At 38.9% G+C, this 117,099-nt stretch overlaps 2 protein-coding genes and 1 non-coding gene across 6 annotated transcripts; all 3 read left to right on the top strand.

Annotated features, from left to right (window-relative positions):
* The first annotated feature begins 16,408 nt into the window (after window positions 1–16,408).
* On the top strand, window positions 16,409–51,924 carry LOC131237739 (polyamine oxidase 1-like). Of its 2 annotated transcripts, XM_058235688.1 has the most exons (10): window positions 16,409–16,556; window positions 17,741–17,990; window positions 18,223–18,369; window positions 18,493–18,739; window positions 45,827–45,970; window positions 46,482–46,631; window positions 48,533–48,787; window positions 50,960–51,041; window positions 51,151–51,251; window positions 51,764–51,924. In XM_058235688.1, the coding sequence occupies exons 1-9, from the start codon at window positions 16,436–16,438 to the stop codon at window positions 51,228–51,230; spliced, it is 1,476 nt and encodes a 491-aa protein (XP_058091671.1). In that variant the 5' UTR covers window positions 16,409–16,435; the 3' UTR covers window positions 51,231–51,251; window positions 51,764–51,924. The 2 variants fall into 2 exon arrangements, with proteins under 2 accessions (XP_058091671.1, XP_058091672.1); XM_058235689.1 differs by lacking the exon at window positions 48,533–48,787.
* On the top strand, window positions 37,145–37,251 carry LOC131238177 (small nucleolar RNA R71). Its single transcript, XR_009167587.1, has one exon. It is a non-coding gene; the product is annotated as a small nucleolar RNA R71 (small nucleolar RNA).
* Window positions 51,925–67,784: 15,860 nt separating the features above from the next.
* On the top strand, window positions 67,785–91,405 carry LOC131237740 (polyamine oxidase 1-like). 3 transcript variants are annotated; one of them, XM_058235690.1, is made up of 10 exons: window positions 67,787–67,938; window positions 68,385–68,634; window positions 68,843–68,989; window positions 69,110–69,356; window positions 86,008–86,151; window positions 86,521–86,670; window positions 88,652–88,906; window positions 90,512–90,593; window positions 90,672–90,777; window positions 91,238–91,396. In XM_058235690.1, exons 1-9 carry the CDS (start codon window positions 67,812–67,814, stop codon window positions 90,749–90,751), a joined length of 1,482 nt encoding a protein of 493 aa, XP_058091673.1. In that variant the 5' UTR covers window positions 67,787–67,811; the 3' UTR covers window positions 90,752–90,777; window positions 91,238–91,396. The 3 variants fall into 3 exon arrangements, with proteins under 3 accessions (XP_058091676.1, XP_058091673.1, XP_058091674.1); XM_058235691.1 differs by having other exon boundaries at window positions 90,672–90,772; XM_058235693.1 differs by lacking the exon at window positions 88,652–88,906 and having other exon boundaries at window positions 67,785–67,938; window positions 91,238–91,405.
* The last annotated feature ends 25,694 nt before the right edge of the window (window positions 91,406–117,099 follow it).

A 117,099-nucleotide genomic window follows, 5' to 3' on the forward strand; every position in this document is an offset into this window, starting at 1 on the left:
GATATTTCTATTACCATTCATCCCCGTAGAAATCACGTTATTAGTGAGGTTGATGCTGGATAAACATCATTGTCGGGTGCAGGAAGGTTACAATAATGATGGGCATTTCGTCCCACTATTTCCTGTGTTGTAGCTTACTTGAGTTTGGATCTGCTTCAATTTTTGAGCTCATGTTATAACATTAGTAGGTGAAATTGGTGGATGGAGTAGATGTTGCACAGGGATTCTGGTGCACCCCAGAGTGCACAGGGTTTCAAGGACTCACCTCACCCAGGAATTTTCCCTCAGCCATCCGACCCATTTATCCCCTATCACCTCTAATTGAGGTTAAGAGGAGGTTTGCTAAATTACATCTCAAATTACTGTGACAGAATAAATGGAGACTTTAGAGGTTGGATTGGATTATAGGTTAGACTTTAGAACTATGTGGGGCCCATTATGATGTATGGATTTTATCCATATCGTTCTTCCATTTTTTTTTTTTTCCAGATCATTTTAGGTTATGAGTCTAAAAATTAGGCAGGTCTAATGCTTAAGTGGATCACACAATTGAAGGAAGCGGCAGTAATGAAACTCACCGTTGATACTATATTAGGGCCACGATGATGTTTATTTGCCATCCAACCTAGCATTGGCAAGACTAGACAGTTATAAGAAGTGGCCCTGCTTTGTCCCATGAAAATATCATATCTTTAAAGGTAGATGCTTGTAAAGACCTATGACGGATTGTAGTTGATCAGTTAATATAATGTTTTGTTGATTTTGTTTCTAATGTATATATAGGATCTGGACAGTTTATTTTTGGAACACGATCTTTTTGTGTTGTTTATCAATGACTTACCGATGCAATCAGTGCATGTGCTCCTATGTCTTGTTTTGTTGTTTATCAATGACAACTTATCAATGAAATCAGTTCATCTGCTTGTGGCCCACTTTATAAACCGAATGGACTGATTTACGAGTCAATGTACATTCATGGTGGGCCCACCTGATGAATGGCCTGGCTCTCACATGCATGTCATGTTGGATTTGTTATGCACTATTTTCATTATTTAATTGAAATGGTACTCTTTATTCTTCTTCTTCTTCCTTTTTTTTTTTTTTTCCTCTTTCGACTAGAAATTCTTTGTAGAGGTTAAAACTCTTCCAGATAAAATTAAAAAAAATTAAAATTTTTTTTAAAAAAAGGAAAGAAATAAAAAAAAAAAAGAAGAAGAAAGAAAAAGGCAAGACATTTCATCATATATGTGGTGACTATGATTAGCATTAAATGTCGATGTGATGATTTGTGTATCATTCTTATTAATTGGGTAGGAGAACTCTTCTAAGGCCTAATTTGTTAATTCAAGTAGAAGTTATTTAAAATAGAAACTCTTTGGAAGCTTAATTTGTCAAAATAGAAATGTCCAGATAAACTTTATCAGAACATTCTTAGCATTATTAGAGGCCATTTCTAAAAAGACATTGTAAAACTCTAAAAATAAGGTGATACGAAGATAATAAAAATCACTAAAAATAATAAATTTTCACTAAAATTGCAGTGTCAAACAAGATGGGTGCTTTTTGTTTTTGAAAAAAATGGATGAATTCGGCCAACATAACGGTCAATTGACCTCAAAAGCATCGTTACATAAAGATCAATAAATTGTGCATTTTGTGATGATACCTAAATAAAAAATTATGAATCAAAACTTAAAACGACAATTTCTCTCTATTCAAAGTAAATTTCTTGGAACTGGTCAAGTTACATCATTCCCTAAGTAGGGTTAGACTCAGATTTAGTCAAGTTATATCATGCCCTAAGTAGGGGTTAGACTCGGATCCGATCGACGACTTTCACTTCCACTTCCATTCGTACTTCTTTTGGTCCAATTGTACTAAGAATGTATTATTGGAATATTTTGTTGAATTAATAGATTATTAAAAAATCGAGAACCAAAAAAAGAAAAAAAAAAGAGAAATAAGACTTATTGAATTGAGTTGAGGCGTGACGTGAGTCACTCGGCTTGAAATCGAATTTGCTCCCCTTGGACAGCGTCCCAAGTGCAATAGGTTTCTAGAGTAATCGACCTCTAGGATACAACGACTATGACCCGGTCCTAACGGTACACTCACTATACGCGTGCTCGAACCACTTGCAGTTTAACCCAAAAGTATTGAATTGACTCGGCAACAAACTCAACAAAATTCTTAAACCAGAATCAGAAGAATAGAGAGAGTTTTAGAAGATGAGAATAAAATTGATTTTTTCGTACATTGAAACTGGAACGGAAGTCCTTTTATAGACTCCGAAGTGGTGCATTAAGCACCCTTTAGAAAGGGTTAGGTCTATTGGGTTTAAACCCAACAGGTGCAACTAACTGAACATTCGCGTTTCTCTGGTTTATAACGAAAAGACGCAAGTGCGAGTACACTCTCGTAAATAGAGTTACGTGAGTACCCATACACACACACACCCACGCGAGTACACTCACACCCGCACCCGCACTCACGCCCATACCCAACCCAGCCTGTCCCGTCGTGTCGCGTCGCGCACGCGCACATGGACACGGACACGAACTTGGCTTGGCTCGGCACGGCACGACATGACACGACACGACATGGCTCAGTTCGGCGCGCGCCTGTGGTTAATGGTATACATTAGAGCTATTGGCATAGCCTCCCCACATGACTAAATTCACATGTCCCCTGAATGGGGCTCAAGCCCCAAGGTAAAAAGCCTATCTTATATACAAGCAGATTTTCTTTGGAAAATTCGATGTAGGACAAAACTCATAACCCAAAACATCAGAAATTTTAAATGTGGAGGGAAACCAAAATATTTGAAATTCAAATTTAAATATAAAATTTGAAACAAATACAACAATCCCCCATATGTTTCAAAATAATGTCTTTCGGGTTAAAGCGTAATAGTTGTGCAATAGTGCCGGTGTCACCATAAACTTGAACTGACATTAGAGTAAGCAAGATAAGTCTACAGGAATCAGGTGACACCATAGTCTTGAACATGAATCCTTTTAGTGTAAATCGCAAGTACATGCCACTCACACAACTCTTCCTCTAAAAGTGATTCTGCGGTTTGGTGCTTTTCGGCCATACACTATTACATGTATTTCATGAGTGCTATAGAGAATTTGCCTAGATTCTTATAGGAAGCGGCCTTCACGCTATACTCATACATGTGAATTCCATCAAGTGTATGCAGCAATTGTATAGACAATTAAATATATGATTATGGATCCATTAAGAGTTTTAAAAAACTCATTCTTCTGCGTTGCTACTCGCATTATACACCATAGAAGGGGCTCATATATCTCAGTGCAATCGTCTACCTCGTGTCATGTTGTTTACCCATTGAACCTATCTCATGGGATCTCCACTTGTATAAGTTAGGTTGTCGATATTGTCAGCTCATATATTAGGCTTAGCCCCATTCCTTTTGATGTATCATTGACAAATCTTTTAGATAATCCTTTGGTCAGAGGATCTGCCAGATTCTTTTCAGACCTCACAAAGTCAATAGATATGACTCCATCACACAATATGAGTTTCATTATGTTATGTCTGAGTCTAATATGACTGCTTTTTTCATTATATATTTTACTCTTTACTTTTGCTATAGCTGCTTGACAATCATAATGAATAGACACGACCGATACATGCTTTGGCCATAATGGTATATCAGCTAAGAGATTTCTAAGCCACTCGGTTTCTAATCCAGCCTTTTCTAAGGCAATAAATTTAGATTCCATAGTTGTTTGAGCGATACATGTCTGCTTGGTAGACTTCCAAGAGACTGCTACTCCACCCAAAGTGAAGACATATCCACTAGTGGATTTTGTCTCATCTGAATCAGTGATCCAGTTAGCATCACTGTATCCTTCTAATATAACAGTATAACCATTATAATGTAAACCATAGGCCATATTGCCTTTTAGGTATCTCAAAATTATAGACAAAACATTCCAATGCTCTTTTTTAGGGTTATGTGTATATCTACTTAGCCTTCCTACTGCAAAAGATATGTCTGGTCTAGTGCAGTTTGTTAAATACATGAAGCTACCAATTATTCTGGAATACTTTAATTAAAACATACTACTTCCTATATTCTTCATGAGAGTCACACCTTAATCATAAGGCGTACTGACAGGTAAATAGTCAAAATGGTTAAACTTTCTCAGTAAGTTCTCAATGTAATGAGATTGTGATAATACAATAACACTATTTTCCTGATTATTTCAATACTCAAAATTACACTAATCTCTTCTAAGTCTTTCATGTCAAATTTAAATGACAAGAATTTTTTAGTCCCAGTAACTAATTTAATATTAGTTTCAAAAATAAGCATGCCATCAATATAAAAGCATATAATAACATAATTATTTCTAGAAATTTTACTATATACACATCTATTTACATCATTTATATGATAACCATTTGATTTTAAAACACCATCTAATTTTTCATGCCATTGTTTAAGAGCCTGTTTTAGATTATATAATGATCTAATTAGTCTACACATTTTATTTTCTTTACTTGATATCTTATAACCTTCAGATTACTCTATATATATATATATATATATATATATTTATTCTTCTAAATTCCCATTTAGGAAAGCCGTCTTAACGTCCATCTGGTATACTACCAGTTTATATATGGAAGTTATCGCTATTAAAACCCTAATAGTTGTAATTCTAATTACAGAGGAATATGTATCAAAATAATCTATTCTTTCTTTTTGTTTAAAGCCTTTTGCTAGTAACCGAGTCTTAATTTTATCAATAGTTCCATCAGGTTTTAGTTTCTTTCTAAACACCCATTTACAGCTTATTGGTTTGTTTCCAGGTAGTAAGTTTACAAGTTCCCAAGTATTATTAAATATAATAGATTCCAACTCATCATTTATTGCTTTCTTCCAAAAGGTTGCATCTAGAGAGTTAATCGCTTCTATCTAAGTTGTAGGATCATCTTCTATTAAGAAGGTGAAAAAACCATCTTCTAGGTTAGTTTCTCTTATAACTCTAGTATTTTTTCTTAGTTGTATCTCTTCTGCTACTTTCTCGTAGGTACTTTTACTAGTAGACGCGATATCTTGTTCATTGATTTCCTCTATTCCCATAGATTTAGATTTCATAGGGAATACGTTCTCAAAGAACTCTGCATCCCTAGCTTCTGTAACTGTGTTAGGATCTAGAATATTATCTGTAGTCTTTAAAACTAGAAACTTGTAAGCTGCACTGTTTTGTGCGTACCTTACAAATATAAAGTCGGTTGTTTTAGGGCCTAACTTTCTTTTCTTAGTTTCAGACAATCCTACTTTAGCAAGACACCTCCACACTTTAATATATTTATAAATAGGAACATGATTCTTCCAAAGTTCAGAAGGTATTTGTTAAGAAGACTTAGAATGAATCCTATTTAAAATATGATAAGCAGATAAAATTGCTTCTCCCACATATTTGAGGATAAGCCTGAACTATTTAATATAGCATTCTTCATCTTCTTTAGAGTTTTATTCTTATGTTCTGCTATTCCATTTTGTTCTAGTATATAATGAGTTGTAATTTCGTGAACTATTCTACTCTTTTCACATAATTCTCTAAATTGAGAAGATTTATATACACCTCATCCATCTGTTTTATGTTTTTTAATTTTAATATTTAATTGATTTTCAACTTCAATTTTATATTTAGAAAAAAACATTTAAAGCTTCATCTTTGTTCCTTAACAGATAGACTCTAGTGAACCTATAATAGTCATCTATAAAAGTTATGTAATATTTTTTTACCATCTTTAAACAGGTGATTTTTAAAATCACCTAGATCACTGTATATTAACTCTAATAAAATAGAGGATCGTTTTATTCGTTTAAGGGTTTTTTTTTTTTTTTTGAAATTTATTTCTATATATTTCTACACATGTTTTACATTTATCAAAATTTTCATTAATATATTAGGTAATAAGTCTAATCTTTTCATTTTCTTCAAAGACACTACATTCACATGACCTAATTTACTATGCCATAGATAAAAGGGTTCAACGATATAAATAGAACTGGATATCTTTTTATTATTATCATTAGATACATTTACAATGAACAAACCATCACTACAGTATCCCTTATCAACAAAAGTGTCATTCTTAGTCATTACAAGTTTATCTAAATCAAATACTAACTTGACATTAGCCTTATCGAGGAGTGAACCAGAGACCAAGTTTCTTCTAATATTAGGCACATGTAGGACATTATTCAATAACAAAATCTTTACAGAAGTGAGTTTCAGAAGTATTTTCCATTTTCCTACACCTGTTCATCATCTCTTGATACTTGGTAGGAGGTAAATATGCTACGATCCTTGTACACGTGCCTAGTTGCACCAGTGTCTAGCACCCACTCCAAGTTGTTTATAAGAAAGACTTCTGACACCACAGATACTACCATGTCAAACTCATTGTCTATTTCTGTAAAATTAGCATGCGGCTTATCTTTGTTTTTTTTTTTTTAAATCCTACAAGTTTTAATGTGATGCCCAGGCTTTCCACAATTGTAGCAATTTTCATTTTTATTGAATTGATCGTTTGCATTTTTCTTTTTGAGTCTGCATTCATTAGTATAATATCCAGGTTTGCCACAGTTAAGACATTGGCCATTTTTCTTCTTATTATTTTCCTGACTTCTTTCACAAGATTCGCCTTTGAATGTATCTCATTTTCATTTTTTTTGTCCCTGTTTCTATTGGTCTCTTCTATTCGTATGTGTACGATAGTAGTTTCCAATGAAACATTGTTCTTTTTATATTTCATTTTATTTTTATACTCTTTCCAGGAGAGCGGTAGTTTTTTTATCAACGCTCATGACAGAAACGCTTCATCGAACTTAATTCCTTTTGACAACAGTTCATGAACTAGATTTTGAAAATCATGAATCTGATTTGTGACAAGTTTATCGTCGTCATTTTATAATGAAGGAAATTAACGATTGCATGTTTCTTAGCGCCTACATCTTCCAAGATGTACTTCTTTTTATAAAGCAGTCCATATGTCTTTAGCAGTCTCGTAAGAAGAATACACGTCATATAGTTCGTTGGACAAAGAGTTTAGAATATAATTTTTACAATTATTTTTATATACCACTTTCGTTTGATTTGCTGGATCTATAGTAAATGATTCAGACAGAATATATGAAACTTTAAGGGTGGTCAGTACGAATATCAGTTTCTGTATCCACCGTTTAAAGCATTGTCCAGCGAATGGTTCGATTTTGGCTAACTCGGTAGATGCATTAACTGTTACGATAGTCATAGTCTATGTATTTCAATAATTCGATTTCAAGATTGTTGGAATATTTGATTGAATTAAATAGACTATTAAAAAAATCGAGAACCAAAAAAGAAAATAAAAATTGAGAAAGAGAACTTATTGAATTGAATCGAGGCGTGACATGAGTCGCTCGGTTTGAAATCAAATTTGTTCCCCTTGGACAGTGTCCCAAGTGTAACAGGTTTCTAGAGCAATCGACATCCCTTGGACAGTGTTCGAAGTTTAACTCGAAAGTGCTGAGTTGACTCAGCAAAATTCTTAAACCAGAACTAGAAGAACAGAGAGAGTTTTAGAAGATTTTTTCGTACTTTGAAACTGGAACGGAAGTCCTTTTATAGTCTCCAAAGTGGTGCATTAAGCACCATTTAGAAAGGGGTGCTAGTACACTCGTAAATAAAGTCCCGTGAGTACTCATACACACACACACCCCCATGCGAGTACACCTGCACCCGCGCTCAACACATCCCGTCACACACACGGACAAAGATTAGGTTTGACATGGCTTGGCTAGGCGCACGCGCGTGTGGTCAATAACATAGATTAGAACTATTGACATAACCCCTCACATGACTAAATTCACATGCCCCTAAATGGGGCTCAAGCCCCAAGGCAAAAAACTTATATATAAGAAGATTTTCTTTGAGAAATCCAATGTGAGATAAAACCCATAACCCAAAGCATCAGAAATTTCAAATGTGGAGCAAAACTAAAATATTTGAAATCCAAATTTAAATGTAAATTTTGAAACAATTACAACATGTATCTGCAGCCTACTCTGCATCACACGTTCTGTAATGGCATACGGTACCGAATAAATGATAGGTCATCATCTAACGCCACATTGCCTAGGCAGCCCTATATTCAGATAAAACGATTCATATTTTGAATTGGTGCTGGTAACCATATATCTTTGATATCAACAGTCAATTAGATGCCCGCTAATCACTAATTTTTTTACTGTGCATTTTGGTTCGGTATCCTTCTAAATTGGAACCCACAGTCTAAACAGTTTAATTTGAGTTGCTTGTATATCAGTGCCTGCGTATCAACCATTATTACTGCCAGAGTATTAAAAGAAATTGTTTTGAAAAATAGCATAGAAACGTGCGCCGCGTAGGGGAAGCTGGCATAACAGCCTAGTGGGTGAGGCACTGACCTTGGGGCCCACCTCATGTATGTGTTGTATATCCACACCGCACATCCATTTTTCTAGATAATTTTAGGGCATGGTCCCAAAAATAAGGCAGATCAAATCCTCGTTGTGGGACACACTGCAGGATTTTGATCTTACCATTTTTAGGATGAAATCTCAGGTGGATCGAGCTGCTATTTGTATTTTCCCTTCAACCTGATCTGTGTGACCTTATCAAAAGGTTGAATGGGAAATAAAAATGACATAGGGCCCGAGGAAGTTTTTAATGGTTGGCATTCAATCACTACCGTGGTGTGGTCCACCTGAGATTTGAATCTGCATCGTTTTTCCGACCATGCCCTAAAATGATCTGGAAAAGCGGATGGGACATGCTGCCCAGGACGTACCCAATACGGTGCGGCCCTTACTGTGGGGCTCATCTTGATGTATTTATTATATATCCATGCTGTACATCTGTTTTTTCATATCATTTTATGGCATTAGCCCAAAAATTAATAAGATAACAGGTGGACCATAATATAGGAAACAGTAGTGCCCTACCATTAAAAACTTCCTAGGGCCAATCGTAATGTTTATTTCCAATCCAACTTGTTGATGAGTCCAGGTAAACCTGAATGAAGGGAAATATATATATATATATATATATATATATATATATATATATATATATATTGGCTTGATAAAAATACCATATGGCTAATTAATGGTCAATCACTACTTTTGTTCATGGTATGGTCTACATGAGAATTTGATCTACTTCAGGTTTTATCTAATGGCCTAAAATGATCTTTCAAAACGTATGGACGGCGTAGATATATCGTACATACAGACCGACCTAAGCCTCGCTCCTGAAACGGACGCGGATTACCTACTAACGCTGCGAGTATCAAGGTGGCTACTGGACGGTGCTCTGTGGGCCCATCATGATATATATGTGTTATCCACGCCGTCCATATATTCTTCCAGATTATTTTGTCGTAAGAACCCAAAACTAAGACAGATCAAACTCTCAAGTGAACCACACCACAATAAAACATTGATGATTGAACGTTCGCCATTAAAAACTTCCTGGGGTCTACTATATTTTTTATTTACCATCAAACCTGTTGATTAAGTCATGAAGATCTGGATGAAGGGAAAACTCAAATATCAGCTTCATCAAAAACTTTTATGGCCCTTGAGAAGTTTTTAATGGTGGGAATTCAATCATCACTGTTTCCTTTGGTGAGATCCACGTGATATTTGGCTCACCTCATTTTTTGATTTATGCTCCTAAAATGATATGAAAGAATGGATGGACGGTACATATAAAAATACACACATCATTGTGTGGTCCACAGAGCACCGTACAGTAGCTAAAATGGTCAAGGTAATCGGCGTCCGACTGAAACACGAGTTTCAAAAAACATAAAAAAAGACTGTTGCGGATCACGTGGCTTATCAATGGTATTTGAATAAAATACCTTTTCAAGATTCGACGACAGTTGCCTTTAATTATTTAACGGTTAATAGTATTATCCATATTTAAAGGGATAGACTTAAATAATCAAATACTCCATTTCATCGCATGAACGGTTTGGTATTCATAATGATCACATGCGCCCATAGCGTGCTAACCCATACCCCTTTTTTATTCCCGTCCACGTGTGACACGTGACTTTCCCAGGAAGTAGACCATGCACAGTGGGACCCACAAGGTGAACAGTCCAGATTCTCCATATGGATGGTACCTGATATGATTGGATGGTTAGTAATTAGGATGGGGAACTCCTTCGTACTCCGTAATAGCGTGATGGTTGATACGCAGGCGATCTTGAATGGTATATACTCATCATCCAACAGTCACATTGACACTGCAATCCTAGCTTCTGATCAGTGGGAATTCATTTTTAAATTTATGGTGTTAACTATCTTCCATCACAACCGTCAACTAATTGTCCACCAATCAGGCACTTGATAAAGCAAATAGTGTAAAGAAATCAGACGGCCTTTTGCGGACGCGGCCGGTTTAGGGAGGAGCTGTGGATTCTTGTCTGTACACCAATGAAACTTTTGTATAATTGATGGTGATATTAATTTGTCCAATTCTAATCTTTTACTTGTCATAAACAGAAAATTTTTGTTTATTACAATTTAATTGAGTCATATCATCATACACTACATTTAATACAATAGAGCTTACAATGTCAACGATGACATGAACCAATCGGACCCAAGAAATCAGAAAATTCCTACTTGTGAGAAGCAAAGGATCCGGATTCTTGTTCGTCATGCAACCTGTTCATAAAGGTCACACAGGCTAGATGAATGAAAAATGATAGCAGAAAGCACAAATATCAGCTTCATCCAAACCTTCCACTTCTTGTGATGTGATCCACTAGCATATTAGATCCGCTTCAATTTGGGCTCATGCCCGCACATGAGCTATAAAAAGAGATGAACAAAATGGGTAAAACACATACATCACAGTGGGCCCCGCAGAAAATCCATGTCGCTGGATGTAACCGGATTAGGTGCCGCTCTGGCCTCACCCAACAGTGTCACCCTCAACGTGGGCCTACCTTGGTATATGTTATGTATATTCATGCCGTTTATCTATTTTGCTAGCACTTCAGGGAATGAGCCCAAAAGTGAAGTAGATCTAAAACTCAAGTAGACCATACTATAAGAAACTTTTGTGATTCATCACTTGCAATTAAAAACCTCTTAGGCCCACCATAATGTTTATTTGCCATTTAACTTGATGATAAGCTCACACAAACCTAGATAAAGGGAAATGCAAATATAACATTGAATCAAAACTTTTATGGCCTACAAGAAGTTTTTAATGATCAATCACCACTTCTTTTTATGAATTGGTCTAGAGATTTGGATTTACTTCAATTTCACGCTCATGCTTTGATATTGTTAGTGCATTTGTTTGTCAATTATATGAATCAACGTATTAGTGAGTCAGTTGAACCCATAAAAGCTAAAGACAAAGAAATATGAAGACATGAAGAATCAAAGACTATAGAAAAAGCTAAATTGAGGTGCTTTTAGTGACTCTAACCTTACTTCTTTAGGTCCAGAATAACCTTAACCTTTAAAAGATCCATTCTTCAATAGGTAAATTTTTTATTGATCATCTCATATCCTCAGGAGCTTAATTTGATCATATTAAGACATGCTTTAGATATTCAAATATGTTGTAAATTAATAGCCAAAAATAGTCTTGGTATTTGGAACTCTTGGTATTTTCGAGTGGATCTCGATACTATCGATGGACCATTGATAGTACTCGATAGGATGGAATGCCCCCCTTAATTCAATCAAAGATGGCCAAAATAGTCCAACAAAAAAACTTCATAAATCGAGAGTTCTTCAATTTTATCGAAGGTTTACTCAATCCTATCAACAAAGCCGTTATTTTCCAATTTTATAGGTGTTGCAAATCTTTTTCTATATATTGGGCATTCGGACCTTAGATTTTCGTATAGGTATTTGGTGTAAATAGAGCTTAGATGATTCTCGACTCTTATCCCTCTTCTAACCTCATGCCATTCCTCTTGTAATTATTCACTCTAATAAGTATTCCAAGCTCCATTATGAAGGTATGCATGAACTCTCATCTCCTCTTTTCTAGAAATTAAACACAAACCTAAAGGTAAATTCTTATCTAAATATTTTATAGAACACCTATCTAGGTGAATCCCTAATTAGAACTAACTATTCCATAGTTGTAAGAGATTCAACATCTCTCCCATTATCTTAATATCTCAATAGGAAGATCATTGCCGGTAACCGATTCAAAGAAGTGGAAGAAGATCGACTTCAAAGATAGGGAGAGTACAAGAGAAGTCGATTCAAGTGTGAAGAAGCATCTCTACGAATGCGCAGTAACGGGGCTCAATCGTAGAATTGAGCATAAAGTTTGCAACATAAATTCAAACAGGTGCTTGTGTAAGACCACCGGTGCCGAACACGAGTGCATACGTGTTAGTCCTTGTGGGAGCCTTCGGTAGGAATGTACGTAGGTCACTGGATCAGAACCTTAGAGGTTATTAGTGAACCAATAGAAAATTAATTAAGTCTCTAAAGGAGCTACCAACATGGGTGGAAATGTGGTCCATCGACACAGGTGTGTACATGTTCCACCAACACGGGTGAGTACATGTAGGTTCTTGTGTAGGACCCAAGGTTGGTAGTGAACCTATTAAAAACCATTGTAAAGGTAAGTAATAAACTTATTAAAAACTATTGACGTATTGAAATCCAGTACACTCGAGGAGAATGTGTCCACCAGGAGTAGAGTAGATATTTAACCAAACCATTATATATTATTATGTTTGTGATTGTATTTTGTGAATGCAATTCTTACTATGCTTATGAGTAGAATTGTTTATTATATTCGAATGCATGGTTGGATTATATGTTAGGCTTTTAATTCCTTGCAAACACTAAATATAACTTTCACACACATATACAGTACTAATTGTATATATTGTTGAATCTCTTATAGTATATGATATTGGACCCTCGTGCCGTATTTGTTTAAATTGTTAAATTATTTTAATTACATAAATAAATTTTAAGTGGTCCTATTCACACCCTCATTTAGGACTTAATCTTAATTCTAAGCTCCACAAGCTTCCACGTAGAGTGGTGTCATGTTAGACAACTAACGCAATTTCAAATATGGCCTGGAAAAACGATTAGACGACGTGGATATAAAATACAAACATTAAGGTGTGCTCCATAGTCAAAGTTGCACTGTGTTGGGTAAGGCCTCAATTGCACCTTTCAAAATTGGGTGGGATGAGATTGGGTATCTTGTTCCCGCTTGGCACAAACACGGCTCCTAAGGGGCCACCGTGATATATTGGTTTTATCCATGCTTTCCATCCATTTTTTTTTTTTCATTTTATTTTAGGTATAAGTCCAAAAATGATCTAAAGGCTCAAGTCAACCACACCATTGGAAACAATGGAGAAAATGATGCACATCTTGTAGTTTTAATATTAGTTTTAAAAATATTTTAGATTTTTTGATGTTTTCAAAATTCCCACCAAAACTTTCCCTTTACAATTTTATTTTTAAACTCGTCCTCACGTATCTTGCAATAAAAGTAGTTCTACATAAAAATTGTAAGAGGAATATGAAAATGTTATATATGGGATGTGGTGTAGAAGGTTTAGGTCTTTATGGGGTTTGTGTTGAATTGTTTTTTGGCGGGGCGTGCGTTAAGTCGAGATGGGCTTGGGCATGACTTGTGTGAGTGCAAGTATGAGTGTACATGTGCCTGTGGTGTGATGTGAGTGTACTCCCATTCATATCCCTTCTTTTTTAAAATAGAGAGACATGTTTATTTGGAGAATTACACCAATTGGTTTAAATATAATGAATCTAAATGAAGAAGAAAATGCAAATGAAATAGCCTTAAAGGCAAAGCTAGCGAAATCTAGTAAGGTTAATGAGAAAAAGAAGATGGAGAATTGCTGTGATTATATTAAGCTTAGACATCATACTAACTAGTACAAGACAAAATATAAAATAGAAAACTAGTTTAATAATTTTTTTTTTTTTTTTTTTTTTTTTTTAAACTGCTATAACTGTGGAAAGCTTAACTACTATATTGGAAAATGCATGCTCAAGAAAAATAATATTAAGCCTTAAGTCAATCTTGCGGAAACTAAAAATGAGTCAAACACGATAGGGTCTGTGTTATGTCTGAAATCATTTTCATAAATAATTTAGAGTGGGTGTTGGACAGTATAGTAACTTAGCATGTATGTAAGAATTGAATTATGTTTATCTCTTATAAAGTGACAGGGGATGAACAAGTATTTATAGGAAATGCTCGAACTTCTTCAATCGTTCAAAAATGAAAAATAGAATTGAAGTTTATAAGAAAAATAATAGTTATTAAATGCTGCCATTGGAAAATGAGACATGAGCCCAAAAATAAGCTAGAACCAAATCTCAATGGAAAAGCTCGGTGGGCACATCATGATGTATGTATCTTATCTTGTAGTCCACCTAATATTCGGATTTTTCATTTTTGGGCTCATGCTAAAAAAGGATGGCATGGATAGTATTGTCATGTTTGACTGCATATGCACATATGTGATAACATATGCTGCATATGGATATGCATATATATGATAATAGCACATATGCTATCGCATGTGGCATATGCGAAAATATGTGATTGCATATTAGCCATGGCATATAATTTTTTGAAATTTTTTTTTTTTTTGCTAATTAAAAACAGCTTCCAAACCTCCTCTAATTGTAATATTCTCAACCCAAAACCCTCTTACATTTCTTAATTCCAAATGGTCTTAATTTCTCTTGCTCTATCTTACATTTCATATTTTCAAGTGCTCTTAATCTCTCTCTCGAAAGTTGGAAGATCAAGATTCAACTACTCTCACGTTTCAAGGAAGATAGCTTGTTGATTTTCTATAATAATAAATAAATAGCTTGTAAATTTTTTCGTTACTTCTTACTTGTTAACTGTATTGTTGAATATTAATGGCTTGATGTTTAATTTATTTTTTAGTTACTTTTATTTATCACAAATGTATTTTAAATATGAAAAATTAGTTATTCATTAACTTAAAAAAGTTTCCCTCAATTTCTTAATTTTTTAAATGTGTTTTGAATTTTTTCCTTTTTTGTTATTTTTTAAATTTTTCAAAAAAAAAAAATGTGGTCACAATTGTACGATGTAGGTATTGTTGGAACCACAGAGCTTTAATGAAGCCGAATCCACACCATTGCGGACCCGACTCCGAGTGCCTGGTGTGGTCGGGGTTTCGTGGATACCCAGATCCATTCCTAACTATGGGGCCCACTTTGATGTACGTATCTTACATCCACGACATCCATCTGTTTCCGCAGCACATTTTAGGGCATGAAAATAAAAATAAAAAAATAGATAAAAATCTCAGGTGGACCACACGGCAGAAAACAGTGGTGATTAACCATTAAAAGCTTCTTGTAAGCTATAAAAGTTTTCTATCAAGCTGATATTTGTGTGGTCCCTTCATCCAGATCTTTTTGACCTTATCAACAGGATGGATGACAAATAAACGATCCAGTAGCCCTAAAATGGATTGAGAAATTTTTAATCGTGAGTACTAAAATCATGACTACTCATATTTGGATATGCTTCATTTCCGGAATCATGTACTAAAATGAGCTGTCAAAACGGATGGATGGCTTAGATGTAAGGTAAATATATTAAGGTAGCCCCCACAGTCATGGATCCACACACCTCGGTGGATCCGGGGATAACCGAATTAGCGCACGGTACCCGACCGACTGTGCAGTGTGTTGCTGGAAAAACTTTGTGGGGCGGCCATCATGAAGTATGTGTTTTATCCCGCGCCATCTATTTTGCCAACTCATTTTAATACATGTGCTCAAAAGGGAGGAAGATCCAAATCTCAGGTGGACCACACCATAGGAAACAAAGGTGATTGAACGCCCACCGTTAAAATCATCCTGGGGGCTAATCACCACTGTTTCCTGTGGTGTAGCACATCTGGAATTTGTAACTGCCTCGTTTTTTACTCATGCACTGAAAATGAGCTGGAAAAAATAAAATAGATGGCATAGATAAAACACATACATCCTGGTGGGCCCCACAGCTTTTCCGGCAGGAACACATTATCGGCGTGGGTGCGGTGTGCTAGACTACGCAATCCGAATCCATGTGATTAGAATTTGGACGGTCATCCGTTGTTTTCCATTGTGGGGTCCACTTAATGATTATCCAGGCCTGACTTTTGTGGCATTCCATCATTCTAGTGGGTCTCAAACAATACATGGGTTGGATGACATATAAACAACTCGGTGGGCTCCAGGCATTCTACACGGATTTGTGATCTCTTCCAAGTCAAGGCTCTCTCTCTCTCTCTCTCTCTCTCTATAAAAACCACCGATGAAGCATTCAAACAGACATACAAAGCAATGGCCTTAGGCAGAGGGAAGAAGATGATGGCTGTGGTCGTGGCCGTGATTCTAGCCATCCATTTCACCGGAGCCATGGCTCTGGATCCAACCGTCATTGTAATCGGAGCTGGAATGTCTGGTGAGTATCCATCTGCATTTTTCTATAGTGGCCCTTATTACTACAACTTGGGATTGGCCAGTCACAATCCAATCTAAAAGCGCTGCGTCTGTCCACATCAATCTAAATGGGCCTGCTTAAAGCTAATCATGGCCCTGAAATTCAAGACCACCACCAACCAATGGCCGTAACTAAAAGTACTGAGGTACAGAGGCTAACGATCAATTTATAGATCCGTTATAAGTGGGCCCAGTCAAACGAGCCTTACATTTATAGCCCCATATGCCAATTTCCACCTCCCAACATGAAATACTATTTAGACATTAGTGGAATCGCTATAGGAGATAGCTGAAATCTTACTCACCTTCCACCCTTAAAGAAGCACTATGATGGGATACAAAGCTTCACTCGTATGTAGGCTTGGTACCCTATGTAGATAGTTTAGAGGATTGAGGAATTTGGAACCCAGCAAAACTACTCTCTCTATTGTGGGACTTAAGATGTATGTGGAATAGGCACCGGATCTATCTATGTATAGGACATGGGATCAAGGGTTCAGATGGCTTACCTAGCTATGACGCCATAAAAGCTGGATAAGAATGCCAGAATACCGATAGAGCTAGGATCTTCCTCTCCTTCACACTCTTTTTGCAAATCAATAGATGTGACTCGAATTCTGCCATGTGGTATAGGATCGGGGACCCAGCTCTCTAATATACATTCTGTGGAGAGAGAGTTTGAAACCCATCAAAACTCTCTCTCCCATGCTCCACATCACTGTGTCCTAGTTCTACTTAAATTGCCTTGCCTATAGCATTCCACCCAAAATACGCAGTGCTGCGCAGATAGACTGCGCAACGCACACCTTAAGTGGGGCCCACTGATTAACTCAATCAAACCATCTAACTAGAGTGCAATTTATACCGTTGATCAGTAAGGCCCACTACATAGAGTTCTTACATTTATGGCTTCACACGAATTTGGTAATCCTAGTTTAACCCGAACATTGTATGTGTGACACAGTTATAGCACACCACCCCTTATATAATCTTAGATAAATTACAACTTAGTGCCCTTGGGACAATCCAGATGTATGTATAATTAGGTTGAAGAGATTCAAATAATAAAATGAGATTGCTAACTGTTATAGGATTCTTAAGTACTAAACAACTCTCTCTCTCTCTCTCTCTCTCTCTCTCTCACAGGGATATCGGCAGCAAAGACGCTATCGGATGCTGGGATAAAGAACATCTTGATACTAGAAGCAACGGACAGGATCGGTGGCCGCATTCACAAAACCAACTTCGCCGGGCTATCGGTGGAGATGGGAGCCAACTGGGTGGAGGGAGTCAATGGCCCACAAGTGAATCCTATATGGCCAATGGTGAACAAGCTCAAGCTAAAAACATTCTTCTCCAACTACGACAATCTCTCCTCTAACACTTACCAACAAACGTATACTCACATTTCCTTCTCCAATGATGCGTTTGGATGCTCAATTGCATCGAATTGCAAGTTGCACGATTTTTAATTGATGATGATGGTAGTTTTGGAAGCCAGTCTCATGTATGGCTCCACATTTCCCACCAACGACTCACATTTCGTTTCAATTAAGCATCCAAACATGCCCCAACTAAATTCACATTTGCACTAGTTTCAGTATCTCATTTTTGGCTTGCATTACCAGCGGCGGACTTCATAAGGAGTCATTTGCAAAGGCGACTTTGGATATGGCCGACAAGCTCTCGGAATTCAGCACCAACGTTTCAACTTCTCTCACTGCCTCACGGCTGGAAGATATCTCCATATTGGCATCTCAAAGACTCATGACCATGTAGGTATCGAATATACAATCTAAGAAAAAATCGACTCAGTCTCAAGAAACATCTGAGTCAACTCAGCGAGTTAGGATTACTTGGGTTCTTTCTCAGTACTGCTTTGTGGGTTTTCCTTTTAGGGTCCCTTCGACGCCGATTGAGATGGCGGTCGACTACTATAAGTACGACTATGAGTTTGCCGAGCCACCACGAGTGACGAGTTTGCAGAATACCGAGCCATTGCCTACGTTCACCAACTTCGGTGACGATCTATACTTTGTAGCAGACTCAAGGGGCTATGAAAGTGTGGTGTACGACATAGCCAAACAGTTCCTTGCCACCAACTCTGCTGGGAAGATTACCGATCCACGTCTCAAACTCAACAAGGTGAACTCATTATAATATTGCATTTTTATTAAATAGGGCGTCCACATGCACACACTCAAGATAGAGAGAGATTCATATACAACCTTATCGTTCAAAACTGGCAACTGATTCAAGTAAATCTACTGGCACTTGTGTGTACAACTGATAATAATTTCCAGCTCATTTTATAATTTGAGCCCAAAAAATGAGACAGATACAAAGCTCAAGTGGTCCACACTACAAGAAGCAGTCTCGATGATGACACTCACACTTGAAATGTTCCTAAAGGCCACCATCATGTTTATTTGCAACCTGTTTATAACATCATGTAGACCTTGACGAGGGGAAACATAAGTATCAGCTTCATCCAGAACTTTTGTAACTACTGTTAAGTTTTTAATGGTGTGCTATCAATCCCCACTTTGTGGTCCACTTGAGTTTTGGATCTACTTTATTTTTAGATTTATACTCTAAAATGATCTGGAACAATGGATGGACGTTGTTGATAAACCCCATACATCACAGTGGGCCCCACAGAGCGATTCCTGGACGGACTATGGTGCAGGTTGTGGAAGGACACAATCCGCTTCCAGACACACATACAACAGGCAACAAGGGAGAGGACGCATGCCATTGGAATATTCCCCAATATTTGGGTTTTTAAGGCCACCTTCCATGCACTAATTAACCTTGGAATGTCATATAAAAATGACAGTGGTCCCTTTGAATATTTTAATGGTCGACATATGTACTCACGCATTTGCCTACAGTGTAGCCCGCTTGAGTTTAGGATCAGAATTATTTTTGGGTATACTTCTAAAATAGGCTGGATTAAGTGATGGATGGACTGGATGTAATATATGCATTATGGCGTCGGTGGACATCTATATTCATGCATTTTCCTACGGTGTGGCCCACTTGAGTTTCGGATAGGTATAATTTTTGGGCTTACCTACTAAAATAGGGTGGATTAAGTGATGGATGGACCGGATATGACATATACATTGTGGTGGGCCCATGGACATTTATTTCCCTGTCGTTTAGAAGAGCGGCCAGGCGTGTAAAACACATCTGGAGTTTCAACACCCCGTCAAGGGTTCGAGTACGTGAGTGTGTGCTAAAATAAAATAAATTTATTTAAAAAAAAAAAACACGCTAAATCACATGGCTTTTTTTTTGGGAGCGGATTAGATGTTACTCGAGTAGCTTGTTAGTAGGTATTTCACATGGGACCCACCTTGATATATGTAGTGTATATCCAGGCCGTCCATCAGTTTTTCCAGCTCATTTTAGGGCATTTTGAGAAAAAAAGAAGCATATTCAATCTCAAATGGACCACAACAGAACAAACAATCTTCATTGAACAACCACCATTAAAAACTTCCTTGGCCTATCATAACTTTTATTTTCCAACCAACCTGTTGATTAGGTCATGCGGACCTGAATGAAGTGAAAATACAAATATCAGCTTGATCCAAAACTTTATGGCCTGAAGAAGTTTTTAATGGTTGACGTTCAATCCCTATTGTGTGGTCCACTTGAGATTTGGATCTGCTTCATTATTTGGACTATGTCCTAAAATGAGATGGAAAAAATTGATGGATGGCGTGGATATATAATAGATACACGAAGGTGGGACCTTTACCATACAATTAACATACGGTGGCAGAGTTTCAACACCTGGTCACGGGTTCGAGTACCCAAAAGGTGGTGAAATCCCACACACTCACGGCGGTGTGTGTGCGTGTTATAAAAAAAAAAAAAAAAACATACGGTGGCAGTTTCCACTCTTAGATTTACATCTTAGATGATGATCTAAGATCAACGGTTCACATTCTGCATTCCACGCTGCAACGCCATGGAAAGAAACATTAGCATGGGTGACGGTGCATCTAGATAAACATGAAACATTAGAAATAACTTTTTTAATGGCTCATATTCCAATACGAGACTCGAAGGGCGGGTTCATCAACGAGTCACGACTTTGAGACCACGGCTTCTAATGAGAACGTGAACGGTTAAGATCAATCTAAGGATGCAATCCATAGGTGGAGGCCGGTCAACATAAGAGGTGGCACCGTTACTATCATAATCCTATTAAAAAAGGTCTCGTGTCCAACCAGTTGGACCATAGGTTACGGTACACCTAGCTGGTAACTTCCAACATTTGGTGTGCGTGGGATATGTAATCCGTCAATTGATTTGGCCCACCTTGATTGGATTACACTTTTATTTTTCTATTTATCAATGGCTAAGCATCATCTTTTATTGGTGTGGTCAACCTCATGAGTTGATTTGACTGATTTTTGCATTGGGTGATCCATGTGGAGTATGCAACGGTTGAGTGTCATAGTCAAATGGTAGGTTTGAATTTATAACTTTTGGTGCAACAAAGTTGGACTTAAGTCCTCTTATTAAAAAGGGTTTTTTAACTTTAAATTTTTTATAATATATGAAATTTTAAGAAGATATTTTGACTTTTTATATTTAGAAAATTATTATTGTACATATGTACAGAAAGTGACAAGTCCAATTTGTACTACGAGAAAAACTGTAATACATGACCAAACACCCCCACTCCCTGCAGAGGTGTACATGGGTCGAGTCCACTTGGCCACTAGTTGACCCCGGCTCAAACTCGGCTCGGCTTGGTCCTCGAGCCTAATTGGTCAACTCAGCTTGGTTCGGTTAGCAACTCGAGCTAGTTTGAGCCAAGATTGAGCCCAGTTCACTTGTGCAATATTTTCACAAATACATAGACTACACATTTAAATTCTCACTGTATATAAAACAGCAACAATAGTTTTATAAGTATTTCATCAAACACCTTGTATGCAACATCAAAATCAAGAAAAAAATGGTATTTCTTTCATATGCATACCTTTCTTGCACCAACCAATACTTCGTTGAGTTATTTCATCAAACACTTAGTGAGCAACATCAATATCAAAGTAACTGAGTCACCGAACTGGATCGGTCCGAGTTCGATTCGAGTTGGGGTTTGATCCAAGTCGAGTCGAGCTCGGCCAAGCTCGAACCCAGTTCAAAATTTTTTCGAGCTAAAAATATTAGCATGACTTGGCTCAAACTCAATTTCGAACCAAGTCGAATCAAGCTCTTTCGAGTCGAGTCGAGCAAGCTAACCGAGCTAACTCAGTTCGTGTACATCCCTAACTCCCTGTTTGGACTAAATCGAAGTGCTTTTGTCCGCTTATGAAAACCGCAAGCAATGTGTGCCCCACTGTCATGCTTTCGGAAATCCAATCAGGTCACCAATTGCGTGACAACCTAATTTTAGGTGTATGGCCAAAAACAAATCTCATCCATGATTCAGGTGGGCCACATGATTGGAAACATTGTGCAGGGTGACGCCCACCCTCCAAACTGTTTCCCTCGGTGTGGCCCACCTAAATCATGGATTATTATTATTATTATTATTATTATTATTATTATTATTTTAATTTTTAGGACTGAACTTTTGCGTGGAATCTAATGCTTCGAATGAACTTCACATAATCATGACAATGGGCTGTAAAAAACCAACTGTCAGCGTCTCTCTCCTAATTAGTGTGGCACAGCTGAATCACTGGGTCAGCTAGATTTTTTGGAACTGGGCCTAACGTGGGATTAGACATCTAATGGTGGGGCCCACCTAAATCATAGGGTCTGCTCAAATATTTAAAAAATTTATGGGACTACCACCCAAGCCCATCATGATTCGTATGTGAAATCTATTAATCCCACATTAAGCCCAAGGCTAAAAAGTGAGTCAGACCTTTGATTTAGATAGGTCGCATCAAAAGAAATAGTTGGTAGAGAGACACCCGTTACTATTTTTTAAAGGCCTCAGAGTGATGATTATTTTATATATATATATATATATATATATATATGAACCATTAGATGCTATACAAAAATTTAGGCCTAACATTGGATTACACAGTTAGTGGTTGAAGTGTATTTCCAAAACACATCACAGTGGGTCACACCCCATTCGGCCAACGCCTTCATTCGCACAGAAGCTCTTATAATACTTGCCCATTTGCAACCAGTTATAGCTGGTAATGAGGGCACCGTTGTTAATGCAAGAAGCATGATTTCATTAATATGGAGATATTGCCCTAACATGCTTGGATTTATAAGATATCTTCTTCAAAATCTTTTTGGAAAAGGTATCGAAATGTAAATTCAATACTAAGTGGGTAATTTTCTTTCTTTCTTTATTTATTAAAATCCCTTTTCACCTCGCAACTAAAAAGTGAACAAGCACATGATCATATATGTTTTGGTCCATAAAACTGGGCCATACTGATCATTGATCCAGACAACTTGTCTGATAAGCCCCACCCTAGATGTCAGATCCCCTAGAATAGGTATCACACTGTAATATCTAACCCTTCAATTAGTGACGTGCAGAGTGATGATAAGAAACTATTTAATTGTTGTGTGAAACCACTACATGTTAGGTGCGGAAGTAAACTTAAATTGAATCAAACATGTAATAGGAAAAAGGAAAATCCAAGTAGGCACAGAACACAGAAAACAATGGTACCAAACAACAAACAATCTACCATATCAGAAAGCTACAAGAGATGGAACAACTAATAACATAAGAAAACCTTAACTTTCTCCCATTTGCACACCCAGATCCGTAGCTCAACTGGCAGACTGAGTGAAGATACCTCATTTCACTTTCTAAAGCTTATGATTGCCACCTTTAATTGGAGTGAGTCAAAGCCGATGATATATCAGGTCGGACTGGAAACGACCAGAACATCGCAACGAGCAACTTGGGAAAATTAGAGACTTTGTCCAAATTTTGTTTGGATCGATGGGCTGATACAGTTCGACCGAAAATGGCCTTCTCTACATATAAAGGCACTCTGATAACAATAATAATAGTTCTTTTACTATTGTAAGATTGTAACTCATGAAATTACGAGTATACATAAAATACACTTTAAGTAAATTACTTGAATGCACTTAGAAAGTAAACGTATTATAATTTCTTATGACATCCAACTGTCCATTAAGGTCACCCCAACTCAAATGTTGGACACCCCAAAAATCCAGCTGATCCATCCACGATGTTGACCACCACATGATTTGGTATTTTTGGATGGTTGTCTCTTGTTTCGATGGAAGCGACTGTGCTTTCTACATGCCATTCGACCAATGCATTAAGTGAATCCCATCACGATGATGGGATGTCCCAAACATCAGGCTTCTTAAATCAGTGACTGGGCCACGTGGGCCACATCATAGAAAATGATGAACAACCATCCAAACATCTCTATTCTTTCTACATATAATGGTAGAGAAACCGTCTTTAGATTGGTTACCAACAGGGGTAGGGTAGTTTGAAGCTCTGGTAGAATATATGATGCTTGGTACACAAGCACTCAAATACGATACATGTTACATACATTGACTCAAAACTCATCAAACAAAATTATGGAAACCACCATCACTAATTCAGTTAAAAAATTAGATAGGCTGGCCAATCCAAACCTCAGATATGTGGCACTTGTCTTTTTTGTGAGTTGATTTCTTGGAAAAGTCAAAAACAGAATGCTCTTTCCAAATTAACGCTCTGAAGCCAAATACCGCGCTATAGTGCTAATAGTCATTAATCTTTGTTTGGCACGTATCCCCTTCTCTTACACATTTTAAATGACTCAAAACCGTTTTGAACCTTTTGGTTAGAATGAGTTAGGGTTAGGAATATGGGGATAACGACTTTTACTTGCCATAAGACCTCTTGAAATAGGATTATTGAATACATTTCGTTTTTAACCAGCTAACTAATTTGTTGGAGACACAACAAGTCATAACATGACTTATTCAACGAGGAAGCAACTTAAAAAAGAATCACACAACATAATAGAAAAAGAAAAATTCAAGCAATTACAGAGAATACACGAATTTTATGTAAAAAAAAAAAAAAAAAACTCTCATCAGAAAAAACCACGGCACCAAGTGACAAACGATACACTATAATCAGAAAGTTAGAAGAGATAGAACAACTTATGGATGTGAAAACCATAGTATTCTCTCTCTCTCTCTCTCTCTCTCTCTCCCTCTCCGAGTGGGGGGGACGTGAGGTCGAGCACCTCTTCCTCAAGAGGATAACCATTCCGAATCCACGGAACTTCTCCGGACTCCTCACGAGACTTCTAAAATCCACGAGGAAGAAAGCGGAAAATAGAAATAAATTCTAATAAATTCGAAATTGATTGATGAATTCTTAAAAACGAGTTTACAACCCTTTAAATAGGGGTACCAAGCAATGGGAAAGAAATTAGAATCAAACTATAACTCAAACTCCTAGAATCCACGACTTACTATAAATAGTAAACTTACTATTTATAGACGGGTCGTGATGTCTACTAGTGCGCAAGGTTTTCGGCCAAAAATAGTAAGTGTCCTATTTGGCTTCACCAAAACCGTTCTCCAAATTATACTAAGTTCTTTTCACGTTGGGCGCAACTCCTAAAGCCCGACGGATGAAGAGTTATAATCAAACTAAAACTTAGTATTTATAGTAAAAACGAAATTAAAAACAGGGAAACGACCATCGATCAAGGGGTTTTTCGCAATTCTGGGCTGCGTAACCCGACATAGCGGGGTTGGTTGGCTAAAGTAGCTCGTTCTACCCCAAAATCATATATTTTACGTCAGATAACTCATTCCGGATTGCGAGATACGCCCGATCTAAGGTCTGATGGTCCGGATCACTTCTTATTCTCTCTCTCTCTCTCTCTCTCTCTCTCCCTCTCTCTCTCTCTCTCTCTCTCTCTCTCTCTCTCTCAAAACCCTTGGTTTCACAAGCTCTCACTATTTCATTCTTAGAAATTAACCATAATCTCATATTAACCTGGTTTATATAACCCCTTTACAGAATTAGAAACAAAATTGTGAACTTATACAAAAGTTGTGCAAACCATCGATTGAACCGTCGATCGAATCAACTCCAATTGAGTATCCATCGATCGATTCAACACCCACTATTGATCGAATCTGAAGTATCCAAAAGTATTTAGAGAGTAATCTTGTATTTTTCGGATTTTCTCGATCGAATTGACTAAACTGTCGATCAAATGAAAATCCCTGTTTCATCAACATATTAAAGGCACTGGATCAACACAATTTTATATCCAAATAATCAAATCAATAATTTTCATGTAATGCATACACACTATGCACACTACTTGAATGGCTCAAATCTCTAGCATGTATGTTGTACATTATTATATCTCACACATTTTTGAATATTTACCTATCATAGCTTTTTTCAAGTTTTACTATTAAAATTGAGAATTTAATATTAAATTACGCTACAAATAGTTTACAAAATAAGCACTTACAATGCTAAAAATTAAGGAAACAAAAATGGTTGGAACTCTCTTTAGAGTATTAAAGATATTCAATGTGAGTAGCGTTTGGCAATTTTATGTACCCTCGAGTAATGGCAAGGAGAGTAAACTTTTGGAAATTGAGGGGTGTGTGGCTCTTCAAGCAAAAGTATTTATGTTACTTCAATTCTTTCATTCGAGTAGTCCATTCTCATTGCCTCTTCTTCGCGTGCCCACAAACCATGTATTCTTCAGGAAGTTGTACAAAATTTGATGTTTGGGGCCCACTGTGATGACCATGTGGCATCCATCCTATATATTTATTGCACGATTTTATATTAGGATGTTAGCACAAAAATAATTCTACTAAATCTTAAATGGGTATAACATCGAAAAAAGTAGAGATATGTTTCACATAAAAAAAAACATTCTTATCATTTTAATGTCATTTTCTCTCTCTTTCTGTGTGAATAGCTCATACTTGTGTCAAGCTGTTGCCATAAACCCTAGCACATATAGACACACACACACACACACACACACACAAACCAAGTTCGAATTTGAGACCAACAAGAACCTCCCATAAAACTCCGTTTTGGCATCGTTCACCACCGTTGAAGGTCATATCACCCTATATCGATGTAGGTTGTATCAACCCATATTGCCCTACATCCAACAATCTCAGCCAAAACATGCCCATACAGTCATATTCCTCAAGAACGATATTGATATATATCGAGCAATAGGTACCAAATATCTTGGTTCATTTATGTAAGTCATAGATCTTACGGCTTCCATCATGGATGGACCTTTTTCTTTTCTTTCTTTTTTTTTTCCTTCTTCTTCTTCTTCTTCTTTTTTTTTTTTTTCAAGTTGGGCCCCACGCAGTAAGGGTAACACCCGCTAAGCTGTTACCTTAGTTTTTTATTTATTTATTTTTTAAACAACTTTATATTCATCATATCAGAAGCAAAAACTTTTCACGCAGATTTTGGGTGGACCTAACAGCAAAAAAGGGTGATGTCCGCCTATCGTTAGAAAATAGAAAAAGAAAAGGAAAAATAAACGGACACCAAAGACTCTAACAATCCCTCAAATTTCCCAATTCCACCTTATCCAGGAATGCCAGCCCTTTGGTAATATGAGGAAGCTCCTCTGTAGAACAGAAGATCAACCGAAGCTGGCCAACGCTTCCCCTTCTAGCCAATCATCCGCCACTGCATTTGCTTCCCGGGGGATATAAGAGAAGGAAACTTCTAAATCCTCTAAGAGCCTCTTGATCCTGGTCCACCAGTATGTCATGGCCCATGAGGGAGGCGAGTTCCTCTGGAGGATTCCTAACACCACTTTAGAATCGCTCTCAACCTCCACTTTAGGATAACCCAAGGTCGCACAATGGGATAGGCCCACCTAGATCGCCTTGATCTCTGCTCGAGAATTGGATCCCGTTGCGAAGCACGCCAACAATGCTAGTGAACTGAGATCCAATCACTGGTCTCACCCACAAACGATAAACAAGTAGAAAAAATAATCTAAAAGTAGAATCAAAGCATTCCAAACAAACCACAAGACAGAATATACGTGGAAAAACCTCAACAAGGGTAAAAAACTATGGGTGCAAACTTCCACTATGAAGAAAAACGAGATTACAAGCACTATACTAACCTCTTTCCTTAGATGTATAGAAAAAATCCTTTGCATACACCTTAGAATAACTCCCATAACACTAGAATAGCCATAGAGACCCATATTTATAGTTTAGGTAACTTCTCTTTCGCACCTCTGTGAAAACTGCCTCAAAATCAGGCAGTCCGTATAAAATCCGAAAACGAATCTGTATAACCTCGACTGATCGAGCAGGCTCTTTGACTGGTCGAGCAGACCCTCGACTGGTCGAGCATGGGCCTTGACCGGTCGAGCACTTTGGACCCAAAAACTATAGCTCGTTGGACTTTGAGTCGAGCAAACCCTCAACTGGTCGAGTAGGCCACTCAATTGGTCGGGCAGCCCACTCGACTAGTCGAGCGGCCCTGTCTAAATGTGGCTTCACATCTTAACAATCTCTCACTTGGAGACACATCACCATAAATCTTCATCTTTTACATCCAGAGTGCACCACTTCCCCGTCTTCAAGCTTGAAGACCAATCAAAGCTGAACAGAGCTTCTTCTCTCGTGTGACCGCCTTAGTCAGCATATCCGCAGGATTCTCACTTATATGAATCTTCTCCAGAGCAATCGATCCATCTTCCAGTAACAAACGTATGAAGTGATCTCTGATGTCAATATACATGGTCCTTGAATGAAAGACTGAATTCTTAGCCAAGTGTATTACACTCTGACTGTCACTGTACAACTTGCAATCTGCTTGCTTCTTACCCAACTCTTCCATGAAACCTTACATCCATACCATCTCCTTGTATGCTTTTGTAGCTGCAACATATTCTGCTTCCGTTGTACTAATGGATACCATCTTCTATAACTGAGAGAGTCAACTGATTGCAGCACTACCTAAAGTAAAGATATATCTTGTAGTGCTTCTTCTGCTGTCAATATCTCCTGTCAAATCTGAATCTACGTAACCTTGTAGCTTGATTTTTGATTCGCCATAACATAGCCCTACATCCTTAGTACCTACCAGGTATCTAAGGATCCACTTCACAACTTTTCAATGTTCCTTCCCGGGGTTGTTCATGAACTTGCTAGCAACTCCCATTGCCTAAGCAATATTTGGCCTCATGCTCACCATAGCATACATGAGACTCCCAATAGCTGACGCATATGAGACTTTAGCCATGTAGTCTCGTTCCTCCTGCGTCTTCGTACCTTGCTCCTTAGAAAGCTTGAAGTGATTGACTAATGGAGTACTAACCGGCTTAACACCTCCCATATTGAATCGATCAAGTACTTTGGCTATGTAAGACCGAGGTCGAATCCACAGGGATTGATACCTGTACGTTATCTGAAACTAGGTATAAATAGAATTAGACTAAGATGTGATCTAAACCAAATAGAATTTGATGAATAATGGTGAGAGATTAATGTAAAACTTTAAGGAATTCAAAGGAAAGAAACTAGGGATTCAGAGGATCCACTTGTAGAGATCAGGGAGATCTTATGCCTGCATCAAGGATTATGGAATTCAAACCGAACTTACTTGATCTGGTTTTCAAGAGATGAAAGGTATATGAATTAGAATAGATTCCATCATCTAACCATGCCCAGGAGACAAAGCAAACAACAGATTAAACTAATTACCAACCAATCAACAATGTATGGAGATCGGAAGGGTACTGTCATCCTACCATACCCATGGAGCAATGATGAACAACAGGGCTTCCGACTTCATAAACATAAAAAGGGAAAGAAATATTCAAAGCCATTGCAAACCCATTGTAATTTCAGTCACAACAGACCATTAAAGACTAATAAAAATATTCCTTATAATAATCATCAAAGAACAAATTCAGTTCATGCATTCATATTTAAAGCATAAAGTAGTCTCCCATCTCGCTACAGGCTTCACCTCTTAGCCCTAGCTAAGAGGTTTAGCCAACCATGATTAGGAAAAAATCCTTAGGGTTCATAAGAATAGAAGAGATCAACAACCCAGAAAAATAAGAAAAAGAAAAAAAAGAAAATCAGGCAAACACTTCCCTTTCTTCCTTCCTTCCTTCACATGCGCCAGAACGAGCACCCCCCTGACGTGCAGCAGCAACCCCGTCCAGCCTTACACGCCCAGCAGCTCCCCACGGTTGCACTCTCTTCTCGGCTGCACCCAGCCGACCTCCGTTTGATCTCCCTCTCTTCTCGTTTTTTTTTCTTCCTTCAATCCTCCAAAATGAGCACACCCAGAATTTCCTCCCGTTTCAGGCCTTCCGATCCCTCTCAATCCTCTCTCTTTTTCCTCATATAGAGCAGGAGGTCCGTGCGGAAGGCTGGAGTCCGCGGACGAGTTGGCTGCGGAAACGTTCTTCACGCACAGCAGCCAAACTCGGAGTCTTCCCCTCTTCTTCTTCTTTGCTTTCCTTCCAAAAGGACAACATCCTTTGGAAGATTTTCGGCAGACCTACATGATGATCAGCCGTCCGACCGCCCCCAAGGGCGTACAACCCGTCGCAAAAGTCGGACGGCGTCCGGCTTTCACGAACGCGTGTAACAGGGCAAGCGCTGACACGCGGTGGGGCCCACTTCACTGGTTTTTTGAAAGATCCACTCCGTCTATTCGTATCAGCTCGAAAAAACAGGTGGGACACAATGTATTTGGATAAAAATAGGTGCGGTCCAGAGTGCTTGCTGTGATCTGCACGTGGGAGTGAATGGATGTCCAAAGTCATCATGAATTTGACTGTTACGCTCTCCTCTACAAGATGGACGGGTCGGATTGTCCCCGCGGATCATGATGGTGGCCCACCACCTTCCGCAAAATCCGACAGTCTATCGGTTACGCGCTGAAGGAAAACGGAAGTTTCCTTTTCTATGGGTCATAGTATGGTTTGACCAAGGTGGAGGTGCAGTGTACGGGCATACTCCAGTGGGGTCCATTATGATGCTTTTGAGAGATCCGCTCCGTCCATCCATTTTGTCAGCTCATTTAAACAGTCTAGAACAATTTTGAAGCATATCCGGATATCAGGCGGGCCCCACATAATGATTAAAGGGGCTGATCTGTCCGTTGAGCCACTTCCACAGTGATCCAGGGGCTGAAATTTTACGTGTACGGTTTATTTATGGTCCTCAAGCCACGTATGAAGTTTCGAATTGATCAGATTCTCGTGATCTTACATTCTGGCTGACTTTCAGGCCGCTTGAGCTTCAGTTTCTCGATTTTCGCGGATCTCTGGCATGTAATTCCATCAATCTTGGTCCGCTGGAGTTCGTCCCTTGCCTTTAGTGTCATCAGAGCGTTAAATCCATGCTTTAAGCTTCCTTTTTAGTCCATGCTCGTAAATGCTCTCTGCATCACAAACATGATTAAAGCGGGCATTAAATGGTATCATGTTCGTAAATCCAGTCAGTAACTGGGTCCGATATGCAATATTTGACCCTCAACACAACCCCCAACCAGCATCTTGCTAGTCCCGAGCAAGGTATGCGAAAAATAAGTTGAGAATTACAGAACAATTTATAAACTCGAGTGATTTTTGCAGAGTAATCCAGATATGAGAATTTTTAGATTCATGACTGTTGGATATTACTTCTCCTTGACTCAGGCGCATAGTAAACTTCATAATCAAGTTCAAAGTATTATTCCATTAATTAGAAAAATTCTAACCATTGAGATCTATGAATGTATAGTCTAATCTCGACTTGTCAACATTAAGATTCACCTCGATATTTAAGGATATCATTGGTAACAACTAAGAGAATTCATGATAACCCATCTTGGCTTACACATTATCTTTTTAATTTTTTTGATTTTTTTATTAGACATAACGCCAAGAAGAGGGATCAGATCCTCACCTATAGGGAGCAAACCTAAGATAAAGACTGTACACCCAACTGTTTCACATATCATTCATGGGGAATCGAATCCTCACCTATAGGGAGCAAACCTATGGTAAAGATTGTTTGCTCAATCTATTTGATTTCTTAAGTTGGTTCCTTTCATATTTAGTGATTACCAAATTAATCCTTTAATATCGAACTGAAACCTTAATATGCAAGCGAGATGTGTCCTACGAATTCATGACTCAACCAATGCTCACAATTCTAATAATTGATTAACAATTCAAACTTAGCTGGAAATTTAATAAATAACTGAATCCAAGAGTCATGAAGTACCAACATCACGCATCAAAATCACTTCGACTTCATTAGAAATCCTGGAAAAATTAAAAATTTTCACAAATTTTGCTCAAGACTAAGAAAACACTGATTAGGGAACCTAATCTCCCACCCCAACCTAAAATCTATATTGTCCTCAATGTAAAAGATATATGAGCATGTAATGCACCTGGGACAACGAAAGTGAAGGAAAAGTGATGGGAAGATAGTACCTGGACGAAAGCATCAAGAGGCTTTCCAAAGATATCTACGTAAGAGCGGTCAGACAAGAGAGAAACCAACAAAAATAAAATAAAAATAACAAAAATAAAATCCTACCTACATCACTTTTGCAGGTGTTCTCGATTGCATTTAGCTTATGCAACAAGCCTTTAAACCCTAGGTTACCCCTAGTGGACGAGTTGTAGTCTCGTGAGGGTTTGCAGAATGTTACCCACAAACATTGAACTAACTAATGATAAAAATGAAATGAAGAGTGGGTTGCCTCCCGGGAGCGCTAAGTTTACCGTCTTCACCAGACAAATAAAGCAACTACCCTAGTCCTAAGAAAACAGAAACCTACCTATACCTCCATCGACTAGGAGATCAATCCTGGTAAACAGGATCGATCGAGGCATGGACATGTCCTCTGAATCAAATTTCTCGACAAATGGTTTCAATTGATGTCCAATGACTTTAAACTCCTTGCCATTGTCGGGATCTCTTATCTCAATGGCCCCATATGGAAAAACAGTGACAACAATGTAAGGGCCGGTCCAACGAGATCGAAGCTTACCCGGAAAGAGATGTAATCGAGAATTGTACAAAAGGACCTTCTGACCAGGCGTGAATGATTTTCACAAAATTTGTTGGTCATGAAATGCCTTCATCCTGTCCTTGTAAATTCTCGAGTTCTATAACGCATCGTTCCGGATTTCTTCAAGTTCATTTAACTGAAGTTTGCATAGCGAGCTAGCGTTGTCCAGATTGAAATTTAGTTTTTTGATCGCCCAATAGGCTCTATGTTCCAACTCCACAGGCAGGTGACAAGCCTTCCCATAGATAAGTCTAAAGGGAGACATTCCAATAGGGGTCTTAAATGCAATACGGTAAGCCCATAAAGAATCGGTCAATCGGATTGACCAATCCTTACGGTCAGGGTTAACCGTTTTCTCTAAAATGTGTTTGATCTCCCTATTGGAAATCTCAGCTTGCCCACTTGTTTGTGGGTGGTATGGGGTGCTCACCTTATGAGAGATACCGTATTTCTTCATTAAATTCTCGAATAGTCTATTACAAAAGTAGCCCCCATCACTAATGATGGCTCGAGGCATTCCGAATCGGGAAAGGATGTTCTCTTTTAGGAATTTAATAACCGTGCGATGGTCGTTATTCCGACACGGAATCGCTTCGAACCATTTAGTGACATAGTCTACGGCGAGCAAAATATAAGATTTTCAAAAGATTGGGGGAATGATCCCATGAAATCGATGCCCCAGCAATCAAATGCCTCTATGATAAAAATGGGATTCAAGGGCATCATATTTCGACGGGACAACGCTCCTAATTTTTGACAACACTCACAAGCTTTGCAAAACTTGTGTCCCTGAACATAGTGGGCCAGTAAAAGCCACACTGCAGAATCCTGGCCGTGGTCTTTTTTGCAGAAAAGTGACCACCACAGGCCTGTGAGTTACAGAAGGAGATGACACTCTGATGCTCATCGTCTAGCACACATCTCCTTAAGATTTGATCTGGGCAATATTTAAACAAATATGGATCGTCCCAGAAAAAGTTGCGCACCTTGGTGAAATTTTTCTTCTTATCTTGTGCAGTCCACTGTGTCGGTATGGCACCTGTAGCAAGATAATTAGCAATATCAGCGAACCAAGGTGAATGGGAGACTTTAAACAGTTGTTCATCAGGGAACATATCATTGATATGGGTCGCCTCAAGGGAATCAGAGGTATTAAGGCGAGAAAGGTGATCGGCCACTACGTTCTCTACTCCCTTTTTATCTTTAATTTCCAAATCAAATTCTTGGAGTAGAAGGATCCATCGTATTAAATGGGGCTTAGAATCATTCTTAGAAAGAAGATACTTTAGTGCCGCATGATCTGTATAGATAATGATCTTGGATTCGATCAGGTAGGACCTAAATTTGTCCAAGGCGAACACTACGGCTAAGAGTTCCTTTTCCGTAGTTGAGTAGTTCACTTGGGCAGGATTTAGAGTCCTACTTGCGTAATGAATGACGTAGGGCTTCTTGTCTTTTCTCTGGCCTAGAACCGCTCCAAGAGCATAATCAAAAGCATTGCACATAAGCTCAAAAGGAAGGCTCCAATCGGGTGGTTGCATGATAGGTGCGGTGGTTAACATGCCCTTAAGCTTGGTGAAAGCTTCCTGGCATTGCTCGTCCACTCGTACGGAGCATCCTTTTGAAGAAGAGTACATAAAGGATGAGAGAGGAGACTAAAGTCCTTTATGAATCGCTGTAAAATCCTGCGTGTCCTAAGAAGGATCGCACGTCTCGATGTTCTTGGGTGGGGGTAGGTTAGAGATAAGATCGATTTTTGCCTTATCTACCTCGATTCCCTTGGACGAGATGATATGCCCAAGGACAATTTCCTTTTGAACCATGAAATGGCACTTCTCCCAATTAAGTACCAAGTTCTTTTCTTCACATCTTTTCAGCACACATTTAAGACTTTCCAAGCACTTCTTGAAAGATGGACCGTAAACAGAGAAATCGTCCATGAAGACCTCTAGATATTGCCCTACCATATCAGAAAAGATACTAAGCATACATCGCTGAAAGGTGACGGGGGCATTACATAGTCCGAATGGCATCCTTCGATAGGCAAAGGTGCCGTAGGGACATGTAAATGTGGTCTTTTCCTGGTCTTTAGGGGCTATCTCTATCTGGTTGTAGCCCGAATACCCGTCAAGAAAACTGTAATAGGAATGACCAGCTAACCTTTATAGGATCCGATCAATGAATGGTAAAGGAAAGTGGTCTTTCCTCGTGACGGTATTCAACTTCTTGTAGTCAATGCACATTCTCCAACCAATAGTGACTCTAGTTGGCACGTGTTCATTATTAGCATTGGCTACGATCGTGATTTAGGACTTCTTAGGAACCACCTGAATTGGACTCACCCATTGACTATCGGATATGGGATATATGATACCCACATCCAATAGTTTAAGAACCTCGGCCTTAACCACTTTCTGCATGTTTGGATTTAGTCTACGTCGTGATTGTCGAGCAGTCTTCGCATTATCCTCAAGATATATGCGGTGAGTACAAATCGAGGGGTTGATTTCCTTGAGGTCTGCTATCGCTCATCCAATGGCTCCCTTATGCTCAATGAGAGTAGATATGAGTATACTCTCCTGTTCTTTTTCCAGATGGGCAGAGATCACCACCGGGTATGTCTCATATTGACGTAAATATGCGTATTTCAAATCAGAGGGCAAAGGTTTTAGGTCCAGCTTCGGTAGCTTGAGGTTAGACGGTAGAGGCACTACATTGGTTTGTGGCAATTCTTCAAATTGTGGCCTCCAACAGTTAACTTCAAGTACCGGTGTAGTATCAAGCAAGGCACACGTCTCCCTACTCATGTCATCATCAAAATCATGGGAGTGGGCCAGGCACATCTCTAGAGGGTCAGAGGATAAGGTCAGAGGTGTCGTATCTTCCACTAAAGAGTCAATCATGTTAATGTCGTGGAAATCATCATCATCCTCTCAGTAAGTTTGCCTTTATTGAAAAAAATGTTTGACTCAATGTCAAATTTCCAAAAGACATAGTCATGATACCATTCCTGCAATTGATAATTGCATTTGACGTGACAAGGAATGGGCGACCAAGATTGACGGGAATCTGAGTGCTAATGTTATTGATGGGTTCGGTGTCCAGGATGATAAAATCTACAGGGTAGTAAAATCTATCGACCTGGACTAACACATCCTCAATTATCCCTCTTGGTACACGAACAGAGCGATCAGCAAGTTGTAGTGTGGTTAGGGTGGGTTTTAATTCACCCAAACCTAACTGTTTGTATACCGAGTAGGGAATCAGATTGACGCTCGCTCCTAAGTCAAGAAGTGCGTGATCAATTCGATGGTTCCCGATTACACATGATATGGTTGGGCTACCGGGATCCTTAAATTTCTGCGGCACGTCTTGCTTCAGGATGGCACTCACTTTCTCGGTCGAAGATTTTCTTTTGAATAATTTTCCGTCTTTTGGTCGTGCATAAGTCTTTCAGGAATTTGGCATATGAAGGTATCTGTTTAATGACATCAAGTAGAGGAATGTTGACTTTCACTTGTTTCAACACCTCTAGGATATCCTGAGAGTTAGAGAGAGGTTTTGGTGAAACCAACCGTTGGGGGAATGGAGCAACTGGCTTCTCTAGAAGTTCCGGTTCTACTTTTTGTGGGGCATCACTGGATCCATCATTGTTGTCCTCTTTTGGTTCTTGAGGCTTTTCGGGCCTAACCGGAAGAGTTTTATCAATGATCTTCCCACTCCTAAGAGTGGTGATGGATTTAGCATGCCCCATCTGATTTGAAGAGCTGGGATCATTATTCTCGTACTGCGGTTTAGGATTGGGGAGAGGTTGTGCAGGAAGCATCCCCTTTTCTATAACCGTCATACGAGAATCTATCTTTTGCATAAAATCTGTAATTCCCCGCATTGCTTGAGCCAGCTCTTGTATAGGATTTTGAACCGGTTCCTCTTGAGGTTTCACTTGATTTGGATTTTGATTGAAGAAACCTGGAGGGGTAGCCGTTTGTCCATTCCTCCAACTAAAGTTTGGATGATTTTTCCAGCCAGGATTGTATGTATTGGAGTTAGGTCCAGTAAAAGGTCTTTGATAATTATTTACGGCATTGGCTTGTTCATTCAACACTCCTCGAAAAGCGGGTATTGTAGGACAGTTTTCAGTTGTGTGAATGTTGCAATCACAGATGCCGCAAACAATTTCATTGACCTTATCCTTCTTTCCTTCCATGGCCTCAACTTTCCTTATGAGCGTAGTCACTTTACACTTGAGATCATCCTCTTCTTTCAAGAGATATAATCCACCTTTCTCCTTTAATTGAGTCGGCCTAGACGTGGTGTTCGCCATTGGGTAATAGTCCCATGATTGTGTTTTTTCAGCGAGACTATTGAGGTAATCCCATACCTCGTCAACATCTTTGTTGATGAACTCTCCATTACACATTGTCTCGACCATTTGGCGCATGGAAGATGTCAATCCATCATAGAAAAAATTTGTAATGCGCCACGTTTTAAATCCGTGCTGTGGGCATGAACTGACCAAATCTTTGAACCTTTCCCAACATTGGAAGAATGTTTTATCTTCCTTTTGGGCAAAGTTCATGATCGCTTTTCTGAGGGTAATCGTTTTATGATGTGGGAAGAATTTTTTTATGAATTCCCTCTGCATATCGTTCCATGTGCCAATGGATCTAGGACGCAGTGAATGTAACCACGTCTTAGCTTTCTTTTTTAAGGAAAAAGGAAAGAGTTTCAGACTAATTGTATCATAAGATACATTAGGAAAACATAATGTAGCCATAATCTCATCGAACTCTTTCAAATGTAAATATGGGCTTTCGATTCAAGTCCATGGAATTTGGGAAGGAGTTGGATAACTCTGGCTTGATGTCCATTTGTCTGTGTTTTCGGGAAAAATCATGCATGAGGGCGTACTTACTCCCGCCGGTTGTAGATAATTTCGTAAAGTATGAGGCGGGGTGCCTGTGCACCTCATTTTCATCTTGGGTATCCTCCACCCCGGGTGGTAGTAGAGGAGGTTGGTCTTCACCATAACCTCAATTAACTCTAGGGATCTCGAACGGTGTCTAGTCCTGCGATGGATAGTCAACCCCTCAACCAATACTCCTTCATTTAAGAGACGTCGAGTGTTGTCACGGACCCACTTGGGCATGAAACACTCGCAGCCCTCAATTAAATTTAAAGCCTAATCCTAAGAAAGGAGAAGAAAATCTAGAAAGAAAGAGAGAGTTGGAAAGAAATTACCAAACTGGAGTCCTAAGTTAAGGACCTGCAAAATAAAAATAAAATAAGTTAGATTCTAAAAGAAAGTGGAAACTTCTAAAATAAACTAGGAAAGTCCTATACTAGAAAGTAAATTACTAAAAGAGAATTGAAAAATAGAAAGTAGGGAAGGAGCTTACCGAATTAGAAATTTCTATCTTAAAGGCCTACAAAATAGGAAGGTTAGTTTCTAAAAAAAAAAAAAAAAATTTTAAAATAAATTAGGAAACAAATTAGATTTTAAAAGAGTTAGAAAGTTACTAAAATAGAAATAGAAAGTTAATTTCTAAAAAGGGAAAGAAATAACCTAATTCCTAAAAATAAACTATTTCCTACAGAAGGGAGGATACTGGAATTAGAAAATTTCTAAAATCTAAACCTTAATTCTAAAAAATAGGAAAAAGTAGAGAGATTAGGAAGGAATTACCAATTGAGAAACTTATGTCAAGACCCTATAAAACAGGAAACAAGTTAGTTTTGAACTCAAGTAAAAATAAATAAATAAAAACTAAGGTTAGTAAACTCCTAATCTTAAACTAATACTAAAACCAATTAATTTCAGAGAATCGTATCTCCGGCAACGGCGCCAAAACTTGTTCACTCCCAAGTACAGGGTTGTAATGTAGTAATAAACTCGGTAAGACCGAGGTCGAATCCACAGGGTGAACCTTATCTGAAACTAGGTGGAAATAGAACTAGACTAAGATGTGATCTAAACCAAATAGAATTTAATGAATAATGGTGAAAGATTAATGTAAAACTTTAAGGAATTCAAAGGAAAGAAACTAGGGATTCGGAGGATCCACTTGTAGAGATCGGGAGATCTTATGCCGCATCAAGGATTATGGAATTCAAACCGAACTTACTTGATCTGGTTTTCAAGAGATGAAAGGTATATGAATTAGAATGGATTCCATCATCTAACCATGCCCAGGAGACAAAGCAAACAACAGGATTAAACTAATTACCAACCAATCAACAATGTATGAGGATCAGGAAGGGTACTGTCATCCTACCATGCCCATGGAGCAATAATGAACAACAGGGCTTCCTGACTTCATAAACAAAAAAAGGAAAAAGAAATATTCAAAGCCATTGCAAACCCATTGTAATTTCAGTCACAACAAACCATTAAAGACTAATAAAAATATTCCTTATAATAATCATCAAAGAACAAATTCCGTTCATGCATTCACATTAAAAGCATAAAGTAGTCTCCCATCTCGCTACAGGCTTCACCTCTTAGCCCTAGCTAAGAGGTTTAGCCACACATGATTAGGAAAAAATCCTTAGGGTTCATAAGAATAGAAGAGATCAACAACCCAGAAAAATAAGAAAAAGAAAAAAAAGAAAATCAGGCAAACACTTCCCTTTCTTCCTTCCTTCCTTCACATGCGCCAGAACGAGCACCCCCCTGACGTGCAGCAGCAACCCCGTCCAGCCTTACACGCCCAGCAGCTCCCCACGGCTGCACTCTCTTCTCGGCTGCACCCAGCCGACCTCCGTTTGATCTCCCTCTCTTCTCGTTTTTTCCTTTTCTTCCTTCAATCCTCCAAAATGAGCACACCCAGAATTTCCTCCCATTTCAGGCCTTGGATCCCTGACGTGCAAATATGCCGATCTTGGTCTCCTGGGGTCCATCCCGAAACGTTCCTCAAGCACAGCAGCCCAACTTGGAGTCTTCCCCTCTTCTTCTTCTTTGCTTTCCTTCCAAAAGGACAACGTCCTTTGGGAGATTTTCGGCAGACCTACATGATGAACGGTTCAGATCAGCCGTCCGACCGCCCCCAAGGGCGTACAACCCGTCGCAAAAGTCGGGCGGCGTCCGGTTTTCACGAACGCCCATAACAGGGCACGCGCTGACGCGTGGTGGGGCCCACTTCACTGGTTTTTTGAAAGATCCACTCCGTCTATTCGTATCAGCTAGAAAAAACAAGTGGGACTCAATGTTTTTGGATAAAAATCGGTGCGGTCCAGGGATGATTTCATTCAGCCGTCCGCCTTTAGTTTTGACGATTAACAGCCGGCCTCCGATCTTTCTTGAAATTCTGTCATCTAGGGGAGGATGATAGGGGGCAAGGGCTTCTGATGGACGGTCCGGATTGGTCATTTGATGCACGGTGGTGGCCCACCAACTTCCGCAGTCCGACCGTCTGCGTAACAGAGGGACGCGCTGCGACTATTTGTGAGAGAGAGTTCGAGTCCAGGACGGTTTAACCGTCCTAGAGTTTCCGTGCACGCCTAGTGCACCCACGCTGTACATGTGCGATACACATGTGGGTCCCATGCTGATGTATATGAGAGATCAGCTCCGTCCAACCATTCTGCCATATCATTCAAACTGTCTAGAACAATTTTGAAGCATATCCGGATATCAGGCGGGCCCCACATAATGATTAAAGGGGCTGATCTGTCCGTTGAGCCACTTCCACAGTGATCCAGGGGCTGAAATTTTACGTGTACGGTTTATTTATGGTCCTCAAGCCACGTATGAAGTTTCGAACTGATCGGATGGTGGGAACCCTATGATCTTGCATTCGGGATGACTTTCGGCACTTGAGCTTCAATTTCTCGATTTCCGCGGACCCCGGTGTATAATTCCGTCGCTCTTGGTCTTAGAGTCCGTTCCTTGCCTTGGTGCTTCGGAGTGTCAAATCCATGCATTTACCACCCTTTTTCCAGTCTAGGCTCGTGAATACACCTGCATTACAAACACGATTAAATCGGCCATTAAGCGGTATCATGCGTGTAAATCTATGCAACAACTGGGTCTGATATGCAATATTTGACCTTCAACATTACCTAAGTCCAATCTACATCATGAATCGATCAAGTACTTTGGCTATGTACTCTGCCTGTTATAAAACTAGTTTCTTGTTTTTCCTGTCACGCTTTATCCTCATACCTAAGATTTGTTTTGCAGCTCCTAAATCATTCATAGTAAATTCTCTATACAATTGTCTTTTGAGATCTGAGATATCCTTCATGCTTGATCTGGCCACAAGCATATCATCAATGTATAGAAGAAGAATGATGTATGACGTATCAAACTTCTTCAAATAGCAATAGTGGTCTGCATGGCATCTCCTATAACCGTTTCCCTACATAAAACTGTCGAACTTCTTGTACCACTGCCTCGGAGCCTTCTTGAGGCCATATAGACTCTTCTGTAGTCTACACACCTTGCTCTCCTTTCTTGGTGTCACGTATCCTGTCGGCTGATGTATATATATCTCTTCTTCAATATCCCCATGAAGAAAGACTGTCTTAACATCTAGCTGCTCTAGATGTAAGTCCTTTGTAGCCATTATACTTAAGACCATGCGAATTGTAGACATTTTTACTACCGGTTAAAATATTTCAATGAAATCGATATCTGCCTTTTGTTGAAACCCTTTCACAACCAACCTGACCTTGTACCGTTTCGAACCATCGTGCTCCTCCTTCAGTCCGTAAACTCACTTGTTATGAAGAGCTTTCTTTTCCTTAGGTAGAGTGACTAGCTCTCATGTACGATTTAACTCAAGAGAGTCCATCTCATCATCCATAGCCTGCTCCCACTTAACCTGTGTATCTGACTGTAATGCCTCTTCAAAACACTCTGGTTCACCATTATCTGTCAGTAGTAGATAATGTAAGGAGGGTGAGTATCGGATCATGGGTCTTATCTCCTGAGTAGATCTCCTCACAACCGGTGTCTGCAGCTTTGCCTCACTATGCTCTTGTGCATGTTTATCCCGTGGTGCTATAACACTTGTGTCCGGTAACTCTTCTAACTCTACGAATTCTTTCTCATCGGGCTTATTTTGCTGCACATTGTCCTTATGCATCACCTTTTCATTAAATACTACATCTCTGTTTCTAATAATTTTCAAGTTCTCTATATCCCAAAAATGGTAAGCAAAACCATGTTGTCTGTAGCCTATAAACGTGCACCTCTTGGACTTCGCATCCAGCTTGTTTCTGTGCTCTACATTAATGTGAACGTATAAAGTGCAACCGAACACTTTGAGATGTGCAAGGTTCACTTCTTTCCTAGTCAACATTTCTTTTGGTAGCCCACCATCCAATGGTGCTGAGGGACTTCTATTGATAAGATATGCAACAATATTCACAGCATCTGCCCAAAAGGTCTTGGGCAACCCTGCATGTAACATCATGCTCCTGGCGTGTTCAAGGATAGTCCTGTTAATGCGCTCAGCCACACCATTTTGCTGTGTTGTCCCTGGAATCGTTTTGTGATGTTTGATTCCATTTGCTGCACAATACTCCTTAAATCTCTTATCACAGTATTCTCCCTCATTATCTTATCTGAAACATTTTATTGTTTTACCTGTCTCGTTTTCTACCATTACTTTCCATTTCTTAAATACATCAAATACACCAAATTTGTGTTTTAAGAAATAAACCCATAGTTTTCTACTAGCATCATCAATAAAGGAAACAAAATAACTTGAACCACCAAGAGATGATACCTGTGCCGGTCCCCACACATCAGTGTGCACAAGCTCTAACAGATGCATCTTTGGAGCGCGTCCTATTTTCTTGAAACTTACCCTCTTCTGCTCATCATACATGCAACCCTTGTAGAATTTCAAGTCAATAGACTTTAGACCTGATAGCTTCCCTTTTGACAATAGCACTTTCATCCCCTTCTCCTAAACGAGCAAGGTATTAATAATGCATTTATTTAAGTTTGTATTTATATTACTTATAGAGAAAATGCGTAGTCAGTATTCACCTCACTTCTATAAAAGTAGATGGACAGCTTCTATAAAACACATATATAATGTGAGGCTAACAGAGCACAGACAGTAGTCACCTCGCTACTACGCTGTCAGTACACAATATACGTTCCAAGAAATAGACAGATCCGAACCTCAAATGACCAAACCATAGAAACCAGTGGAGATGGAAAGACCACCATTGAAAACTTCTTATAGGTGACTGAAGTTTTGAATCAATCTGATTTTAATTTTTTTTCCCTTCTCCACATCGTGTGACTACATGAAATAAATATCATGGTGAGCCCTAGGACGGTATGTACGGTGGAAATCATTGTCCTCACAACTTTATGTGGGGTTGTTCACCTGAGTCTTGGATCTACCTCGTTTTTAATTTAGTTCATGCTCTAAAACAATCTACCCAAATGGACAAATGGTTTAACTATACCAGATACATCATGGTGGGGGCCACATAACCTAGTGATGTCAACTCACAGGGAAGTCGATGCTATCTGCTTTCCACTAGCAAATAAAGAGTGTCTATGATCATGCTCTAATCCAAATCATTGGTTTGTTGGAGTGCACTGTGGGTGGATGATGTTGTAAAAATCCCCTTGGTAGGATAGCATTATTTTCTCAGTTTGTGTCCGAAAAATGGATGGTTCAAATCAATGCCCAGGACTCGTGGCTGGTATCATCCGATCTTAGAGATTTTTTAGCCATGGCTTGCTGAGAGTGGGATGAATCCGACAAATGGTCGTGATTACTTACCTATGGACCATGCTGTTCAAATGGAACCATAGTTTGGACAGTTTGATTTGAATTAATTTTATTCTAGAGAGAGAGTGGAGTCGTGTCAAGTACTATATTGAATATATAAGAGTATAAGACGCGAGCGTTTTTTTGACTAACAGCATAAAACTTAGGTAGGTTTTAGAAAATAATTTAAAAGCAAGCCTTTTTCTAAAATTCCACCAAAATGTAAGCAGTTATGCGGCATTCTCTTACTTATAACAGATCTAATTATTTTAAAATATTTACTAACGATATTAATATTTTCAATTTACAATAATTATTAAATATCTAGTTGGGTCAGGTCAAATGTTTGAGTGAACACAATCTGGCCAGTCAAATTTTCAGGTTTTCAAACTATGCGCATAACTACCTTCCGAGGATGACACTTCAAGCTCTACAGTATTAGTTACTGATGCAGGGAAGGACATGAGGTCGAGCACCATCTTCCTCGAGGCGACAATTGTTCTAAATTCACGGAACTTTCTTGGACTCCTCACAGAGACTTCTCAAATTTATGAGGAAAAAAAATAAGAAAAATAGAAAATAAATTTTATAAAATTTGAATTGATTGATAAATAAAATAAACTGGTCTACACTCCTTTAAATCGAGATACTAAACCATGGAAGAAATTTCGGAATCAAACTACAACTAAAAATTGCGACTTACTATAAATAGTAAACTTACTATTTATGGATGGTCATGATGTCTACTAGTGCGCAAGGTTTTCGGCCAAAAATAGTAAGTGTCCTATTTGGCTTCACCACATTGTTCTCCTAATTATTCTGAGTACTTTGGCACAACTCCTAAAGCCCAACGGATGAAGAGTTATAATTAAACTAAAATTTACTATTTATAGTAAGAAAGGAATTAAAACGGGGAAATGACCGTCGATTTGATGGTATTTTGCAAATCCGGCTTGCGTAACCCAACTTAGTGGCTAGAGTAGCTTGTCCTACCCCAAAATTATATATTTTACATTCGATAACTCATTCCGATTTGCGAGATACGTCAGTTTTAAGTTTTGATGGTCCGGATCATCTCCATCTCTGATCAGGCCTTTTCTAGTCCATCTTGCCATGAAATTATCGGTGACCTGCTCTACATCAATTACAATTTCTCATTCCTCGCAAAATCTAAGAGAAGAAATGATAGAGCTCAAAGGTGGAGCATAAAATCTACTGTATGATAACTATTTATATTTATGATGCACACACACACACATACACTTATATATATATATTCATGTGTATACACGTGTAAAGGATAGTCGGTTAAAGCTAGATTCAGTCAGTGGTGCCGAGCGTCAGCTGTGGGGGGCCATAGTGTTCTCATGCGTAGGTGCATCCCCAGCCTTATTGCCTGGGAGATCTGGTGGGCTAGAAACGGAGCAAAATTTAACGGCAAAGCTTGCAATGTGGCTAGATGTATTGCCAACATTAGCTCGTGGTCCTCCTCCCTCTTTCAGAATTTAGATTTCCTTGCCACGCGGCTAATTCAAGGGGACCGGTTTAGGAAGCAGGGGAGCCCTCTCCCGTCCCCTGCAAACAGGGCCCACGTATAGGTCATTCGCTAGCTTAGACCAAGGAAAGGATGGATCAAACTCAACGTGGATGGCTCCTCCTGGGGGAATCTAGGTCCATCTGGAGGTGGCGGGATTGTGCGTGGCGACAAGGGCGAGTTCCCGTTTGTGTTTGTGGCTGCCTATGGTGTTGGGACAAACAACTCTGCAGAGCTGAGGGCGGTGCATGATGGGCTCCTGTTGTCCCTCAACAGAGGCTTAGCCAACATCATCGTTGAATCGGATTCAAAGCTTACAGTTGATAGTCTCTTAGCCAAGGTGACGGTCCCATGGAAGTAGCGACCCTGGCTGTACAAAATTTTGAGACTCATGAGCAGAAGCAGGATCCTTTTTCAACTCATTTATAGGGAGGGCAATGGCCCAACTGATGGGCTCACCCAAATGGCAAGTGCCAGTCAGGAGTCTTCATTGATCCTTCGTGAGTAGGACCTCCCCAACCATGTTCGGGGCAGTTGTTTTTTAGATAGAGCGGGGCTCGGTTCCATTAGAACCACCCCCAAGGCTCCTTAATTTTGAGTTGGTCTTTCCTTTTTTCTAGTTCTTTTGTAAAAGGGTAGCCCGCTAGGCCCATGTGGATGATAGGACCCCTGTTTTTTTTTTTTCAGGGGATCCCAAATGTGTGCAGCCAGTTGTATAGTTTTCCTTCTCATATAAGGAAATCAGCTTCTTTAAATAAATAAATAATAATAATAATTTAAAAAAAAAAAAAAACGTGAAAAGGATAGCATTCCTCACACAATTGGAATTTTTGAAATTTATGTGCATTTTGCTAGTGTACAGGAACATCATAGACAATCTGGTTTTTCATGCTCAGGTGGTGACCGAGATACGCTACTCGCGGAGTGGGGTGATTGTTAAAACGGAGGACGGTTCGATCTACAGAGGAGGGTATGTGATGGTCTCTGCCAGCATCGGCGTCCTTCAAACCAATCTCATCAACTTCCAGCCCGATTTACCGGTGGGTAACTATATATGTTTGTTCCTTAGAAATGCTTAGCAACCGTTGGATTTTGAATATGATTTTAGAGAGTTGAATGTAAGCTATTTAAGACTTTCTTTCAAAGGACCACATTCATCCATGCATATCAACGGCCAAAAGTACCCGTTTTTTTTTTAGCTTGTTAGTACACCCACTGTCAGTTCACACATCACTGTTAGCCACCCCCACTCTACCACTTGAGCTATGGATCTGGGTGTGCCAAAAATACCCGTTGGGTATAAGTTTCTTACTGATAAATGGACCATTCATACATATGGGCTAATGGTGATCGTGAGTTGTGACCAGACTTTAAAACAAGTTGTGGGACCCACTAATCTAGTAGGCCATGGTCCTGAAATCTTACAACTATCTGATTGTTGATCACACTTGGAAATTGGGTGGATGTTATTGTTTTGTATCATCACGCACGCAATTGAAAAATCTAATTCCCTTTCATCTGTTTATTTATTATTTATTTTTATTTTTGCAGCGCTGGAAAATCCTGGCCATTTACCAGTTTGACATGGCCATATACACCAAGATATTCTTAAAATTCCCATACAAGTTCTGGCCCACCGGCAACGGTACGGAATTCTTCCTGTACGCCCACGAAAAGCGCGGATATTATCCGATTTGGCAGGTACTCAGTCATCCACGATAACTTTATTTTACTTGCGTGTTTGTGGGATTCACCACGCTTCCATATCATTGCACCAAACATGGCATTAGATAGATGAGATCGGAACCGTTTGTTCAATAGGTACGATAAAGAATGGGCCATAGACGAAAAACTAGAGTGTTAGGTTGACCCTAAGCATTGAAATGGACGCTCACAAACGAAAATCAGCAACGGATCATATTCAGTGAGAAACAGTTCATTTTTAGATGGTTAGGTTAATCAATAGAAGAGTACTGTGCGCAAATGAATGGTTCAGATCATTATACAAGTGTACCACATGGTACATAATATGAAGGCATGAAAATTCCGTGCAAAGGGATGATTAATCTATAAACTGTAGAGCCGAAAGTCTTGCGGCTGAACGACTAACATTAGGTTGGGCTAGCTAGGGGCAAGATGTATCCAGTTTGGTACAAATATTAACCTAATATAACTTGGGTTGGGCTTAGGTTGAGGCCTCGGGTTGCTCGACCCAACCCGAACCCATCGATATATATAAGTTATAAATTATAATTAAGTGTGAATCATCTATCCCGAAGGCACAAGAAATTCCAATGTTGTTGGGTTTCATTGGTCCACGTCATTTCTAATGACCTAGGTTAACAAGATACCCTGGATTTCAGACTTTTAAAAGAGTAGTTGTCCTATATTTTAGCTTGTTTGTTTATAACAAAAGATTAAGTTGTTTATGATAAATAATTACATATACAATTAATAAAATTATAGGTACAAAAAATAAGACGTGTATTGAAAATATTATAGACTACTATAATAATGAAAATATTAGCATGCATCCACCCGACCAACCCAACCGAGTCCGCTTGGGTTGGGTTGGGGTTGAGTCATAGGAACCTAGAGTTGGGCTAGGGTTGAGCACTAACCAAACTGACCCGCTTGACTTTCAACCCTAATAAATTGTGGTGAAGATTGATGCAGCGTATGGAACATGCACCATATGTTTGGTGTGAGTAAACATAGATTAAGGTTAATGATCAGGATGGGATTACCCTTCTCATCTCTTTATTGAAATATTTATATGGATAAAATATTTCAAACCAAGGGAGCTATATATGAAAAGGCTTCGGTGAAAATATCTGTAATCTAAAACTTGAACTGAATATAGGATATGATAATCTTTTTAGAAGCAATCATTTCTTGAATGAAATGGTAGTCAATCTCTACATGCTTTAAAAAAAAAAAAAAAAACACGTACACACACTCACGCTGTAGTGGGATTTCACCACTTCTATATGCTTGATTCTCTTAATGAATACTGGATTATTTGTAATGTGGGTAGCTAACTGCTTGATTATCTCAAAAAAATATCATAGGGCCATCCGTAAAAAATCATAGCCCTTGTAATAAGGACCTGAGCTATAACAACTCACAAACAGCATAACTCATGGCACTGTACCCGGCCTCATTAAATTTCAACTCACAAACAGCATAACTCATGGCACTGTACTCAGCCTCATTAAATTTCTCTTCTTACTTTTCAATCCTCATATTAGATTGGTTGAATAATCCTAACAATCTCATTTGTGGATACTTGTTTGTGGAAATATGGTAATTGGATACTTTTCATTTTATCCATCCAATAATGGTCCACCAGTCTGATAATCAGATATTCTTAAATTTTGGTGAGATATACCAACATTGGATACCATAGTTCGGATGGTTTACTTCGACTACTTGTACACTGTGTGCAATTTCTAAGTGTCTATATATATATATATATATCAGCCATCACAGTCCACCTGAGTAGAATAGTTTGGAAGTTGTACTTGAAACCGACAAAATACTATCTAGAGGTACATACAAACCACAAAGCATTTTAATATCATATTGTTATGGATTTTCAGCAACTGGAGAGGGCATACCCCGGATCAAACGCCCTTCTGGTAACAGTGACAGATGACGAATCAAGACGGATAGAGCAGCAACCTGATTCTGAGACAAAGGCAGAAATCATGGAGGTTTTGAGGAGCATGTTTGGTAAGAACATCCCGGATGCCACCGACATACTTGTCCCAAGATGGTGGTCTAACCGTTTCTACAAGGGCACGTACTCGAACTGGCCTATAGGAGTTAGTCGATATGAGTATGAACAGATCAGGGTAATGGGCCTACATCCCTTCTCTACTACTAACTGTAGTCACAGTCTTTTATCATGGGATGGTTTTACTAAAGTCATGATTCGAAATATGCAATATTCTATGCTAAAAATAACAGGGAAATGAAAATTATTTTCCTTTTGATGTGATTTTGTATTGTTTATATGGATAGTAAAGAAAGAGTAAATTCCAGCATGCCATTATTTTCATAATTTGAAATTTTTATATAAAATATAAACTTTAAAAAAATAATATGAGATTTTCCTTCGATACACGTGTCCAAATATGCCCTAAATAAGGAAGGAAATAAAAAAATTGATGATCATCTAATGATAATCTCTCAATATGTTCCATTTTAGAATTCTTGTTTGAATATAATTGGAAAGCAAAATAAAGCTCTAACATAAATCACCTTATATGGTGTGCAAGAATTTGACTATTGTGTTTGAAGAATGATTTTTTTTTTTTTTTTAAATAATATTTCCTTTACTATCCAAACACTATGAAACATCCCTTTATGATATAAAAAAAAAGTCACATGTTTTTTTTTCTTTTTTCTTTTTCATTTTTTCTTTTCCTACTATCCAAACAGTGCTTAAGGAGAAATATTATTTTTGCGCACAAATGTTCCATGGAAGTACTATAAAACAAATGGATTGGAATCCTCTCCAGCATCAGGTTTAGGCAGCGTGTAAAATACTCAAGTTTGAGAGGCCTGCCAAATTAGGCCTATGGCGACAAGCCACACCACATGGAACAATGGATAATGGATGCTAAATATAGGTTTTGTTTTTAATCATGGTTTGTATCTTTCATCAAACGTGTTAATATCAAGTCTAGTGCACCAAGATGAAGAGAAGTTACAAAATCAGCCTGATATAAAACTTAAGCTAGCCATACCAGGTGAACTTAGGAAGTTTTGGGAGCAATCAAATTTAATTGGTTTGGCCCATATCAGCTTTTATTCGAGCTTATATTAGTAGGAACATTCTAAATACTAGTTCTCACCTGATGAGCCGATTGGATTTTACATAGAAAACCTGGTAAGCCCCACATAGCATGTGTGTTTTTTGCACTACATAAAAAAGGTTTTGTAGACTAATAAGGTCCCAAACAAGTTCCCACCTTATGGATGGTGATCAGGTGGGTTGATTTCGTTGGATACCATGTGACGGGTCCAGATTCAAAAATCATTAGTAATTGGACAATCCCAATCCTCGATGCTTTTGCTTCTTGTCTATTTATTGTTGACCATTGACCATTAATCTTCTCACTCAAATTTTGGGTTAACAATCTAGTTGCAATTGGGATGAATGGGATTGGTTTTTGGACTAAAGTACATCTATTGATGGTGATCGATGCAGGGATGAACATGAGGTAGATCACCATCTTCCTCAAGGATAACTACTCCGAATTCACAGTTTCTTTGGACTCCTCACAAATACTTCTTGAATCCACGAGAAATAGAAATAGAAATAATTTTAAGATATATGAATGAAACTTGTTAAATATTGATAAACGAATCTATAACCCTTTAAATAGGAATACCAAGACTTAGAAGAAATTTAGGAATTAAACTATAACTAAAACTCCCTAAAATTTGTAACTTACTATAAATTTCTATTTATAGTAAGTGTCTTATGTGGCTTAACAACGTTATTCTCCTAATTTTTCTAAACACCTTTAATGTTGGACACAACTCCTAAAGCCAAATAAATGAAGTTATAATTAAACTAAAAGTTACTAAAAATAGTAAAAACAGAAATGAATATGGAATATGACCGTCGATCTAATGGAATCTCGCAAATTCGGCATATGTATGCCAGGTTGGTTGGCTAAATCTCGTCCTACCCCAAAATCATATATGATATGTTGAGTAACTCATTCCGGTTTATGAGATATACCTGTTTTAAGGTTTTGACGGTCTTGTGACTTCTATCGACGGCCGGGCCTTTTCTGAACCATCTTGGCCATGAAACTGTCTGCAATCCGCTCTACATCAGATGGCCCATGAAATCAGCGGTTTGGATCACTATACACAAGTGCCAATCCTATGATGAACAAGTTTTGTTGGCACTTTATGGAACTCATACTAGCACTCTTTGGGCTACCAAATTACTTGTGTAAGATGAGATTAGTGGCTTTTAATTTTTCCTAATATCTCGTTAGTTTCAGGCACCAGTTGGACGGGTTTATTTCACTGGGGAACACACCAGTGAGTATTATAATGGCTACGTTCATGGGGCCTACCTTGCAGGTTTGTGGCCGCTATCGAATCAATGGACTGGCCGATCAACTGATGGATTTATCTTTCTTTTACTATTGATTTTGCAGCTGCTTTTTTAATCATTCCTCGTGTTTTTTAGGTATTGATTCTGCTAATATGATGATTGGTTGCATCCAGAAAAAGATATGCAAATTCCAGATCAAGCCTAAGGGCACTTGAATCCCACGATTCCCCTAACGGGTAAGTTATTTCATCTTCACATCCATCTATACTGATAGAGTTTAGTTTTAAATTTGTACAAGTGGCGCCCATTGTTCAATGGTTCATAATACAATATTAAACTCTTACTGCTAGAACTGGAAGATCCCAGCCATATAGTTTTTGGATTTTCCAGTTGAATGTGGACCATTGCTGCACCTCTTTTCTTAAGGGTATATTTTCAAGCAATAATGCAAAAGACTAGCTAGGATGGCCTCATTGGAGGAGATTTCTAGGGCATGCGTCATCCATTGTAGAAACCAGAAAAGAAGCTACCTAGCTATGTACATGTAGCTGCATCATTTTATGGTGCACATCACGTGAAATTATACATTTGGATAGTCCAAAACATCGATCCGGACCGTCCAGCCTAATCATCATGTATAGGATTAATGTTCCATCAAAGTGAATTTGGAGAGCCATGGGCAATCTATAAGGTGAGGCTGTAACAAAATAATTGAAGACAGGTATTAACAATGAGCTTTAACATGCAGGCAATGGCAGGTATTAGATGGCTAAAATCTTGCGAAAATGAGATACAGCTTCTTTGTGTTTTGGAGGAACGCATTTCCTCCGTCAGCTTATTGGGGCCTGTTGGATTTTGTGTGGCTCGCTATGCTATGGACCAGATGTTTTATGCATGTAGATTTGCCTATGTATTATCTGTGGGCTATATGCTTCTCAGTACATGTCGTAGGCCTTTGTTATCCTCGCTCTCATGTATTCACAAGTTTTAGATTTAGGGCTTGTTTGTTAAATCCGATATGATGTGCGGATCTGAAACCTGGATCTAAAGTTTGAATATGAAGTCTGGAGTCTGGATAACTAGTAGGGAATCTGAAACAACACGTTTGTTAACTAACGTGTAAGATATTTGAAATATGTTAATTTGACACATTTATCATGTATAACAATTGTGATTGAATCTCTGACATTAAAAACTTCATGGATTCCACTGGAATATTTATTTGCCATCCAACATATTGATATGCTAGGTTGGCCCCACCGTGATGTTAGTGAGAAATCCACCCGTCCATCCGTTTTGCGAGCTAATTTTAGGACTCATGAACAAAATTGAGGCAGATCCAAAACTCAAGTGTGCCACATGAGAGGGAAAATTGGAGAAAGAAATGCCTACCATTGAAACCTTCCTTGGTTCCACATTGATGTTTATATGCCATCCAAACCGTTTATAAGGCCATGAATATTGGGATGAAGTGAAAAGACAACATACTTGGTCTGATACAAAACTTTTGTGGCCATGCTAATGTTTCAACGGTGGTTACTGAATCTATGCTATTTCCTCCAGTGTGGCCCACTTGAGTTTTAGATCCACTTCATTTTTTGTATCATGTTATAAAATGAGCTCACAAAATGTATGAACGGGTGGATTTCACACAAATATTGTGGTGGACCCCACCTAGCATCCGGTGCAAAACGTTCTTACAAAAGGGTTTGGCAGGAAATCCCCGTCCCCCTACATTCGGAATGGAATAGGTGAGACCCTGGATCCACCGACGCAGGTGGGACCCTGACTGTGGGGTTCACAGTCATTTGTGTAGCTTTTTTTTTTCTTTTCTTTTCTTTTAAATAATAATAAAAGATCAGATTGTATTAAACCAGAATATGAACTTTATATGGACTAGAGAGGATTGGGGCTCCCACCGGCCCCAAAAAAACAAGAAGAGAGCCAATATATCGTATGAAAACCAAAAGAGAAAAAACTACCCACCAAACCCTCGTGATTTCTTTTTAATGGCCCCCAACCCGGATTTGTGTAGCTTAAATTCACATCGTCCAACCATTTTGAAATTTTATTTTTGGGCAGTGTCCCAAAAACGAAGCTGACAAAAATTTGAGACAGACCACACCATAGGAAACAATATGATTTAATCCTCGCCATTAAAAACTTCATGGATTCCACTGAAATGTTTATTTGTCATCCAACCTGTTGATAAGGTCACAAACAGCTAGATGAAGAGACAACACAAATTTCATCTTGATCCAAAGCTTTTGTGGCCCACGAGAAGTTTTAAATGGTCAATCACTACCATTTCCTATACTATGGTCCATCTAGGATTTGGAGCTACTTTATTTTTTGGATCATGCCATAAAATGAGCTTTCAATACGGATGTACGGTGTGATGTAGTCACATACATCACAGTGGGCTCCATAGTTAGGGGTCTCACCCACCTCGGTGGATCCGGGGGTCGCACCTAATCTGCTGATCCGGGATGGGGACTTGCTACAGCAGGAAGTTCCTGCGCTGGAAACCTAGGTGGGGCCAACCATGATGTTTGTGAGAAATCCACACCATCCATTTTGTGAGATCATTTTAAGGTATGGGGTAAAAACATGAGCCGGATCTAATACTAAAATGGGCTGAAAATGTGAGGATTGAATGTCCATAGTTGAAATATTCATGGGGCCATAGAAGTTTTGAATCAGGCTAATATTTGTGGTTTCAGTTCATCTCAGTAGGAATGGGGTTATGAACAATATTGATGGCATGTAAACATCAATGTCGACCCTGGGAGGTTTCAGGGTAGGAATTTCCCTACCCACCTTTTCCTTTACTGTAGCCCACTTGAGTCTTGTATCATGCTGATTTTTTATCTCAAGTCCTAAAATGAGCTCAAAAATTGGATGGACTAGTTAGATTTATCACAAACATCATGGTAGGCCCCACCTAGGTTTCAAGTGCAGAAACTTCTTGCCAAAGGCTTTCGTAGAAAATCTGTCCCCACTTACTACCGTCACTAAGATCTAGTTAGAGACGGACGGTCAAGGGCTTTGTGGGGTCTACCATAATGTATATATTATATCCACACCATCCATCCATTTTTCCATATCATTTTAGAAAATAAAACAAAAAAACAAGGCAAATATAAGGCTTAAGTGGGCCACACTACAAGAAACAATGGGAATTGGGGGTCTACCATTGAAAACTTCTTGGGGCTACAAAAGGCTCTGATCAAACTGATTTTTGTGTTTTCCCTTCATCCATGTCGGTGTGATCTTATGAAGAGGTTAGATAGCAAATAAGCTTCACGGTGGACCTCAGTAAGGTTTTAACAGTAGTTGTTCCATTTCCATTAGTTTATGTGGTGTGGTCTATTTTGAGTTTTCGATGTCCTTTTTGGGGATTATGCTTTAGAATGATATAGAAAAGTTGATAGACGGTGTGGATGTAACACAAAAATTATGGTGGGCCCAAAGAAGTGCCACACGTTAAAAGTTAGGTTATGTTAAATGAGAAAATCTTTGTCAAGGCAATTTTGGATTTATTTATTTATAAGTTTGCAGAGCGTATTTTGGATTCACCATTAAGCTAAACCTCAGTCACCGAAAAATTTTAGCATAAAATGATGGAGCGATTTCCTCATTCAGTGTTAACAAACACCACTAAACATCAAGCACTTTCCAGATTCCGCATCAAGTAAAAAATTTCAGTGTTAACAAACAAATCCTTAGACTATTAACATAAAAACGATTTTGTCCTTCTAAATTATCATTGTTGCATGAGTTTAACAGTCTCGTAGTTATGGATACGACTCAATTTTAATGTCTGAATATAAATTTTTAGACCCGTCAAGTGATCAGGTTCTGCTAACATCTCATCTTATGGGGGTGAAATTTGATTTAATTAATTGGGTTTAGGGAGGGTCCATCAATCAGGACCCAGTTAAAGTCAAATCAAATAAGATCCATATATTTTTGTTGGTAATATTATATATATTAAATGTGGCTTTTCGATAAACCTTTTACATGGCAAATAGGGTAACCTATTTATTTATTTATTTTCACACACACACCCTTACACCCACACACACCACAATGGGTACTTGAACCCATGACCTTAGTATTGAAACTCTCGTGAGTATACCACTAAGCCATGAGCAGATAAGGTAACCTATTGTCAATGCAACCATTCGTTTATTAGTACAACTATTAGCAAGCCATGGTAGAAAAATTATGCAAATCAAGTGATTCTAAGCTTTCGATCACTAGCATGAAAATGGATAGTTAAGATTGACTGGAGAAATAAACAGGTGCAATCACCATCTTAAAACATCTAGTAGATATATCTTGCTTTTTATTTCTTATAATTCTAAACTAACATTGTTTGATTATTTTAACCATGTGATGTATATCTCCTAAATTGTTGAAAAATCATGGGATTTAAAGAGTAGGAAAAGGTTATCTTTTTGATATCATGTTTTTTTTTTTTTCTTTATTTTGTTCTATAGTGTTGGTTAGTCTTCTTTGTTTTCTAGTGTTGGTTTTAGTCCCATAATAGAAAGAAAGTGGAAAGAGAAAGCCTTTATACTAGATTCATTTAATTGTGATATGTATTGGAAAGCAAGACTACCAACGGAGCAACATTGCAAACACACATAGGGTCATAGAGCGGTATGTCTTTTAATGGGATTTCATCAAACTTGTGCAATAGAATCCAATTTTATCCAAATCTAAAAATGAAATCATAATCTCAAAATCTCTGAAACAAGATCAATAACAATTTCTCAAATCGAACAACTAACTTTAGAAAGTTAGATCATACCCAAATCAGGCGATATGTGTTAATGCAATGATGATGATGGTCCTTCAAACTATGAGGGCACTCCTCGATCTATCCCAATACCGGAGAGATCTAGATAGCCCAATGAATTTCTTCTAATAGGTTCCAAGGAATTCCATAACATCAATAAGTTATATATGAACTACCTAGAGATGGAGAAGATAATGAAAAATTCACTCTCTATAGATTTTTTCTTTTCTCTGATTCGCACACCCAATGAGATAGGTGTTTAGAGCTTCTTGTATCTACTCCTTTGAATTATGATCAAATAAATAATGACGAAGTTATGGTTTCGAGGGAATACAAGTATGGTACTTTGCCACCCTACGCATAATTTTGTAACCTACTACGAGGGAAGTATGTCGATCTGCCTCATTTATGCATATACTCATGATCTAATCCCTCCACTATCATGGTCATCCACTAATGATCATATCCCATGTCAATAAGAAGTGGACCATTAGGTCTATACCATCACATTATCATCAAGTGCGATCAAAGGAGTTTTAACAGTTAAAACAAAACTTCACTGGTTAAAAAACTTTAAAAATTCAATTAAAACAATCAGAGTGCTGGGACCAGTGGAAAAACAACTTGATGAGTTCCTGATATATCCATATTAAGGACATAAATATGTTCCTAGGTAAACCAGTGGATCTCTTATTGGATCGTGGAAGAATCAATGGCTCCTTATGGAAGTACCTACCTACATCCACTTTATTTGGCCTTACGTGGACCTCGTAGGAAGTGCAAAAATCGACCCATCAAGATTATGACTCCTATACATCCTCAAGTCTAAGGTTAATCATCTTTTATGCATCATTAAGTCTTGATTTCATGATCATAGCCTAGGCTAATGGGCTCCCAGATAGTTGACTTAATCTCAATCCATTAATGTAAGTAAGCAAAGGTCTGAACTGGATCTTTTGTTCATGACACACTCACACTCCTATGCAGGTTAAGGGTAAGGCATAAATCGATACCAAGTAGGTTCCCGATGGTGGAGTTTGTCCATCCTGACCCAAGTCACTCCCCTCACACAAGATAATTGTATATCTCATGAACTGATGACCACATGTATGTCCCATGCTCCTGTGATGGTCATGGTCTAACAGGGTACTGAGATCCATAGACCATGACTCTCCCAAGTAAATGATCATTATGTCCAATCTCAAGTTTCCAATGACTATTAGAGGAATCACTCATCAATAAACCTATAATGAATATTCAAGGTAACACTATACACTAAGGATTAATGGAATGTCCACCAAGGACTCATGGTCATCATGATCTACAATTGTGATCGTCCTAATCATATCCACACGGTTAATAGATTAGATCTTACATTGGTTTTCCAAGGCACTAGCTCCAACAATTTCCCACTTGCCCTATAACCAATGTGCTCAAATATCTTAAGCACACATGCTGATTATGGACTTAAAAGATAAGGGGATTAAGAAGCCATAATAGTACTCTAACAGTTGACACCGACATCTTCATGGCGACGAATGATTGCGTGTTCCAATAGTTTCACTACTATCGTGCAGGACTTACCTTTCGAACTTTATGATCTAAACCCAATCACCTGATAGTTCTAAGTTCACTTAAGAACTCTATGATTTACTATAGAGAGTAAACATACGCATCTCGTACATATCACTACCAAAAAAAAAAAGACAATGCTGATGGCTAAAAAACGTCGGCATTGACCTTCCTCAACGGCTTTTAGCCACCAGATGGGTCATCAGGAAAGGGGACGTTGCCAATGGTTTAAAGCCGTTTGCGTTTCCGACGGCTACGGCTGACGACAAAAACCGTCAGTGTTTCCAATAGCTAAGGCCGACGGCAGAAGCCGTCGGCTAAAAAGGCATTCGCAGAAGGTTTTAGCCATCAGTGTTTATCATTAAGTAAAAAAATAATGGAAGTGGATTCCCTAATCAATGCATACATCCAAAACTAAATACTCATTTCAAAACATGTTATCCAAAGCCCCAAACCAACCAACTTATTTAAACAGGCAAGAAAAAAAAATCAAAATTGAAATCAAAATCAAATCTACCATCCAAATCCCAATCATAAAAAAAAATAAAATTGATTGTATATATGATAACCCAATCCCAGGTTGCCATCTGACCATGACGGATCATGACAATTCCATTTAAAAGCAATCTTAGGAAGAACGTTGATATAATAATTAAATCTATGCTAACAAAAAAATATATCCCAATTCTCACAATTCATGAGGTAAATCTTTCAAACTATTAGTTAATTCTCACCTTCTTAGTGAAGATAATGATTACATTCAAACTAACGTATAAACCAAATTTTGATCAAGAAATAAACTTTGGCCAGTTTGGACTAAATTGCTTAAAATGATTACTATAGTTGAATCCGAAGCTTCGAAACTAGCCAGCGAGAGGGAAAACTGGGAAAAGAGTTTCCTATCATTGAAACCTTCTTGGGCTCCACCTTGATGTTTATATGTCATACAAACCGTTTATGAGGTCATTCCCACTAGGATGCAGTAAAAACATGAAAATCTTATCTGATACGAAACTTGTGTTTATAAAAATGTTTCAACGATGGTCACTAAGTCCCCATTGTAACCTCTCATGCGGCCCACTTGAGTTTTGGATCCACCTCATTTTCGGTCTAATGTCCTAAAATGAGATCACAAAATAGATGAACATGGTAGATTTCCCCCAAACACTATGGTGGGTCCCACCAGCATCCTAGCACAGCAACTTGTTGCGAAAGTCTTTCATAGGAAATTTGTGTCCGGCGTGGATTGCCTACTGACCGCATCAGTAGCGAGGTGTCCATTGACAATGCCATGTGGGCCCCATCATGATGCATGTGTCCTATCCATGCCATCCATCTATTTTTCTAGAATATTTTATGGCATGAGCCCAAAAATTAGGCAGATCTAAATCTCATATGGACCACACAACAGGAAAGAGGGGTGATTGAACAGTCACCATTAAAAATGTCTTAGCGGCCACAAAAGTTTTAGATTACTCCAATATTTGTGTTCTCTCTTCATCCAAGTGTGTGTTATATGATCAATATGTTGGACGACAAATAAACATTACAGTGAACTCTAGGAAGTTTTTAATGGTGGGCATTCAATCTCCACTGTTTTCTTGTCGTGTGGTCCACTTGAGATTTGGATCACCCTCATTTTTTGTATTAATATCTATAATAATTTGAAAAAGTAGATGGACGACTTGGATAAAACACACATATATTATGTGGGGCCCATAGAGCAAGTCAATAGCCACCTCGCTACTGATGGTGTTAGTACACAATCTGTGTCCCTCTACCCCACACATAGCGAGAGAAGGACGGTCCAGTTAGGTGCTCGTGGAGCCCACAGAGATGCATGTTGTTTATCCACTCCATCCATCCATTTCTGCAGTTCATTTTAGAGCATGATCCCAAAAAGGAGGTAGATCAAAGCTTCGAGGGGAACACACCACGTATCAATGGTAGACACTTAATCTCTATTGTTTCCTATGGTGTGGTCTACTTGGGCCTTTGATCTACCTCCCTTTTTGGCTTATGCCCCAAAAGGAGCTATCAAAATGGATGGACAGCTTAGATAAAATACATTGTGGAGGACCTCATAGACCGCTTTTTTTTTTTTTTTTTTGTAGTGCACTTACAATAAAGGTTTTAAGAACCTACTACATTAGCCAACAAGTTTTTATGATTTGCCGATGGCTTTTAGCCATTGGGGAAAGCACTACATGACTGTCGACGTTGATCCTTTTTTTGGTAGTGTCATTTTATCTAACAAGTGCTCGAAAAAGGTGAAATGACTCTTGAGTACAAGTGTGAATCCAACAGACATGAGTATAAAGGTGGTTCCTATATAGAAGCTCAAGTTATGTGTAACTTGTCGAAGTTTGGCAAAGGCTTGACGAAGGTGGAGTGTACACAAGAAGCGGCGATGATGGTGTATCTATGATGGAGGCAATTAGAGATGAAACTTGGAGTTGTGATTTGTAAAGATTGAATACATGGTGGAGAAAGTGTCTTAAATTTGTTTGCAATTGAGTCTGTCAATGGCATCGACAGACCACTCAATCCCATTGAGTAGTTGTCTATCCTATCGATAGCCCACTCGATCCCATCGAGAAAATCTTGAATTTTGGTCTTTGCTCATTGGACAATTTTTGTGTTATTAAACGATCTGATCGAAGGTCGCTTCGATCCCATTGATGGGTCATCGATAGCACTCAATATAATTGAAGGTCCCATCAAACGACTTGCGGAGTTTTGCAGAATTGTGGCTTTTATTTCCTATTTCAGTTTTTAACCTATTAAAGGGGTTGTAATTGGGGATTAGGGTAAGGAGAACATGCTTAGGGCTTTTAGGGAGGAAAGGGAGTGCAAAGCTAGGGTTTTTGGTGGTATTCGAGGTGTATTCTCGGATTGGTGAGCTTATTCAATCTATTGTAACATTAATTTATAGTGGATTCACTATCACTTTGTGCCGTAGTTTTTTCCATGAGGGTTTTTTCACGTAAAAGCTTGTATTCCATTTGTGCTTTGTGTGATTGATCTCTTATTGTGTGATTATAACTTGGGGTTGCTTTTGCGCGTCTCCCCAACATTCCACACACAGAAAAACTATCTTCGACTCTTACTCTCTAGCTCTAGTTTTTATTTATTTTTTTCTGGGCAAATTAGGAACAACAAGCTTGAGTTTGTGTGGCTTAGATCACGCATACACCAGATTCATGTTGTTCATCATCAATGAGAGCTATTGTGTATATCTTGAGACTTAGTTGTTGAGACCCAGTGCATCGAGAATCTTCCTTGTGGGGGCAAATCTATATTTAAGACTAATTATAAGATGCCTCGGCTCTCCAATTTTTATTTTTATTTTCTTGTATATTCTATTTTCTGCTATATTTCTTTATTATTTCTTGAATGAGAACAAGAAGTAGCAAGCTCTTCATCCCCGTCTCACTCCAAAGAAACTTGAAGTCGAGGAAGGAGATGCAGATAATGAGCAAACACTTCCAAAGTAGCACTTTTAGGACGATTTGAAAACTTCAATTCTTCAATAAATAGAAGGATTATGCATGAGTCTTAAGCATGTTATTTGTTGTCAATCTGGAGGCCAATCAAGCTTTTCATTGAGATAAGGGTTTTCACAAGTTTTGATTGTTCAAGCAGCGTTTGCTAGTCAAGAATTGCTTTGGGGAGCTATATTCGTAGTTTCAATTGTTAAAATAGGATCGAATGTTGTGGGCATCTTCTTACAATGTTGAAACCCTAGATTTCCATGACTGGCTATGATAAAAGGACACAAGTTGATGAATAAAAATCCATTCCTGCAATGGCTTGATCATTGAATCACATTTTGGGGGGTTGAACTCAATTAAATCATTAACATGATTGGTGGGGGCAAAACCTATTAAAGCTTCGTGATTAAAATATACCAAACCGAAGATAATGGGAAACACATCTGGCTGCTATTTTTACTTTATTGATATGAGTCATGCAACAAGGATAAATGAAATGTTGGAAGATGCTGGCTATAGAATATTTGTTTTATTAACTAATGTTGGGAAAATATTATTAAGGTGTTACTTATAATTTTGGGGATTTTTAGAGCATGGGCTATGCAGTGGGGTCCATAAAATCAATGGTTTGGATTGCTGAAACACAGCCCCCTACCAGTACAAAGTACAAACTAAAAACTAGAATGGCATTTTTACAAAATTTTCTAGGCTGCCATTGTGTATTTTGGAACCTAGAAATAGAGTTGTACACGGGTCGAGTTTAAGCCTAGCTCAACTCGGCTTGACCCCACCATGACCCAAGCTCGAGCTTAGCTCGACTCGATCTTCGAGCTCAACCCTTAAGCTCAACTCGGCTCGCTGGTTCGAGTCGAGTTGAGCTGGGATTGAGTTGAGTTGAGTTAATATTATTTTACAATGATAAAAAATCAAGATTGGCAATGCATAACAAGTTAATACAAGCTAGCAAATAAAAATATGAGAATGTTATTTTACAAACCATAAACTCACTCAAAATTCATCAGCATCTTATTAATATGGTCCATATGAGGAACGCCTTCCCGACCGTTATAATCACTTTTATCTGAACCCGATCCATCGCTTTTGTCAACAAGAAATATGTTTGCAGATCCAGATGTATTATCTTCTTCAGGATAATTGTTTACTTCTTCTGAATCAGAAGGTGGTGAAACTTCATTATCATGTTCCTATATAGATTTAGCTAACTTTTTCAATCCTTCTTTATGAGCCGATTTATAAGGAGTTCCCAACATCTTATAGAATGATGAGAGCCTGTAGAGAAACTTTGATGTTTTATGGTTCTTCTTTGTATCCATGCTTGGCCCTGCCTCGACGTCGTGTTGTTTTGGAGGACATCGATATCTAGATGCCTCTGCCTCTTCCCTACTTATCTTCATAGAAAGTTTCAGTTGCTCTTCTTCTATAGCTTTTAATTTGGCATTTTTCTCTTTTTCTTTCTTACTAATTTGTTGCACTTTCTCTATTTCTGAATTTTCATCTCTAATAATAAGCTTGTTATGATATTTTTTGTGGCTAATTGAATTTGGTGTGGAGGGGATGGGAGTTTTCTTATTCGAGTCTAAGAGAGCCTGGAAAAGAATACGTATTTCCTATGAGGCATTAGAACATGGTTTTGTGTCTCCTCCCCAACCAGATAAGTGTATTCTTAGCTTATTTGTTTTGTTGACGAATTTGTCTCCACACAAACGACATTTACTTTTCATTCTTCCAGATGTTGGGAAGTAAACTTGGGTACCATAATCCCAAATGTCGGCGAATGGGTCATCAGACGATATTTCTGCACAAGGATTTTTGTTAATAAAGAATAATATTTTTAGGAGAATATAATTTTCAAGAAATAAATTGTAGTACGTTCAAAATTTCATCACCTATAGCCGAACTGGAGCTGCGTTCATTCATACCTTGAGTGTCCTGACTTCTGGAAGAATTACCCTTCTAACTTTTAATTTCACTTTTTATCCCATTTAGTAATATATCATGTACTCTACTCACACAATTTACATGCGATTCAAAAATTTGGCAGTATCTCCCCATAATTCTCCAAATATATGTAAAAATTCTCTACTGTTTGAGTGTCATCACCATTACCTGTTATTCATAGTCATAGATGGGAAGTAGTCAACCAGTTGAGAACCATATATTCAGAGAATAAATTAGATTGATGCACCGAATCTCGAATTCCAAGTAAATTGTGTAAGCAACATTAAGGTACATGATATATTACCAAACTGTCCAACATAGACAATTTAAGAATTCATATATATATATATAATATCAAACCAATAATTGATTTGAATATAATTTATTTTATATGAATTCTTAAACGGGTAGGTAGATTATTGTCAAGTGAAGTCGCTCTAAAACTAATTGATTTCTAATTAATTGAAGTATATAACTATAAATCATATATTAAATATATGATTTTTAGTTGAATACTTGAATAAAGCATAAATCAATTTCAAGTAATCAAAATATTTAATTTCAATTTTCAAGTAATCTAACTAATTGAATATTAAATTCAACTATTCAAGTAATCAAAATCAATAAATTAATAAATCAATAAATCACGAGCCTACTCCCAACTCGCCCCAACCCAGCACTCGACTCAACCCAACAAACTGACACAATCAACACTTGACTCGACCTAACTAACCCAACCCACACTCGACCCAACTCCTAACTCTGACCAAACCTTGACCCAAGCCAACCCAACCTGATGCTAACCCAACCCGACTTTGGCCCAACCCGACATTGACCAAACCTTGACCCAACCTAACTCGACGCTGACCCAACCCGATGCTGATCACCCAACCCAACCCAACTCGACGCTAACCCAACCTGACCCTGGTCTAACCCGATGCTGACCAAACCCTGACCCAACTCGACACGACAGTGACCCAAACGTCTCCTCTTTTTCTGCTTTCTACCTATTCCCAAGGACTGATTTCCTGTGAAAGCCTTTCACACGAAGTTCCTGCGCAAGGATGCTAGGTGGGGGCCACAACCATTTTTTTTGGAAATCTACTCCGTTCATCTATTTTGAAATCTCATTTTAGGACAAAAGACCAACAATGAAGTGGATCCAAAACTCAAGTGGGTCACACGACAGGAAAAATTAGGGAAAGACATATCTATCGTTGAAACCTCCTGAGCTCCGCCTTGATGTTTATATGTCATTCAAACCGTTTATAAGGTCATTAACACTGGAATGAAATGGAAATACAAAAAAAATATCCTGAAATAAATCTTTTGTGACCATAAGAATATTTCATCGATTCTCACTGAATCCCCACTGTTTTCTCTCGTATGGCCCACTTGAGTTTTGAATCCACCTCATTGTGTATAATGTCGTAAAATGAGACCTTAAAATGGATGAACGGAGTAAAATTCCCACTAACATAGCGGTGGGCCCCACCCATAATCCTTGCGCAGAAACTTCATGCCAAAGAGGAAATTTGCGTACACTTTTCCCATTCAAGAAGGAAACGGCTACTAATAGGTTGAGTAGTGAGACTGCTACTGAAGTGATGTCACCAAGTCCTATTGCCCCACTATGATATATGTTTTGTATCCACGCCGTCCATCTATCTGGAGAGATCATTTTAGGGTAAGATCCAAAGAATGAGTCACATCCAAAGCTCCAGTGGACCCCATCATAGAAAATAGTGGGGAGAGTGATGCCACCGTTAAAAACTTCTAAAGGCCACAAAAGTTTTTGATCAAGCTGATATTTGTGTTTTCCCTTCTTTAATGTCTTTGTTAACTTTTGAACAGGTTGGATTTCGAGAAAACATCATGGTGGGCCCTAGGAAGGTTTCAACGGTGGACATCATTCTCTCCGTTATATTTCTGTGGTGGGGTCCACTAAAGCTTTGGATCTGCCTCATTCTCTGACTAATGCCTTAAAATAATATTTCCAAGTGGATGGATGTTGTGGATACAACACATACATCATAGTGGGGTCCACAAAACTTGGTGAGGTCACTTCAGTAGCCAATCTCGCTACTCAACCTATCAGTATCTAATCCGCGTCCTAAACGAATTGGCTACTCCCTCTGCCATCGGCCAATAGCTAGTGGTCAATATGTGTTTCATCTATGCCGTCCATCTATTTTTTTTAGATCATTTTATGGTATGAGACCCAAAATGAGGTATATCCCAATCTCAAGTGGACCACATTACAGGAAACAGTGTTGAATGAATGTCGACCATTAAAAACTTTTTGGGGGCCATAAAAGTTTTGGATCAAGCTGATCTTTGTTTTTAGTTTCGTTTGGGTCTTTATGACCTAATCAACAGATTGGATGTCAAATAAACAGTACAGTGGGCCTTATGAGGATTTTAATGGTGGATATCCAATCACTATTGTTTTCCCATTGCATGGATGATCTAGAAAAATGATTTAGAAAAATAGATGGACGGCATGGATGAAACACATGCCGACCACTGGCTATTAGCTGGTGGCAGAGGGAGTAGCCAATCCATTTCCTACTTGAATGAGGAAAAGGGGATGCGAATTTCCTGCGAAAGCCTTTCGCGTGAAGTTTCTATGCAAGGATGATGGGTGGGGCCCACCGCCATGTTAGTGGGAATTCTACTCTGTTCATCCGTTTTGAGATCTCATTTTACGACATTATACAAAAAATGAGGTGGATTCAAAACCTTTCGCGTGAAGTTTCTGCGCAACGATGATGGGTGGGGCCCACCACCATGTTAGGGGGAATTCTACTCCATTCATCTGTTTTGAGATCTCATTTTACGACATTATACAAAAAATGAGGTGGATTCAAAACTCAAGTGGGCCATATGAGAGAAAATAGTTGGGATTTAGAAAGAATTGTTGAAATATTCTATAGCCATAAAAGATTTGTTTTAGGCTAAATTTTTTGTATTTCCATTTCATTCCAGTGTTAATGACCTTACAAACGGTTTGGATGACATATAAATATTAAGGTGGAGCCCAGAAAGGTTTCAACAGTAGGTATGTCTTTTCCCAATTTTTCCTCTCGTGTGGCCCACTTAAGTTTTGGATCCACTTCATTGTTGGCCTTTTGTCCTAAAATGAAATATCAAAACAGATGAATGGAGTAGATTTTCAAAAAAATGGTTGTGGGCCCACCCAGCATCCTTGTGCAGGAACTTCCTGCGAAAGGCTTTCGCAATGGAAAAAAAGAGGAGACATTTGAGGTCTTTCGTGGAACGAGTACAAACGCGAGCTAACGCCTTCATTTGTTGATGTGTCATCTGTTTTTTGACGTAACCGCTCTCCACCAACATAGGGGCTACATGTCTAGCCTTTCCCGAGCTCTACATGGGCGGGGGTAGTACCTAATCTGCGCCCCCTCACCAATCACCCGTGAAATGATGTGGCTTAATTTGAGTGGGGGGACCGTTGCTGTCTAGGACGCAGATTGCGTCCTACCCCCGCCCAGACTGTAATCCATCCGGGTAGGGCTCTATGGGGCCCACTGTGATGTCAATGTTTTATCCACACCGTTCAACTCTTTTCAAAAATCATTTTAAGATATGAAGCAAAAAATGAGGTAGGTCTAAAGCTTAAGTGGACCACAAAGTGGGTATTGAACGTCCACCACTAAAAACTTCTTGAAAGCGGGAGAAGTTTGAGATCAAGCTGATATTTGTGTTTTCACTTCATCCACCTCTACATGACATTATGAATAGGTTGGATGGTAAAAAAAACATCACGTTTGCCCATAGAAAGGTTTCAAAGGTGGATGTCATTATAAGTGCTGCTTCCTCTGGTGTGGTCGACTGGGATGTGGACCTGCTTCATTTTTAGGATCATACCTTAAAATGATATGATAAAATCGGTGAACGGTATGAATAAAACACTTACATCACGGTGGGCCCCACAGAGCGCTGCCCGCACAGGGGTAGGACGCAATCTGCGTCCCGCTGTCTGAAGAATGAATCCAGAGGACGCGGTTTGGCTACTAGCTAGGTGGCTAGTGGTGGGTGCTCTGTGGGCCCCACCATGATGTATGTCTTATAGACACTGTCCATCTATTTTTTCAGATAATATAAGGCTTTGTCCCCAAAATGAGGCAGATATAAATCTCAGGTGGACCACGCCGTAAAAACAAGTAGTGATTGAATATCCTTCTTTAAAAAACTTTCCAGGTCCCACTGTAATGTTTATTTGACATACAACCTATTAATTAGGTCATAAAGACCTGGATTAAGGGAAAAAATAAATATCAATTTGATCCAAAACTTTCGTAACCCCTAAGAAGTTTTTAATGGTTGGCGTTGAATCAACATTGTTTCATATGAAACGGTCCACTTGAGATTTATATTTACCTCGTTGGACTCATTCCATAAAATGATCCGGAAAAATGGATGGACGGCGCCAGCAGCCAATCGTCGTCCGATGTAGATCAATTACATTAAACGCATTCCACGAAGATGTGGTCCAGTATAATGCAATAAACACGAAATCTCTGCTTGTGTGGTCCATGTGTGGTCCAGTACAATGCAATAAACACACGAAATCCCTGCTTGTGGCTAGGATCCGGGCGATGAAGAATGCCTTATCCTCACGTCACTTTAGTTGATGGTATCAAAGAAGAAACGGAGTTCGAGGTGGGTTGATCCAAAAAAACACGTGATTGGAATTTGAACGGTCATCCCTTTGTTTTCCATTGTGGGTCCCACCTAATAAATTTTTATAGGCATGACTATTGCAGCATCCCATTATCGTGGTGGGTCTCACGTATCGCACGGGTTGGACAACACGATGGGCTCCACGTATGGCCCTTAATTTCTACGTGGAATTGTGGAGGATAAAGATCTCTTCTTAATCGAAGGCATTCTCTATATAAATAGTATCACTGGAAAAGAAGGCAGACAGAAAATACAAAGCAATGGCACTGGGGAGGGTAAAGAAGACGATGGCTGTGGCCGTAGCTGTGGTCGTGGTTCTAGCCGTCCATTTCACCCGAACCATGGCTCTGGATCCAACCGTTATTGTGATTGGAGCCGGAATGTCCGGTGAGCATCTGTCCGCATATTTCTACACCTAGGACTGTACATTGAGCTGAGTCGAGTCGAGCTTGTCTCGAGTCAAGCCCAACCCGACCCAAAACCGCACCCGAGTCGCCGAGTGGGCTGAGACAAGTCAGGTTGGGTGCGGGATCAGGGAGAGGAGAATGAGAGAGAGAGAGAGAGAGAGAGAGAGAGAGAGAGAGAGAGAGAGAGAGAGCAAAGAACTCAGCTCGGGTGGGCGGGGGATGGCAACCGATGGGCTGCGGCGGGCTGAGTAAGGGAAAGAGAGAAAAATGGGGAAAGAAAGGGTCGGGTAGAGCTTTTTTTAAAGATATATATATATATATATATATAATACCCGAGCCGAGTCGAGTCGAGTTCGAGTTGATCCCCGAGTCCCAACATGGAACACTAAAAACAGCTCTCTCTCTCTCTCTCTCTCTCTCTCTCAGGGATATCGGCGGCGAAGATGCTATCGGATGCTGGAATAAAGAACTTGTTAATACTAGAAGCGACGGACAGGATCGGTGGCCGCATTCACAAAACCAACTTCTCCGGGCTATCGGTGGAGATGGGAGCCAACTGGGTGGAGGGAGTCAATGGCCCACAAGTGAATCCTATATGGCCAATGGTGAACAAGCTCAAGCTAAAAACATTCTTCTCCAACTACGACAATCTCTCCTCTAACACTTACCAACAAACGTATACTCACATTTCCTTCTCGATTTTGAATTGCAAGTTTCACGATTTTTAATTGATGATGATGGTAGTTTTGGAAGCCAGTCTCATGTATGGCTCCACATTTCCCACCAACGGCTCACATTTCGTTTCGATTAAGCATCCAAACATGCCCCAACTAAATTCACAGTTGCACTAGTTTCAATATCTCATTTTTGGCTTGCATTGCCAGCGGCGGACTTTACAAGGAGTCATTTGCAAAGGCGGCTTTCGATATGGCCGACAAGCTCTCGGAATTCAGCACCAACGTTTCAACTTCCCTCACTGCCTCACGGCTGGAAGATATCTCCATATTGGCATCTCAAAGACTCATGAACATGTAGGTATTGAATATAGCATCTAAGAAAAAATCGACTCAGTCTCAAGAAACACCTGAGTCAACTCAGCGAGTTAGGATTACTAGGGTTTTATCTCACTGCTTTGTGGGTTTTTCTTTTAGGGTCCCTTCGACGCCGATTGAGATGGCGCTCGACTACTATAACTACGACTATGAGTTTGCCGAGCCACCACGAGTGACGAGTTTGCAGAACACCGAGCCATTGCCTACGTTCACCAACTTCGGTGAGGATGTCTACTTTGTAGCAGACCCAAGGGGCTATGAAAGTGTGGTGTATGACATAGCCAAACAGTTCCTGGCCACCAACTCGGCTGGGAAGATTACTGATCAACGTCTCAAACTCAACAAGGTGAGCTCATTATAATATTGCATTTTTATTAAATACAGGTATCCACGTGCCCGTACCCAATTAGATAGAGAGATTCATATGCAATTTTATCTTTTAAAACTGGTCATCAATTCAAGTAGATCTACTTACACCTTATGCATACAATTGGCAATTTCTGGCTCATTTTTTTATTTGAGCAAAAAAAATAAAATCAGGCAGATCCAAAGCTCAAGTGGTCACACTACAGGAAAAACCATTATAAGTAGTAGTGGTAATAACACTCATAGTTGAAATGTTCCTAAAGGCCACCACAATGTTTATTTTCCATCCAACATGTTCATAAGATCATATAAACCTTAATGAAGGGGAAACATAAATATCAGCTTGATTCGCAACTTTGGTGACTATTGATAAGTTTTTAATAGTGTGCATTAATTTAATCCCTACTTTGTGGAAGACTTGAGTTTTGGATCTACCTTATTTTTAGATTCATACTCTAAAATGAACAGGAACTGATCTGGAACAATGGATGGACGATGTGGATAAAACTCATACTTCATAGTAGCCCCACAGAGAGATTCCTAGACGGACTATCATGGAGGTTGTGGAAGGACACATTCCACTTCCAGACACACAACAGTAAACGATGCATCTCATTGGAATATTCCCCGATATTTTTCCGTCCGCCTTCCATGTATAAACCCTGGAATGTGATATAAAAATGGCAGTGGTCCCTTTGAATTTTTTAATGGTCGACGGATGTACAGGAGAAATTGACTACTGTAGACGCAGCTTTTTACCCTGTATCTTTTTCCGGAGAGTCCGAAACTTACCTTCGCAACGTGGGATGTACGGACGAGCATTTGAGGACCAAAATACCCCTGCCTACCTGTCAGAAGCGGATTGGCTGGTGTGCGAAGACGAGCACTGACGCTCGTGGGCCCCACCATGGTGTATGTTTTGCATCCACACCTTTCATCCATTTGGAGAGATCATTTTAAGGCAATATCCAAAGAACCAGTTTAATCCAAATCTCTAGTCGACCCCAGCACAGAAAACAGTGGGACGGTGTTGCCTACCATTAAAAACTTCTAATGACCCCAAAGTTTTAGATCAAGCCGTGATTTGTGTTTTCCTTTATTTCATGTCTTCTTTTTTTAATCTTTTGAGCAGGTTGGATTTCAAATAAACATTATAATAGGCCTTAGGATAGTTTCAACCTGGGAATCATTCTCCCCACTGTTTTCTTTGAAGGAGTCAACTACGTATTTTTATTTGCCTCGTTCTTTTGTTCACACCCTAAATTGATATTTAAAAATATACAGAAGGTGTGAATATCACACATGCATCGTAGTGGGCCCACGTAACTTGGTGACGTCACTTCAGTAGCCGACTCGCTACTCAACTGTCAGTATTTAATCCGGTCCGAGCGTCAGCGCTGGATGCTAACTGCATCCTACCCCGGGACGGTAATCCATTGGGAAGGATTCTGTGGGGCCCACTGTGATATTAGTGTTTTATCCACGCAGTTGATCGATTTTCTCGTATCATTTTAAGGGACAAACCTAAAAATGAAGCAGGTCCACGACTCCAGTACACCACACTAAAAGAAGCTGCAGCGATAATGACACCTGCCCTTGAAATCTTTCTAAGGGCTACCGTGATGTTTTTTTTACCATCCAACCTATTCATAAGGTCATGTAGACGTGGATGAAGTGAAAACGTAAATATCGGCTTGATCCGAAGCTTCTCAAGCTCTCAAGAAGTTTTGAATGGTGGAAGTTCAATCTCAACTTTGTGGTCAACCTAAGCCCTATAGTTGCCTCACTTTTTTAATTATACCTTAAAATGATCTGAGAAAAATGATGAACGGCGTGCATAAATTACTTACATCACTTTGGGCCTCACATGGCCCTGCCCGGACGGATTACTGTCCATGTGGGGGTAGGACGCAATCCCCGTCGCACAGCGCTCGTCTTTACACACCGGCCAATCCGCTTTTGAAAGGAAGACCTGGCCCTCCTCGTCTTTACACACCGGCCAATCCGCTTTTGAAAGGAAGACCTGGCCCTCAAGAATACTCGTCCGTACGTACAACGTGTAAGTTGGAAAGGTAAGTTACGAGGGGAACGGATTGGCTACTCACCCTGACACAAGCCCCGTGGCTGATGATCGGTGCTCTGTGGGCCCCACCATGATGTATGTGTTTCATCCTTTCCGTTTATTCATTTTTACAGATCATTTTATGCTTGATCCCAAAAATGAGAGGTGTATAAATCTCAGGTGGACCACACCACATGAAAACAATATTGATTGGACATCCATTATTAAAATCCTCCTAAGTCCCAATGTACTGTTTATTTGACATCCAATTGGTTGATTAGGTCATACAGCCCCAGATGAAGCGAAAAAACAAAAATCAACTTGATCCAAAACTTTTATGTCCGCAAAATGTTTTTTAAAGGTGGACGCTCATTCAACACTGTTTCCTGTAATGTGATCCAGTTAAGATTGAGATATAACTCATTTTTGTTCTCAGATCGTAAAATGATCTGTTAAAATAGATGGACGGCATGGATGAAGCACATACAACATGGTGGGTCCCACGGAGCACCGACCACCAGCCATTGGCTGGTGTCAGGGGGAGTAGCCAATCCGTTTCCAGTTACGAGCTCTTAGGAAAAGAAACTAGATAAAAAAATTGCATCTACAGTGGTCGATTTCTCTATGTACTCACGCATTTGCCTAGAGCCTGGCCTGCGTCGGTATCTGATCAGCATTATTTTCAATTATACCTCTAAAATCGGCTGGATTAAGTGATGTATATATATATATATATATATATATATATATATGGGAAATGGTTATATGCAGCGGAGCTCATGGGAAGTTACTGTGAGGTCGAGCTGTGTGGGACCCAGCGTGATGCGTGTCCAACATTAACACCACCCATTTGATGGGTACCTTTTAAATTATGAGATATCTCAAAAATCAATCGTATATGGAAATTATGTGAGCCATACCATCTAAAATCATATAAAGACATGCTTAAAACTTATAAAATCATATAGTGGGGCTCACCTAAAATTTAGGTGTATCGAAAACTTGATCTTACACCTCATCCAAGTGGAACACACATAATGGATAGGCTGAATTTGTGAACCATATCTCGGTGGACCCCACAAATGATTATGAATGTTTTAAGGTGAGGATAACCCCTCTCAACTTTTGTACGTGGTGCGGCACACCCTATGTATATAATGGTGTTGTAGACATCTGTACTCACGCATTTTCCTACGGTGTGGCCCACTTGAGTTTCAGATAGTCATAAGTTTTGGGCTTACCTCCTAAACTAGGCTGGATTAAGTGATGGATGGAGTGGATCTTACATATAAATTATGATGGGCCCATGGTCATTTATTTGCCTGCGTTTGGAAGAGAGGACAGGCGTGTAAAAAGCGCTAATTCCCATGGCAATTTTTTTTTTTTTTTTGGTGGCAGCGGACCAGTTACTCGAGTAGCTCGTTAGTGATATTTCCCTGACGTGGGACTCACCTTGATATATGTAGTGTATATCCAGGCCGCCCATCAGTTTTTTCGGATCATTTTAGGGCACGGTGAGAGAAAGAAAGCATACCCAAATTTCAAGTACACCACAACACAACAAACAGTGGTAATTGAACACCCACCGTTGAGAACTTCCTTAGCCTACCATAATTTTTATTTTCCATCGAACCTGTTGATTAGGTCACACGGACCTGAATAAAGTTAAAATACAAATGCCAGCTTAATGCAAAACTTTTATGACCCCTAAGAAGTTTTTAATGATTGATGTTCAATCGCTATTTTGTGGTCTCTTTGATATTTGGATCTGCTTCATTATTTGGACCATGTCCTAAAATGCGTTGGAAAAAATTGTTGGATGGCATGGATATACAACAAATACATTAAGGTGGGCCCCATGGTCAGGGAAAACACCCACTAATTAGTGCCCTTTACTATACAATTAACATACGGTGGCCGTTTCCACTCTTGTATTACATCTCTTAGATGATGATCTAAGATCAACGGTTCACATTCTGCATTCCATGCTGCATTGCCATGGGAAGAAACATTAGCATGGGTGACGGTGCATCTAGATGAACATGAAACATTAGAAACAGCTTTTTTAATGGCTCAAATTCAATAGGACACTCATCAAAGAGTCACGACTTTGAGACCACGGCTTCTAATGAGAACGTGAACGGTTAAGATCAATCTAAGGATGCAATCCATAGGTGCTGACCGGTCAACATAAGAGGTGGCACCGTAACTATCATGATCCTATTTAAAAAGGTCTCGTCTCCAACCAGTTGGACCATAGGTTACGGTACACCTAGCTGGTAACTTCCAACATTTGGTGTGCATGGGATATCCCATCCGTCAATTGATTTGCCCAACCTGGATTGGATTACGCTTTTATTTTCTATTTATCAATGGATAAGCATTATCCTTTATGGTGTTGTCAACCTCATGAGTTGAGATTACTATTTTTGCATTGGGTGATCTTCATGTATAGCGTGCAACGGTTGAGTGTCATTAGAGCTGGGCATTCTTGAGGTCGAATCCACAGGGACTGATACCTGTACGTTATCTGAAACCACGTAGAACTAAAACTAGATTTAAGATGTGATCTAAACCAAATAGAATTTAAGGAATAATTATGGAATAATTATCTAAAACTTTAAGGAATTTAAAGGAAAGAAACTAGGGATTCAGAGGATCCACTTGTAGGGATCAAGGAGATCTTTTGCATGCATCAAGGATTATGGAATTCAAACTGAACTTACTTGATCTGATTTTCAATTGATGAAAGGTATATGAATTAGAATGGATTCCATCACTAAACCCTGCTCAGGAGACAAAGCAAACAACAGAATTAAACTAATTAACAACCAATCGACATGATATGAAGGTTAGGAAGGGTACTGTCATCCGACCATGCCCAAAAGACGATGGTGAACAATAGAGTTTCCTAACGTCATAAACATAAAAGGGAAAGAATTATTTAAAGCCATTGCAAACCCATTTTCAGTCACAACTGACCATTAAAGACTAAGAAAACTATTCCTTGAATAATCAACTTAAACTCGATTCGAAATTTAAAGTGCATAGAATTAGACTCTCCCATCTCGCTACAGGCTTCACCTCTTAGCCCTAGCTAAGAGGATTAGCCACACATGAATGGGCTAATAACCTTAGGCATCATAATTAAAAAAAAAAAAAACAACAGCCCAAACCCAAGCTAGCTCCTGTGCTCTCTCTCTCCAGGCGTGGATAGCATAAAGCCAACGTCCAGTTCCCTGCTCTTCAAATCGTGCAACCGTCCAAGCCCCACCGTCTCAAACCTCTCCAGCCAAAAAAAATACTGCTGCTCCCTGTCTCCTTCCTCCGTTTTTCTCAACGTCCAGCCGCTGTTCTCTTTTCTTCCTCCCTGCTTCCTTCACCTGGTTCCTTCACCTCCTTTAAATGAATGCTTTTCTCTCTCTTTATAGGCAGCAAAGACCCTGCCGGAGTGTTAGAGGCGGTGGCTGGAGTTTCCGCACTCCATGCGGAAATTTTTCGCAGCAGAAACCGGACGCGCAATCTGTTTTTCGCAGCAAAACACCCTCTATTTGATTTGATTTTGCAGCATGAAATCAACACATTTGTTGATTCTGACACCTTGGCTAGGGCTATGGCCATCTGTTGAAGCATGTGAATGGTCCGGATCATGCATCAGAATGTGATCTTGATCACGTTACGTCCCACAAGTGCCGTCTTTTCCGGATGTGCGCGGGCTGCGTAAACAGTGCCCGATCTTGTCGGCGCTGGACTCTCGGTGGGGCCCACTTACCTTGTCGCTTGATAAATCCGACCCGCCCATTGAATTCCTCTCGGAATTTCAGCAAGGAAGGGGTGCTTTTACTCGGGTTCAGTGCGGTCCATCAAATCAACTCATTCCACCGTCTGCCTTCAGTTTTGACGATCAAAAACTGACCTCCGATGTATCTCGCCATTTCGCCACCTAGACTATGTTTATGGGGCCCTTTTAGGCCTGATGGATGGTCCCGATTATCTGGATCATCGACCGTGGTGGCCCACAAGACCGGACCGCAATCTCTGTTTCATAACAGAAACAGAACTTCTGTTTTTGAAGAGGAGACGTCCAGAGGACGGTTTGCCATGCAAGTTTAGTGCAAAAAGTGTACTATGTACACTGTATGATGATTATGAGAAATCCACACCATCCATCTTGTTCCCCATTTCATTTGAGCCGTGGGGGCCGAAGTTAAAGCGTATCTGGACAGCGGGTGGGCCCCAAATCAGGGTTTTATGGGCTGATCTATTAGTTCAGCCACTTTCACGAGGATCCAATGGCTGAAATTTGACGTGTACGGTTAGTTTTTGGTCCTCGAGTCATGTATAAAGTTTCGAGCCAAACAGATGATGAAAACCCAGTGATCTTGCATTCTGGCTGACTTTCAGGCCGCTTGAGCTTCAGTTTCTCAATTTTCGCGAATCCCTGGCGTGTAATTCCGTTGATCTTGGTCCCCTGGAGTCCGTCCCTTGCCTTGGTGCATTCTGAATGTTAAATCCATACTTTTAGCATCCCGATCTAGTCTCAGCTTGTAATTCCACCTTGCAACACAAACATGATTAAAATGAGCTATTCAACGGTACCATGTTTATAAATCCAAGCAATAACTGGGTCTGATATGCAATATTCGACCCTCAACAGGTGATCTTCATGTATAGCGTGCAACGGTTGAGTGTCATAATCTTTTATGGTGTTGTCAACCTTATGAGTTGATATGACTGATTTTTGCATTGGGTGATCTTCATGAATTGTGTGCAACGGTTGAGTGTCATAGTCATAATGTAAGATGGAATTTATATCTTTTGGTGCAACTGAGGCAAAAAAATAAGACAGATCTAAATATCAAGTGGACCACCCTGCAAAAAGCAGTGGGCAATTAAACGTCCGCCATTGAAACCCTTTTTCTGGGTCACATAAATTTGGGATCAATATGATATTTGTTTTTCCTCTTCATCCCGGTCTTTGTGATCTTATGACCAGATTGGATGGAAAATAAATGTTAAGGTGGGCCCTACGAATGTTTTAACGGTGAAAATCACTATCATGCTGCTATTTGTGGTGTGGTCCAATTGAGCTTTAGATATCATTCATTTTTTGGCTCATGCTCTAAAATGATCTTGAAAAATGAATGAACCGTGTGGATATCATAAATACATCATTGAGAGGCCCACATAACTTTGATATCCTTTGAACCCTTCCTACGGCTCGGAACTCGGGAAGTCCCAGCTTCTGCCTTCCCACAGCATGTACCCACACCGAGGGCTGTATAATTATCAGAATACAAAAGTGAGGCAGACCTTTGATTCAGATATGGATTACACCAAAAGAAATAGTTGGGATAAAGATATCCATCATTTTTATTTTTTTTTCAGACGTATAGTGATAATTATCAGAAATATACTTGAACCATTAAATGTTATACAAAAATTTAGGCTTGAGGCAAAAGATACGGGAAAATCTATAATTCATGTGTAGCGACATTGGAGATATGCCCTATCATGTTTGGATTAATCTTCTTCAAAATCTTTTTAAAAAAGGTATTGAAATGTAAATTCAATATTAAGTGGGTAATTTTCTTTTCTTTTCTTTTTATTTTTAATTAAAACCTCTTTTCGCCTCGCAACTAAAAAGTTTACAATCACATGATCATACATGTTTTAGTGCATAAAATTGGGCCATACTGATCAGTGATCCAGACGGTTCATCTTATGAGCCCTACCCTAGATGTCAGATTCCCTAGAATAGGTAATATCCGAACCCTTCAATTAGTGACCTACAGATAAATGATATTTGAGAAAAAAAAAACTATTTACTTGTTGTGTGTGTTGGAATAAACAACAGAATCACACAGGGGTGAATCCGATTCTGACCACTTGTTGGGATAAATGACGGAATCACACAGGGATAAATCCGATTCGAACAACCTTGAATCTCACCCTTACTACACCCTTTGAAACCCTAGAACTATTTAGAAACCTTTTGGAATAGTTTAAGAAACCTTGGAATATCTTAAAATGGCACATCGAGCATACCAAAAACTCCTTTATAAATTAGGAACTCAACTTTCGCACTGAGTTAGAATAATCCAGAAACCGCCTCAAATTTACGCAGTCCACGTACAATTTGCGTAACCTTAGGCTAGCTGAACCAGAGTTCGGGCTAGCCAAACTTATCCTTAGGCTGGCCGAATATCCTGCAAGTTTCAAAAGAATATGTTATTGGATTTTCACCCGAAGTTTCTCGAGCTGGCCGAATTTTTCGTAAAATTTCACCCAAAGCCTGCTCAATGTCATCGAGCCTGTTTGACAGATTTAAGACATCTGTCACTAACAATCTCCACCATGTCTTCAATCTTCAAACGTGTAGCTTCTTAACCTCTTCTCTTATCTCTACCTCGCATATATCTCCATTATTGCTTCTCGTGTACACTTTGTTCTCCTTTTATGTCATCGCCAAGTCCAGAGAAGTTGCACAGAACTTGAACTTTTTTGTATGAATGACCTTAGTGAGCATGTCTGTCGGATTCACGCTGGTGTGAATCTTCTTCAGTATTACGCCTCCTTCTTTAAGCATCTGTTGGATAAAATGGTGACAAACATCAATGTATTTAGTACGTGAGTAATAAACATAATTTTTAACCAAATTAATAGCGCTCTCGCTATCACAATTAATCGGCACGGCCTCCTGCTAAAGTTCCAATTGATTTATCATGCTTCTTAACCAAACACCTCCCTTAAATGCTTATGTCATTGCCTTATATTTTATTTCAGTCATATAAAAAGCCACTACGGACTGAAGCTTCGATATCCAACTAATTGCTCTACCCGCTAGTGCAAACGAGTAACCTGGAGTTGACTTTCTGGAATCTATACTGCTTGCGTAATCTGAATCCACATACCATATCAACTTTGCTCATGTCTTCTCAAAAGTTAAGACGTAGTCTTCTGTACGTCGAATGTATCGAAGTAACCATCTCACCGCCTCCTAATGTTACTTGACAGGGTATTTGCTTACAACACTGATTGCCTATGAAATAACCGATATAATACAGACCATGACATGTACTGCCAACCGTATTCGAATATGGCTCATGAGACATATTCTACTTTTCCTCATCTATTTTTAGGACATTATCATGAGGAAAGCTTAAAGTGAGTTGTGCAGGAAACGCTCACCAGCTTTGCCTGGTTCATCGCATACTTGATCAATACCTATTCAAAGTATTCTGCCTGAGATAACCAAAGCTTGCTCCTCTTCCAGTCTTTATGAATATCAATGCTGAGAACTATTTTTGCAGCCCTTAGATCCTTCATCTCGAATGTCCCTGATAACTAAGTTTTCAGTACGTTGATTTCAGACATGTCATGATTGGCGATCTACATGTCATCAACATACAATTTCAAGATAATGAACGTATTATGACTCAGTGTCTTGTAATAGACACAGTGATCATATTCACTCTTAGAAAAATTTTGACTCACCATGAAGGAATCAAATTTTTATACTACCGCCTAGGCAAAAGGTCATACAACAACCTCCTATAAACCTTGTTCTCTGCCCCTTTAAACTTCAAACTACTCTGGTTGTTTCATGAAGAACATCTCTTCCAATTTCTCATGCAGAAGTGCAGTCTCCACATCCATCCATTACAGCTCAAGATCTCATTGGGCAACTAGCACCAATACGAATCTAATAAACACCTACTATACTGCCGACGCGAATATCTCTAAGAATTCGATCCCTTCTCTCTGAGCATGACCCTTCGTTACCAGCCTTGCTCTGTATTTATATTGCACCCTTTTAAAGATCCACTTGCATCCAATCGCTCTTCAACCTACTGAAAACTCTAACAGCTCCCATGTATCGATCTGGTATAACAAGTCCATCACATCGTCCATAATCACTTCAACTTCTCAACGTTAGGCTAACCAAGAGCCATCTAAATAGTAGATGAATCCACCTTATCTGTAACGAGAGCATATGTGAATTGGAATCGTCCATGTACCTTGCTGATAACCTGCGATTATGCGGTGTGATTCTTCTTACAAGTAGCTGCTCCACCTGCTCTGCATCTCTGTTCGCGCATCTCAGCCTTCATGCCCTGCCTGCTCATGTGGCCATGCCCAGCATGCCACACACGTGTAAAGGTGGAATCCGCTACAACCACTACAGCTCCACCTATTGAAGTGCTTCCGATTAACCTGTAAATATTACCGAGTCGTTACACTTTCATAATTACAAGTGCTCCCTAAGATACTCTAAGGGCACCATCAAATCCAGTGAACTTGCATCCTATTGCCTTAAGTGTACCAAAAGAAACCAAACTCTTCTCTGTGTCAGGAATATGCCTCACCTCAGTCAAGGTATGTTGTCCCATCAAACATCTTGATGTGCACCGTACTAACAATTACAACATTACAGGTAATGTCATTGCCCATAAACACTTATCCACCATTGCACTCTCTGTGACCGGCGAACCAACTCCGATGAAGAGTCATATGATAAGATGCCCCTGTGTCTAGAATCCACTCGTCTCTATGATCATTGTATACGTGTCTGATCATAGACACAGACAAAACATCACCTTTACATCCACTAGTACATTCATTAGACTTGGCAGTGTTGGCCTCCCTGGAAGAAGCCTCGAAGTCTTCTCGCTTTGATTTAAAATTTGTACAATCCTTCTTCATGTGTTCTCTCATCCTACAACTTTAGCATTTTAACTTACCTTTGCCTTTTCTTAGGGATCTTAACCTTAAAAATGATGTACCTCACTCAAAATATATACCTCTCGTAAACAGTGCATCAGAAAATGTTCCTATGCCACCGTTTATTTTTTTTTATGGCCTTCTATTAAAGGGCTGAGATAATGGTGTTCATACTTAGGGATTTATTTGCTATGCACAATGAGTCCCTGAATGACTCATATGATGATGGAAGAGAATTCAACAACATACATGCCTGATCTTCATCTTTGACCACTTCCTCCATATCTAGTAACTTGCAAATCAATTTATTAAAGTAATTAATGTGGGCCTCCACATCTTTATCTTCTGCCATCTTGAAGGTGAACAAATGTAGCTTCAGGTGTAGGCGATTCTCAGTGAATTTATTGGCATAAATATCTTCTAACTTTGCCCATAAACCTCCTACAATTTTCTCCCTCAAAACATTATAGAGAACCTCATCCGTGAGACACAAAAAGGTTAAGGATAAGGCTTTCTTATCAAGAGTATTCCAATTATCATCAGTCATAGTCAACTTTCACTCCTCAAAAGCACCAGCTTCACCTTGCTTGGTTAAGGAACTGATCATCTTAATCTCTTATAACTCAAAATTATTTTTACCTGAGTACTTCTCAATATCATACCTAGTGCTTCTCATTAATGTCAATCTTTCATATTCAAGGCCTGCGCCCCAACGATAGCTTTGATACCAGTTGTTGGGATAAATGACGGAATCACACAGGGATGAATCCGATTCGAACAACCTCGAATATCACCCTTGCTACACCCTGTGAAACCTTAGAACTATTTAGAAACCCTTTGAAATAGTTTAGGAAGCTTTGGAATATCTTATAGAATGACACATCGAGCATGCTAGGAACTCCTATTTATAAATTACAAACTTCAACTTTCGCAATAAGTTAGAATAATCCCGAAACCGCCTCAGATTTACGTAGTCCACGCACAATTTGCATAACCTTAGGCTAGCCGAACCAGAGCTCGGGCTAGCCAACCGACACTTCGGCTAGCCAAACTTGTCCTTAAGCTGGCCGAATTTCTCATAAGTTCCAAAAGAATATGTTGTTGGATTATCACCCGAACTTTCTTGAGCTGGATGAATTTTTCGTAAATTTTCACCTGAAGCCTACTCAATGTCATTGAGCCTATTTGACAAATTTAATACATTTGTCACCAACATTGTGTAGCTGCCACATGTTAGGTACAGAAGCAACTTTATACTGAATCAAAAACATAAAAAATAAAAATAAAAATTTGAGCATGCACAGAAAAATATTCTTATCATTTTAATATCATTTTCTCTCTCTTTCTGCATGAATAGCTCATAGTTGCATGTCTAGCTGGTGCCATAAACCCTAGCACATATTGACACACAAGCAAGCACACAGGGAAACCAAGTTCCAATTTGAGACCAATAAGAACCTAGCATAAAACTCTGCTTTGGCATCGTCACCACCATTGCAAGTCATATCAATGATCTCAGCCAAAACATGCCCATGCAATCATATTCTTCAAGAACGGTATATATATATATATATATATAGAGAGAGAGAGAGAGAGAGAGAGAGAGAGAGAGAGAGAGAGAGAGAGAGAGAGAGAGGGGTACCAGACATCATGGTTCATTTATGTAAGCCATAGATCTTACAGCTTCAATCATGGATGGACCTTGGCTAAAACTCTCCCCAATCGGTCCATCCTTAGCTTTCCTAATGTTGGCATGCAAATACACGGTTACAAAGAAATGCAACAAGAAGGGACGTTTCTTGGGCATGGTCCATCCACGACAGGGATATTCGACGCCAAATCAAAGTCTTGGATAACCCAAATGTACAAACACCATGGACCCAAAAAAAAAAAAAAACTGTTCACTACAAATAGGGATCTTGGCCTCATTCACATATTTCATTAATAGCTTAAGGATCAAGGAAAATATGGCAACTTGGCCAATTTCTAATAGCTAGGATGAGAAACAAACTTCCTAATAGGATAGATATTGATATGGTCCATGAAAGAATACATGGTTCTAATGGGAACTGACATTATGAATTGGCAAACTTGTTTATAAAAGGAAAGCAACGGTTAAGTTTCCTATTTTGAGAAGACTTGGGATGAGGTTAGGATTTCCTAGTTTGAGCAAGAAAGGAAGTTGGTGTTAGTACGAGAAACAAAACTTTTCACTACATTAAATGTTCTTCGGGCCTATAAAAGGAGATCATATAATTTAGATAGGAATAGGTGTGTAAGTTTTATTATTATTATTCTGAGATGACCTTGGATGAGGTGGGGCTTTACCAAGTTGGAGTAAGAAAGGAACTAGGTGGCCTTGTCTCTTGTAAAGATATAGAGATAGTGCCATTTGATTCTTTTTGTTTTTTATTAATTACCACTCTTAGTCTCCTGAGAAAGAGATATGATTTGAAATGTAAAGAAAAAAATTCTTGAAATAAACCTATGCTCGTCAAAAGTATAGTTATGTTGATCAGAAATTTTTATATATATGAAAAATACAAATCCGAGTTTAAAGAATGAGAAAGAGAAGGAACCCTCAACCTATAAAAGAAATTTTTTTTAAAAGAATTTATTCAATCATATATTTTGGGCTCCTATAATATGGTGGCCTTGTAGGAATTTATTTGATTGTATCAAAAGGATATTTATACTTTTAGGACTCACTCACTCAGCTTGAAACAGGCTAGACAGAAACTTAGTACTAAGCCTGACTTGTCCTTGACTTGGAGAGACAGGTGGCGTTGACTCAGTCACTTGCTTTTAAGTTGTGGAGTTTTATTAAAAATTTATAATGTTAGAAGCAAAGTTTGAACCTCAAGCCTCAACTAGAGAGGAAACAACCTAAATGAGTGAAGTATTAACAATGCATTTTTTTTAAAAAAAAAAAAGTTTGTAATTATATTATTTATAGAGATAATGTATTTAGAGAGGAATTTCAAAAAAAAAAAAAAAGCTTTCCTTTAAACCGTTACTTAAAACTTGCCAAGCTTTTTGAAATATGGTCAAAATACCACTTTGAATTATGACGGTTTTAAAATTCCATTTGTTGGATTTGAAAAAGAGGATCATGCCCTCCCTTTTGTTCCTTGCCTAAGTTTTGAAACCTACTTCGGAAGTGCATTGTGTCGTGAGCCCCACGATAATGGTTCGTTTGATCCACACCATCCATGCTTCGCTAACCATGATTCTAGGTGATAAGCTAAAAAATGAAAAAAAGAACCAAATCTCATCTGGAGCTCACAAGAATTAACTGTGCCTATTAAATTCTACAATTAAAAATAATAATAAGGCCCACCTAAACTAAGGGCCATTATAATTCCTTTTTTGTCCATATAATGTGTTTGGCCCTCACGAAGTTATCAAGCGTAGGCATTTAACCTTTTTACCTTTCCTATGGTGTGGTCCACTTGGGATTTGGACATGCCTCATATTTGAACCAGTGCCTTAAAAGGACCCCACAAAATGGATAGACAGTTTGGATGTACCACAAACATCCTGATGGGGCCTATAATTTGAGAAACTGCAACTAAAAGGTGGCGTTGGAGGAGCACCCACGTGGGTGCAACCCAAGAAGGATGCGGATTACCAGGCCCATCAATTTTTCACGATCATTTTAGGTGATGGGACCAAAAATTATCTAAATCCAATACTCAAACGATTCTTACCACATTACAACCTCGACCCTTACCAGTACAACCTCGGCCCTTACCTTCTTACAACCACGACCCTTATCACATTACAACCGCGACTCTTACCATATAACAACCACAACCCTGACCTTTATAATATGACAACCTCGATCCTTACCACCGTATTACAACCACGACCTGACCTTTATAACATGACAACTTCGGCCCTTAATATATTACAACCACGACCTCGATCCTTAGCACATGACAATATCAACTCTTACAATGTTACAACCTCGAACCTTACCACATTACAACTACAATCTCGACCTTTATAACATGACAACATTGACCTTTAACACATTATACCACAACCCCGACCCTCATAACATGATGACCTCAACTCTTACCAAATTACAACCACGACCTCGACCCTTATAACATGACAACTCCAACCCTTAGCACATAAGAATATTGACTTTTAACATAACAACATGACCCTTACCACATTACAACCTCGACCCTTACCACATTATAACCATGACCTCAACCCTTGTAACATGACAACCTTGACCTGTAACACATGATAATATCAAACTTTCACTTGACAACTTCGACCCTTACCACATTACAACCTCAATCTTTACTACATTACAACCATGACCCTGATCCTTATAACATGACAACCTCAACCCTTAACACATTACAACTATGACCTCGACCCTTATAACATAAAGACCTTATCACATGAAAATGTCGACTCTTCAAATGACAACTTCAACCCTTAATACATGAGAACTACGACCCAAACCCTTAACACATAACCTCAACCCTTAAAAAATTTATATATCTTCCTTGTCTTCCAAGATAATGCATTACAAAATTTAAAATTTATCTTATTCATTGTCTTCCACATGATAAACATAACCATCTTTATTTACCTTAAATCTCTTTTGATAATCACTTCTCCTCATGACGACAACAACCACCACCATTCATCTCTATCCATAACCAAACGTAGCTTCCATTTATAAGAAAATGTTATTATAAAAAAAATAAAAAATTCATTTAAAATATCTTATATATATTAGTGGCTCGCGCATATGTTGGAGAAGTTGATTGCGGTGGACGAAAATACATTCGAAATGAATGATGGTGGGTCTCATGGGAAAATATTTTTAAAAAGGAAGAATAAATCTAAGGAAAACTACAAATAAAGAAGGAAAAAAAAAAAAAAAAAAAGCTACGTATAAAGACCAAGTTCCAAGGAGGGACAATTTAGTTATTTTTTTTTTTCAAAAACATTTTAGATGACTACCCGCAGAATATTTGAAACTTTCTATCAATTAGAGATTTTTATCATACATTAATGCTAGTACGGTCAAAATCCCTATTAAATATCTAGTTGGATCGGGTCAAATGTTTGAGTGAACACGATCCCGCTAGTTAAGTTTTCAACTTTTCAAACTATGCAAATAAATACCTTCCAAGGATGACACTTCTAGCTCCAAAGCATTAGTTACAATTTCTCATTCCTCATGAAATCTAAAGGCCTGTTTGGTCAGACGGATCCCATGGCATTAGGAGGGATGGGATGTATTTTAAGGTAATGATGGTGGTGCCAGTGGATTGGTTTAAGATCCATGGGATTGCTATATCCCGGGACAAGTTCACCGTGTCTGTTTGGCATGCTCGACATATCCCAAGATTTTACCTTCCAATTCCTTCCAATCCGTCCAACCAAACACGCCCAAGGCACGATTGAATAGGATTAAGAGGGATGGGATCAATTTCAAGGTAATGATGGTGATGACGGTGGATTGGTTTAAGATCCATGGGTTTGCTATATCCCGGGACAAGTTCACCGGGTCTGTTTGGCTCGTTTGGCATATCCCGAGATTTTACCATACCATCCCTACTAATCCCATGGGATCCGTCTGGCCAAACATGCCCTAAGAGAAGAAACGATATAGCTCAAAGGTGGAGCATAAAATCTACAGTATGATAACTATTTATATTCATGATGTACACGTGCACACTTACATATATATATTCATGTGTATACACGTGTAAAGGAGAGTATTCCTCACACACCTGGAATTTTTTTAATTTATGTTCATTTTGCCAGCGTACAGGAACATCATATGGACAATTTGATTTTTCATGTTCAGGTGGTGATGGAGATACGCTACTCGCCGAGTGGGGTGATTGTTAAAACGGAGGACGGTTCGATCTACAGAGGAGGGTATGCGATGGTCTCTGCCAGCGTTGGCGTCCTTCAAACCAATCTCATCAACTTCCAGCCCGATTTACCGGTGGGTAACTATGTTTGTTTCCTAGAAATGCTTAGCAACTGTTGGATTTTGAATATGATTTTGGAGAGTTGAATGCAAGCTATTTAAGACTTTCTTTCAAAGGACCACATTCATCCATGCATATCAACGGCCAAAACTATCCGTTGAGTATAAGTTTCGTACTGATCAATGGACCATTTATACACATGGCCAATGTTGATCGTGAGTTGTGAACAGACTTTAAAAAAAGTTGTGGGACCCACTAATCTAGTAGGCCATGGTCCTGAAATCTTACAACTAACTAATTGCTGACCAAACGTGGAAATTGTTGTCTTGGGCCATCACACAATTGAAAATCTAATCCCCTTTCATTTATTTTATTTTTTTCAGCGCTGGAAAATCCTGGCCATTTACCAGTTTGACATGGCCATATATACCAAGATATTCTTAAAATTCCCATACAAGTTCTGGCCCACCGGCAACGGTACGGAATTCTTCCTGTACGCCCACGAAACGCGCGGTTATTATCCGATTTGGCAGGTACTCAGTCATCCACGATAACTTTATTTTACTTACGTGTTTGCGGGATTCACCAGGCTTCCATATCATTGCACCAAACATGGCATTAGATAAATGAGATCGGAACCGTTTGTTCAATAGGTACGATAAAGAATGGGCCATAGACGAAAAACTAGATTGTTAGGTTGACCCTAAGCATTGAAATGGTGGTATGGAAATGGACGCTCACAAACGAAAATCAGCAAGGGATCATATTCAGTGAGAAACAATTCATTTTTAGATGGTTGGATTAATCAATAAAAGAGTGTGCGCAAATGAATGGTTCAGATCATAATACAAGTGTGCCACATGGTACATGATATGAAGGCATGAAAATTCGTGTATATGGTGCTCCGGATTTCCATGCATGCGAAGGGATGAATAATCTACAAATTGTAGTACTGAAAGTCCGGCTAGTACCGGACATTGCGTTGGGCTCGTGCAGTATGCACGGGGTTTGGTCATGGGATTGGGCTATACAAACACCTACCCAGTAAAACTTGGGTTGAGCTTGAGTTGAGGTCACGGGTTGCCTGACCCAACCTAAACCTGATCGACATAAAAGTTACTTATAAAATATAATTGAATGCAGATGATCTATGTTGAAGGCACAATTATTTTTAGTGCAGTCAGGTTTCATTGGTCCACATTATTTTTGATTACTCAAGTTAACAAGATATGCTGGATTTCTCTCTCAAATAGATTGCATGCTACACAACATGACTTTTAAAGGAGTAGTTGTCCTATATTTTAGCTTATTGTTTAGAAAAAGACAAAATTCTTTGTAATAAATAACTACATGTATAATTAATAAAATCATAGGTACAAAAAATAAGACGTGCATTGAAAATATAATAGACTACTATAATAACAAAAATATTAGCACTTATTCACCCGACTGAGACCACTTGGGTTGAGAATTCCCAACCAGAGGTTAGGTTAGGGTTGAGGTATAGGATCCTTCAGTTGGGATAGGGTTGAGCACTTGGGTTGAGAATTCCCGACCCGGCCCAACCCAACCCAACTTTCAGCCCTAATAAATCGTGGTGAAGATTGATGCGGCATTTGGAACATGCATTGTATGTTTGGTATGAGTAAACATAGATTAGGGTTAATCAGGATGGGACTCTTCTCATCTCTTTTTATTTATATGGATAAAATATTTCCAGAATAGGGCATTTCATAAGACCACCCAAATATAATACATCTTCAATTCAACATTAAGTTGGAGCAAGAATATTAGTTATACCAAGTAAAGGGAACTGTACATATGATAATGCTTCAGTGAAAATATGTGCAATCTAAAACTTGAACTGAATATAGGATATGGAAATCTTTTTAGAAGTAATCATTTCTTGGATGAAATGGCAAGCAATTTATATATGCTTGATTCTCTTAATGAATACTGGATTATTTGTAACGTGGGTGCTAGCTGCTTGATTATCTCAAAAAAATTATTATGAGGCTATCTTTTAAAAAAAATAAAAATAAAAAATCGTAACTCTTATAATAAGGACTTGAGCTATAACAACTCAAAAACAGGACGACTCATTGCACTGCACTCGGCCTCCGCCTTGAACAGGGCATTAAATTTTGCTTCTTACTTTTCAATCCCCATATTAGGTTGGTTGAATAATCTTAACAATCTCATTTGTGGACACTTTTTGGTGGAAATATGGGAATTGGATACTTTTCATTTACCCATCCAACAAAGGTCCACCAGTCTGATAATCAGATAATCTTAAATTTTGGTGACATACACCAACATTGGATACCATAATTTGGATGGTTTACTTCGACTACTTGTACACCACGTGTGCAATTTCTAAGTGCCTATATGTCAGCCATCACGGTCCACCTGAGTAGAATAGTTTGGAAGTTGTACTTGAAACTGGCAAAATACTATCTAGAGGTACATTCAAACCACAAAGCATTTTAATATCATATTGTTATGGATTTTCAGCAACTGGAGAGGGCATACCCCGGATCAAATGCCCTTCTAGTAACAGTGACAGATGACGAATCAAGACGGATAGAGCAGCAACCTGATTCTGAGACAAAGGCAGAAATCATGGAGGTTTTGAGGAGCATGTTTGGTAAGAATATCCCAGATGCCACCGACATACTCATCCCAAGATGGTGGTCTAACCGTTTCTACAAGGGGACTTTCTCGAATTGGCCAATAGGAGTTAGTCGGTATGAGTATGATCAGATCAGGGTAATGGACCTACATCCCTTCTCTACTACTAACTGTAGTTACAGTCTTTTAGCATGGGATGGTTTTACTAAAGTCATGATTCGAAATATGCCTTCTATGTTAAAAATAACAGAAAAATGAAAATGATTTTCCTTTTGATGTGATAATTTGTATTGTATATATGGATAGTAAAGAAAAAGTGAATTCCAGCATGCTATCGTTTTCATAATTTGAAATTTTTATATAAAACATAAATTTTTATAAAAATGATATGAGATTTTCACTTACTATCCAAATAAGAATTCTAAAATTGGAATTTATATTTAAATGATTATTATAGACATTATCATTGAGATTTTCCTTCGTTCCATTTGTCCAAATATGCCCTAAATAAGGAAGGAAGAAAAGAAAAAAAATTTGATGATCATCTAATGATAATCTCTCGATATTTTCTATTTTAGAATTCTTGTTTGAATGTAATTGGAAATCAAAATAAAGCTCTCACATAAATCACCTAATATCGTGTGCATGAATTTGACTATTGTGTTTGAAGAATGGTCTTTTCTAAATTAATATTTCCTTTACTACCCAAACACTATGAAACATCCACTTATTAAAAAGAAAAGTGGCATGTTTTTTTTTATTTTATTTTATTTTTCATTTTTTCTTTTCCTACTATTCAAACAGTGCTTAAGGAGAAATATTGTTTTTGTGCACAAATGTTCCATGGAAGTACTATAAAACAAATGGATTGGAATCCGATCTACAGCACCAGGTTTCTGCAGCGCATAAATAACTCAAGTTGAGAGGCCTGCCAAATTAGGCCTAAGGCCACAAGCCACACCACATGGAACAATGGGTAATGGATGCTAACTATAGGTTTTGTTTTTAATCATGGTTTGTATCTTTCATCAAATCTATTAATATCAGGTGTAGCGAACCAAGATGAAGAGAAGTTACAACGTCAACCTGATATAAAACTCAGGCTAACCATACCAAGTGAACTTAGAAGTTTTGGGAGCAATCAATTTTAATTGGTTTGGCCCATATCAGCTTTTCTTCGAGCTTATATTAGTAAGAACATTCTAAATAATGGTTCTCACCTGATGAGCCGATTGGATTTTACATATATAGAAAACCTGGTGTGCCCCACATAGCAATAGCATGGGTGTTTTTTGCACTACATAAAACAGGTTTTGTAGACGATTAAGGTCCCAAACAAGTTCCCACCACATGGATAGTGATCAGGTGGGTTGATTTCGTTGGATACCATGTGGATGGGTCCAGATTAAAAAATCATAGTAATTGGACAATCCCAATCCTCAATGCTTTTGCTTCCTGTCTATTTATTGTTGACCATTGACCATTAATCTTCTCACTCAAATTTTGGGATAACAATATCTAGTTGCAATTGGGATGAATGGGATTGGTTTTTGGACTAAAGTACATCTACAATGGCCCATGAAATCAGCGGTCTGGATCACTATACACAAGTGCTAATCTTATGATGGAGATGTTTTGTTGGCACTTTTTGAAACTCATACTAGCACTCTGTGGGCTACCAAATTACTTGTGTAAGATGAGATTAGTGGATTTTAATTTTTCCTAATCTCTCATTAATTTCAGGCACCAGTCGGACGGGTTTATTTCACTGGGGAACACACCAGTGAGCATTATAATGGCTACGTTCATGGGGCCTACCTTGCAGGTTTGTCTTCATGGCCGCCATCAAATCAATGGACTGGATCAACAGATTGATTTCTCTCTTTTCCTCTTGATTTTGTAGGTATTGATTCTGCGAATATGATGATTGGCTGCATCAAGAAAAAGATATGCAAATTCCAGATAATGCCTAAGGGTACTTGAATCCCACGGTTCCCCGAGCACGTAAGGTATTTCATCTTTATATCCATCCATAACTGATAGAGTGTACTCTCTAGTTTTAAATTTGTACAAGTGGGGCCCATTGTTCAATGGTTCAGACTACAATATTAAACTCCTACTGCTAGAACTGGAAGATCCCAGCCATATAGTTTTTGTATTTTCCAGTTGAATGTGGACCACCATTAATGCTGTACTTCTTTTCTTAAGGGTATATTTTAAAGCAATGCAAAGGACTAGCTAGGATCGCCTTATTGGAGGAGATTTCTAGGGCCTGCATCATTTTATGGTGCGCATCACATGAAATTATATATTTGGATAGTCTGAAACATCGATCTGGACTGTCCAGCCTAATCATCATGTATAAGATTGTTTGATCAAAGTGAATTTGGAGAGCCATGGGCAATCTAAAAGGTGAGGCTGTAACAAAATATTTGAAGACAGGAATTAACAATAGGCTTTAACATGCAGGCAATGGCAGGTATTAGATGGCTAAGATCTTGTGAAAATGAGATACAGCTTCTTCATGTTTTGGAGGAACGCATTTCATCCGTCAGCTTATTGTGGCATGTTGGATTTTGAGTGGACGAGATGTTTTTTGCATGTATATTTGCCTATGTGTCGTCTGTGGGCTCAGTTAATGTTGGAAATTATAAAGATTAATATAATTTCTGTATAATGAGGAAATCAAAAAATAAAAAATTAGCTAAAATAAGGACAGGCTGAAGCACGTCTGGGACGCTGTCCTTAAAGCGTTATTTGCCCCTACTCAAGTAAATTGAGTATGCTAATAGGTTACAGGCAAACCACTTCTAGGATACGATGAGTCTGATGTGGGTCTGCGTTCAGCAAACACGAAGGCCCACCAAATGGAACTCTGTTATACAATTTGGTAGAAATACAAAAGAAAATTTCCAAAAGAAAAGAGAGAAGAAGAATGTTTAATTTAGACCACTGCACTAGTCAGTTCTTTGGCCACTGGTTCAGTTGAACCGTTCTAGACCACACCGTTGGTCTATTCTTCAAGCAAAGGTTCAACCCTTGCTGTCTTGCTGGAATCACTGGAGTATAGGAGAGGAGTAGTGGGCTGTCTCATTTCGTATGGGTCTGCTAGAGTGGGTTGAGAGATGGTTTGGAAACCCATCCAGGCCCTCCTTTTGTAAACTATGGTGGCTGGGGGTTATAGTCTAAGGAATTAAATCCCATGACCATTTTCTGGCTGTTGGAGAAAACTAGCCGTTTTCTGACTGTTGTGCATGGGTCATTAAGCTGCTGCATGCTGACTGTTGTGAGACAGCAACTAGCCATTTTCTAGCTGTTGGGCTAGCCATGCAGCAGCTACTGCTAGACTCTGCACTAATGGCACAGTTATTACAGATCTGCAGCAACAGCTCTTTTTTCAACTCCCTATATATATTGAAGGACTCTTATTCAGTCCTCTAGTCTCCTCTTCATCCAGCCATCCGCCTTAACCACTTAATCGCACCGCAACTTGCACACGTCTCGCTCAAGGTCGCGAATGAGCGACCCTCTGCGAATTGTAAAGTGCGCCACTAGCGCCTCTACAGCCACACTGCCTCACATGCCCACTCCCTCACACCGAGCCCGTGACCGAGACTGAGACTGAGACTGAGACTGAGACCAAGACCGAGCCCGAGTGCGCGGGTGTTCCAGTGCGTATAAGGTCCATAGTCCTTGGAGTAGGTAAGCAAATATTATAATACTCCACTGTTTTCATTTAAACCACAAAAAAATCTTCTCTTTTTTCCATTGTGGGACGATTCCTAAAACCCACAAAAAGGTGCTTTTTCAAACACTTTTATATATTATATATTATTTTTATTTTATTAAAATATATTTTAAAATCAATATTTTGTAACAATTAAAGTGGGTTCAAATAAGATTTAGATAGTTTTATTGGTAATATATGGCAGATGGGGTAACCTTATTTATCTATTTATTATGGGGTAACTTTATTTATTTATTTATTTATTTAATGCACACACCCACACACACTACCTGAACCCATGACCTTAGTTTTGAAACTCTTGTGGGTATATCACTAGGCCATGAGCAGATAGGGTAACCTATTGTCAATGCAACCATTCATTTATTAGTACAACTATTAGCAAGTATAGTATAAAAATTATGCCGATCAAGTGATTCTAAACTTCCGATCACTAGCATGAAAATGGATGGTTAAGATTAACAGGAGAAATAAATAAGCCCAATCACCATCTTAAAACATCTAGTAGATATATCTCAATTTTTATTTGTTATAATTTTAAAGTAATACTATTTGATTATTTTAACCATTTGATGTATAGTTCCTAAATTGTTAGAAAAGCATGGGATTTGAAGAATAGGAAAAGGCTATCTTTTTAATATCGTATTTTATTTTTCTTTATTTTGTTACGTAGTGTTGGTATTTTTTGATTTTTAGTATTGATTTTAGTCCCATAATAAAAAGGGAGTAGGAAGAAAAAACTCTTAGTATTCTTTGTTTTCTAGTATTGGTTTTAGTCCCATAATAAAAAGGAAGTAGGAAGAGAAAGCTTTTATACTAGATTCATTTAATTGTGATATGTATCGTAAAGCAAGACTATGTCAATGGAGCAACATTGCAAATGCACTGGGGGTCGTAAAGTAGTGTGTCTTTTAATGGGATTTCATCAAACTTGTGCAGTAAAATCTATTTTTTTCTAAATTCAAAATTGAAATCATAATCTTCAAATCTTCCAAACATGATCATATACAATTTTTCAAATCAAATAATTAACTTTAGAAAGTTAGATCATACCCAGATCAGACGATATGTGTTAATGCAATAACGATGATGGTTCTACAAACTATGAGGGCTCTCTTTGATCTATCCCAATACCGGAGAGATTTAGACAGCTTAAGAAATTTCTTTTGATAGGTGTCAAGGAATTCCATAACCATCAATAAGGATGGACCATCGAGAAGAGTATAAAAACTCAGTTGCTCTCTCTACAGATTTTTTATATTCTCTTTTTTATACACCCAAGAAGAAAGGCGTGAGACCCGTATCCTAGCCTGTACCGTTCTGTATGCTTCCGCGGTCCTCCCAGTCGAATTCCGGTGACCCGCGATCTGTTATTGGTGTTTGCGCGCGATCCAGCTGAGTCGTGTCCCGTATATCAGAGTCGGATCGACCCAAGACTTGTATCCCTACAACTGCGTCATCGCCGCGGTTCCGATGTCGCGTCTCGCGCACTAAGGTGATACCCGGGCCAGGAGATGTGGGCCTGCATTCAGTTCAAGAAAAACGCCGCGCGTTGCAAATCTCGAGAGAATCCATCACATCAATCTCATCAATCATTCAATCAAGTTCGCTCCCATCACTCACACCCATCCCTAAGTACAACTACCCATCCCAAAGTCAACTCTCTCTCTCTCCACCCATCACTCCCCATTACTCACCCATCACTCTCTCTTACAACCCTCTCAGCTCTCTCTCATCTCTCTCCCTCATTCTCCAAGCAACCAACGTCCAACACTTCCATGGGAGAGAGGAGTAGCTAGTGTGGCCCACTTCCTATCACAAAATCTATCATTCTAGCCCTTCATCTCTCATCACCTTCCATCAAAGTGAGACACAAGGAGATCGGTGTTCCATCAGACCAGGAAGATCGAATGATGGGTGCTTCTATAGGTTTAGATTTCATTCTTTTGATGATGGGCCAAGTGGGGCCTACCGATTGATGGTATGGATCTCACTTTGGACCCTAGGTGTGGCCGATGGCTCACCTTGATTCACATGATCGTTCCATGATGGGGCCTTTCCCCATGGACCTCCATCATGATGTTTACTTTTCTAAAATTTAAAGAGGTCATTTAGACCTTCCATTTTAGTGGAGAAGTAATCTCTACCGTTGATTTTTGATTCAGTGGGCCCACATGTATTGTGACCCACTTGATGTATGGTTGAATGCTTGAAAGGGAGGGCCCATAGTGTCGGGGTCCCTCCATCACACGTGTCCCTCTCTCTTTTTCTCTCTCCCTCTCTCTTTCATTTTCTTTTTTTTATGTGTGATGATGATGTGGCCGTGTGGCCCACCCCACCATGAAGCATGTATTTTATTCAAGCCATCTAGTAGGTGGGGCCCACCTTGAAATTGTGTTGTATACAAACCGTCCAGCGTCCAGGGACGCTGGACGTTGCTACACTGTGAAGTGCAAACTGACGTGAAGTGCAAACAAATGTTAGTTGGATTCAAAGACTTGGGTGGACCACTTGTGTAGACCCTAGTCTAATGTATGAGTCAAATCCACGCCATCCATCTTATCCCTCAACTCATTTTAGATGTTAAGCTGAAATATGAGGCCAATCTGACTATCTGGTGGGCCATTTCATAGAAAACAGTAGTTTTATCGTTAAAATCTATTCTAATGTTCTATACACTGAAACATGCAGCATATTGGGCTCATTCAAGTTGTCTTGAGCCATAAAATCAAACGGCTGGGTCGGATTCTCCTGATGCGGACCCTACATAGGAAAAACCGCGAGAAAACGTGCTTTTTCAAAAAATAAATAAATAAATAAAATAACCAAAGCAGCAGGTGCTACTACTAACGTCCTCTGGACGTGCAGCAGCGTGCTGCTGCGGTTGACGGACGAGTAGGGTCGTGGGTCCCTGCCGTGGGCCCCACCATGATGTGTTGACATCAACACTGTGCATTTGATAGGCCACCTTCCAGCAGTGGGCCCCCTCTCGAAAAATTAGTCGTAAGTGGTGCTCAGGTGGCCCACATCACAGGGAACAGTGTGATTGAACGTCTGCCATTGAAACCCTTTTTGGGTAACATAAGTTTTGGATCATTATGAAATTGGTTTTCCTCTTCATCCGGGTCTGCGTGACCTTACCAACAAATTGGGTGGAAAATGAACGTTATGATAGGCCCCACGTGGGACCCACTGATGTATGTATTGTATTCACACCTTTCATCGGTGTGGACCCCCACCATGAGGTATGTGCTTTATTTATGTTGTCCATCCTTATGGGACCCACTATGATACATGTGTTGCATCTAAATTGTCCAACCTTTTAGCAAGCTCATTTTAAGGCTTGAAGCAAAAATAAGACAGATCTATTTATCAAGTGGACCACACTGCACTGTGAGGATTGAATGTCTACCATTGAAATCCTTTCGGAGTGCAGAAGTTTTGGATCAGTAGGAAATTTGTTTTTCCTCTTCATTCAAGTCTGTGTGACCTTATGATCAGATTGGATGGGAAATAAATGTTATGCTGGGCCTTGGGAATTTTAATGGTGGAAGTCATTATCACCACTTATATTTGGGTGTGGCCCATTTGATATACATGGAGCCCATTGGAATTTAACCGTGGAAATCACTATCTCCACTATTAGATATGGTATGGTCCAATTGATCTTTCGATATGATTCATTTTTTTTTATAACATCATATATTGATCTCTAAAAATAGATGAATTGTTTTAGGCCCATTTGAATTGGCCCATTCAACTCAGCCCATTCGACTTGGCCCATTGATTCGGCCCATTTGATAAGGCCTGATGGGATATATAAGGCCCATAGAATGAGGCCCACCTTGATGTTTATCGGCCCATTGGTGCGGCCCATTGATGCGGCCCACTTTGACGTATATATTATATTCCATGTCATCCACCTGTTTTATATCCACACCGTCCATCAGCAATGGATGGTGGTACTCCACCTGACGTATGCGTTCTATTCACACCGTCCATCAGTAAAGGACGGTGGGACTCCACCTGACGTATGCGTTCTATTCATACCGTCCATCTATTTGATAGAGTGGGCCCACCCCACACGTGTGACACATGTGGGCAAGTGGGACCCACCTTAATTATGTAATGTATTCCACATTGTCCGTCTGCCGTGGAGCACACCTTGACGTTATGTATTTTCAACCACGTTGTTCATTCTGTTTGTTGGATAGGTGTGGCTCACCATGATGTATGCATAATATTCTCACCACCCATTTGACGGTGGGACCCACTTTAAGGCACTTCACAGCCACGTCGTCCATCCATAATGCCAAAGAAAACAAATAAAAGCTGAAAAAAAACGAAAATGATAGCCAAAGAAAATCAAAAAGAAGTAAATTAAAATAACATCAAAATTCAGATCTTGAGAGGTTGATACAAACGTTGTTCTAAGGACAACCTTACACTAAAAACCGAGTTTATGGTAGGACAACCTTATTTCTAAAAAGATTTTTGTATCAAATCTCAAATCGAAGAGGAATACGAAAATAAATACAAACTGAATAAATTGTAATTAAAAATGAATTGTTCTAGGGATAGCCATACACCATAAAAATGGCGGGGCAACCTTGCTGGAACAACTTTCAAATGAAATTGAAAATCAAGCTGATAAAGGAATAGCAGAAAATAAATTCTAAACTATTACAACATTCTCACAAAGCTTGAATTAAATAATTACAACATTCACCACCATACATACATCCCACAAAAATTAATTAAAGATTAGAAGAATAAATCAATCAACCACAACACAAGGGTTTATAGTGGTTCGCCTGTGTGTTCACCAACTGTTATACAACAGCCACATAAAATGCTACTCCACTCCTAATATCCTCACACAGGGGATATTAGCGTTCACTAAAAATAGGTTTTCCCAGGTTCACCCAAAACCTTTACAATTGTGTCTTTGTATGTGGGCTTACACAATTAAAAAAACCCCACTTATGAGTTTTCCTGGCTCTCCTCAGAAAACCAATACAACAAGATTTTTCTGGCAAATCTTGAAAGAAACCAAAACAGAAAGGAATTTGCAATTAAATGTAAAATACCTGATTATCTCCTTCATTGTAGCAGCCCGGTAGAACCAAATCAGAGTAGATGATTGAATGTCCAAGTTCAATGTCCAGTACTCGATTACAATGGTTCTAATTCTAATAGATTTTAAATTAAACCGAATAGGGCTTGCCTTAATTGATTTTGATTCCAAAGAAAGGGAATAATAATTCCTCTTATCAAATCGATTGGAATAGCGAAACAAAATCAATTAAAATAAAGCTAAGGAAAGAGAATATTAAATAAGCACACTTAGCTTAGATGGAGCACAAAATTATCTCTCGGAAGTTCGACGAAGATTGGCTTGAATGGATTAAGTAATTCAATGATTTCTTCGAGATTCGTGCACTATTTATAGGTGAGCGGATCGTGTCTTCGGGGCTAGGGAGCTCTTCGACTAGTCGAAGCAACAATGATATTTGAAAAATTCGGCGGGATATGCTCGACCGTTCTACGATGTCGAAGATCTCCTACGAGTCGTAGGTCACCTACTGATGTCGTAGCTCTCCTTCGGGTCGTAGGTCCTGAAAGCTTCTGAAATTCGAGTCGAAGATGTTCGAGGTCGTAGATGCGGTCGACACTGTTCCTACGACGTTGAACTTAGGCTAGTCGAAGCCTAACAGATTTCATCCCGAATTTGTAACAAACTCACGGTGATCGAGGAATTTCTTAAATGGTCGAAGCAACTCTAGGACTAGTCGAAGAAGGCCTAGGACTAGTCGAAGAACAGCAATCACTTGAAAAATAACATTCTGTTTATGTATCCGAAATGACCTACTTCTAAGGTCAACCTATGGTCAGTCAAACCTCAATCATGAAGTATGGACATTGAAACATTAAGAACAAGTGACCTTGAAGTATCAGCCTTAAGGTCTTGATGTAGATCAATCTTGAAATCTTCATGTAGCTCAATCTTGAAAGGGTCTTGAGTTCTGCCTTGTACTCTTCAGCTTGAGCCTTGTCTTGTGAGCTTAGCTTGTTCATGAATGTTGATCCTTGAGAGAGCTTCACTTATGCAAGTTATAAATAACGTAACAGTGATTTTGGCACCACAAATTTGACAACAGACAGGGATATAAACTATAGCACTTACAATCTCCCCCTTTGTCAAATTAGTGACAAAACACATAACCAAGATAAACAAAAGTAAAACAACTAGTTAATACCTGCAAATCAATATTCAATATTCAATATTCAACCAGTTTCAACATTCAACCAGTTTCATTCAACAAGATCAAACATATACTCAAGATCAAACATATACTGCCCTTGACTCCCCCTGAGTAACATAGCCAATGCTACTCCTCTCATAATCACATTAAGAACAAACCATTCTCCCCCTTTTTGTCACAATATGACAAAGGAGAACTAAATAAAGGAATTCATGAGAGTAAACATGAGGAGGTAAGCATAAAACAAGAGTATAGCAAAAGAGTGATAGCATCACATAGAATAAATATCCAGCATAAAATATAAATAGAATCCAACTCTAAATCAGCCAAGTGCTAAGTTATAAAGTTATTACAGACCAGAAAACTCATAAAAACTATTCAGAACTAGAACTTGATGACGGAGCAGGAATAGAGGGATCAAGTTGGTGCATGCCTTTGTTCAAGTGCCTAAGATATTTGCGCATTTACTTGAATTGCAAATCATGAGCAACAGATATGTTTTCCAACTTTACATTTATATTCTCAACTTTACCCTCTAATGCACTTAGACGTGCATCAACATCAGATGGTACAAAATCTGGATCATTTGCTGAGTCAGAATCCAGTTCCTCAAAAATGTCATCCATATTAATGTCAACACCAGCTTCTTCAGGACCACCACCACCACCACCACCTTGTTCGAAGCGGATCCAACTTCATCTTATTGATATTAGAATTGTTGAAGATCGGATGATGGATTGGTGCCTCATCAATAGGCATATCGACTAACATATGAGTAGCCAATACGGTCATAAAATAGCAAAAGGAATGTCACTATAACCAGGATGGAGTCGAAATTGAAGAATGAAATGACAGTTAAGGATGGCAAACAAATCAGTACCATTGGAAATAGCATGGATAACACGAACCATAAACGAAGTCAAGTCAGATTTATTACCTGAACGAGGATACAGATTAGACATAAAGATTCTGTGGAGAATTCTGTATTTGGGTAACAAATACCTCGCGGGGAGCGCATTCCCTTTTTGAGTCCATTAAACATCCATGTTGTACAAGTCTCTAGTGAGCATGCGTTTTTCAGACATTGAGGGTTTATCAGTTAAGTTATGAATTAGAATACCCTCATCATTCACAGGAATTTCCATAAGGGCTGAAATTAGATGACGATCAACGTCAAAAGGCCCTTCTCTAGTAGAAATTTGAAAAGTTAAATTATCCTGTGAGAAAGCACTAATACATGTAAACATGGATTGGGCAATGGACCGGTATGCAGGCCCACCCCAATGCAATAAGTTAACCCAACCTACAGCTTCAAGCATAGGAAGGATGTCAAAAGGTGCAATATGATTAACATCAACAGGATGTTCAACAATAACATTACGTGATCTAATGTCCCTGACATATGATGGATCATCATTGGGAACAAGAAGATGACGCGTAGAGATAACGTCGATCTGGAGGAAGAAGAAGGACCACGTGAAGTAGTTTTTCTACCTCTAGAAGCCATTTGCAACAAGGATTTCAAGAAAATAGGAAGTTGCAAAGGATTGAGAAGTGGGTTTATACAAAACAGATTTTTTAAAATCCAAACCCCAAATCTCAAAGATTTTCAAAATAGAAAGCTTCAAGAGAGAAAAGGAAACAATCTTGACACAAATCTGCAAGAAAAATGGGATTTGGAACACTAACCTTGAAGAACTTGAAGGATGGGTTCGACAAGTCGAAGTTCGGCTCCAAGGAGAAGAAAGAAGAAATGAGGAAGAAAGTGAAAAATCCCCAATTTGAAGTGAAACCCAGTCGTGGGTATCTACGACCGGTCGTAGGACAACTGGTCGTGTATACTCACGACTGGTCGAATAAACCCCAAAAATTTAAATTTCTTGCAATTTTAACAAAAAATGAAATTTAATCTAGCAAATATATACACTATAATACAAGAAGGCATAAATTATCAATTTAAAATGCACATGCCAAGATCAAATTTCATCTTTTTGAACCTGCTTTTATCGAGAGGTTTTGTGAAAATGTCAGCTCGTTGATCTTCAGTAGGAATATATTCTAGAGATATAACTTTTTCTTCACTAATTCCCTTATATAATGAAATCTAATGTCAATGTGCTTAGTACGAGAATGCTGAATAGGATTTTTTGAAATATTTATCGCACTGGAATTATCACAATGTAATAACATAGAATCCTGTTTAATTCCATAATCACTTAGCATTCGTTGCATCCAAATAAGTTGTGTACATGCATTACCAGCTGCGATAACTCCAGTTGTTGAAAGTGATATAGAATTTTGTTTCGTACTAAACCAGGAACCTAGACAATTTCAAATGTAAAAACAATAACCACCATTGGTTGATTTTCTATCATCTAGATTACCGGCCCAGTCAGCATCAAGTACCCAACTAATTGGACATTGGTTTCATGAGGATACCGAGACCGAGATTTACAGTGCTTGCGACATATCTAATAATTCGCATGCGGCAATCAAGTGAGATTCTTTTGGATCGATTGATATCTTGCGCAAATACCTACACTTAGAGAAATATCAAGTCTACTAGTAGTTAAATATAACAAACTACCAATCATACTCGATAAAGTTTTGAGTCAACATTTTTACCATTAGAGTCTTTTGATAGTTTCCGGGTAGTACTCATAGGAGTATCGAAATGCTTGCCAGTCACAAATCCAAATCTCTTGATTAGATTCAAGGCATACTTAGATTGAGAAATGAATATTCCTTCAGTTTGTTGCTTTACTTGCAATCCAAGGAAATAAGTCAATTCCCCAACCATGCTCATTTCGAACTGTGATTTCATCAAATCTGCAAACTCGGTAGTCAAGTCAGTACAAGTTGATCCATAAATGATATCATCAACATAAATATGCACCATTAAGATATGATCATTATGTTTCTTAACAAACAGAGTTTTATCAACAGATCTCATTTGAAAATTATGACTTGAAATAAATTTTGTTAGTTTCTCATACCATGCCCTAGGTGCTTGTTTTAATCCATAAAGTGCCTTTTTAAGCCGATATACATAATTAGTATTTTTGGAATCTTCAAAACTCATTGGTTGTTCAACATAGACTTCTTCATGTAAATCGCCATTTAGAAAAGCACTTTTTACATCCATCGATAGATCTTTATCTTTCTAAAACATGCAATGGATATAAATAGTCGGATAGATTCAAGACGTGCTTACTGGTGCAAAAGTTTCATCGAAATCAATCCCTTGAATTTGAGTATAACCTTGTACCACCAGTCTAGCCTTATTTCTAATTATATTTCCACATTCCAGACTTATTTTTGAAAATCCATTTTGTTCCAATGATGTGTTTATCTTTAGGTTTTGGTACGAGATACCAAACATCATTTCTTACGAATTGGTTGAGTTCATCTTGCATCGCAACAATCCGGTTTCTCATCAGGCAGAGCTTCTTTTACGTTAGATGGTTCAATTTGGGATGTAAAACATACATAATTACATATATCCTCAAGTTGTCTACGTGTGCGAACACCAGTGAGAGGGTTTGCAATAATTTGTGTGGTTGGATGATCTTTAACAGTCCTCAACTCAGAATCAATCCGATTCGATGAAGTATCGGGTTTATCAATGATTAGTACTTCATCATTATCTGAATTAGAAATTTGTGTGTTTAAGTGATCATCAATGACAACATTAATGGATTCTTGAATCACACCAGTCCTTTTGTTCGGAACCCTATAAGCTCGACTGTTTAAGGAATATCCTTGAAAAATACCTTCATCACTCTTCGTATCGAATTTTTCCAAATTTTCACGATCACGTAAAATATAGCACTTCTGCCAAAAACTCGAAAGTATTTAACGGTAGGCTTTTTATTGAACCACAATTCATAAGCTGTTTTATTATTATCTTTGCTAGTGTATACTCGGTTAATAATATAGCAAGTTGTGTTGATTGCTTTGACCCAAAGATTTTTAGAGAGCTTCATGCTATTCAACATGACATTAGCCATTTCTTGAAGCACCCTATTCTTTCTTTCTACAATTCCATTTTTTTGTGGAGTTTTGGGAGTAGAGAATTCATGTAATATTCCTTGGTCGATACAGAACTTCTCAAAATTGCTATTCTCAAATTCAGATCCATGATCACTACGAATTTTATTGATTTGAGAAGATTTTTCAGTTTGAATCCTTTTGAGAACTTTTCTTACTTCTTCAAGGGTTTGATTTATCCCTTAAGAAGACTACCTAAGTAAATCGGTAAATTCATCAACTATTACCAAGATATACTTTTTACCACCACGACTTTCCGTTCTGGTAGGTCCTATCAGATCCATGTGGAGAAGTTCGAGTGGTCTTGATGTGGTATTTGAATTCACCTTTTTGTGTAAGTTCTTTGTTTGTTTGCCTATCTGGCACTCACCACATATTTTATCTAATTTCTGAAGTTTGGGTAAACCTCTTACAAGTTCTCGTTTGCTCAATCGATATAAATTTCGATAATGTACATGTCCAAGACGTTTGTGCCATAAATCAGTCTCGTCTATATGGACCATGTAACATGATTGATTAGATGAGCTGGATTCACTAATAATATAGCAATTTTCAGACGTTCTACGTCCAGTTAATATTACAGAACCCTTATTGTTTAGTATTTCATAGCTTTGATTAGAAAACCGAACATTATGGTTATTATCACATATTTGTGATATACTAAGCAAGTTATGTTTTAAGCCTTCAACGTATAAAACATTTTTAAACATAGGAAGATTAAAAAGTTGAACCGTACCTTGGCCTATAATCTTGCAGTTGCTACCATCACCAAATGTGACTGAACCATCAGTCATATCTTTCAGATCGGTGAATAAAGCTTTGTCACCTGTCATATGCCTGGAGCATCCACTGTCTAGGTACCACTTTGAATGACTTGTTGCTTTGAAAGCAGTGTGAGCATCCAAGCAGGTGACTTTAGGAACCCACTTCATAACTATTTTGGGTTTAGGAACATAGTTGGTCTTCTATTGTGTATACTTGTAGGAATGACCTATAGAGTTAGATTTTAAGAGCTCCTTGAGTAAATCAACTATCTTTTCGGCTAGTGGATTTCGTTTCTGATTAAAGTTGACATGGCTGCTTCTAGGTTTTTGAAAAGTTTTTAAATTTTTAAAAAAATCTTGATAAGTACTTTTCCCTTTTGAGTTTGAGGACTCTCCTTTAACAAACATAGGAGGAGTATACTTTTGTTTAGGAGGTAAATTTTTATCATAGCCCAACCCGGATCGATCGCCACATTTTCTTGATCCGGATAAAAGTTTCTCTAACTTTGGATCACCTTGGGCATATTTCCATGTGTCCTTTAAACTTAGAAGAGAAGATACTTCAGTTTTAAGTTTCTCAATTTCAGATTTTAAATCAATAATTAGGGAGTTTTTGAATTCCAAATCGCATTTTGATTTTTCAAAACAATCTGAAATTTGTGATTTTTCTAAGACAAGTGATTCAAAACAATTTTTAAGTTTAGAAAACTTTTCTTTTTGAAGTTTAAGTTTGACAGCAATTTTACAACTTTCCTTATATAGGGCATTGTAAGCGTCTTGAAGATCATATTCATTTTCACATTTACTATTCAGATTTTCTTCACTTGTAGAGTCATTATCTGAAAATGTGAATTTGGCTAGAGTCATAAGAGCTTTGACCTCATTGCCCGACTCAGTTTCAGAATCTTCAGAAGAACCTTCAGAATCAGATGATTCATCCCATGTAGCCAACATACCCTTCTTCTTGGGTTTTTCCCTTTTAGGACATCTATTTGCTAAGTGCCCATAATCTTGACAGTTGTAACATTGACTATCTTTCAAAGATTTTCGAGATTTGGGTCTAAACTTCTTTTTATCATTTGATTTTTGAAAATCAACCCTTTTCTTGCTTTTAAAAATTTTGTAAAATTTTTTAGCTAAAAGAGCCATATCATCTTCTGAATTTTTTCTTTTGAATTACATTTAGAAGATTTTAGTGCGATAGATTTACCTTTAGGAGCTTTAAAGTTTAACTTGTAGGTTTGTAGAGAACCAACTAGTTCTTCTACCCTCATATTATCCGTATCACGAAGTTCCTGGATCACGGTTACTTTAGAATTGAACCGTTCAGGAAGTGAGCGTAGTATTTTTGCACACACTTTACTTTCTGGGATTTTATCGCCAAGACCCCACATTGAGTTTACAATGTCATTCAATCTAGTGTAAAAGTCCATAAACATTTCATTTTCCTCCATATGAATTTCTTCAAATCTAGTTGTGAGGAGTTGGACTTTAGATTTTTGACAATTGTAGTACCCTCGTGTGTCATTTCTAATATATCCCAAGCTTGCTTTGTAGTATCACAGGAAATGATTCTTTTGAACTCATCCGGTGATAGTGCGCAAGTAATTGCATTTAGTGCTTTAGCATTTGCACTACTCTCACTTTTCTGAAGAGTGGTCCATTGGTAATATGGTGTGACTTTCATAGATTTTGAACCATCAACCCCAGTAACTTCCATGATAGGAGGATTCCATTCGATCACCGTGGCTTGCCACACATTTTCATCCATTGATTTGAGGAAGATCCTCATTCGGCTTTCCAATTGGCATAGTTGGAGCCATCAAAGGGTGGAGGCCTAGTGGTGAAAGGCTATCAAAATTTGACATCTTAAATAGCTTAAATCGTTAGCTCAGAATTAAATCCAAGAAAAAAAAGAGCAATTAGGCTCGATACCACTTGAAAAGGCTAAGCTATATGTCTAGAGGGGGTGAATAGGACAATGCCAAATAAAACTTATAATAGTGGAAATAAAAAGAAAATGATAGCCAAAGTAAATCACAAAGAAGTAAATTAAAATAACCTCACACTTCAGCTCGTGAGAGGTTGATACAAACGCTGGGCTAAGGACGACCTTACACCAAAACCAGAGTTTATGGTAGGACAACCTTACTTCAAGAAAGATCTGTGTATCAAGTCTCAAATCGAAGAGGAATACGAAAATAAATACAAACTGAATTGAAATAAATTGTAATCACAAATGTATTGTTCTAGACAACCATACACCATAAAAATGGCAGGGCAACCTTGTTGGAACAACTTTCAAATGAAATTGAAAATCAAGTGATAAAGGAATAGCAGAAAATAAATTCTAAACTATTACAACATTCTCACAAAGCTTGAATTAAATAATTACAACATTCACCACCATACATACATCCCACAAAAATTAATTAAAGATTAGAAGAATAAATCAATCAACCACAACATAAGGGTTTATAGTGGTTCGCCTGTGTGTTCACCAACTGTTATACAACAGCCACACAAAATGCTACTCCACTCCTAATATCCTCACAGGGGATATTAGCGTTCACTAAAAATAGGTTTTCCCAGGTTCACCCAAAACCTTTACAATTGTGTCTTTGTATGTGGGCTTACAAATTAAAAAACCCCACTTACGAGTTTTCATGGCTCTCCTCGGAAAACCAATACAACAAGATTTTTAAGCAAATCTTGAAAGAAACCAAAATAGAAAGGGATTTACAATTAAATGTAAAATACGATTATCTCCTTCGTTGTAGCGGCCTAGAACTAAGTCGAGTAGATGATTGAATGTCCAAGTTCAATGTCCAAGATCGATTACAATGGTTCTAATTCTAATAGATTTTAAATTAAACCAAATAGGGCTTGCCTTAATTGATTTTGATTCCAAAGAAAGGGAATAATAATTCCTCTTATCAAATCAAATTGGAATAGGCAGAAACAAAATCAATTAAAATAAAGCTAAGAAAGAGAATATTAAATAAGCACACTTAGCTTAGATGGAGCACAAAATTATCTCTCGGAAGTTCGCGAAGATTGACTTGAATGGATTAAGTAATTCAATGATTTCTTCGAGATTCGTGCACTATTTATAGGTGAGCAGATCGTGTCTTCGATCTCAGGAGCTCTTCGACTAGTCAAGCAACAATGAATATTTGAAAAATTCGGGGGATATGATCTCACCGTTTACGATCGGTCGAAGGTCTCCTACGAGTCGTAGGTCACCTACGAGTCGTAACTCTCTACTGGTCGTAGGTCCTGAAAAGCTTCGTTGGAATTCGAGTCGAAGATGTTCGAGAGGTCGAAGATGCAGTCGATCATTACGACTGGTCGAACAGATTCTGGACTAGTCGAAGCCTAACTTTATCCCAAATTTGTAACAAACTCACGACTGATCGAGGAATTTCTTAGGTGGTCAAGCAACTCTAGGACTAGTCGAAGAAGGCTTAGGACTAGTAGAAGAACATGCAAATCACTTGAATAATTACCTTCTTTTTATGTATCCGAAATGACCTACTTATAAGATATACCTTTGGTCAATCATACCTCAATCATGAAGTATGGACATTGAAACATTAGGACAAAGTGACCATAAAGTATAAGTCTTGAAGTCTTGATGTAGATCAATCTTGAAATCTTCATGTAGCTCAATCGTGAAAGGGTCTTGAGTTCTGCCTTGCTTCAGCTTGAGTCTTGTCTTGTGAGCTTAGCTTGTTCATGAATGTTGACCCTTGAGAGAGCTTCACTTATGCAAGTTATATATAACATAACACTGATTTTGGCACCACAAATTTGACAATAGACAGGGATATAAACTATAGCACCCACTTTAAGGCACTTCACAGCCACGTCGTCCATCTGTTTTGGCTGCCACGTGAGGCCCAAATGATGTGTATGGAGCCCATTTAGAATGTGCAGGGCCCACCCCGATATGATAAGGCCCTTGTATAAGGCTCATCGTGATGTATTTATGGCCTTTGAATCAAGCCCATGTGATGTATTTATGGCCCATTGATGCTGCTCACTTAATGTATATTTGAGGCCCATATGATGAGGCCCGACTTGAAGAACATGAGGCCCCTTATGATGTGTATTAGGTCCTTATTGTGCGACCATTGTGACGTGCATTAGGCCTATGACACGCGGCCCATTTGATGTATTCGAGACCCAGATACGTGGCCCATTTGATGCATACGAGACCCATATGTAGGGCCCACATGTTGTATTTGAGGCCCATGAGCAGGGCCCACTTGTTGTGTATATGTGGTCCATTGATGCAGCCCACTTGTTGTATTTAAGGCCCATGGGTTGTGGCCCGTGTAATGTACTTGAGGCCCATGTTCAGGTCCCACTTATTGTGTATGTAGCCCTTGTATGAGGCCCATTGCGATGTATATTAGGCCATTGTATGAGGCCATGGGCCCACTTTATGTTTGGCTCGATGTGGGCCACTCCTTGGAAGCAATGTTAGTTAAATGTCAACATCGATGGGTAATGATGGTTGAACGTCCACATTGTGACCTTCCTTTAAGCCTTGTTAGGCCCATTCTCATCAAAGCCGATTCCGATTGTCGATACTGATTATGAATATGTGACAGCATAGCATCATACACATGCCCATACGCATCATCTGCATGTTTATTATAAGATGTGGTTGACCATTACATATGTCCTTGGACAGGTTGTTATGAGACTTCTTGATAGGCAAAGATTGTCTCACATGAGCGTACGGTATGTGCAGGATTGATGCATGACAGGATTGTATGACTCATGCATCTTGCATTGTGTATTGTAACACTGTACGCCTTAGCGACATAAAGGTCGTAACCTCCATAGGCATATCATGGATAGCTAGATGAGACACCGAAAAGGTTTGGTTCGAGCATCTGGACACTTTAAATGTTCATGGTTGAAAGTCCCTAAACCTCTGTGGCCAGGAGACGCCCGAACGTCGAGACCGAGTAGATACATGAGCGCCAGAGTACCGAATACCAGGAGGCCGCGTCTCCTACTGTGTCATGGTCGGTTAGAAGGGGTGTGGCCTTACCCGCCCGAGAGTAGGGGGCATAGCTAGGTTGAGTTTGACCAGCTCGTGAATGAGTCCGCTATTGATGTGCTGGGTAGATATTTACTGACTACTGGTCAGGCGGACAGTGAGGTCTATTTCACTTGCATGGTCGCACGTCAGTGGGCGGCGATTTGCATGTAGAGTGTACTAGACCCCAGTGATGATCTCAGAGATGTACAGTACCGATACATAGACTTATTGAGCAGGAGTTGCATACTCATTCATTCGTCCATTCACTATCCACTCGGGCTAGTGGTGTGCAACTATTTGTTACGTGTGCCTTCGCAATGGCCCGGATTTCGGTTGGGGCGAGCGACTAACCTGAGATCAGGAGTTTACCATATGTGTTTGACTATCCAAATTTAGGTATGGGACTGGTTTAGATAGAATTCTCTTGTGATAGACCCCATAGCCTGCAATACTACATACTATCATCCCGACTTAACTCCAGCTTGGTCATTTCATTCGCATCACATATTACATTTCATCCATGGAATATAACATTTTGGATTGCTATGTTTCTACACTTATATGGCTTAAATGGACTTGGCAGGATCTGCATATTGCATTGCATCCGCAGTTTATGATATTTGGCTCATTATGATCTGCATTGCGTACTCTGATATTATATGACTCATGGACTTACTAGTATATTTCTGCTTACTCTGATATCGTATGATTCATGATCTTATTAGTATTTCCGCTTATTCCGATGATGTATGATTTATGAGCTTTATTATATATTTGACACTTACCTTACACACACTTTCACCACCCTCTAAGCTTTCTATAAGCTTATACATGATAGATACGTGCAAATGGCGTTAGGTCGCAACAGTATTGAACTTGGAGCGTGCAGCGGACTTCTAGAGCTTTGATTTTGATACATTTGTATTTTTCTTTCGGCACTATATTCAAATGTTTATATTAGCGGATATGTGGTGATGTTGTTTTGTGACTTGGTTATACTTGTAGTTATGCTCCATTACAAAAAAAAAAATTACACTGAAAATCTTCCTTGTAGGATCCCAGGATTGGAATCTGGTACATAAGTGCTAGGAGCCGAGAATGGGACACTACGGAGGCTGTCGGCGCCAGATTCGGCAATCGAAAATTTTGTGAGACCGTTTTCCGAGTTTGGGGCGTGACAAAAGGTATCTAGAGTTTCTCGTATCTCCTCTTTGAGATATGATCAAATAAATAAGGAGAAAGCAATGGTTTAAAAGGAATGCAAGTATAGTACTCTGCCACCCTACACATAACTTTGTAACCTACCGTGAGTGAAGTGCATCAATCTGCTTCATTTATATATATACTCATGATCCAATCCTTCCACTGTAATGATTATCCACTCATAATTATATCACATGTTATAAGAAGTTAACCATTAAGTTTAGACATTCATGTTATCATTAAGTGTGATCAAAGAAATTTTAACGGTTAAAACAAAACTTTAGATGTTAAAAACCTTCAAAATTTCAATTAAAACTATTAAAGTATTAGGACTGGTGGGAAAACCACTTGATGAGTTCTTGATATTTCCATATCAAGGATATAAACATGTTCTTATGTAAACCAGTGGATCTCTTATTGGACCGTGCAAGAATCAATAATTCATGATACAAGTACCCGCCTATATCCACTTTATTGGGCCCTTTATGGATTTCGTAGGAAGAGCTAAATCTGACCAATTAAGATCGTAACCACTACACATCCTCAGATCTAAGGATTAATGATCTTTTATGCACTATATATATATATATATATATATATATATATATATATATATAGTGTGTGTGTGTGTGTGTGTGTGTGTGTGTGTGTGTGTGAAAATGATACTATGAGGTTGACCTCATGGGAACTTCCCATGAGGTCGAGTTGTGTGGGCCCACCGTGATTTGTGTCGAACATCTACCCCATCAGTCAGATGCACCATTATATAGTGGGACACGAGCTTAAAAATCAAGTCAATTCATGACTTGGGTGGGCCATGCCACATACAAGGCGTTACCCTCCCATTAAAACATTTATAATTATTTATTGGGCTTACAGAGATATGGTTAAAAAATCCAGCCCATCCATTGTGTGTGTCCCACGTAAATGAGGGGTCAGACCAAGTTTAAGCCTCATCCAAAACTCAGGTGGGCCCCACCAAGTGATTTTATACATTTTAGGCATGTCTTCACATAGTTTTAGATTGTATGGCCCACCTAAGTTCTGTATACGACTGATATTTGGGACATCCCATAACTTAAAGGGGACCCATCAAATGCACAATGTTAATGTTCAACACACATCACAGTGGGGCCCACACAGCTTGACCTCATGGGAAGTTCCCATGAGGTCAACCATACATACATATATATATATATATGTGGGCCCCACCATGATGTGTGTCGAACATCCACCCCATTAGTCAGATGTGTCATTCCATGTTGGGCCATAGGATTAAAAATCAAGTCAATCCTTGAGAGGGGTTACCCTCCCATTAAAACATTTGCCTACAGAGTTGTGGTTCACAAATCCAAACCATCGATTGTGTGTTTCCCACATGGACGAGAGGTCAGGCCAAGTTTCAGCCGCATCCAAAACTTAGGTAGCCTCACCAAGTGCTTTGGTATGTTTTAGGCATGGCCCCACCAAGTGCTTTGATATGTTTTAGGCATTCTTCACATGGTTTTAGATGGTATGGCCCACTTGAGTTCTGTACATGACTGATTTTTGAGATATCCCATGACCTAAAGGGGACCCATCAAATGCATGGTGTTGATATTCAACACAATCATGGTAGGACCACATAGCCGGACCTCATAGTACCATTTCCCATACATATAGAGAGAGAGGAATGCTCACTGCACACCTTTTTATAGTGAGAACAATTTTTTTTTTAGCTTGTTAGTACACCCATTGTCGGTTCACACTTCACTATTAGCCACCCCCTAGGTAATCAATACCAAGACCTCATTGTTGAAACGAGGTATCTTTCACTCAGTCTACCACTTGAGCTATGGATCAAGGTGTATTTTCATGCAAGCACATGTGCATACCTTTGCACACTTGTCATTGGCACAAATTTGAACAGTTGACGTGATGCAGCACCCCTTAAACCTCGCAAGCTCAACTTTCAGCCCAATACAAAACTCTGGTGAGACATAGCAAAAGAAAATAATTACCTCCCTTGATTTTTATTTCTCTTTGCCACAGCCCCACTAAAGTTTTGGATCATGGTAAAATTTGGGCCCATAGAGTTTCAAGGGGTGTCATATCATGTGGACCATTCAAATTCTATCTACATGACACATGTGCAAAGGTGCGTGACTCTGTGTGTGTGTGTAGTGATTTTAATATTAATTGAAAAGAAGTTTCCTGAGCTATAAGCATATAAGGGTGCTCATCTACGCACCATACAAATAAAGTGGTACATGGGTGTGTGATCTAAAGTTATCCATCAAGTGGGCCTGACCTTGTAAATGCTCTTACTTGACCGAACCAACTAAAACCGTAGATCTAAAAACCTAAGGGTACCCTATTCGATTGGATATGGCCAGAGCCTTCAAGAGTAATAATCGTTTTTATTTTATGCTAATGCGTCACGGCGTGAGAACATCCGAGCCATGGAAAAGATGCGCCATACATGAAGATGGCCTGCAGCAAAAATTGGAATAGCTGGCCATTAGGTGGGCCGCACAAGTACAATGACTAAGATCTCTGGCTGTTCATTATTTTGTAGGGGTAGTCCACCTGATGAAAGGATCATCTTCGCCCCCGGTAATCTTTTTTATGTGCCCCACCTTTTGTACGGCTTGGATGTTACACACAGGTGATCTGTTGGAAACGTTTTACATGAAAGTTCACCTACATTATTAGATGTGAACATACACACATTGCTCTTTCAAATCTACGTGGATTTTTTGCTGGAGCTACGAGAATATCGTGAGGGCGATTTGCAAGGATGAAAATTTAGGGCTGCTAATGGGCCAGGCCCGAGTTGGCTTCGGCCCAAATTTTGAACTGGTTGGGCCGGGCCTGATGAGCGGCCCTATTCAAAATGTTGATTTTAGGGCTGAAGGTCTGTTGGGTTCAACCAAACCGACCTGTGACTAACCCGACATTGGGTTGGACTCAGGTAGGATGTATCGGGTTCAGTCCGAGACTTGGGCTATACAAACACCAACCCGATAAAACTTGGGTCGGGCTTGGGTTGAGGTATCGGGTTGCCCGACCAAGCTTGAACCCAATCGATATATAAGTTATAAATTATAATTGAGTGTGGATCGTCTATGTTGAAGGCACAGGAAATTCCAATGTCATCAGGTTTTATTGTTTCTTTGTCATTTCTAATGACTCACGCTAACAAGATATGCCAAATTTCTCTCCCAAATAGATTGCGTGCTAGACAATACAACTTTTAAAGGAGTAGTTGTCCTATATTTTAGTTTGTTTATTTAGAAAAAATGAAATTCTTTGAAATAAATAATTATATATATAATTAATAAAATCATAGGTATAAAAAGTAAGACTTTGATTGAAAATTTGATAAACTAATGTAATAACAAAACTAGTAGCATATATAAACCCAACCAACTCCACTAAGCCCACTTGGGTTGAGAATTCCTAACCCGAGGTTGGGTTGGATTGGGTTAGGGTTGAGGCATAGGACCCTTGGGTTGGGCTAGGGTTGAGCACCAACCGGACCCAACCCACCTTACTTTCAGCCCTTGATTTTGCCTAGCGCGAGCCCGGCCCATTGACAGCCATTGATGAAATATTAATGAAAGTTGCATAAAATTTACGGTGCTCTCGCAGCAGGGTGACCGTTAAAACCGAAGACAGTGCGATCTACAGATCTCTGTCAGTATCGGTGTCCTCCAAACCAATCTCATCAACTTTATCTGAGCCTGATTTAATGGTGGGTCCCCCATGTTTATAATCCAAATAATTAGTGATCTCTAACAACCATCCGATTTTGATAAGGTGGGTCCTTGGATGTGGGGACCACCATCTAAACTAACTAGGTGTGTAGACACTCTGATCTTATAGGTGATGGTCCTGCAATTCCATGCAAGTGATTATACTAATGGGGACTGTTCACATCCGTTTGAACGTGGCACCATACATTCAAAGCTGTGTTGGGCCTGTACATGATGTGTACTTAGAATCTAAACCGTGCATCTGGTATTTCCCCTCATAATCACCATGCCTCCCAAGAATCATCTCGATCCAAAACTCAGGTGGGACACACCTCAGTGAATCATATACAGTCACGGCGAAAACCTGCTTTTCACTTCATGTGGCCTACCCAAGTTATAGAATGATGAGTTTTGTTTGTCCCTTCATCCGAGTGGGGGAATTGGTGACTTTGTATGAAATATACAAACATCATAGTGGGCCTTGGGCTTAAAAATCAAGTCAATCCATGACTTGTGTAGGCCACACCACGTACAAAAGTTGAGAGGGGTTACCCTCCCATTAAAACATTCATAATCATTTGTTGGGCCCAGACATGGTTCACAAATCCAGCCCATTCATTATGTGTGTTCCACTTGGATGAGGGGTCAGACCAAGTTTCAGACACATCCAGGTCTCAGGTGGGCTCTACCAAGTGCTTTGATATGTTTTAGGCATGTCTTCACATGATTTTAGATGGTATGCCCCACCTGAGTTCCATATAAGCTGATTTTTGGGATATCCCATAATTTAAAGGGGACCTATCAAATGCACGGTGTTGATGTTTGACACACATCATATTGGGGCCCACACAGCTCCACCTCATACAACCAAATAACCATTTCCATTATATATATATGGGAAAAGGTACTATGCGCTTTACCTCACGCTAAGCTCCCGTGAGGTCGAGCTGTGTGGGCCTCACCGTGATGCGTGTTGACCATCAATACCGTGCATTTGATGGGTCCCCTCTAAATTATGGGATATCCCAAAAATCAGCTGTATACGGAACTCAGGTGGGCCATACCATCTAAAATCATGTGAAGACACCGTTAAAACATATAAAAGCACTCGGTGGGGCTCACCTGAGTTTTGAATGCTACTGAAACTTGGTCTGAACCTTCATCCAAGTGGGACACACATAATGGATGGGCTAGATTTGCAAACCACATCTCGGTGGGCCCAAAAAATGATTATGAATGTTTTAATGGTGCAAGGCCCCTCCCCACTTCTGTATGTGGTGTGACCCACACAATTCACGGATTGACTTGATTTTTGAGACCTAGGCCCACGATGGAATGGTGCATCTAACTGATGGGGTAGATGTTTGAAACGCATCACGGTGGGGCCCACACAGCTCGACCTCATGGGACGGACTTGCGAGGTCTAGCGCATAGTACCTTTTCCCTATATATATATATGGAAAAGGTTTTATGCCGTGGAGCTCATGGGAACTTCCCACGAGGTCGATTTGTGTGGGTCCCACTGTGATGTATGTCGAACATCTACCCCATCAGTCAGATACACCATTCCATAGTGGGCTTAGGGATTAAAAATCAAGTCAATCCTTGAAATGTGTGGGCCACACCACATACAAAAGTTGAGAGGGGTTTCCCTCCTTTAAAACATTCATAATCATTTGTTGGGCCCACCGAGGTGTGGTTCACAAATCCAGCCCATCCATTATGTGTGTCCCACTTGTACGAGGAGTTAGACACCCCCCCCCCCCACACACACACACACACACACACACATATATTCTAGATGGTTCTAGACGGATCAAGCCAATGGGCTCTCAAATATAGTCCATGCACGGGCTTGAACTTTATTGTGGGACGGGCCTGGCCCATGGGCCTAACTTTTTAGACCTAGTCTGCCCCATGGACAGTCCTAAGATAGATATTTGTTTATGGAGTGCTGACCCACTATGTCATTCCCAGACACATGACATGCATGGACGAGATCAGAACCGTTCACTCAGCAGGCCTAGCAATGATCTGCCATAAACTAAACTTGAAAATGTTTGGAGAATCCTAACTTTAATCTGTGTCACACAAGTTTATACTAAACAAAAGTCAGCAACAACACACATTAAGGAAATAATTTAGTAGATGTTAGGATAATTAGATTGTGGAGCCTTTTGGTTATATGCCAATCACCGTCAGAGCCCATGGAATGTGTGGTTCAGATCACCACACAAATTTGCCAGTTATATTGTCCCCGACATGGAAGCATGAAATGATTGTGGAGCCTTTTGGTTATATGCCAATCACCGTCAGAGCCCATGGAATGTGTGGTTCAGATCACCACACAAATTTGCCAGTTATATTGTCCCCGACATGGAAGCATGAAATGTACTACCCTGGGGAATACATAGTTTAGATCATTATTCATATTTACTGCACGCGAGCTTGACTTGGCTCGGCCACTGGCTGACTCCAGTTCAAACTTGACTCGGCATAGTCCTCAAGCTTGGACAGCTCATTCATTTTGCTTCACCCGTAATTAGAGAGTGAAACTACACGGACAATCCTTGCTTGAAAGCACTGGAGTTACGCACAAGCGCTTCGGGTGAAAGGCTTTCAAGAGTTTCAACACAAAATCATAGGTTCAAGTATCCGTTATGGTGAAAATCCACGGGAGTGTAAGTGTGCGTCCGCGTGTGTAAAAAAAGAAGTGAATGCCGATTAGTACTACTTAATTATGACCTAGATAGAGACTAACAATATTTTCAATAGTTCTATGAGGCCCATCGTGATATATACATATTATCTAGGCCACCCATTTTATCAAACGTTTAAGCCTAGAAAGGAAGCTCAAAGGCTCTAATCAGCCACACCATAGGAAGCAATAGTGAGAGTTACTTATCATTGAGACTTTCTTAGAGCTCATGTTGATGTTTATTTGCCATGTAAACTGTTTATAACGTCATATAAGCTTTGACGAACGGACAAAAATAAATACCTTGATCCAAAACTTTTGTCAACTCTTGTGGAGTTTTTGGTAATGAGCATTTAACTCTCATTACTTCTTATAATCTGTTCTTTGGATATGTCTTAATTTTTAAATCATCAATGATAATTATTTTTTAAAATGGATGAACAGGGTAAATGAAAAACATGCATAGAGGGTTCACATAGCCCTTGATTAGACGTTCTGCCTCTTGCCATGTCGTGGTGGGCCGATGCGGATTAGCTACTGAGAAATTGAGTGGGATACTAGGTATTGGAGTGCCGTCATCAAGTTCTAAGAGCCCCACCATGACGTATGTTTTGTAACCACACCATCCATTCACTTCACTTTAAGAGATCATTTCAAGCAAGAGCCAAAGGATGAGTTAAATCCAAAGTTTTAGGCAACCCAGCACAAAAAAAAATGAAGAAAGTGATGCCCATAGTTGAGAACTTCTATGGCCACCAAAGTTTTCCATATTGTTTTGCCACTTCTTTCATGTCTGCGTTAACTGGTGA

Source organism: Magnolia sinica, chromosome 2 (genome assembly GCF_029962835.1).
Source record: "Magnolia sinica isolate HGM2019 chromosome 2, MsV1, whole genome shotgun sequence".
Classification (NCBI taxonomy): Eukaryota; Viridiplantae; Streptophyta; class Magnoliopsida; order Magnoliales; family Magnoliaceae; genus Magnolia; species Magnolia sinica.

Bases quoted from the DNA above. Each gene is read 5' to 3' on its own strand.
- LOC131237739 (XM_058235688.1), top strand. From the start codon at position 16,436: ATGGCCTTAGGCAGAGGGAAGAAGATGATGGCTGTGGTCGTGGCCGTG. The intron at 46,632-48,532 runs GTACTCAGTCAT...ATGGATTTTCAG, and splicing joins GATATTATCCGATTTGGCAG to CAACTGGAGAGGGCATACCC. The intron at 51,042-51,150 runs GTTTGTGGCCGC...CGTGTTTTTTAG, and splicing joins TCATGGGGCCTACCTTGCAG to GTATTGATTCTGCTAATATG.
- LOC131237740 (XM_058235690.1), top strand. From the start codon at position 67,812: ATGGCACTGGGGAGGGTAAAGAAGACGATGGCTGTGGCCGTAGCTGTG. The intron at 67,939-68,384 runs GTGAGCATCTGT...TCTCTCTCTCAG, and splicing joins GATTGGAGCCGGAATGTCCG to GGATATCGGCGGCGAAGATG. The intron at 68,990-69,109 runs GTAGGTATTGAA...TTTTTCTTTTAG, and splicing joins TCTCAAAGACTCATGAACAT to GGTCCCTTCGACGCCGATTG.